Source organism: Phyllostomus discolor, chromosome 4 (genome assembly GCF_004126475.2).
Source record: "Phyllostomus discolor isolate MPI-MPIP mPhyDis1 chromosome 4, mPhyDis1.pri.v3, whole genome shotgun sequence".
NCBI classification, from domain to species: Eukaryota; Metazoa; Chordata; class Mammalia; order Chiroptera; family Phyllostomidae; genus Phyllostomus; species Phyllostomus discolor.
The window spans coordinates 136313812-136431931 of NC_040906.2; the positions used below are offsets into that span (position 1 = coordinate 136313812).

Below are 118120 nucleotides of genomic sequence, written 5' to 3' on the forward strand. Positions count from 1 at the left end.
CTTTGAAAGGGAAGAGATTTCAGACAATCATTGAGATTCAGGAAAATATGACAGGCAGCTGATGGCAGTTGGCAGAACCATGTGAGGTCCCAAGGTGCCTACTTTGAAGGGGACTGAGGTGTCATTGTCCTATGCACAATGTTTCTTGTATCTTCTTTAATAAATGCCTCTGTTTTTCAAAGTACATGTCTGAATACCTTCTGGACAGACTTCATATACCACAAAAACTCAGTGTAAAATGAATATCTTTCTATTCTATGTCAGTACCTATGGAGCATTTCTGAGTACCCCACAAATTCAATCCCTATAGCCAAAAAAAGTTCAGATTACAAACTGACAACCTGTAAATAATTGAACAGACCAAACTAAGCACCAAACATGCCCTACTTATCCTCCTCCTGTTCAATGAAATATTCTGAGAAAACACCAAAAGCATAATGAAAGAAATGAAAACAAGTTGCATAGAACTGACAAGATTACAGAGACAAGAGAATCACAGGCTAATAGGGCCTCTGACATTAGCATTCTGCTCACAATACAGATGAAACTGAGGTTACAGGTGGTTACATGGCTGGTTCAGATTAACAGTTAGTGACAGCAATAGAATTTGAATCCAGTCTTCTGGATTATTAATTCATTAATAGTGATTTCATTTTATCACATCAACAGGTACAATAGGCCTCCCTAGAAAAAGCTAAATAGTAAATATTATCTATATTTAGATGTGGTCCAGTTCAAACTTTTTCTGCTTTATGAAAATATCTTTGAAAGGACTTTCAGAAAGAACATCTTCAACTTGTAATCCCTTCTGCTTTCCTATGTTGATGGTATGGCAAAGACAATCTAAAGTAAAAAACCTCTAGGAAAGTGGAAAACCCCTATTTTAATATTAAGAGATTAGAAAACCCCATGATATTTAAGTCCTTGTCTTAGTCTGTTTGGGCTGCTATAACAAAATACCATAAACTGGGTGGCTTAAACAACATAAATTTATCTCTCCTGACTCTAGAGGCTGGAAGTCCAAGATCAAGGCACTGGCAGATTCAATGTCTGATGAGAACGTGTTTTCTGGGTCACAGAGTCATCTTTTCATTGTGTCCTGACATACTAGAAGGGGCAAGGGAACTTTCTTGGGCTGTTTTTATATGGGTACTAATGCTTTTCACAAGGGTAGAGTCTGCATGACCTAATCGCTTCCTCCTCCTAATAACATCACCTTGGCAGTTAAGTTTCAACATATGAGTTAGGGGTGTGGGAGGGGACAATCATTTAACCACGGCAGCCCTGTACTATTGAATCAAGAAAGGATGGAAGGAATCTCAAGAAGAGGTAAGAAAGTGAACAAAATTCCAAGACTGAAATATGTCCAGTTTAGCTAGACAAAGCCTAAGTTGGAAAGATAGGTAGGTGTTATATTGTGAAGGGCCTTAAAAAAAAATCTAATGAACATCTACTCAGGCTAGAATGAAGTAACAAGGACTGGATTTACTACTCCCTTGCCAAGTCACAACTTCCTGTACAAAGCAACTAAATAAATATATATGAAATAATGATTTTTCAAGAGAAAGAATATCAAGCTAGAGGGGTAATAATTCCTGAAACATTGGAAACAAATGAGACAAGCCCCACAATTGTTCTAATTTATTGCATGGAGAGGGTATTCAGAGTGCAGATCAGGGAGAGGACCTGAGGTAAACCCTGGTGAACTCCTTGAGTGAAGAGATGGAGCTAAGAATCAGGAGAGGCCATGGTAGGTTACACTCACAGGGTAGAGTACAGGAGAGGTAAGAACTGCATAGAGAATTCCAGACTTCTTCAGAGAGTCCCTCACCTCACAAATCTTCACCTCAGTAGTGAACAGTGCGTATGTGTGAAAATACTACTTGAAGCTGGGGAAAGAAATGCTAAAAATGGATTAGAGTAAGCGATCCCCAGAGCTCATATAGGGCTGGGAATGATGTCTATTTCTTTCAGATGGAGTGTAAAACATCACAATTCACAAAATTTCACAGAGTACTCAAAGTGCTGTACCTCAGACTGGGGAAAATTTAATCCTAAATTCTACTCTTATTCCACTTGTCAAAACATAAAAGCAAGACCTAAAAGAATCATACTGTTTTCAAGTCACTTAGTTGCTCCCCAAGACAAGATCAAGAATATGTATAGGGACACAAAAAATTCAAAACCTAGAGTAAAATTTACAATATTGGCAATCAAAGAAATAGTTATCAGGCATTCTAATAAGCAGAAAAATAAAACACATCATGAGAAAATTCAGTCCATGGAAATTAACCTGGAAATGATACATATGACAAGATACAGGTTAGTATACAGGATATTAAAAGAGTTATAAGCATATTTATATACTCAAAAACTAAGGAAATATTGAACATGTTAAATAGAGATATGAACAATATATTAAAAGACCAGTAACAACATTCTAGAACAGGAGTTAGCAAACTTTTTCTAGAAAGGATTAGATAGTAGATGTTTCAGGCTTTTATAGGCCATGTACCATTTCCATCATATATGCTTTAAAAAAAAAACCTTTAAAAATATGAAAACTATTTCTAATTCATGGATTGTACAAAAAACTCATAAAGAACAGATGGCACAAATAAAAAATAAACAGCATAATGATAGATTTAAATCCAACTATGTCAATAATTACACTAAATGCAAATGGTCTAAACACCCCAATTAAAAGGCAGATTGTCAGTTTGGATAAGAAAGCAATACATATCTATATGATACTTTCAAGAAACCCACTTTAAACCTGAGACATGGAAATAAAGAACAAATAGACAGTAACTGGAAAGGCAGGGGGTAGGAGGTAATGGGAGAAAGAAGGGGAAGGGTCAAGTCAAGGAACATGTGTAAGGGACCCATGAACATAGACGACGGGGTGGGAATAGACTATGGGAGTGGGGGTTGGGCAGGGCAGGGGAGAGCAATGGGAAAAATTGGGACAACTGTAACTGAACAACAATTTAAAAAGTCTAATATTTTTAAATGTAAAAGAAACCCATTTTAAATAAAGACAAAAATAAATTAAAAGTAAAATGATAAGAAATTATATACCAGCCCTGGCTGGCATAGCTCAGTGGATTGAGCGCGGGCTGCAAACCAAAGCATCGCAGGTTTGATTCCCAGTCAGGGTACATGCCTGGGTTGCAGTTCATGGCCCCCAACAACCACACATTGATGTTTCTCTCTCTCTCTCTTTCTGCCTCCCTTCCCTCTCTAAAAATAAACAAATAAAATCTTTTAAAAAAAGAAATTATATACCATGTTAACATGAATTTAAAGAAAGTTGGAATAGTTATATTAATGAGACAAAAGTAGATTTCAGAGTGAAAAAAAATACCATCAGGGACAATGGGGGACCATTTAATAATGAAAAAGGGTATAAATTCATGTAGAAAACCTTAATTCCAAATATATATGTACTTAATAAAAGCATTGCAAATTACATGAAGCAAAAGCTGATAAAACCACAGGCAGAAATAGCAAACCCACAATTATAACCAGAAATTTCAACACACGATTCTTGATAATTTATAAAAACAGTAGCCTGAAAAACAGTAAGGATATAGAATATTTGAACAATATACTATCAATCAAATTGACAAAAATGGCTTTCTAGAATACTTCACCCAATAATAGCAGAATACATATTCTTTTCAAGTGCACATGGTATTTATAAAAATAGTCCATAATCGGGGCTAGTTAAAAAGTGTCAATAAGTTTAAAAGGATTCATGTCATACAAAGTATATTTTCTAACCACAATAAAATAAAATTACAAATCAATAAGAGAAAAACCTTTAAAATATCCTCACATTACCCTGACTGGTGTGGCTCAGAGTGTTAAGTGCCATTCCACAATTGAAAGATTGCTGGTTGGATTCTCGGTCAGGGCACATGCCTACCTGAGCATGTATGTTCAACAACATAGATGAATCTAAAATGACTGTGCTGAGTGAAGGTATTTAAACGGAAAGTATGTATTAGATGATTCTACTTAAATAACTCCTATAAAATCAATCTAAGCTATAATGAAACAAATCAGTCCAGTGCTGGCCTAGGGTTGGGCACAGATAGGGAAGGGAGGAAGACAGGGATTACAAGGAGGCATGAGGAGATTTTTTTATGGTCATGAATATGTTCAAGATTTTGACTAAGGTGATGATTTTACAAGCATCAATGTATCAGACTGTACATGTTAAATAAGTATAGTTTATGTTCATTGTATCTCAATAAACTATTTTAAAATTTAATGAAGTTTTACTTAAAGCATTATAAAATTTTTATTTGCAAATTTTAATCTTGACCATATATACTTATATGCTCATTTTAGACTAAGATAAAAATTAGTAGAGATATTTTCAAAGGAGTAACTTGATAAAATCTTCCATCATACCCTAATTCTTACATTCTTTATGGTGATGGAGTAACAAAAAAAGAAAAGCAACTGCCAAAAATATTTTTCTTGAACTGGTAAAAGCAGGTGCATGGGCATGTACTCTCTTCAAGGAGTACTACAAACAGAATCACCCAGAAGCCATTTACTCACCTCCAGATCACTTTAAAATGTTTTTTTTTTTTGCTGACTAAAGAAAAACAGTGGTTTAAGTAGCTTCTAAAGACATAATGAAAATAATAAATGAAATTCATATTTCCTAATACATACAAAGATGGTTTTCTTTTTCTGTACCAAAGATAAATTTAACAACACTGATACAATTCAAAGAAAACTAAGTACAAATAAATTTGGTAATTGACCATGAAAAAATTTAAACTTAATAATTATAATATCAAAAAATGACTTTATTGTAGTTTTTATTCCTTTCTACTACTTTCCCATCAATATTCTCAATGCAGAAACTAAAGAAGAGTTTTTCTGCTGAAGAATTTAAAACATGAGGTTAATTTTGCATTCCTATGGTGGTCTGCAAATTGATGTAGGAGTTTAGAGTTGTATGTCTTGTTTATTAAGAGGAACCTAGCACTAATTATGGATGCCTTTTATTATAAGTTCAATTGATCTGTTAATTTATCATTACTTTTCATTGCTTCTGCCAATGACAGAAATAATCAGAAATATGTACCTTCTTTTGTAAAAGATCTTTGTAATAATTTCACAACATCCTGATGAAGCAGCTTCTTATCATAATACCCATATTCTAGATCAGGAAGCTAGAAAAGAAAGTTATGCAAATGTATAGGGTCACAGATACAGAAACTGGAAGGTTGTATCTGTGATATTTTGAATTTTTGATTATGTGCTTAGTTCACAAAGTTACCAATATGGCTGTGTGTTTCTGGGCTTAAGTAACTGGGGAGGGTCATTAACAGAAACTGGAAGGTTGGGAGGGATATGAAGATATGTGTGATGGAGAAAAGACAGCAAGGTGAGTTCCATTTGGGATACATTGAGTAAGAGGAGTCAACAGGTAAACTAAGTGACAAGGTGTCAGATGTTATGTGACTGGAATTGGCTTAAAGATCAGGACTCAAGAACGTGTGACCTTTTAGAAGAGTGAGATAATTGCCCTAACATGTTTGCTATCACAGATCAAATGGTAAGTAGTATAAATATCACTTTTTAAAAAACGACCATGGTAAGCTTCAAATTTATAAGGAAGGGAATCACTCAGAAATCATTTCATTACTGTCACTTGATAGTAGATAATTATCCTTCACTGGAATAATTCAGTGGGATGGTGGTGGGAAGAACATCTTCTGTCTGACAGATTCTCTCTGAATGACTCAGGCAGACGTCTGTCTTTGGGAAATCCAGATAATCTGAGCTGCAACCACGAAGTCACAGCTTTACTTCCCCTTTCACACTATATAGAAAAAACTTGTTTGTAGTTGAATCAATTATGTAGCTATCAGGTGTTTTTTTTCTATAATATGACTATTAAAGATCAGGGTATATGCATTTTACATAATTTAAATACTTTTTTCTTTAATACATTCACTAGATTCATACTCAGAAGAATAAACAATAAAAGATTAAAGTCTTCTTCCCCTCTACTCACCAAGAGCCCCTGCCTCCAAGTTTCCCTCTCATAAGAAACCAACATTATCAGTTAAAATTTTTAAAAAAGGAAGAAAGCTTTTTTTTTTTCTTGAGGGTTTGTTATTACATTACAAGGAAGAAAAACTTGGTAATTGAGTTATACAGGGTGGTTCCTCCAGGTAGGCATGGCTACTGTCATAAAATAATGTCACAACATTAAGTTATGGAGTAAGACATTAGCCCTTATGGTTTGTAGTTGTTACTAACCTATGAAGGAAGTCCTATAATGAAACTTTGTTTTGCTCCATCGCATTTTTATTGTTAAGATTATATAACTTTGGGGGGGGGGGGAGTACCCTTAAGTATTGAAGGCACTCACCCAAGTGTCTGCAAATGTTTAATTAGATCTATACTTTGCACAGAAACAAGAATGACTGCCCCAGAAAAGGGGTTAGTATTTTATTAATATTATAATACTTAATTTATTAGAGAATACTCCAATTCTTACCAAAAATTAAAAAGGGAATTCAGAATTCCTTGTACAAATATCAAAAAGAATCATATTTCTGGGAAAAGTTGTGGGATAATTTTAACTCTATCTTATTTTTAATTTAAAGTTTTAAAGTTGATGGTGACCTTCTTAAAGCAACTGGAATATTTTTTAAAATAATAAATCCCAGGAAGGAAAAAGCAAGCTTATTTGATTAATAAATTAATGTCTACAAACAGACAAGTATAGACATTTTCCTCAAGGCTGTTTCTAAATTTATAATATTTATCTCTTCTAGTATGTCAATCTTTGGCTGACTCAATATTGAGCAACTGTGTAGGCGAGAAATAACCTGATCTTCAGTTTAAAAGAATACTCCAATTGAAGGAGTTCCTACAAAACCCTGTAGTAAAGATTCAAAAATATTGTATGGCAAAGTTAAATTATGTAAACCAATTGCAGGACAGAAGGTATTCCCGAGCTTGCATTCTTTTAACACTCATGACTTGGATAGAAAATGACACACATAAGACTTAATGTACATAATTAGTGGCATAAAGGCTGACTCAAAACCTGGCAAGATAAATGGGAAGTAAATAGGGATCAAAACATTTCTAGAGGACCTTAGATACTATGTAATTTCATTCTCTCATTATGAGAAAATTGAGACTTAGAGAAGTTAAGAGACTCTCATTTTTACACAGTATACTGCAGAATATAGAACTTGAACCCAGGTAATCTGACAACTACATTAATGCATTTTGCACTGTAATAAATCTTCCTGTCAGGAGATATAATAATTTTTCTAATTTCTTTAAGATTATTTTATGTTTCTCTACTGATGAATAATTTCCAGGAATTCTTGTCTGAGTCTGTAGGTTAGTTAAGCGCTCCTCTTCTGGGATCCAAACAACTTCTACCCAACCCAATTTTAACTCTTTAGCACAATTTATTGACATTTGATGTGACTGTCTTACCCAACTGTATTGTAAACTCCCTGACAGTTGGAATGGACTCTTAGTCCTCATGGTACCCTATGCTTGGCACACACTGAATAAGTAATCAAAAATACTTGTTCAATTGATCTTCCCTTAAGATCTTCCAAAGGCTCTCCATGCTCTGACCTTTGCCTACTTCTCTAGCCTCATATCCTCAAATTATGGCATCAAATTTCTCTTAGTTTTAGTTCTGTATAAAGATAAGTTTCTAATAGTATGGTTTCCTTCAAGTAACCTCTTTCCTCTTTTATCATCCTCCTTCCCCCTTCCCCCTCATACCCTACTTCATTAACTCTCCAGAATCATTTTCTCCTGGAATTATTTCCTGACTCAGGATTTTTCCCAACCTCAACTTGATTAATGCTCCTCCTATCCAGTAGTTACCTGCGGACATTTCACCACACTACACCATCACATCATAAGGTAATTATGCAAACACTCCACCCACGTTGTTTTATTTGTAGTAGTATCCACAGATGATTTTAACATGTGATTTGAATACAAATAACAGGTAACAAGGGAGTAACTTTGGCTCAGGGTGTATTTTAGGGAAGGCATAGGTGTAGAAGTGCAAATAAATGAATATTTGGTACATTTTCGTGAGACAGAACTAAAAGTATAGAAAAAGCCTTCAATGTTGAGGGTGCAATTCAAATCACAAAACAAATAACAAAGGCCTTGATGAGAAAGAGTAGTAAAATGGGATTTAGCTATTAATAAAAAGACAAAGATTAGGAACGGGGAAAGGAAGATGTAGACTGGTTAGCATATGATAACAGGCCACTTACAGTTATGTTAAAAATACACACTAAGATAAAAAAAACAGAGCTTAAATGATATTCTATACCTACCCCCCATCAAAGGGTCTAGAATGCAAGGCATCACAATTATTCACAAATTAGTACACAAACTTTTTCTTTCAAATTCATTTCTATTGTGCTAAAATACATATAACATAAAATGTGACATTTATCCATTTTACAGTACAAAATCAAGAAGAATTAGAGAATCTAGTAGACAGATTACACATACTGAAATTAAAGCAGTAATCAAAAACTCCCAACAAACAAAAGCCCTGGACTGGATGGCTACAGAGGTGAATGTTACCAAACATTCTGAAAACAACTAACACCTCTTCTCAAACTATTTCCAAAAATTCAAAGGAAGGAAGATTCCCAAGCTTATTTTATGAGGCCTGCATTATCCTAATTCCAAAGCCACATAAAGACACTACAAAAAAAATTATAGGCCCATATCCATGGTAAGCATAGACATTCAAATCCTCCACAAAATACTAGCAAACCAAATAGAGCAATGCATCAAAAATATCATACACCATGATCCAGAGGGATTTATTCTGGGAGCACAAGGTTAGTAAAACTTTTATAAATCAATAAATGAGATATACCACATAAACAAAATGAAGGATAAAAATCACATGATCATACCAATAGATGCAGAAAAATTATTTGATAACATCCATCACCCTCTTATGATAAAAACTGCCAGTGAAGTGGGAATAGAGGAAACATACCTCAACATAATAAAGGCTGTATATAACAAACCCATTGCCAGCATCATATTCAATGGGCAAAAACTACAAACTCCATAAGATTAGGAACAAGACAGGAATGTCTGCTTTCACCTCTCTTAACTCAACATAGTACTGGAAGTCCTGGCCACAGCAACCAGACAGAAAGGAATAAAGGCATCCAAGTTGGGAATGGAGAAGTAAAACTGTCTTTATTTCCAGATGACATGATACTATTCATAGAGAACCCTAACGATTCCACCAAGAAACTACCAGAACTGTTAAGTGAATTCAATAAAATAGCAGGATACAAAATTAATATCCAGAAGTCAGCTGCATTTTTATATGCCAATAATGAACTATCAGAGAGGGAAATTAAGAAAATCTCATTTACAATTGCTTCAAAAATAAAATACCTAGGAATAAACCTAACCAAAGATGTAAAAGACCTGTACCCAGAAAATTATAAGACACTGAAAAAAGAAATTGAGGGAGATACAAATAAGTGGAAGCACATACCAGGTTCAGGGAAAGGAAGAATTAACATCATTAAAATGTCCACAATATCCAAAGCAATCTATAGAGTCAACAAAATTTCTCTCAAGATACCAATAATGTATTTCACAGAACTAGACCAAATATTTCAAAAATTTATATGGAACCACAATAGGCCCAGCATAGCAACAGCAATCCTGATAAAGAAGAACAAGTTGGAGGAATCACCTGTTACATAGGAGGTCATGCCACCTATGATCAAACTATACTATAAGGTGCCATAGTAATCAAAACCACATGATACTGGCATTAAACAGACACATAGATCAGGGGAACAGAATAGAGAATAGAATGAGTTCTTTATATATTTTGGAGATCAAACCCTTGTCTGAGGTATTGTTGGCAAATATGTTCTCCCCTACAATCAGTTCCTTTTTCATTCTAATGATGTTTTCTTTTGCTGTGCAGATTTTGAGTTTGATGTAGTCACATTTGTTTATTTTTTCCTTTACTTCTCTTGCCCCAGGACATATATCAGTAAAAATATTGCTACATGGGATATCTGTGATTTCCCTGTCTATGTTTTCTTCTAGGACTTTTATGGTATCAACTTATGTTTAAATATTCTATCCATTTCGAGCTTATTCTGGTGTATGGTATAAGTTAGTGGTCTAGTTTCATTTTTGTTGCATGTAGCTGTCCAGATCCCTCAACACTATTTACTGAAGAGGCTATCTTTATTCCATTGTATGCTCATACCTTTGTCAAATGTTAATTTACCATTGATATTTGGATTTATTTCTTGGTTCTTTATTTCATTCCATTGATCTATATGTCTGTTCTTATGCCAGTATAAGACTGTTTTGATTACAGTGGCCTTGTAGTATAGTTTGATATCTAGTATTGTGATCCCTCCTACTTTGTTCTTCTTTCTCAAGATTGCTGAGGCTATGTGGGGTCTTTTTCTCATTCCATACAAATTTTTGAAATATTTATTCTAGATCTCTGAAATATGACATTGGTATTTTAATAGGAATTGAGTTGAATCTGTAGATTGCTTTGGGTAGTATGAACATTGTAATGATGTTATGTCTTTCATCCCATGAACATGGTATATGCTTCCATTTATTTGTGTCTTCCTTAATTTCTTTCCGCAGTGTTCTATAGTTTTCTGAGTACAGGTCTTTTACCTCCTTGCTTAAATTTATTCCTAGGTACTCTGAATACTTTAAATATACTCCAAATATGTGTGTATAAAAGATTCTAACAAGTCTCGTGCTCAGAATCTTTTATTCAGCTGGGGAGCTAATATCTAATTTGGTTAAATATATAACCAATATGTACTGTGATTAAAGCATTTAAGAACACAAGAGATAACACATGATTGCATACAATTTCCAGGAAACTAAAATTAATTTTAAGTGTAATATGCATAATTCATAGGATAAATATCATGGTTGCTAAAAGTCCTGTGTCCTTCAATAACTGATATATAATACTTTAATTCAAAGGGAGGAAAATAGGGAAGTTAGTCACATTTATTGAATACTTACTCTCTTCAGGTTTTCTACAGATATTTTTTTACCCTTGATCTCATTTCCCCTGCACAACTATATAAATTAAATGCTAGTAAGTCCATTTTAGAAATAAGGAAATAGAAGCAAGATGTCATTTACCTGCAGAGGGAGGACTATAAGTGGTGAAGCTGGACTCAAATCCAAGTTTATCTGTCTCAAATCCTGCTCTTAAGCAGACCATACTGCTCCTTGAAAATTTTTGGTGAGCTGTAGAAGAAGGTACTAAGTGTATAATTATGAAAATAGTGAAAGGGTTAGTAGGTTAGACATGAACATAGATGTTGCCTGATCAGTATTTATTGAGGTGCTCTTCTAAACAAAGAGTTCATCCTATTTCTTTTTCTACAGTCCCTGCAGGATTTTGATGCTATTTTTAAAAGTAGGGAACCCTGAGATAATTTGTAGATGCAAAGATGTGCCCATTCATGGACTTTATAACAAGTCACCTTTATACACCTCACATCTGTCTATTTGCAGTGTGCTCATATAAGTGACTGAAAAATGAGTATTTCCATTTGTTTGGATTCATCCTTTAGTGTGCTTTCCCTTGGAAGTTGTGTTTTCTTAGCATGTATAGTGCTTTTTACTCAGTAGTCGCTCAATAAATATTTGATGTTGGCTGTGTAGGTAGCAATGATTGTTCCTGAGTTGCTTTCTTTCAAGTCAAGACCATTGGGCTTTTCCCAATCAAACAAAACACAAACATGTCCTGTGAAATACTAGAGAAAACTCTGCAGTCATCAAAAAGCCACTTATTTTGAAATGCCAAACATTTTCTTTACAGTACTTTAGGCTCTGTTTAGGATGACTTGCCCAGAGTAATTTAGTGGTTTAACTATCTTCTATTACATTATAATATTCAATACTACTATAGCATATTGAAAAAGATAATTGCCTGTTTCTTTTTTTAAGCTTGGTTTTTCCTTGCAGTTTTACATTGTCTTATCTTTGAGTCTGCACTTGCCTTACTGAATGAGATCATTATCCTAAGAAAATGTTCTATTCATCTTATTTCTTAAGTAACTATTAATATCATTTTTATAAATGGATATGATTAACTTATAGATTGGCAGCTTTTGTTAAAATTCTTTCCCTTTTCTCCTTCCTGAGCTTATCCTATCTCTGACTGTAACTTGTAAACATCTGTCTAGAACTGATGAAATGACCCCAATTGAGCCCCAATCAGCTCAGCAACAGAGATGGTCATGCTTAGGAACTGAGCATCACGGATGTAAGGTAAAAATTAACAAACTGAAGTGTTGCAGAGGAAGAACCTCACAGGCTAATCACTCTGCAGATTCCCTTCACACAAAGCTGAGACTTTAGGACAGAAGTGTTAAAGGAAAAGAATTACTAGAATAATAAGTTATATATATGATTTATTTATTTTTTAAGATTTTATTTATTTATTTTTAGAGGGGGAAGAGAGGGAAAAAGAGAGAGAGAGAGAGAAACATCAATGTGTGATTGCTGGGGGCCATGAACTGCAACCCAGGCATGTGCCCTGACTGCGAATCAAACCTGCGATGCTTTGGTTAGCAGCCCGTGATCAATCCACTGAGCTATGCCAGCCAGGGCAATAACTTATATATATGATTTAAACACTCAATGTACTGCAAGTAGGGAGCTGTCTTCAAGGATTACTTTGAAATATAATATGCCAAGGGATTCCCCTAAGTGTCCTCAAGTCTGCTTGTTCCCTTTCTTCCTCCATAAAAGGGTAGGATTTGACCCAACATATTACTTCACCCTTTGTACTTCTGCATACATTCTTTCATCCAGAGGTTTCAGAGTGTTTTTATAAATGTAAATTAACAAGTCTCATCATCACTTCTCTCCACAGAGATGGTTCATTGAAGTAACACAGATATTTACCTAAATGGCCTACTCAAGATCATCTGAGAAGTCCTTTGTGTAATCTGGATATGGATGTTCAAAGTGTAAAACTACCATGCAGCTTCATTGCAGGTCCAAAATCACTGAATCCTTTGGCAAGTACCATTGGAGGGACAAATTGTTATCTTTCATCTTTACAGCAAGGCTCCCATCAATTGACCTTTCCCTAGGCTCACCAAGCCATGCAAATACCTGGAAACCCAGACTTCAGTCTTCCTCTTTCTTATCTTACCTGCCCCAAAAGCTGAATGAGGAAAGACATGATTTTTTTCAAGATATTTTATGAATTACTTGAATTAAATAAATAGTTGGTCATATTTTCTTTTGTCTCCCCAAACTCTTCTACTAATCCAGTGAACAAATATTTATTAATATTTCTTTTGTTGCCACTCACTGTGCTAGACACAGGAATAACTACAGCCATGCTCCTCCCTTCAAGGGAAGGACAGACAGTAACAAGAATAAGGTACACTGTGGTCAGTGCTAGGAAGACAAATGTGATGGGCTGGGTGAAGTGGGTAGGAATAGATGGATGAGGGAATCTCTCCCTAAATAAGTGATATTTGAACTGAGACCTGGAACATGAGAATAAGTCAGATTTTTCATTTGTATTTTCCCTCCTTCTTCTCCTCCTCCCCTCCCCCTTCCCCTCCTTCTCCTTCTTCTTCTTCTTGCATCTTACAGATTTTCATTTCCGATAAAGTAAAATAATCAATCTTTAACATCCTACATAAAAATTTTGGGGGGATCCTTTTTATTTATTTTCCAGAGTAAAACTGTAAAAGTGAGAGAAACCACTGTAGTGTATCCCCCTGCCATGACTGGTTCATTTCTTGCTCTGACCTCATAAGGCACCATTGTGATGAAATTACAAACCACTCCTACATTAGCTCCTGGCTGGGCTGAGGTCTTTGTCTAACCCAGGAAAATGATTTACAGCAACTGTTACTAAACTTAGCAAGTGGGGTCCTGCTGCCTACTGCCACCCTCTACCAGGAATTTCAAACTCATTTTCACAGGGGGGGGAGCACATCAGCCTTATGGTTGCCTTCAAAGGGCAGAATGTAATTTTAGGACTGTATAAACTTCTCTTTAACAGTAAATCTAGAGTTGCCTCAAGGCAGAAACAAGGTGCCAAGCGGAATTTGGCCAGCGAGCTTTGTGTTTGCCACTTGTGCTCCAGGCAAAATTCCAGAGGCAAAGATTTGGTGATAAAGGAAAGGAGTCTTTATTTAATAGCTTTACAATTTTGGGATTACAGCTTTCCCCAAGCATTAGTCACTTAAGCCTATCAATTAAGGCTAAACTTTTTTAACACCTGAGTTCTCCTATTATTCCCCATGTTAGTTTTTCTATAGGGTTAGTTTATAAACTAAAACAACAAAAGATACAAAAGATACACAATTTTGGAAGAATGGCAGGCTTCCGGCCTCATAACTTGTCCCCTCTAGAACACCAAAAGAATAACCCTGCCACCCTCTGCCAGGCCAGCCTGATCCTGTGGTGCACCTAGAGTTCCTTCCCATCCAAAATACCATCCTTTGGGAAAGGCAGGAAGCTGCAGCAGGATCATCCAGGCATCCTCGAGGAAGAAGGCCTGAGAGTCCTTCTATCTCAAATCTTCTCACCCATATTTCCATGAGCTCTGGAGGCATTCAGCTTCCCAGCCAATCCCATCCTAGACTGTTTACCATTGCCTTGGGTAGCATCCTCCTAAGGCCCCTTCCTTCTCTTCCCCAGTGATCTGATCAGATCTCTCTGTATCAGTGATTTGTTGGATTTGGTCAAGTTTGTGTGTCTTCTCATTTTTTTTTCATTTTGTTTCCAGCTTGTTTCCTTAAAAATTTTTATTTGTACTTTTTATTTTGTTTTGTTTTTGTTTTTATTTTGAAATCATCATGTCTAATGGCTTTGCAGCCATCTCTGCCCATGAGGAGTCCCATATTGTTACAGAACAGGGTCAAGGTGGGGTGTACAATATACTATTATTGAAAGGACCCCCCTACTGGGTTCACTATGCCCGTCACCAGAGGAAAGATGTCTCTCAATGCCAGAGATTTGTGAAAAGGAAAGGAAATATTTATTTAAAGCTATACAGTCTTAGAGTAGTGATCTAATGTCTTCATTAAAATATTAAAATCCTTTAGGATACCCACAAACACACATAGTCCCTCCTTTTCCCTCTGCCTAATCTGAGTATTGTATCTTAGGAAAAGAAGTCAAAGTCCCTGATTCAGGCCCTCAGCACCATCAGCTGTGTTGCTGCCAGGATCTCCAGCTAATCCAAAGCCATGTGGCACCTTCTCATGGCCCACCAGCAAGTCCTTTCACCCCTTTTCTTCCAGGCAAAGTCTCTCCTGCTTCCTAAGCCACGTGTCAAAAGGGAGCACCCCAAAGCCACATGGTCCTCACTCTGGCCAAAGCCACATGGTTCTCCCTTCACATGAGTACCAAGTCTGGGTTTAAATCCCCACACCAGTCTTCCTCTGCACCCCCATTTCCACCTCCTCCTACAATCAGTTACACCTGCCAGCATTCCTGTATTATTCCAGGTTTACTGGGCTGCCATGGTAAATGTGGGCAGGTATGGCCCCAAGGCATGGAGCCAATCTTTTCCAAGCTCTCATGCAGGCCCTGTAACCAGGGGGAGTTGCCCCCCAGTTACGTCTTGGGTGGAAGTCATTTCCATCCCATGGCTCAGCTAAATAGCATGGCCACAGCTATTCAACATATCTATGCAACCAGTTAAAGGTTATAGATATGTTAAATGACCATGCCAGAAGTTAGCTGCAAAGCCATTGCTGTACAAAATAGCTCTGCACGTACCTGCTCCATGTGTCCCTTCCTCCAACTCATACCTGTGGGGAGGAGGGGGGAGGACATCCTATATATATTTCTAATATTTCCTGGACATCTTCAGTTATGGACCCCATTCCAAATCCCTATTTGGGTCCCACATCTTGGCTGCACCCTGTTACAATATTGGCAATTATGTACTGCTGAACAGCATTGGCAAGGGATCCTTTTGCCAAGGTAATGTTGGCCTGGCACATTTTCATTAGCAAAGAGGTGGCTATGCAAATCATGAATAGATGGGACTCCTCTAAAGTTTACAAGAAGTTCATTGTCTTAAGAGTTTAAATCGCTCCATCACCCAATTATTTGAAGTGATTGCCACCCAGGACCAATATTTTCTCTTCATGGAACACATGAGTGGAGGGCGTTTATGTGACTATCTCAAGAAGTATGGCCAAAGGACCAAAGAGGAGGCCCAACCCATGTTTTGGCAACTGATATCTGTGGTGCAGCACTACTACCAGAGGGGAATTGCCAACCATGACCTGAAGCCAAAGAACATCCTTCTAGATGGTGAGCTAAATATCAAACTAACAGACTTTGGATTCAGTGAAGTTTTCAGACCATAAACTTAACACCTTCTGTGGCACTATCTCCTACATGGCCCTGGAGTTCTTGCAGATCCAGCCCTATGATGGTCCAAAGGTTGATGTTTGGGGCCTTGGGATAATTCTCTACAGAATGGTAACAGGAAAATTTCCATTTGTCGGGGAGAACTTGGGGAACTGCAGCAGTATATATTGAATGAGCAGGTCCATGTACCATACTTTGTCTCTAGAATGTCAAAAATTGTTACAAAAATTAATGACCGTTCACCCCAGCCAAAGAACAACCCTGGAAGATATAATGAAAGATCCAAGGTCAAAACTGGCCAGGAGGATGAACTGAAGCTGTACAGCAAGATGCCCTGGGGTGGCATTGACTCCCCCACCCCACCCTCAGTAATAAAAGTAATGAAGAATCCTGGATTTAAGCAGCACAAGATACAGGAGTTAGTAACAGGAAGAAAATATAACAATATATGGGCACATATCTGATCTTGCACACAACAAAAAATAAGATGAAAGTCCACACGATCAGGGTAAGGCCCTGCCCCTCTGCTGACCCCAAGAGCAGTCTTTCCACAACCCAAGAGGTTCATGCATCAAGACAGAAAACTGATGTCTGCCATTCCCCCAGCCAACATGGAAGCAAAGATGATGATTCCCCCAGCCAGTGTGGAAGTAAGGATGACCGGTCCCCAAACCAGCCTGAAGTCAAGGACCCCCACTCACCTACCAGGCTCAGAGTATAGGACTGCCACCACTAGCTCAGCTCTCCAGCATGGCCCTGGGGACTCCCCAACCACCTCCAGCAGCACCACCAGCAGCAGCAGCAATCCCAAAGAGAACCACCAATGAAAACTGCCTCCAACCTGCACAGCCTGATGGTGGGTCCCCAGGCTCTTCCTCTGGCCACAGCAAGGACCAGCAGGAGGTGGCTAGGAGTGTCTTCAGATTGTTCTTAAAATGCTTATGCTATAGGTCATCCACTAACAAGTAGCATCACAAAAGGACAAGAGTCAAGCCAATATAATTTTTTAAATTGTGGAGGGCCAAGACAGGGCCACAGTGAAAGATGCTGGAAAGATCAAGTTGCCCTCCCTGAATTTTTATTATTCTTTTTTGAAGATTTTTTAAAATTTATTTTTGGAGAAGGGAGGGAGAAAAAGAGGGTGAGAAACGTGGATGGGTTGCTTCTTGTATGTACCCGAAACAGGACTGAAACCACAACCCAGGCACCTGCCCTTACTAGAAATCAAACTAGCGACCTTTCACTTTGGGGGTCGACACCCAACCAACTGATCCACTCTAGTCAGGGCACACTCCCTTAATTTTAAATGCAGTACTTGAAAGGGCTGAGCTTTGTGGTGCAGATGAGCCAGAGGCAAAACCTAAACAGCTGCGGGTGAGAGCAGTGCCAGAAATACATGCTGTGTGTGCAGGTTTAGCAGACAAGGGAAGTGTGCAAACTGCCAGTGTTCCCTGTACAAGATTCACATCAAGAGGATGTCTGGCATCTCTATGACCTTCAAAAGTATCTTACTCCAAAATACCTGCTAAGCCTGAAGGTTAGCTTGGAGGACTGCTGGGAGCCCTCTGGGGTCAGGAAGAGGCCGCCCTTGCCGTGTTATCTACCCCTCAGACCCCACTCTAAAACTTCAGAGACTGGACTGTTTTTCCTGGGGATCTTCTCCTCTTCCCCACTCTTCTTTGCTCCCATGTTTGTGGGGATTCTTATTGAAGTATTTGATTCTCCCAAATTTTGTAATAAACTTGATGCCATTAGGTACAGTCATATTGCTGTACAACCATCACCACTATCCAACCCAACTCACTTTTAACACAGACGCTGCAGCCGCAATTTCCTTCTTTTAATTAATTTTTCTTTAGTAACATAATGAGCTTTATGAACTTCAAAACGTTATGATGTATTTCAATCAGAAACTGGGAAGTAAGTCACTGAAGAATTATCTTTCACAGGCTATCCACGTCTTATGCTTCTGTTCGCAGAATTCAAGGGGCAATGATTCACGTCATCGTCCCATTCCCGCCCTCTTGAGTGTCAGTAACTGACTATAGCAGCATCCACATCTCTCCCAATATATGCAACAAAATAGTCCCCAAAGACAGCTGTCTAGAGCCAGCTTGGATTTCCGGCAACTTTCTTTCCTACTGCACGAAGTGAGTAGCGCAGGAACCAGGCTCTTTATCCCAGACTACAGGAGTAAGTGAAGAGGAGGGAAGAATAATGAAGAACGTGAGAAACACAGCTGAAGTGTCAGTACTCCTTCTTGCCCTGCTTTGGTTCCCTATTTTACAGGTTAAACCACTAACCCTTTACACTTCTCCCCTTAAATCTGCTGTCTTGGCTGTTTGTGGGGCTCGCGCTTTTTATTGACGCAAACTTCCATTCTCGCGGGAACTTGGGAGCAGGAGCTGCATAGGACGGACAAATTTCTTGAAAATCTCTATTGGCTCAGGGGCTAGAGCGGCGGCAGAGGGGCTTAAGAGGAGGGGGAGGGGCGGGGCTCGAGGCTTGTAAGGGGCGGGGCCTAGGCTCCAAGAGGGGAGGGAACTTGCAGGAGGGGGTGGTGAGATAAGGCAGGGGGCGGGGCTGCGTGGTAGCGACCTGTTGATCGCAGGTAGCGCGGAGCGGCCCCGGCTCCCTCAGGACTGGGGCGACTGCGCATGCTCGCGGGCCGCGCTGGGCCAGTAGCCGAGCGGCGGTGACGGACTGGCTCTTTTGCTGCGGTGGTTGAGGTTGCTGCGATGGCGATGTGAGGGGGCCCGAGGCGGGATGGTGCTTACCCGGATAGGGCCGTCTTCTTGCAGTAGGACAAGGAGCTCCTCAGTCCGACAGGCGGTGGAGAAGGCCGAGCCGGGCGAGAGGTAAGCCCCTCACTGTCCTCTCCGTCTCTCCTGTCTCCTTACACCCACGACCCCTCCCTCTGTTCCTCTTTCCCACGGGCCCGGCAGGAAGCGGCCTCCTACTCGTCGTCCCTCTCGTCCGCTCCCGCACGTCACCCGGCTGCTCCCGGTAGGAGCCCGGTCCGGGGCCCGCTGAAGGTCGGTGGGGACGGCGGTGCAGAGTGCGCTCTGTGGGGCGAGGGGCCGCGGTGCGCCGCTCTCCGGGCTTTGCCTGCCGCCCCTGTGCACTGAGGCGCGTCCCTTGGCCCGCTTTTCGTGAACCTCACTTCGGCTGTTTCGTAGACTTCGCCTGCCCTTCGCCCTCTGCTCCATCCTCACTCCTCTGTCTTTCCTTACCCTCCTTTCTTGGTTCTACTCTTTGACCCCCGCCTCCCACGTGCTTTTTCGCCCTGGTGGTCGGTCCTTCGGTGAGAGGGAGGCAGTGTATCCTTCTGCTCTCCCCTTGATGCCTTCTCTCTTGCTGTGCATCCGTAGCCTGGCTCTTCTTACTCGACGTTCATTACCCTCACCGGTCAGGTGTTTCACTCTGTTGCCCTTATAATTTCCCCTTGGCTGGTTTTTACTCACATATACCTCCTTTCAATACTTCATCTTCGTTATCTTTTGTTAGTTCGTGATTGTGTTCTTTGCTTTAGCATCGCTCGAGTTGATTCTGTGCCCTGCTGGACACCTTCGGAGGCCCTCATTCCCTAAATCCTTAGCTCTGTTTTGGTACCCAGCTTCATACCTTTCCGTCTAATGGTCCCCGTCCTTCCGTCTTTTTCCATCCTGATCCCATTTCTAGTCTTGATTATTTTTTACTTTCTAAACTGTTTTTATTTTCTGTTTGCATAAGGCAAGCCTCTTAACTTCGACCCGTGTATAACTTTTTATAAAATCTCTGAGCAGTTCTGGTCTCTTCTGCTTTCTACCTAAAGCTAGATAACCACTCAATATTTTTAGTTCCTCTTCTAGTTTAATAAAATCTCTTCATTCTGACTGGAAATATCACCAAAAGACTGACAGTAGCGATAAATTTTTACACTTACTGATTGAACCTTTAGTTTTTACGAATTACGTTTGCCTGACACTCGAGGAGAAATGAGCACAGACTTGATGAAAGTATAAAGGATTAAGATTCGTAAAAGCTGACCTACAAACATAAATTTTGAAAATTTTATTGTCCTCCAGGAAATACAGTTGTCCAAAACCCAATCTTAAATGAAATTTAACAAGTAATTTATAAAATTAGGTTTTAGTTTTTATACCTTTCCTATTGCAGTCAATTACATCATTTTCCTAATGATCTCTGTTCCCTTTAGTAAGTGGGTGCAATTTCTACAAAGTTAAGAACAGAATTGGTGAGCTTGCTGAGGGAGAGCTATATGAGAACACATATTAAATTTTTTAATTGGGCAAAATAACTTTCTAAATAGCTTTGGAAATTTATTTCCCCATCTCCTTGTAATCAAGATTTGGCATACATAAAACTTGCCTCTATGTAAACCATTATATACTACCTTATTTTGAAGGCATCTGCCAAAGCAGTTACTTTCAGGTAAGTTTGCCTTTATTCTGGAGTTGAAGAGCAACTAATTTATGTATTTCATTCTGGAATCTCCAAGCAGTGCACAAACAGTAAATTCTTCCTTATGTTGCCTATATCAGATAGGAATTAAATTTTTTGGTTTGTTGTTCAAAGGGAAACATCAAGGCAAAAAAAATGTAGTTTCTTATTCCAGGTGATAGTAGAGGTAAAGGTAGGAGGAGATAGAGTTTAGAATCTGTTGTCATTAAACCATCCCTCTTTTGAAAGAACCAGCAGTTACTGTGTGTGGTACAAGGTAATGAACTCCTCAGTTTTTAAGGCTTTTTACAAATGATTTTTCCAATGCAAATAGAGATAACTGCTGTTTCTGAAGGAAGCTTTCCTGCCTTTCAAAGGCAAGTGTTTTTATTTTTAGGTAGCTATTCACTAGAAAAGTAAATGCTTCCAAATTCTTGTTGGCATTTTTTAGTAGTTGAATCTGTGCTCTTAGAAATTAAAATAAGGACTCATAGTTGATAGCAGGTACAGGACTGGGTGTCAGAAGATCTAAACTCTTATGATTAAGACTCATTACGTTAGTTTGAGAAGCCACTTAACCTCTATGGTTTGGTGTTTCTACCTGTAATATGTGGGTGAAAATAATGGCTACCCAGTAAACTTTGAGTAGCTGTGTAAGCCTTAATCATTTAAAAATGCTTAGGGCCACCACAGACAAAAATTGCTATGTAGCACTTGGTTTTTGTCTCTTTTAGACTATATAATAAGAGTGTAATTGAATGCTTAAATCTCAGATCACTGGGATTTATATTTTTAGATTTCAGATTTCTGTGAAAAGCCTAGTAGAATAATGTGAACTATGGACTATCTTGGATTAATGTTAATATACAGTGAGCAGATGCTACAGCATTCAGTTTATACAGCCATGCCCTTTGTTTGCCAGTATTGGACACTGAGAATGTAACAGTTATACATCTGGGTAACTACAAAGTTTCTTATGTCTTACATTTTAGCTTTGTTTACTATAGATAAAGACCCTTGAGAATGGGGATTTTGTAGTAGATAGAAAAGGTAAGGATTTCCTTTGCTTTGACTCTAGGTATTCAGGAAAAACTTAAAAGTGAGTTTTGCAATATGCACCTGTATGTTTAAAGAAATGGATGGAGATGGAGAAGCTGAGTGGTGATAAAAAGAAAGACTTCTGAATGGACCCAGTGGTTTTTCAGAAAAGTTACGAAGCACAGCTGTAAGATCTAGATTTTTCAGGAGGAATAGAGTGAAACTACTCAACAGTGGGTTTTACCATTTTATTTTTCAAGATTTCTATTTTTAACATTGGTTACCGATGATGTAGTACAAATTAATCTCTTTTTTCTTAATGGAAATATAAAGGTATCAGGCATATACCATTAAGAGATGTCTCCTGCTTAAATAATCCCTTATGTAGTTCTTGTTTTGGTGAAGTTTTTTTTGCGAACTATCAACCAAGGGAGCATTCTGAGAAAATTATAGCATATTTCCTCACATGGGATTAGCTTTCTTCAACCATCTATAACATAGAAGGTAGTTCTAAATTATGTTATTACATAGATGTGTGTTATTGAAAGTATTATGTTAAGTTTTATGAAATGTCCTTTTGCTACAGTTCTTAATATATTCTAAACTAGAAGTATTCCCTTACTGAAACCCCCTTGAAGTTGCCTTGTAGGATGCAGCTGCTTCATTCATGATTGTTTTGGGAGCAGAAGTATCTCTGACATCTGCTCTTTGATGTTTCCAAGTTGCTGGTAACTTACTGTCTTCAACTGGAAATACATACTGCTAATCGTAAATATCAAAGCAGCAAAGTGAGGGCTTATTGGCAATCAAATTTAAGACCTTGGAATCCTTTGCCATTACTTTCGTCTTTTGGAATTGAAAAACCCATGTTTTAAAACCACCCTCATTCTTACTCAGATCTACTTTAAGACTGAAAATTAGTTATTTAGGCAGTTAAGATGAGACTGTAGGCTGTCACCAGTCCTGTTCTGTAAATTGATAACTATGTTATGTCAAAGTATGATAATTATATAATATACTTGCCAAGGGCCCCAATTTGGTAAAGGGATTCTGAAATAGTCCCTCAAACAGGAGGAGCTAGAGAAATGTCAGTAAGAAATGAAATCAGAAAAAATTGTTTGAATTAGAGAGTTGAAATATTCACTACTTGTTTGAGGGTGAGGGGTTATTTGTGGGGTTTTTTGTAGGGTTTTTTGTTTGTTTGTTTGGTTGGTTGGTTTTCCCCAAAATCTTAATTGGAGGCCAACTCTTTCTCTTTAAAGTCCTATGGCCTATAAATGAAAATATTTTCAAGCCATACAATTGAAACTTATAATAGCGTGTTTAGTTGAGTTGCATTGTTTGAATAGACATTTCCTTGAATGAAAGCATATTCAAAAATTGAGATGAAATAAAACATGTCAGCAGTTTATTAAGCACCAAGTGCCATGCTGAGTGCTTTATATAATTTTGTGTGTATGTGTGTGTGAATATATGTATGCATATATATATATATATCATCTTTTTAAGCCTTACCTTTTGACCTAGCAATTATAAATATTATTTCTTTTTGATAAAATTTAGGCTTAGAGAGTCTGAATTAGAATCTAGGTCTGTCTGATACCAAAGTTAATTGTAGACTAAAGAAAGCATAGGTAGTTAAGAACACACTGTTTCCTAGAATATTTTCCAGAGATAGGATTGTGATTCTTTTTGTTCTCATTCTGAGCCTTTTTCTTTGTTGAGGTAACTAATAAGATGGAATATTTTAAACAATGCTAGACAGATTCCTGAACTAGGTAGTAAATGACCACTATGGTTCTTTCTCAATTTCTCTTCCTGTTAAAAGAAATAATTAGCCTGGACCAGTGTGGCTCAGTTGGGCATCAACCTGCAAAGCGAAAGGTTGCTGGTTGGATTCCTGGTCAGAGCACATGCCTGGACTGTGGGTTTATCCTGGGTTACGGTGCATATGAGAGGCAACAGATTGATGTTTCTCTCACACATCGGTGTTTCTCTTGATCTTTTTCTCCCTCCCCTCCCCTCTCACTAAAAATAAATAAATAAAATCTTTAGAAAAAGGGAATTTTTAGTTTTTGGTGCTTCGGGCTATCCTGGGTTTTTTTTTGAGGTATACAAGTATAATAGTAACAGTATATTCGAACACATTCTGTATTGTGTTATTGGCGAGTTTGTTTTATGGCATAGATGTGTTCTTGAAAAATTTATATGAACTGCTTATGATAAATTAAAATTAAATCCTGTTTTCCATATAATGTAAGAAGTAGCTTTCATTAAGTGCCCCATAATGAGCAATAAAAGTTCGTTTTGTTTCTTTACTTCATTCTCATGTACTAAGTCAACCATGGAGATGCTCTTAGAAATTTCTAACATTTTTTTCTACATTATATGTAAAAAATATTTTTCCTGTAGAGTTATTTTATTAACACAGTTATTCAAGATTAAGTATTCTATTTTGAGAGTGCTTACTTCTTACGCTAAATGTCAGTTTTGAGATTAGTAATGATATGTTTTTCTTTTATTAGACAACAACTGTTAAAACCCAAATTTTAAAGAAATTAGAACAGTGCATTAAAATTTCAGGTATGGTGTTTGTGGGTGTAGGATGTGAGGGATTTGAACATTTCATAATTAGGGGATAATGTTAATTAAATGGAAAATAGACTATAGTAATTTATCCAATGGAACTTTTTAAAATTGTTACATTCTGATTTCAGTTTTTGTTTAATTATGGGAATATTCATCTTATGGTTTGATGATAATTTAATCTATTTCCTATAACAACTTAGGTATAGGCTTTAGAAATACGCAAGTTTAAAGATAAATTGAGAAGTTTTATATATTTGAGGGTTTTGTCCTTTATCATTATTTCCAAACTGTGACTTTGGATAAATTATGTAGACATCTTGGTCCTTAGTTTGCTTACCTGTAAAATGGAGTAATAATAGCTATATCAGACTTTTATGAGAATAAAATAAAATAGTTTAAGTTACTGGTTAAGACTAGGTGCTCCAAAAAGTTATGAGTGTCTGTATTTGGTTTCTATTTGATCTATATTTGGTATCAAGAGGGAAAACGTAACTTTTTAAAGGTCATTTGTCAAGCTGTTCTCATCGTCTTTTTCTTTGAAGATCTCCCTTTTTCCCTCTCCCAAAGAGAAGAATGTAGTATTCTATTCTCTTCTTAAATATTTCTGTAATTTCTGCAGTACAGAATATGACTGGTCCTCAGGAGTTCATTTGGATTACTAAGGAGTGAGAGCAGAAGTTTCTAGACCAGTGATTTTCTTTACATGTCCTTTCCATTGTAATGATTCTGATAAACTCATCTTCACTATGAATCACTTTTAAAAATGAAACATCACTGATGAAAGTGTGCTGTGCATGTGAATAATTGTGAAGGCAAAAAGAAGGTTAAAGCCATGTGAGTGGTGGTGATCTTCAGAGTCAGACAAGTAACAGGTGGCTTAGCCATTTTAGAGCAGGCTATAATCCAGTGACTTAGCATGTTTAACCTCTGGAAGAGGGAGTTTACAAAACTAGGCAGAGTGTCAGGGCCTCTGTCAATGAAAAAGGAAACTGAATCAAGAAATACAACCATAGCTCAGGTATTTAGACCGAACCAACCAACGCAGATTTAATCAACTTAGGTGGCCAGAATTACACTAGGTAGCAGGGTTAGAGATGCAAGACTAATCCACATGCCACTGGCTGACTGCTCTCAGTTTATAGCTGTATGTAACTTACTCTTTTTGATGTGATTGTTAAGGCTGAAAATAACAGTTATGGAAGGTGGTAAAATCTACGTCTTTATGATGGAGAGAAGAAAAAAATCTGTGGAAAAAATGAATGTGGTCTTTATTTTAACATTTTTAGTACCTAAAATAATTATACCAAGGGCAAATAATTTTTTTTGATTAAGCAATAAATATTTGGAGTGTGGAAAAAATTATGGCATATCCAGTTGACCTTTTTGTTAGAATATTTTAAGTAACTCATAACGTATGTTTACACACCGATACATTTCATTTAGAAATTATTTAGTCTATCCAGAGAGTTATTTAAAAACTGTGAGTTCTATATTTTAAAACTTAATAGGTTTATGATGTTTTGGGTATTCATGAAGATTTTTCTGAACCATAGAACTAAGAAAGTAGTCTTCTGTTTATTTGCTTTAAAGTGGATCCTTAATGATATAATAGTTAATATTGATGTCAGTGAAACTTAATGAAAACAAAATCTCTAAAACTTATTCCTAAGCCTTACAGAGGCTATAGATTTTTTAGATATTAGATATATTGAGAATATTAAGTAACTTAGTATAGATTTCCTTAAAGTACACCTTTTAATGTTTACTATTTTGTTTGAGGTGTTATTTTTTTCTTTCTCCTAGGAGGAACAATATATTTTTAACAAGAATCAGTAACTGGAAATCCAGTATTTGTTATTTAATAATGTTAACAGGAAGTTTTGATCAGCAGAGGTAAGAATATGATATTTCTTTTACATTTAATTCATAGTAGATTAGATCATTTGTTAAATTTCTATGAACTATTTCGAGAATTGTAAAGGGTCTAAGATTTTATCCCACTTGCAAGCTAACAATTTAGCCTGCCACGCGTGCCATGGATATGGTCAGAACATATAAGACTTCTGGATCAAAGAGAAGGATAGTTTATATTCGCAGCTACAGCTCTAGATTGAGTACCAGGCTACACTTGCATGTGAATAGGTTGTGTTTTAAAAAAGGAACCCTGAGCTAATGGTACCTGAATCTTTTATATAGGACAATAAGCCTGCCTGATTTATGCTTCCGTGGGAAACATTATCTATTACTTGGGATAGTAAACGTATCTGCCCTTTGTTTCAGTATGAGATACTATCTCCAATTCCCTAAGACTTTGCTAAACACATTATTGAAAAACAGTCTGGACAAGGACAGTTGGTGTGTCTGCTTTCAAGATGTAGAGACATGCAAGACTCTGGAGAATTGTCTTTTGATACTTCCTATACTCTGAATTGTTTTTTAAAGCATATATTATTGATAAAGATGATTGTTGCAGTCCTTTTTTTGAAATAATAAAAGGATGGAAACCACTGAAATACCCAGTAATATGAGATTGTTTAAATTATAACATTCACAGTACAATAGTTAACTATTAAAAATATTATAAAACTACATTTATTGACATAGGTATTCATCAAAAAAATTAATTGAAATAAATGGGTTATTAAATGTACATGTGGTTTGATCTCATTTTATAGAATTTGTATGGATGTACAACATATGAAGAATATATACCAAAGTATATATTTCAGTGGATAGAATTGTGAATGTTTTCTTTTTTGCTTGTCTGTATTATTTTAACCCTTTTGAAGATGAATACTTTAGGCTTTTACAATGAGGGGTGGGTTTTTTTTCTTTGAAATTTAAAAGATGAATCATCATTTAAGAACTTTACATAATGGAGAAAAACGTTCATGAATATAAATGGGGATTAAAGAATGTTACTTCATTTTTTGACTCTGGAGTTGGTTTTATGTACATTGTAGAGCTAAAAGAGAATAATTAGGTAGTTTAATTTGTTCTTAAGTTACTATTTTACCTATGATAAAGTCAACAGTTTCTTTTAGCAATTTAGTATATAATTTATTATGTCATGAAGGGAAACCTTAGAAAAAGTGTTCTAACAGGACATATCTTAAATTATAGAGTTTTCCTATTTAGTAAATATGTTCTTAGTAAGTATGTTTAATAAATGTAGTTTCTGGTGCTATTTTATTGGGTTACTCTAAATTAGGTACACTGACCTAATTTGCCTCATTTTTTTTTCTGTCTGTATTTAATACTCAAACATATTTAATATTAGTGTTTTTATAGTTGGAATTTTTGTTGTTAAAGTTCTCATAATTTTTCCCCCTTCTTTAACCAAGGTGCTGTTACTAGATTTGTCTTCCAAGTATAAATTAAAAATGACTGAAGTTCAAGCAATGGTAGAATTCTCCGTGGAGCTAAACAAGTTCTACAATGTGGATTTATTTCAGAGAGGGTGTGTATTTTAATATGAAAACTATATATTTTACATATGATAATATGTACAGTTTTCATTTATATTTAATTACATGTTTTTGTTCTAGCATATATAAGGAAAACAATGTTGATTAAAGTAATTTTCTCAGATGAATTTGTTTTTAAATATGTGTTTGAGATGTATGTACATGGATATAATTATAATGGTGGATATATTTAACATGTGTTTCTAAATTTATACTGATCATTGAGAGAACTTTAATTAAAATGTGTAAGATCTTGTTTCTCCTTTGTAAAAGTTTATAGTGTTTGGGGAAAATAAAATATATACACAAAACACCTAAAAAGAAACACAAAATGATGAATATTCAGGAAGTGTATGTAGGAAATGCTGTAGGAATCGGAAGAGAAAAATACCTTTCTAGGTTATGTTAGGGAATACATTATGGAGCATAGGATCAAAGTATGGATAATACTTGGATACGCAAAATAAAGTGAAAGACCCTTTTAAAACTGGAGAGAGCAGTATGAATCAAGTCTTAGAATTAGAAATGAACATGTTATTTTAAAGAATATTTAGGAGATTGAATATTCTGTAGAATTGCTGAAGAAAAAATAGTAAAGGAGAGGGTAGGTGTTAATGTCTGGAAAAGAGCTGACCCTAGGAATTAGGGCAGCCATTCATGGTTTCCAAGTAAGGATGAACTAATCACTATTATTATAATAAGCATTTACTAACTTGACAAAGATTGTGGTATAGTAGATTGATGGTTGTGTATAACAAGTAGAAGCATAGGGAACAGTTTAGAGGTGCTTGCAGTAACTCAGCATATGTACCTGAAGGTCTGTACTAAGAATGGTAGTAATGCAGCTATGACTAACAGAAGTAAGTAAGATAAATCTTCTGTGGTTTTTTTGTTTGTTTGTTTCTGCTTGGCTTGGCTTTGCCATCTTCTTGAGAATATAAAAACAATGTACTGTGCTCTGCTCCACATGGCGTTTCATCCCTCGGCAGGACAGCCTAGGCTTGCTCTCATGGCAGAGGCAGGAGTCCAAGAGACTCCTTGGCCAGACGAGGCATCTGGGCTAGTGTTTCTTTGGCCAAAAACACTTAAACTTTATGGGGTTTATATATTTTATATAATCCATTCCATGAAATCTGTACCCACAATTGGTTTTTGAGGCATGACTACTCTCTGGGTGTAATCACTACTATTTGGGGATCAGAAGTCTGTGGGATCATGCCCTTAAAGTTCCTAAAAACACTTTTTGTCAAACAGAATATGTACTTAGACACTGCCATATTTCCTTTATAGATCTTAAGAAAGGAATTTACACCCACACCTGTGATTTGATCTTTGTTCATGGCTGCATTTTATTTTGAAAATCTTTAGGAAAATGAGATTTAAAAAATTTTATATTCCAACACAGCAAGTCCCAGTCTCTATTCCCTCTAGATTCTGCTTGTAAAATGACCAGTTGTTTCTTTAGCTTATCTCTTTCTTGCAAAATCTCACTATACTTAGAAAAGATCAACCAGTAGACATTTTTAGCATTCTGCCTGGAAATTAGCTTGTTTATGTACAAAAGTTTCCTAGGTACATTGTCTGAATTCTTCTAAGTTATTGCTGACAGCATGTATACATAAGTTTCATCACTACATAACATGGGTTACCATTTTTTTTCATTATTTTTCTTGCCTCTGTAACTGTTTCTTTGGTCTTCAAGTCAATGCTACATATTTTAAGTTTTTGTTAGGTACCAATTTCTGCATTAGTTATTTATTGCCACAATAATGCAGCAAACAGAAAACACAAAATCTCAGTGGCATCATTACAATAAACATTTACTTTTGTTCACAAGTCTGTAGATCAGCTGACTGTTTCTGCTGATTGGGATGGCTTGACTAATCTTTATTGGGCTCACTCATGAATTCACAGTGAACTGATAGGTTTACTGGGTGCTAGCTGATGCAAAATGGCCCCACCTTGGTAGGCTCAGCTATGTTTTATGACCCCTTATATTCCTGCTTATTCTCATGGAGGAGGCAGGTTACCAAAGAGAAAGAAACTGTATAGGAAGACCTTTAAAGACTTGGGCTTTGAACCAGCACACTGTCATCTCTGCCACATTGTATTGCCTCACATAAGACATAAAGCCAACTTAGATTAAAGGGGTGGGAGTCACATTGCAGGAGGTGTAGATACAAACAGAGATGGGAAAGAAAAATGGAAACATTTAAAAGTCAACCTATCACACACTTTAATTTTTTGGTTCTTAAATTAATTTCTGCAAGGCATTTTGAGAAATACATAGTAGGATTTAATGACTGATTCCATGTGGAGGATGTTGCTGAGAGAGAAAAAATCATTTGATAATATGTATGAAGATATATGGATTTGCATGTGTAGAATTAGTGTGAAAAAAGCTCAGCAATGGAAAAAAGTGCTGATAAATCAAATATGGCAAAAATTTTTTAATTGTTGAAAATAGGTAGTGGGTATATCAGTTCATTGCTCTACTTTTTGCAAATTTGGAATTTGTAATATGAGATTTAAAAGATAATGCTGAAGTTTTAAATCACATTGACTTGGACAATATTAGAAATACTGAGGTAAGTGATAAAGCTGAAGAGGATGACTGCTGTGGTACTCAAGATTAGTTCATTTTGGTTTGTTGAATTTGAAGTAAGATATCTTTTAAAGAATGAAAACATAATTGAGTAAATTTAAAGGTATAGTTGGCTTTATTGAGCAATTTATGAATGGGCAGCATCCCATCTAGCAAATAGAGAGGAGCTCCAGAAGCTGTAAAATATGGAAAACATTTTTAGGCAGAAACTGGGTGGGACAAGAAAGTTATTAGAAAAGAAAAGAAAGTATAGTTTCGAAAGTATTGTTTCAAGCAAGGTTGCCTTGTCTTAGGGGAAAGAAGGGATCTTATCACTCATATTGCCTTAGCTTCCTTTGGGGGATGTCGAGGGCCTGCTTGACAGATTACTTCATTGGTAGGGACCAGAAAATTCCAGACTGACCAATTAAGATAACATTCCTGGAGAAGGTTGAAACTGCAGTTAAGTGAGGTATTAAGTCTAGGTTCTTTGTGATGGCTTTAGGTTAAGTAACTTGATTTTGGGCCTGTGGTTTTATTTTTAATATAGCCTAGTGGAGATAGTTTATAAATGGAGGTTTGGAATGGGTGTAAGGACTAAGTGAATTATTGTTCCCTTTTATTATCAACCATCATAAATATAGCATGTATAATTCCTGCTTTTATTAATTTGTTGTTATTCTGCGGTTTGGTTTCCCTATCCATTGAGGGCAGTTGAAGAATATTATGTTGCTGAACTTTGAAAAATCTAATGACTAGAAGCTTACTGTTTTTAGATATATGGCTTGACTTGTTTATTTATAAGAATAAGGATATAAATTACTCTTTTTCAATTTTTAAAAAAATTTTAATTGAATTTATAGAGCTGACATTGGTTAATAAAATTATACAAGTTTCAGGTATACCATTCTGCATCATCTGTATATTATATTGTGTGTTTACCACCTTAAGTCAAGTCTCCTTCCATCACATTTATTCCCCTTTTACCTTCTTCTGCTGCCCCTCACCCCGCTTCTCTCTAGCAGTCACCATACTGCATGAATTGTTCTTTGGGATGTAATTTACTATTTTTTTCTATTCTGACTTCCTTACTACTTCTGCCATTTAAGCCAGTTAACTTAGATCTTGTATTTGGCTGTTATATAACTGTCATACATACATTACCTAAATTTATATTTATATTAGAAAATAAAAATATCTTTACTAATTTATTCTCTGATATATCAAATGATTGCTTGGGATATACTAAGATGAGAAACTTAAACTTTCAAGAAATTTCTGTGCAGTAGTTTACTGTGATATTTTAAAAATAACATCAGTAAATATCTTACAGAATAACATTAGAAATATAGCCCAATAAGGATTAAAGGGAAACAGAATGTGAGGAAATGTTTCTTGTGCATGTTTCCTGATGGTTCTTTTCCTGCTCTTGTAAATATTTTCATTGTAATTTGCCACCTTGTTGTTAAATGATAGAGAACTGATAAAGCAATGCCTACCTAAACTTCATGCAGACAGAGAAGAGAAAGAACATGTTGCATCTGAGTAGGTTTGTTTTTTTGAGTGAGCAGGTTTTTATAGTATGAAATCAGTTTTTAAAAACCATTTATAATTATTTTTTCAAAATTATGCTTAAGAATAATTTATCTTTATTATCTTAAAAGAAAAAAATAAGTTAAGCAGAGAAACTCTTACATGCCTTATTACTTTCTCTGGTTGCTATGTGCAACATTCATTTAAAGTAAGAAATACCATATACATTCTGTTTTTCCTACTTATCTTTAAACATACTGGTTTCCCTTTGGATTTCATCCTGTGCTAATATTTGATCTGTAAATGTCATACATTGTTTTAAATATTATGGGAATAGTAAATATTATGGGAGACTGATATTAGCAGACCAACTTTATTATTTTTATATATATAGATATGTGAACTTGGGGCATTGCATATTTTGAATATATTTTTTGAAATGGCTTTTTTGCCTCTTCTACTTTAGCTTGTACCAGATTCGTGCATCTATGAAAATTCCACCAAGAGTTCCCCACAGAGTAGAAGCTCATTTGTTTCATGGAACAGGTAAGCCAGGGAATATTGTGTAATAATTTTTCATAATTTTATTTTTTTAATTACAAATATAAGACACCAAAGAACATCTTAGTAATACTTTTTATAAGAAATATATTTAAGGCCTTGGAAAACAGGGTTGATTATTATAGTTTCCCTGTCTTCCTCTTTCTTCTTATGAGCAAATGAAAAAAAAAAGTGAAATTTCCAGGAAAACAAACATAAGTAGGAGTGGTATGAATTTTATCATGTGGGATGTAATTTTCAAAATACACAGTGAATGTGGATGCATAATTTGACATGATTATCAGAGGTATTTTATGATAAAGTTTAGTAGTACACATTTCAAGAATATTTTTTAACTGTGTATGTGTGTGTATGTATGGGTACAGTGTGTGGTTAACTACTCTAATTAGAAAGCAAAGAGCCAGAAGGCATAATCTGGGAATTTGAAGTGTTTAGCATTATGTTTTTAGCATACATGGATACAAAAATGCTGGTTAACATTAAATTTTTGTTTTTCACATCGTTACTCAATTCTGGAAGCAGCATATGTCCAAAACTACCCTACCCAAGTTTTATAGTTGGATAAGGCTGAACAACAAACTGCCCTATCACTAAAAACCTGGTGGAATTGTAAAAGATTCTTAACTTCTTCAAGCTCAATATTTCATATGTAAAATAGAATAAACCCCAGAAATTTTATGGGATGTAATGAACTATAAATCATTTACTATATACAAACAACATAACTTTTAGTTTGTAGCAACCAGTAAATGTAAGTAGAAATATTATTATCATCATTGCTGTTTCACTATGTTATTTCACTGGTCTACAGATATTTCACACATTATTGTATAAAATGGAGAGTTTACACTATATTCCTGAATACTATCAAAATGCTCAGGGGGCCTATTTATTGCTCATGATCAAAAATAAACATTCTTTTTTTACAAAAACAAAAAACATTTCTTCTTAACGTGGCGTACATGTTAAAATATATATTTATTATCAATAGATCTTTTTTAAGTTTACATTGTAGGAAATGCAAAGGTTAAAACAACTAGTATTGCAAGACAGATCTGATACTCTCTTTTTTAACCCCCTTAATCTAGTAAACTAAGTATCTTGCTCTGTTGTAGCTCCTAAAGTTACCAGTTGAATAAACTAGAAAGACTATTTTTTTGAGTGACCTTTATATTTATTTTTTTCAGCTTTATTGAGGAAGAATTGACAAATAAAATTGTATGTATTTCATGTGTACCATGTGATTTGATAAACATATACATTGTAAAATAATTACCACAGTGAAGATAATTAGCACATCCATCATCTTGCATAGTTAAATTTTTGTGCATGTGTGGTAAGAATGCTTAAGATTTACTTTTAGCAAACTTCAAATATACAACCCTTTATTATTTAGGATAGTCACCATAGTACACATGAGATTATCACAAACTTAAAACTGAAAGTTTGTACCCTTTGATCTACATCTCCCCATTTCTCCCCAGGGCCCCAGCCCCTGGCAGCCACCAGTCTGCTGTCTGTTTCAATAAAATTGACTTTGTTGTTGTGTTTTGTTTCCACATGTAAGTTGTTCTGTACAGTATTTATCTTTCCCTGTCTGACTTACTTCACTTAGCAGAATGCTCTCAAGGTTCATCCATACTGTACAAATGTCAGGATTTCCATCCTTTTCATGACTGAATAATATTCCATCGTGTATATATACACCACATTTTTGAAACCAGAAAAGTCAGCATTTGTGCTGCCTTTCACTACCAGAACCAGTAAGTAGAGACAGGGATTGAATCTTCATGGGCACTTTATTCAGATGTCCAGTGGTCTGAGAAGACAGGGGGTTATATACCCTAAAAGACTGTCTTACATTTCATTTCAAGCCAGCCTCTTTTAAAAGTAGGAAAAAATATAGATAAGGGGTTTGGGATTCAGGGGAAAAAGTGTAGATAAGTGATTTGGAATTTAGGAAAAAGGTTAATCAGATGAAAGTTGCTGTAGGCAATTTCCCTAGCATCCTTTCATCTGTTGACTGGTGATTCTTTATCTGTGTCCTGGGTGATTCTTTGTTTCCTGGGCTACAGATGTCTCTCTGTGGAACCAAATGGCTCAGATACCATCTTGATTGCTTGCAGTCCCCCATGGGGCACAGAGGTAGAATTGCTAGTGGTCCCCTGGAATTAGGGTAGGTCATATCTTCAGTTCCTGAAACAATCACTTTTTACATGCATTTTTTACTAAGCTTATTAACTATTACCTAAAACTGTTTCCAAATCTGAGTTCCCCCATCATTTTCTTTATTCATTCACTGAAGATACTAGGTTATTTTCATATCTTGGCTATTATGAATAATGCAATTATTCATAATAATGCAATTATTCATGTACTCCAATGAGAGTACAGACTTCTCATTGGAATACTGATTTTGTTTTTTTCAAATGTATACCCAGGAGTGGGATTGCTGAATCATATCTTAGTTATACTTTTAATTTTTTGAGGAACCTCTATGCTCTTTCCATTGTGGCTATACCAACTGCAGTCCCACCAACAATGCATAAGGCTTCCCTTTCTCCAAATCCTCACCAACACTTGTTACTGCTTGACTTGTTGATTCTTACAGGTGTGAGGTGATATCTCTTTGTGGTTTTGATTTATATTTCCTGATGAATAGTAATGCTGAGTATCTTTTTGATATACCTGTTGGCCATTTGCCTGTCTTCTATGCAAACATGACTATTTTCTCTGCCCATTTTTAAATCAGATTGTTTGGGGTTTGTTTTTGTTGTTTTGGTTTTGTTTTTGTTTTTGGCTTTTGAGTTGTGTTTTGTAATATATTTTGGCTGTTGATCCCTTATCAGAGTGATGATTTACAAATATTTTCTCCCATGAGGCTGGTTGCCTTTTAATTTTTTGATGTTATCCTTTGCTGTGTAGAAGTTTTTTAGTTTGGTGAAGTCCTATTTCATTAGTTTTGCCTTTGCTTTTGGTGTCCAATCCAAATGATCATTGCCAAAATCAGTGTCAAGGAGCTTTTCACACTGCGTTTATTTCTAAGTTTTATGGTATCAACTCTTAAGTTTGAGTCTTAATTCATTTTGAGTTAATTTTTGTGAGTGGTATAAGATAAGGGTCCAGTTTTAGTCTTTTGCATAAGGATATTCTTTTTTCCCAGTACCCATTATGTGTTGCTGGTACTTTGTCAAAGATTAGTCATCCATATGTCTGTGGGTTTATTTCTGGACTCTTATTTTGCTGTATTGGTTTATGTGCCTGTTTTTATGCCAGTACCATACTGTTTTGATTACTATAATCTTGAAATAAGAAAGTGTAATGCCTCCAGCTTTGATCATATTTTTCTTAAGATTACTCTGGTTATTTAGGATCATTTGTGGTCTTATGAATTTTAGGGTAGTTTTTTCTGTTTTCTCTAAAAATGCCATTGAGATTTTGATAGAGATTATATTGAATCCATAGGTCACTTAGAGTAGTATAGACATTTTAAAAATATTAATTCTTCCAATCCAAAAATGTGGGATACTTTTCCAACTATATAATATTTTAAATATATTTTATTGATTATACTATTACAATTGTCCCATTACCCCCCTTCATTCCCCTCCACCCTGCACACCCTCTCCCACCCACATTCCCCCCATTTAGTTCATGTCCATGTATCATAAGTTCTTTAGCTTCTACATTTCCCATACTATTATTGCCCTCCCCCTCTCTATTTTCTACCTACCATCTGTGCTACTTATTCTCCGTACCTTTTTCCCCTCTCTCGTCACTCCCACTCCCCTGTTGCTAACCCTCCGTGTGATCTCCATTTCTGTGGTTCTGTTCCTGTTCTACTTGTTTGCTTAGTTTCTTTTGGTTTTGTTTTAGGTGTGGTTGTTAATAATTGTGAGTTTGCTGTCATTTTACTATACATGTTTTTATCTTCTTTTTCTTAGATAAGTCCCTTTAACATTTCATAAAATAAGGGCGTGGTGATGATGAACTCCTTTAACTTGTCCTTATCTGAGAAGCACTTCATCTGCCCTTCCATTTTAAATGAAAGCTTTGCTGGATAGAGCAATGTTGAATATAGGTCCTTGCCTTTCAAGACTTGGAATACTTCTTTCTAGCCCCTTCTTGCCTGTAAGGTCTCTTTTGAGAAATCAGCTGACAGTCTGATGGGAACTCCTTTGTAGGTGACTGTCCCCTTATCTCTTGCTGTTTCTAGGATTCTCCCCTTCATTTTTACCTTGGCTAATGTAATTATGATGTGCCTTGGTGTGCTCCTTCTTGGGTCCAACTTCTTTGGGACTCTCTGAGCTTCCTGGACTTCCTGGAAGTCTATTTCCTTTGCCAGATTGGGGAAGTTCTCCTTTATTATTTGTTCAAATAAATTTTCCACTTGTTGCTCTTCCTCTTCCCCTTCTGGTACCCCTATAATTTGGATGTTGGAACATTTAAAGATGTCCTGGAAGTTCCTTAGCCTCTCCTCTCCTCGTTTTTGTTTTTTTGTTTTTTTGTTTTTTTTTTTTTTTAATTCTTATTTCTTCATTCGTTTCTGATTGTGTGTTTTTTTCTTCCTTCTGGTCCACTCCATTAAAGTGAGACCCAGCTTTCATTCCATTACTATTGGTTCCCTGTGCATTTTCCTTCATTTCATTTAGCATAGCCTTCATTTTTTCATCTAATTTGTGACCAAAATCAACCAATTCTGCAAGCATCCTGATCATCAGTGCTTTGAACTGTGGATCTGATATGTTGGCTATCTGTTGGTCGCTTAAAAGTACTGGCCCTGGGGCTTTCATTTGTTCTGTTTGAGCCATCTTTTTTTTCTTTGGTCTGGTCACACCTGTTACGTATGAGGGGCAGAGCCTTAGGTGTTCATCAGGGCAGGGCAACCCAACTGCTGGGTTGTGATGCTGTATGTGGGGGCAGGGTCCGACAGAGAACAGTGGCGCTTGCTCCACTCTCTGTGGGACCTCAATCCCTTCCGCCACTTCCCCTGAGCACACCAGGCCCCTCTGGTACCAATTCCCACGTGGGTGGGCTTGTGCACCCTGTGGGACTTTCCAATGACCTCTCCTGTGAGGCTGGGAGTCTCTGCCTGCGCCTCAAACCCCACAGGTGTTTTCAATCAGTGCCCCAAGGCTCTATTTCCCAGCATTGGTATCCTGGGTTGTGCCCAGTGCCTTCATTCACAGTTGCTGCCTCGCTGGGTCTGCGGGTTGCCACCCCTCAGCTGGGGTCTGCTAGCTGCCACTTGCGCAGCCAGGGTCCACCCACTGTGGTTTTGCGTGCCCCGGATGCCTTACACTCCCAGTCCCAATGCTCCCTGTGCTCTCTGCTCTGTGCATCACGACTGGAACCGGCTGCCTGACTCCACCCCTCCTACCGGTCTGGTGAACGTGTCTATTTTAACTCCTTGGTTGTCCAACTTCCATACAGTTCAATTTTGTCAGTTCTGGTTGTTATTCTTTTTCTAAATTGTTGCTGTCCCTATCTTGCTTGTGCGAGGAGGGACAGTGTGTCTACCTATGCCTCCATCTTGGCTGGACGTCTCCTTATTCAATTTCTTTAATCAGTATCTTATAGTTTTCAGTATATAGGTCTTCAATCTCCTTGGTTAGATTTATTTCTAATATTTTATTGTTTTTGAACCTGTTATGAATGAGATTACTTTCTTGATTTCTCTTGAGTATTGCATTGTTAGTATATAGAAATACAGCTGATTTTCTTGTGTTGATTTAATATCCTGCAGTTTTACTGAATTTGTTAATTAGGTCTAACAGGTTTTTGGTGGAGTCTTTAGGATTTTCTATATATGACAGTACAAGGTCATGTCATCTGCAAACGACATGTAATGACAGTTTTACTTCTTTCCTGTTGGATGTTTCTAATTTTTTTATTACCGATTTGCTGTGGCTAGGACTTCTATTACGATGTTGCATAAAAGTGGCTTGATTGGGTATTCTTGTTCCTGACTTTAGAGGAATACTTTCAACTTTTCACTGTCGAGCATGATGGTACCTATGAGCCTGTCATTTATGGCCTTTATTATGTTGAAGTATATTTCTTCTATACCTAATTTATTGAGTTTTTAACATCAGAGTGTGTTGAATTTCTTCAAATGCTTTTTCTGCATCTATTAATGATTATGTGATTTTTATCCTTCATTTTATTTGTGTGGTATATCATATCTATTGATTGGCATATTGCAAACCATCCTTGCATCCCACAGATAAATCCTACTTTATCACAATATATGATCCTTTTAATGTATTCTTGCATTTGGTATAGTAGTATTTTGTTGAATTTTTGCTTCTGTGTTCATCAGGGATATTGGAATGTAATTTTCTTTTCTTAGTGTCTTTGTCTGGCTTTCATATCAAGATAATTCTGGCCCTGTAAAATGAATTTAGAACTGTTTTGTTTTTTTTCTTTTTCAATCAGTTTTTTGGAAGAGTTTGAGAAGGATTAATATTAATTTTTCTTTAAGTTTTTGATAGCTTTCACTAGTGAAGCCATCTGTTTCTGTACTTAATGAAAGATTTTTGATTACTGATTTAATCTTCTTACTCATTGGTCTATTTAGATTTTCTGTTTCTTCATGATTGAGTCACATGTTAGGTTGGGTTGTTTGAGACTTTTCTAGGCCATTTGTATGGCAGAAATGTTACATGTAAATATTTACAAAGCAATGTTATTTTGACATTATAACAAAGAGTATTTAAGAAATATCCAAATAAAGTACCTTTTTAAAGTGCTTTTTGTGAGCACTGTGATTTGGGTTTCTATTAATTATAAGTCCAGATGGAGTCGTTGTTGTTACCGATTCAGTTTCTAGTATCTGATACTATTGACTGTGAAATGTCAATGATCTGATAGTTTACTAGTGTATAAAAAGGAAGTTTCTTTTAAAAACAAGTTGCTTATAACAGACACTGTCTTTAAAGGAGAAGCCTAGCTTTGAAAACAGTGAACTTCCATAATATATCATTTTAGCCAATATGTGAAAACATTATGTATACATGTGTTATACTATCATTCCAGAAAAATTTACAGAGTTTGCATATTTTTAATTAAATTATAGCAACTGGGATTTTCTCTGTACTTTTTATTACATACCTTATATTTCTTTTCTTTTTTGAAGTATAGTTGATATAAGTTTCTGGTATATAACATTGATTCAATATTTATATACATTATGAAATGATCAACAAGATAAGTCTACTTACATTTTATTACCATACAGAGTCATCACTGACTATATTCCCTCTGCTGTACATTATATCTCCATGATTTATTTATTTTATAATTGGAAGTTTGTACCTCTTAATCCCCTATACCTCTTTTACTATTTCCCCTAACAGCCTCCCATCTGGTAGCCATCAGTTTATTCTCTGTATATTTGAGTCCGTTTCTGTTTTGTTTGTTGTTTTATTTTGTTTTAGATTCCACATATAAGCATACCCTATATTTCTTCTAACTTTGATTTGTGATTTCATCTCAATACCTTTTCTTCCCAGCACTGTTTTACCACAATTCCTATACCTTGTGTGTGTTTCTGGAAAATTTTTAGAAAGAAGAGAAAAAAAGAATGATTTTGCCTATGAGTTTTGCAGTAGGGCAGGTTAGACGGGGTGAGAATTAGATGATTTTATAGCTTACCTCAACACATCTAAATTATTTCTAGCATGAGATTATGCTAACAGTGAGAGGTTTGGGTTAGGAAATAACTGTCATCTGCAATAACATCAGTCAAGAAAGACAATGAGTATTTATAAGGCTGTTGAAAATTGATGAATAATAATGCATGTAGAGACTTCATTGCTAATTCCAAGTCCCAGTTTGAAATTTTAGAAGACTGTGTATAATTTCGACACAGAATTCAAATAACAAATCTCCATGTCTAATAGTGATAGTATTTTTTTAAAAGAAACATATATCTTTTATTTGCTTTTGAATATCCATCTATCCCTTTGTTCTGAAAACATTAACTTTTATGCAAATAATACAAGGAAATAGTTAAAAGATCTATTAGTCCACAAAGATTTGTAGTGAAAACCATAGCTCATTCTCACTTGATCTTAGCCAAAAGGCTGAGAAGTGATAGATATAGCTCATTCTCTAGATTCATTCACTTTTTACTGTTTCTCCAGTACTAATTGTACTCTTTATAACATTTTTACTTCCTGTTAGGCTAAATGACAATTTATCTTATTTACAGTATTTACTCTCTTCCTCTCTCCTACTTATAAAAAGAGATACCATAATTCCCATGTCTTTGACCATTATTCTAGCTTCAAATAATATGTTTAGAGCTTTATACCCTATTTCAGCAAATATGACAGGCCCCTCATTTTATAAAATAAGGAGATAATGCAGTCTTGCCTTTTCATTCGAATTTTCTTTTTTCTCCAGCTTCTAACCTATTAGATATATTTTGTTTTATATTATCAAGATTGCTGACATTCATATTCTGTTTCATAGTTAAATCTTATGTGCTTTGTGAGTTGGTTACAAATGTTGAAAACAAATCAAACATTTGCATTTTTACAGTAATATAAGAGGGAAAGAGTTTATAAAGTTGAAATGACTATCTTAAATAAAGAAAAAGGATCTTAAGTTTCTGGCAAGATAAGGCAAATCTACTTACCATTTTGGTACTGATATGAATCACCTATGAAAGAGATTGTAATGCAGAAGCTCCAAAGCAGGGAGCTGCTTAAGTGCTCGTGATTTTCCAAAAAGACCACCTGGAAGACTTGCAGATGTGTAGATGTCATTTATTACTCACATGACAGGAGAGTGCACTGATGGTGGCAGATCAGTGAGACAGACCACACCTCTTTCAGTGTGAGGCATGTTATAAGGGGTCACAGACAAAGAAGGTGTGTCTATATCACCTCAGTGTGTACATGCAGAAAGAAAATGTCAAGCAGTCATAGGATAACAAGCCACCCCCAAAAGGAGGTAAGGAGGGAGTTACAATCCATTTACTCAGGACAATACGCATTTCTTCTGGCCATGGGCCCTCTGTCCAGTACTCATCACAGTTGGTGGGAGAGCCATACCCAGCATTACCTCTACTGAGATAGATATAGATATATCTTAGGTATTTTAGAAGTTGTAGATTCAAAGATGAGGCTCATATGGAGTTCCAAGATGGTGGCAGGATAGGTGGAAGCTTTACAACCTCCTCCCAAGACCAAACTGGAATTACAGCTAAATTATAGAAAAATCATCCTGAATAACCATGTGAACACTAGCTGGAGAGAAGCCTTATAACCAAGGATTTCCAGAAGAAACCACAGTGAGACTGGTAGGAAGTAAAGAGGTGTGAGAGGGCTGGCTGGGCTTTCACAGGTGGCATCTAAAATTCTGGAGGGATATATCAGTGGATGGGTGTGTTTCCCCTGAGAAGTGTGGGGTCTAAACCCCAAGGTGGGTTCCTCAGCCTAGAGCACCAGAACCAAGAAAGGAACCCAAATAACTATTGGCTGTGAAAAGCAGCAGGGTTTCTGTCAGGGAGAGACAGCTAGAGATTCAAAGAGGTTCTAAGAAGGGTCAACACACAAAATTTCATTTATAGCCACTTACCCTGGGCTGTGGCAGTGGGAAGACAGATCAGACTAGAGCAGACATGAGGAGAGTCTGGGGTTGATGGCTCTGGAGAGAGCTGAAGGGTCAACTGATAGGATCTCTGTGACGAATCACTCCCCATACTGCAGAAACCATCTTTCTCAGGCAAACACTCCCTCTATGTGGCATTAGGCTGAAGGGAAACCACAGCCCCAGTCTGTGGAGCTTAAGCTGAGCTACTGAGGAATACAGCTGGAGGCTATTTAAGTGATTAAGCCTAACAGAAAGCCTGCTGGCCAGGATGGATCTCTGGGTAACATCCACATCCTGGGAATACCAGAAAGAGTAGAGAATAAGCGAGGGATCAAGAACCTGTTTGAAGAAATAATGGCAAAAGACTTCTTTAACTTGGTGAAGGAAAAAGACACACAATTCCAGAAAGCACAGAAAATCCAAACAAGATGGACCCACAGAGGCCCATTATAATTAAAATGGCAAGTCTTAAAGACAAGGAGAGAATCTTAAAAGCCACAAGAGAAAAGCAGTTAGATATCTACAAGGGATGCCCCATAAAATTGTCATCTGATGTCTCAAAAGAAAGATTACAGACCAGAAGGGAGCAGTGTGAAATATTCAAGTTGATGAAAAGCAAGGAGCTACCATCAAAGCTATTTTACCCAGCAAGGCTATCATTTAGAATTGAAGGAGAAATAAAGAGCTTCCCAGACAAGAAGAGCTAAAGGAGTTCGTTAACACCAAACCAGTATTACAACAAATGTTAAAAGGCTTGTTTTAAAAAGAAGGAGCGTGAGGAGGGGGAGGAAGAGGAGGATGAGAACAAGAAAATGGGAACATAGTTAAAAAATAAAATGGCAATAAAATATAAAATGGCAATAAATACATATCTATCAATAACCCCTTTAAATATAGATGGCTTAAATGCTCAAATCAAACAACATAGAGTAGCTGAATGAATAAGAAAAGGAACCATGTATACGCTCTCTCTAAGAGACCCACCTCAGATGGAAAGATACACAAAGACTGAAAGTAAAGGGATGGAAAAAGATATTTCATGCAAATGGAAAAGGAAAAAAAGCTGGGGTAGCAATTTTTTTATCCAACAAAACAGACTTTATACCAGGACTATAGTTAGAGACAAAGAAGGACATTAGATAGTGGTAAAGGGAGCAGTCCAATAAGAGGATATAATCCTAGTAAACATTTATGGTACCATAGGAGCATCTAAATATGTAAAGCAAATCTTGATGGACATAAAGGGAGAGATTAACAGAAATTCAGTCATACTAGGGGATTTTACCACCCCATTGATTTCAGTAGATAGCTCTTCCAGACAGAAAATCTACAAGGAGACAGTGGCCTTAAACCACACACTAGATCAAATATACTTATTTGATATCTTCAGAACATTTTACCCCAAACAGCAGAATATATATACTTTTCAAGTGCTCATGGAACATTTTTGAGGATAGACCACATGTTAGGACACAAAACAAGTCTCAGTAAATTTAAGAAGATTGAAATCATATGAAGCATTTCCTCTGACCACAATGCTAGAAATCAGTCACAAGAAGAACACTGAAAAACATGCAAAGACATGGAAGCTAAATAACATGTTATTAAACAATGAGTGGGTCAGCAGTGAGATCAAGGAAGAAATCAAAAGATACCTTGAAACAAATGAAGATGAGCTGGTTTGGAAAAGATAAGCAAGATTGACAACCTTTAACTAAACTTACGAAGAACAAAATAGAGAAACCAAATAAATCAGAAATGAAAGAGGAGAGAAATAACAAGTGGCACGCCCCCCAAAATACAAAGAATTTAAAAAGGAAAGAAAATACTATGAATGACTCTATGCCAACAGAGTGGACAACCTGGATGCAATGGCTAAATTTCTAGAAACATACAGTCTTCCAAAACAAAATCAGGAAAAATCAGAGAACCTACATAGGCAGATTATACCTAGTGAATTTGAAGCAGTAATCAAAAATTCCTAACAAACAAAAGTCATTGACTAGATAGCTTCACAGCTGAATTTTACCAGATAATCTGAGAAGAATGAACACCTCTTTTCAAACATTTTCAAAAAATTCATAGAATGGAAGACTCCCAAGCTCATTTTACAAGGCTAGCATTATCCTAATTCAAAAACAAGATAAAGACACTACAAAAAAATAGGCCAATATCTATGGTAAACATAGATGCTAAAACTCTGAACAAAATAGTAACAGACCAAGTACAGTAATGCATCAAAAAGATCATTCACCATGATTCAGTGGGATTCATTTCAGTAATGCAAGGTTATTATAATATTTGCAAATCAATAAATGTGATCATACCACATAACCAAAATGAAGGATAAAAAATCACATGATCATATTGATATATGCTGAAAAAGGACTTGATAAATTCCAGCACTCACTTATGATAAAAACTCTCAGCAAAATGGGAACAGAAGGACCATACTTCTACATACTAAAGCCTACATATGACAGACCCACTGCCAGCATCATACTCAAATGGGCAAAAACTACAAGCTCCTTAAGATTGGGAACAAGATAGGAATGTCAGCTTTCACCTCTCTTATTCAACATAGTCCTGGAAGTCTTAGCCATAGCAATCAGACAAGAAGAAGAAATAAAAGACATCCAAATTGGAAAAGAAGAAGTGAAACTTTTTATTTCCAGATGACATGATACTGTATATAGAGAACCCTAATGACTCCACCAAGAAACTACCAGAACTGATAATTCAGTAAAATAGCAGGATACAAAATTAATACCCAGAAATCAGTTGCATGTTATATACTAGTAATGAACTATCAGAAAGGGAAATTTTAAAAATTCCATTCACAATAGCTTCAAAAAAATAAAATACTTAGGAATAAACTTAACCAGGGATTAAAAGACCTGTACTTGGAGAATTATAAGACTGAAAAAAGAAATTGAAGGAGATACAAATAAGTGGAAGCACATACCAGGTTCAGGGAAAGGAAAAATTAACAATTAACATACTAAAATGTTCATATTATCCTAAGCTATGCATAGATTCAACACAATTTCTATCAAAATACCAATGATTTGTTTTACAGAACTAGATCAAATATTTCAAAAAATTATATGGAACCCAAAAAGGTCTGCATAGCAACAGCAATCCTGATAAAGAATAAAGTTGGAGGAATCATTCTACCTATTAACAAGCTATACATAAGGCTATAGTAATCAAAACAGCATGATCCTGGCATTAAAACAGACACACAGATCAATGGAACAGAATAGAGAGCCCAGAAATAAACCCCACCTTTACAGTCAGTTAATATTCAACAGAGGAAGCAAGCACATACAATAAGCTAAAGATAGTTTATTCAATAAATGGTGTTGGGAAAGTTGGACAGAAATGAGCAGAAAAATGAAAGTAGACCACCTTCTTATAATACACATAAGAATATATTTAAAATGGTTTAAAAACATGAATGTTAGAACTGAAACCATAAAAATCCTAGATGAAAATGTCAGTAGTAAAATCTTGGACATTATTCCTAGAAATATTGATCTGATATATTTCCTCAAGTAAGGGAAACAAAAGAAAAAAATGGGACTACATCAGGCTAAAAAAAATTTTCACATCAAAGGAAATCATCAACAAAATAAAGACAACCCACTGAATATGAGACCATATTTGAGAATGTTATCTAATAAGAGGTTAATATCCAAAATTTATAAAGAACTTATAAAACTCAATACTAAAAAAACAATCCAAATCAAACATGGGCAAAGAACCTGAAGAGACATTTCTCCAAAGAAGACATACATACAGCCAATAGACATATTTATTTAAAGATTCTCAGTGTCACTAATCATCAGAGAAATGCAAATTAAAACCACAGTGAGATATCACCTCACACTTGTCAGAATGGCTCTTATCACTTAAAAAAAAAAGTTTTGGCAAGGATGTGGAGAAGAGGTAACCTCTTGCACTGTCGGTGAGAATGCAGATTGGTGAAGCCACTGTGGAAGGCAGTTTAGAAATACCTCAAAACACTAAAATGGAATCATCTTTTGACCAAGCAGTTCCATTTCTGTGAATTTAGCTGTAGAAACTCAAAGCACTAATCTGAAATAACATAAGTACCCCTATGCTTGTTGCAGAGTTATTTGCAGTCGCCAAGATATGGAAACAGCCCAAGTGTCCATCAGGAGATGAGTCAATAAAATAACTGTGGGACATTTTACACAATGGAATACTACTCAGCTGTAAAGAGGATTTTACCCTGAGCCGCACCATGGATTGACCTGGAGAACATTATGCTCACTTAGCCAGTCAGGGAAATACATTATTTCATTCATATGTGGAATCTAATGAACAAACTGAACTAACAAGCAAAAGAAAAACACAGATAACAGGCTGAAGCAATGGGGGGAAGGGGTGGTAACGGAATGGAGTGATTGAGCCAAAAGGAAAAGGTATTCATGGACAACTGTGTGGTGATTGCAGGGGGAAAATGGAAGTGGAATAAATGGTAATGGAAAAAATATAACTAAAAAAAGATGAAAGGAAATGACAGTAACACTTGTAGATTACATATAACTTCCTTCTCCTTTCTTTGGTCCTTATCAGCATTTTTATTTTAGTAATATTCTTTATTAAATGGCATTTCTAAGCTCTTTTTAGAAAAAAAGCCTAGTATAAATAAATTCAGTAAACTAAATTTAAAAGTACAACATAGTGATTCTGCAGTCATCACCTCTGTCTAGTTCCAATGCACTGAACTGTACTTTTTATATAAAATAGTGAATTTTATGTTCTAAAATTTGTATCTCACTTTAAAAAGTACGGCCCATGGGGAAAGGGGGCAGGGAGATGTGGCTCTGTGGTATATAATAAAATAGTAACTTCAAATCACGATACCACCTTCCTTTTATGTTGCTTTAGAAAACTCACTTAACATTTGTGAGCTTCGGTTTCTTATCTATGAAATGTGTTACCTGCTTTACAAGGTTGTCATGTGTGAAATAAGTAAAAGTTCTCATCAAACTGTAAAGGGCTGTATATATATATATATATATATATATATATATATATAGTGTTATTATTTGGCTTATAGTGATATAAGAAAGAATCGGAAGCAAATTTTGGCTTGTTTAGTATGGTTTGTGATCTATTTAATTTCAATCATGTAGCATAGTGATTAAGCACATAGGATAGTATTTCATGTTATTAAGTAAATTTAAAAATGTTTAAATAGTTAAAACCTTTCCTGGTATAAGAAGCATGAACAAAGATGACTAAGAGAAAACTGAAGGGAAGGAGAGACCTCCAAACACCCCTGAATTTATAACTTATCAAGGAAATCTAGATACCTAGGATTGCACTTATAAAACTGGCTTAACCAAGTGCTGGAAGCAGCTAAGTGTCCATCAGTAAATAGGTGGATCAAAAAACAGTAGTATATTTACACAATGGATTACTATGCAGTAGAATGAAAGAATGAACTCCTACCTTTCACAACAGCTTGGATGGAACTGGAGAGTATTATGCTAAGTGAAATAAGCCAGGTAGTGAAAGACAAATACCATGTGATCTCACCTATAATAGGAAACTAATGAACAAAACAAATGAGCAAAATAGAACCAGAGGCATGGAAACAAGAAAGACTGACAGGGACCTGACAGAGGGGAGGGACGAGGAGAATAAGCGGGGGGAAAGAAGGGGAAGGATGTAGTCAAGGAACAGGTATAAATGACTCATGAGCATGGACAACAGGGTGTGGATTGGCTGTGGGAGTAGGGGGGTGGGCAGGGAAAGGGAGAGCAGCAGGGGAAAATTAGGACAACTGTAATAGAACAACAATAAAATAAATGGCTTAATCTGTAGAAAGTGTTTGAATTTGGACATAACTAGTTGCAGGTCTTGTTCTGAAAGTAGCTGAATATTCCATACTCAGTAGCTATTTGTAAATGTGAGGATAAACGTATTGCTTTGATATATTTATATAAGATGATTGCCTTTGTAATGATATTTATCACATTACATAATTTTGGTAAAATGTTGTTGACCATACTCATTACACTGTGCATTAGATTTCTATGGCTTATTTACTACTACTTGATGCAGGATTGTACGTTTACGTCATCAGTCTTTTTTTTTTTAAGGTTTTATTTATTTATTTTTAGAAAGAGGGGAAGGGAGGGAGAAAGAGAGGGAGAAACATCAATGTGTGGTTGCCTCTCCCATACCCCTTACTGGGGACCTGGCTGGCAACCCAGGTATGTGCCCAGACTGGGAATTGAACCAGTGACTCTTTGGTTCACAGGTCTGCACTCAACCCAATAAGTCACACCAGCCAGGGCTAAGCAACATCAATCTTATATCTGCACTCCCAACCCCTGGTAACCCCCATTTTACTCTGATTTTTATGAGTTTGACTTCTTTAGATTCTAAATACAAGTGGTATCATATAGTATTTTTCTTTCTCTGACTTATCTCACTTAGCATAATGTATTCAGAGTCTATCCATGTTGTTACAAGTGGCAGTATATCCTCCTTTCACATGACTGAGTAATATTCCATTATAAATACATATCACATATTTTTTATACATTCACATACATTTATACAAACGTATAATGTATACATTATATGTTTGTTGAGGGGCTTTTGGGTTGTTTTTCTCTCATCTATTGTGAATAATGCTGCAATAGACATGAGTGCATATGTCTATTCAAAATCCTGTTTTAATTTTCTTTGGGTATATCCAAAAATGTAACTGCTGGATTTATATGGTAGATCTATTTTTAACTTTTGAGAAATCTCCATACTGTTTTTCATACTGGTTGGACCAATGTACATTCCCACCAACAGTGTATAAGTGTTCCCTTTTCACCACATCATCATCAGTACATCATCTGTTGTCCTTTATCTTATTGATGATACTCATTCTAACAGGTATGAGGTGATAGCTCATGGTTTTGATTTGTATTTCCCTGACAATTACTGTTGAGTGTCTTTTTGTGTGCCTATTGACCATTTTAATGTCTTCTTTGGAAAACTATCTATTTTGTTCTGAGAAAAGACTATTTGTGAGGCATAAGTCAGGGATATTTCACAGATATTCAAATAATAACATATGAGTAAAGTCTTATTACTAAAAAAATTATTCTTCTTAGAAGCTTCACAATTTAGATAGGCATTTGGACTAATGAGAAATTAACCATTGTTGAACAAAATAGAAATTTCCAATTATTTGTATTTGATGTGGGTTTCTCTGGATGAAATTCTTTGTATGTATATGTATTTCATTCTTCGTTCTACCTACCACTACCCAGTGCTTGTATACAGGTGATAACAGTTAAAAATTAATATTAAAAAAGTAAGGTTGGAAATAAGGCCTACTTATCAAAATAAGAAAAGATCAGTCCAGTTGCTTTGCCTTGTTAGTGGTTAATTGGCTACTTATGGTAAAGTAGCAAATATTTTAAAGTTCTCCTACAAGGGTGTCAAACTCATTTTCACCGGGGGCCACGTCAGCCTCACAGTTGCTTTCAAAGGGCTGAATGTAATTTTAGGAGTGTGTAAATGTAACTGCTCCTTAACAGTTAAGTTAGAGCTTGGGGCTGCCACCTAGCAGAAACAAGGTGCTGGACTGGATAGAACAAGGTGGAAGGCAGGATTCGGCCCTCAGGCATTGTGTTTGCCACCTGTGTCATAGAACCATCTCTTTCTCCCTTTTTAGCTGTCTCCTTAAGCTTTGCACAGCAACCAACTTTTCAAGGCCTTTCTTTGAGCACCTCGGGAATATAATAGTTCTGCTGAATTGTTAAGACTTTTCATGATTTGACCCTGTACTACAGGTCTAATTTTATTTCTGTCCATTCTCCCTGTGGACTCTATGGAACCACTCTGGTTTCTCACATTTGATGGGTTCTAAATTACCTCATTATTTGTACACATTCTCCCTTACTCATTATTTCTCCTTGTTAAGATAGGGATAACTCCCATAGGTAGGTAGAACTTTCCTGTCCCATGTTTTTATAACACTTTCTAATTTTTTTCCTTAGAAATGGAATTTTAATGCAATTAAGCCACAAGAATCATTAAATCAGAATGCTCTTTTAGGATGAGAAAGTTTAAAGAAATATATAACTATAGACAATTCATATTGTGTCACTAATCCATTACTGTTACCAGTAACTAAATAATCTTCACTGTGAGTAGAAAACTTACCATACAGTTAGATCTTTCAAAAGAAATACATAACTATAGACAATTCATATTGTGTCACTAATCCATTACTGTTACCAGTAACTGAATAATCTTCACTGTGAGTAGAAAACTTACCATATAGTTAGATCTTTCAATAAACTTTACATAGATAATGAAAGCAGAGTTTATTTGGCATTACAAGCCTTCATTTTGCTTTCCCTGGGGTCAACAACTTCCTTCTGTCATGGCCATTGGTTGTTTATTTACCTAGTTTAAAAGATAATGATCATTACATTGCCTTTTGCTTTGTCCTCCTGAAATAGGGAGTTAAGACATTAGCACACTGTACTGTAAATATTTGCTTGTGTGTTTCTATTCAAACTAGATTGGGAACTTTGAAAAGAAGGACAGTGTTGTTATTTGTGTTCGTATCTCCTAGCTCCTAGTATTTTAGAGGCTTAATAGATTGAATGAATGCTCACTTGTTCACAAAATAAATAAGAGATAACAATGCTAGCTGTTTAACCAGACAAAATGCTGAAAGATACTGATAGGAAGAAAATATAAATTATAACTAAATTATAAATTTATATGCCTATATTACAAGTTATTAAAGGTATAGGTCTTGATGTTAGCTAGGGTTAGCAGATAACTGAGATGCAAAGTAAAAATAGAGTCATTTCAATAAGAAAATAGGATACTAGGAAGTTAGATGAAAGTTCATTTATTCAATAAACAATTGCTGAATGTCTATTATGTATAAGACATAGTGCTCACTCCTAAATTAAAGCAATGAAAAAGTTATATGTGGTTTCTAAACTCAGAGATTATCATCTAGTAAATATTTAAAAGCAGAGAGGGTTTCAGACCCAAGACAGTAAGTATACACATTTGTTTCAGCCTTTTTGTTTCCAATACTCTTTAGTAATAGCAGTATAAAAACACAAAAAATGAATAACTGAAAAATATTTCAATAAATTTTTGAAGAACAGAAAAAGAAAGTTGGAGCTAAACTACCTGCAGGAACCCTTTTCCCAAGAATTTTAGGCAGGTACAGCAGATAAAGAGAAGCAACAGGTGGACCTGAAAACAGAGATAAATTAAAGGTTTGTAATTGAGTCCACTGTCGTATAGTTAGTTGGGCACTCAGGTCCAAATGTAGAATGTCAGGAAAATTAGTGTTTACCTTAGAACAAAAACCTCAGGGCTTTTCTCTAAATATGTTAGCATAGGGTATTAACACTCCAGAGCAAAGCATTCATTCTTTCTCTCTCTCATTTTTTTTGTGGTAAAAACCATATAACATAAAATCTATCTACCTTTTTAACAAATGTTTAAGACTGTGTTATCTTTACATAGTGTTGTTAACTGTACAGAAGGTCACTAGAATTTTTTTCACCTTGGGTGACTGAAACTCTATACCATTGAATAGCAACTTCTCATTTCCTCCTTCTCCCAGACCCTAGCAACCACCATTCTACTTTTTGCTTCAATGAGTTTGACTATTTTAGGTAAACCTACGTAAGTAGAATCATACTGTATTTGCTTGGCCTATTTCATGTAGAATGAGCCCTCGTAGTTCATTCATGTTATGTTGTAGGACAGGATTTCCTTCTCTTTTAAGACTGAAAATATTCCATCATGCACCTCATTTTCTGTATCTGTTCATCCATTGATGGACATTTAGGTTGTTTCCACCTCTTGGCTACTGTCAAAATGCTGCAGTAAACACGGCAGTGTGCATATATGTCTTTGAGATCCTATTTCAGTTCTTTTGGGTAAATACCCAAAGTGGGATTGCTGTATCATAAGGACTTCTAGTTTTAGTTTTTTGAGGAAGCTCTGTATTATTTTCCATAGCTATATCGTTTTACATTTGTGTCAACAGTATACACAGTTCCAGTTTCTCTGCAAGTCTGTCTGACCATGTTCACAATACTATGAAGTACAATAAGAAATATGCAAGACCTGGACCTTGCCTTCATGAAATTGCTATTTCTTCCTCCTGAAATGTTCTTTCTTTCCATCTTTATTTGATTACTACTTTTTTATGGTATTTCAACTCAAGTGTTATATTTTCAACAAAGGCTTTCCTGTCTCCACAGACTAGATAGAGTCATATTATAAGATGCTATAGCACTCTGCCCTTCTCTGTAACACTTAGTGCATATGTAATTTACAGAATTACATGGGGTCCAGGAAAGTAAGGTTTGTTTGGTTTAGTCTGGTCTACTTAGCCTAAAATAATGCATGGCACAGAGTAACTGTACAATAGATACTTAAATAATTTTTGAGTCTCATACATTTTTTGAAGATCATATAAAACATTATTAAGTAATAAAATGAACATGCAGACACCTAACCCTTCATTTAAGAACTAGGACATTACTAGTACTGTAAAAAGCCTCTTATAAATGCCTCCTGACTTTTGTGTTCACTATTTTGTTTTCTTTATAATTTTATCACCTATGACTATATCCCAAAGGAATATCTGGTTGAGTTTGGAAATATGAGTATCAAGCAAAAACCCAGTTGTGTAAGAAAGCTATACTATCACTATTAAAAGACTACAATGAACCAAGTTCTCTGGGTTAGTCTATGCTGCGGTATATTTGAAAGGTTTCCTCTCCCACCCCTTTGGGGAAGTTAGTGGACAAGGTCAAGAGCAAATTGTGTGAAATACAGAGCTTATCACATTCAGGACTTGAGGCAAGGTTGTAAGGTGGCTATCCAACATGTGAAGTAGGCTGGTTTGAATTTAAACTTACCATTTAACTTCCTTCAACTCTCAAGAGTAGGTCAAAGCAGAAAACTTCTGTAAAGTGCTGAGACTGCCCTCATAAAATCTAGGAAAATGGGGCCCAAACTTCATCAGTATACCCTCAAACAAATCAAAAAAGAATCTGACTAAGCTTTTAATCTCACCTCAGGTTTAAAAAAATGGTACCATGGCAGCAAAGATCTTTTAGATGACAGACGTCAGCATATCTGTTACAGCACACTACATTAATCTTTATTAGTCACCTTCTGTATCTAAGGCAGAGGCTCTCTTTGGAATCTTCCTTTACCATCATCCTAGGGCTTCCTTTTGCCTTTCGAATGCATTAGATCTCGTTTCCTAACACTTTTCTTCTTTCTTGGTTTAGTCTTTCATTTTGGTAGATCCTGTTTTCCAATATCTTGTTGAAAAAGGTGGCAGAGGAGACAAACATTTTGAAATCTCTAGTATTTAAAAATGTCTTTATTCTAGTGGGCTCTGTGGTGCAATGGATAGCGCACTGGACTTCTAAAAATGTCTTTATTCTGTTCTCATTTGAAAGTTTAGCAAAGTATAGAATTCTAGATTGGAACTGTTTTTTCCCTTCAGAATTTTGAAAAGATAGTGTTCTATTGTCTTTTGGTTTACAGGATTGTTGTTGACACTACATTGTAAAGCCATTCTGATTGTGACTCCTTTATATGAGACCCTTTCCCCTTTCAAGAATGTTGTGTAATCTATCTTTATTTCTAGAGTTCTGATGGCTCATAGTGATGTACCAAACATCTCTGAATATTCATTAGGCCCTTTTAATCTGGAAACATGTCCTTCACTTCTGGGAAATTTTCTTATCAATAATTTTCTCCCATCTGTTTTCTCTGGTCGATCATCTTCACTGGTCTTCTTAATTTTTAGGCTTTTTCTTTCCTTTTTTCCATTTCTGTCTTTTTGCTCTATGTACTGGGCTATTTCTTCAACTTTAGCTGTTTTTTTTTTTTTTTTTTCAGTTTTTTGCTTTTCTCTTTCACTCTCCCTTTTTTCCCTCTCTTTTGCCTATCTCTCTCTCTTTCCTTTTCCTTCTCCTCCCTTCTTTCATCTCTTCTCTTTTCCTTGTTTTCCTTGTTAGCAAGGAAAAGAGAAGAGATGAAAAAAGAGATGCTTTTTCCTCCTTATTTTGGCCTCTAACTTACATGTTAGAAGCCTACTTCAGTTGTCTGCTTGTCCTCAGTTATCTGTGCATAACTGAAAGGAGAGCTTATTGGAAATTCTAAGAGCATACATGGGACTTCTCTCTTTGAGCTCCCATTAGGATGATATCGGTGAGCTGTTTCCTAAGAGATCTTTGAAGTCAGTATCTATAGACATAATAGATCTATTATTGACTTACTGGATTGGTCAGATTCCCATGTCAAGAATTGTGAAGAATCTGAGATTTTACCTTATGTATTGTTGAAAATAATTCCCCATGGTTTCTTTCATTTCTGTACATCTTGTGAGCAGAGACACTGAAAGTCTGCTGTTCCAGGTTTTTAAAGAATGTTTCTATAACAAGGAGCTTTGAAAACTCTAGATAGTGTCCCTGGAACAGAAGGTAGATTTGTTTACTGTCCAATGTAATAAAGATAATATGTCTCTCCAGTTCAAAGTTAGATAGGTTTTCTTATAACCTTTTATAAAGCATTGATGTTTTCTAAGCTTAAAGTTCTTTGATTGTAATTAAAAAACAAATAAACAAACCCCACTGTATGCATGGCATCCATCTGGTCTGCCTCCATGCCACCCCCATGGGACATGAGACAGTGAAGACAAGGGGAACTGATATGAGCATTAAGCCCCTGCTGCTTGCTGTGCCGTAAGTAATAAAGCCCTTTGTCTCTGACCCAGGAGTCCCATGTTTTCTTCCAGTATTCATGCAACTGTGGTAGGCCAGCTTGCTTGCAGGTAGGGTTAAGTCTTAGACTCCTTATGGTTCTTGAAATTCCAGAGAAGATTCTTGTCTATTTCCTTCCTGGAGAGTAACACTTTAACTGTCAGCCTTTTTGGAGCCCAGTAGAGGAAGAGTTTATGAGTCTCTGCATCCATTGTTCAGTATGCCTATACTCTCAGTTTTGCCTGGTGAATTCCAGTTCAGAGGATCTCTATTTTATCTTCTTCAGGGAATAAATCTTCAGATTTATACTAGGGTGAAAGAAAGGCAGCAACCTAAAATGTTATGTAGGAGGGGAGAGTACATAGGTCTTTGCTGATAGGTTGCCTTCTTAATTAAGCATTGCTTGACTTTTTATTTAAAATTGCTACCTTTCTTCTTTCCTCTATTTTTTTCATAGTACTAATTTTTTTTATTTATTTTCATTCTCTTTTGCCCCTCCCATTGGGTTGTAAGCTCCATGAGGTCAGAGATTTTTCTCTCTTTTATTTTACTTTTTATCTCCAGTGCTTAGAAAGTTCCAGGCTTCTAATAGGTATTCAATAAATATTTGTTGATTGGATAAATGAAGGAGTAACTGGGAGGAATTTGCACATTTTTTGCCCATTGCTCCAGGTTTGAGAATAAAATTAAACAGAAGTTTGTTACCTCTAAGTCATTGGTACATTTTTTTAAGCTTTAAGTATTGATGTTAATTGAGAATGTAGGTAACTTTCACAGACAGTTTATTGTCATTCCAAAGCAATTTAGAGTAATTTGTTTTATATAGTTTCTTACACTGTGCTGGAATCCCTTTTAGGGCATTTCTAATAGCACTGTTCTTTTTTCCTGTTTGAGCATTTCTAGCACCCTAACTCAATAAATCTTGGATATATTTTGTTGGTAGAGGCAATGGAGTTTGCTGAAGAATTGCATGTGGAACATGGAAGAAAGAAAAATTAATAAAGATCACAGGGTTAGTAAGTGTCAGAACTTAAACCCAGCCACTGGCTTCATAATCTTTCTTAACTGCTATACTGTTCTTTTGGGGGGCCCCCCCTCAAAAAAAAGACTATAAAGGGGTGGCCTTCTACCATGAGGTAGAAGTAAAACCAAAAAAATGAGATGTTCAGAAACCCAAATTAAAGTGTTTCAAGAATGAGGAAATATGTAATTGTGTCAGGTGCTGATTATAAGTCAACTAAGATGGGGTCTGAAAATTCACCCGTTGCATTTATCAAAGCAGAAGTTGTTAGTGATCTTGATAAGAGCAGTTACATGAGTCAAAGTCCAGTTAAAATGTGAATTAATTCTTGTTACATAAGGATTTACACACAATCTTAGTTTAAAACAACGAACTGTTATCTCACAGTTTCTTTGGGTCTGGAATCTAGAAGTTGTTTAGCTACTAGCCTTGGGTTCTAGATCTGTTAAAAGGCTACAGCTATTCTTATGCAAATCATACCTTTAATTCTGCTGTATTTAAACAGATCATCCCTGGGACTTTGTGGGAGGTCTTTACAAGGATGTGAATATTAGGAGGTGAGAATCATTGGGGACCGTCCTGGAGACTGGCTATCACAAAATACGCCAGATAAAGAAAGGGAGATGAATTAGAGATATTAAATACCAAAGGATCTTCTGAGGAGTTTGCCAGAAATGGGAACAGAGAAATAAGGAATTTGTCCAGGCATATCTGCAAGTTGATAAGCATCAGTAAGGAATAAAGAAGCTCCAGGCTCTTGAAGAAGAGGCAACAGCCCCCCACTTGAGAGGGTAGCATTGGAACAGCATCCTTGGGGAAGAGCATCAGGGAAACTCACTTTTTGAAGCAGTGGATTCAAACTTCACATTATCTGGGTGCTTTAAAAAGCCTACTTTTCATTGAAGAAAATTTCTTCCCCTTTTTAGCTCTTCTCTCATATATACACTTGAGTTTCTGGTCTGTTTGGTTTCCCTTATCTTACACACACACACACACACTCTGGTACCTTGGTACTTGTAGCTTGTAATGAGTTTCGAAACCAACAAGTATCAAATGATAAAGTATTTTCTCTTGTGGGGTGGCATCGAGACTCATATAAGTTCTAGCAAGTGTGCAATGAATCCTGAGCAAGTGCCAAGTGCTGAAACATTTTTTTCTTGTCAAAATGCGAAGAGGACAGGGTTTGACAAGTTCTGAAGCTAACAAACACCGAGGTATGACTCTGTGTGTGTGTGTGTGTGTGTGTGTGTGTGTGTATTTATTATATATATGTATGTGTAAATCTCTTGAACTTAGAGAAAAGTTATAGGTATGGGACAAAGAACTTTTTTCCTGAATCATTTAAGAGTAACCATTTAAAGGTAATTTGATACCATGATGCTTCATCATCCCCAAATATTTGTTTGTATTTCCAACAAACAAGAATATTCTCTTACATAGCCCAGTAAAATCATCAAAGCCAGTAAATTAACTGATGCATTATTGACATCTTATCCTCAGACCCATTCAGGTTTTTCTAGTTGTGCCAACAAAATCCTTTCATAGCAAAAGGATAGAATCATGCATTGGAATTAGCCATTATCTCTAGTCTCCTTTGTTCTGGAACAGTTCCTCAGCCTTTCCTTGACTCTCATGACCCTGGCACTTTTGAAGACTTTAATCCTGTTAATTTGTAGAATGTTCTTTAGTTTGCATTGGTCTGAGATTTCCTCATGTTTAGATTCAGGCTATGCACCTATGGCAGGAATATCTCAGAAATTATGCCATATTATTATATCCTCTCAGGCTTTACTATGAAGTTACTTCTTTTCTCTTTGTAATTAATAAGTATCCTGTTACTTACCAAACTTCTCATTTCTTCATTCACTTAATTATATCATTATGGACTTCTGGATTTCTGTATTATTTAATGCATATTTATACATTACTGTCATAATTTATTTGGATCTCAATTCATCCCAGCTATGACTAATGGAGCTTCTTCAGAGCTAGCTTTTATGTGTTTTTGATACTTTCCTTTATTATTTTAAGCACTTCCTTACTTTCTGGTATGAAAAGATGGCCCAAACTTTTCTTGTCCTATCTGTATCCCAGCTCTGGGGTCAGTCATTTCTCCAAAACCTTTGATTCTTTTTAGTGAATAATAATATCCAAAACCAATATTTGGGGCTGTGCTGTTCCCAGGCCCTTTAAGTGGACAGAGCTAGTGAGTACATGTATAGACATAGCATATATTTCCACATGCATATACAAATTTACATCTGTCTTTATCTAAATATATAGTGAAAACCATGAGTTCACATCAGTATTTCTAATTTTAATTTAGTACTATAGGATTCATTCTGTATTTGTATCTTCTTTCCATATACATACATTCTTTCCACATATATACATCTTTCCTAGCACATAAGGGTATGTGCTAGTTCCATGCACTATTCCCTGCCCCTCAGGGGCTACTTGGGCTTCAGCACTTCATGCCAGGTTACTCTCTTATGTGGACACCCTACTTACCTTATTTGGGCTCAATTAGATATGTCAGGCTGCCCAAATTCACCCTCTCCACCATATGGAAGTTTTTCTCATCTCTTTTGGACTCCTACACACTGCACCATGATACCCTTCTGAAAGGACACCCTCCTTACCTAATGTGAGCTCCAATCCCCCAGCTTTAGGTGCCCTCCCATGCAGAGATGCCCTCCTCATCTTGCTTGGACTCCCAATCTGACTCTAAGTCACCCCTCTACCTTGATTGCTCTCCTCACCCTGCTCAGGTTCTGACACTTCACTCCAGGCTGCACTTCTCACCAGGGACAGGCTCAGACATCAGGCCACCACCCCATATGAACCAGACTACCCTCCTATTCTATTTGGGGTCTCATATCCCATTCTGGGCTTTCTGCCCCACAGAGATATGCCCTGCTTTATCTCTGACTTCTAACATCTCCAGTTTCTTTGACTGTTTCTCATGTCATGTTATTTCTGGAGGATACGGAAATAAGAAGGTGGTCTGTTGGAATGACCCAACACAGACAACTCAGAGGGCACACCAAACTTGATAGGTTAGGGACATGATCTTCCAAGGGACTGCGCTCACTTTAGACATCAGCTGCAAGTTCAGGGGTCCAAAAACTGCCTTCACTTCTGACCAGCTGGCTACAAATTTAGGGTTCCTATTACCCCTGCCAGTTTGATAATTCACTAGAATAAGTCATATAACTCAGGCATTCTACTTATCTGGCAGTTTTGTTATATAGCAAAACGGTAAACTTGGAGCCAACCTAAAAAAAGAAATGCATAGGGCAAGATCTGGGAGGATCACAGATTTGTGAGGCTCTGTTATTCTACCTCCATGGAGTCAGGATGCATTACCCTCGCAGAAAATTGATATGTGACAGAATATAAGGTATTGCCCACCAGAGAAGCTCAGCCAAGCTTCAATGTCCAGTTTTTATTTGTGTTTTGATAAATAAGCATGGTTTATTGCATCATCATACAGATGGCTTAATCTCCAGCCCCCTTCCCTTCCCTGGAGGTTGAATTTACATCTTGTGACACAAAGCCCCAGCTCTGTATCACACGGTTCATCTTATTGGTGTGGCCAACTCCCATCCTGAGTCTCCTTAGCATAACCTATCTCAGGGCACATATTAAATAACAGAAATACTCCTGTCACTGGGAAATTCCTAGTGTTTAGAAATCACCTTTTGGGAATCAGGGACAACAGCCAGCCAGATTCTTTATTCTAGGTGTTTACAGGTTACTTACTTCCCAGTAACCAAGACAAAGGCCAACCAAGTTATTTACTATGCAAGCTATGGAAAACTAAATTATTTTCTTCTGTCATATCCATTTTTTACTTTAAAGTATCTCTTTTGAGATTTCCTTCTTACCTTCTCAGGTTAAGATAAGTTGTACAACTTAATAATGATTATAATGTATTTATCTATTCATTTTTATCATAGAAATGAATAAATTTTCAGAAATGTTCTAATGCTACTATATAAAATGATACTGGCATTGGAATAATATAATCAAACTTAAAGTGTTTTAAAATAAAAGTTTTAATTTACTTGTAATATATTTTGCCCTTTATCTGTCAATTATATATCTTATTTGTTTTAGGTATGACTTTAGCCTTTCCAACTTCAGTTCATGATTCTCTGATATGCAGTAAAACATTTCAAATTCTGTATAAAAATGAGGAAGTTGTTTTAAACAATGTCATGATCTTCAAAGTTAAAATGTTGTTGGATGAAAAAAAGGTAAATATCTCTTTGTATATATTTAGATAAATATATTTCTAAAGCCTCAAGGCATATTTCTGACTTTCTATAAATATTTTTTAAATATCTCATAATTTCTCTTTAGATCGAAGAAACGCTTGAGGAAATGGGTTTTCTATTATCCTTGGACCTATACTTTACAGATGGAGATTATTCGTAAGTAGGCTAATTAAGTAAATAATGTAGTTATTCATGACTGTTATCTGTTGATATTACATTCCTCATTTACTTCTTAGAATTCAGCCTTTCCCCACCCCCTTGTGTTTTTGTTGTTGTTTGAGTTGCTGAGGTGAACAACTACCTCTGTTTTCTGAGGGAGTCTCATGGAAATGGTTAGACCTACTCTTTTGTGCCTATGCTGATTCCACAAACTCCAGGCACTGAAATCAGACAAGTTGAAGAAATATAAAACAATTTCCTGAGCTGTAGAAATTGTTCTGTTGATATAATAGCACTGCCATGAGGCATTTTACATAACTGAGCTCTCTTCCACTTTATCACTGGCTAATATTTCTACTGGCATGAGTGATGCCTTCACTAGATGGTACTTTTTTTATTGATATTCAGAGGATTATCAGGACTGATGACTCTTACACGTAGCAGTTGTTTCCAGTTCCTCTTGAGGAAATTTTAGAACTGACTGCCTGAACTTGCCCACACATCTAGACTTATAGTCATAGATTTTAGGGAGAAACTATGTTCGTATAAGAATCAGAAATCCATTTAACAATTTTTGAAGGTGTTTTATTTATTTCAAATGTACTTGTAGAAATAATTCTTGAAAATTGTATCTAAATTAAGGCTGCATGTGGGATAACTGATTAAGCGGTCACATTACTGAAAGGTCTTCTTGAGATGTCCATTTTGCTGTCATAAAGGAATAAGAATTTTTTTTTTACATAGTGGCTGCTGCTCCTCTATAATACTTACTTATTACAAGTAATTCCTTACAGTATTCTTTTTTAAACCAAGTCAAAACTCTTTAAGGTGAAGTAAGCTGAAGTGAATAAGTAGTTTATTAGCTGTAGATAGTTATAATGTGCATATGTGTGGGTTAAAGTATATATGTGTGTGTATATGTTTTGGATATAATTTTCATGGAGTTGTTTCATTTATTTTGTATGTATACATCTAAGGACAGACTAAATATCTATAACAAAATATCTACCAGTGCTTAGCTTGTTTTTTTGAAGCATTTAATAACAAAATTTTCTATAGTAAAAATAACTTTAAATATCTTTTAGGATTTAGTTTAATCAGATTTTACCTATTTATACTACAATATTATAATAAACAATATTTCTATGGAAAAAATTTAGTATAAGATGAGATTAATTTCTAAAGGATTACAGAGAACTAATTTTAGTGGGATGTTAGTGAAAAAACAATCCATATCATAGAGAAATCTATAGGTAGGATCTTGTTGGATTTTATATTGTTTAATGCAAATGTGATGCTTTAAAAATTATTCTCATTATCAGTTTTTAAAAAGTAATCATATAACTAAATGTTTGAGTAGATTAAATTGCTTTACAAGATATTGGTCCTTATGAAATAGTCTGTACTGATATGTAAATATGTTGCTTTTTATAGGACAGATGATCTGAATGCCTTGCAACTTATAAGTAGCCGAACACTGAAGCTGCATTTTAACCTCCATAAAGGCCTTCATCATCATGTTAATGTTATGTTTGATTATTTCCACCTTTCTGTTGTGTCTGTTACAGTCCATGCATCCTTGGTTGCACTACACCAGCCATTAATAAGGTAAATGTAACCTATACCCTGGTCCTTATTAATGTAATATCTTTTATTTTTACAGTAAAAATGTATACTTTGATAAAGATAACAAATAGTAAGGAATTTCTGCATTCATAGTTATTTAATACTTTCATTTTATACTAAAAATTAATAAAATTTGAGAGCATGGGAACATTAAATTGATAACTTTTTAACTACAGAAATATGGAGCAATCATTGTCAGATAAACTGACCAAAAAAAAATGCAGCTGGAAATAATCATAAAATATTGTTTAATTTAGTCTGTGTTTTTATGCAGTGCTGTGCTATAATTATTCATCCTATGGAAAAATATATTCATTTTTTCTTAGTTTTTTTTTTGTTTGTATCTGGATTGACTAATTTTATCTTCTTAAGTCTGTACTGTGCAGCAATTCTTGTTTTCTAAGTCATTAACCAATTTTATATATCTTGACTAAATCTTTTAAAACTAGTTTATGTATATCATTTTAGCTTAAAAGTACATAAAATTTGGGATCATAATAAATGCATTGGAGCAACTTCAGGCCATAAGCTTTGCCTTCTTGCACAACTGAAAGAACAGCGATCAATTTAAAAACGAAAAACAACCAGAGCTGCCAGAAAATTGAGTTGTATGGAAGTCCAACAACCTAGGAGTTAAAGAAACATTCATCCACACTGGTAGGAGGGGCGGAGAGGACACACAGGAAGGCCGGTGGACTGGGCAGCCCCATATTAATGTGCTGATAAGCTATGAGGAACAAGTGGGGAGCAAGACAGACCGCGCAACCCAGGATTCCAGCCCAAAAAAATAGCGCCTCAAAATCTCTAGCTGTAAAATCTTGTAAGGGCTGCAGCAGTGGAAGAAACTGCTAGTTTCTCAGGAGAGTCCATTGGAGGGGCCCATGGGGTTCAAGAATGTACACAAGCCCACCCACCCAGGAATCAGCTCCTTGAAGGGAGCAATTCACTTGTGGGAAGCGGAAGAAGTGACTGAAAGTGGTGCAAGAGCCAAGCAAATGACATTGTTTTTTTCTCTGACCCCTCCGTATATATAACCTCTGCCTATAAAAACCTGTGGCAGTTGCAGCAGTGAAAGAAACTACCAGTCTCAGGAGAGTCCATTTGAAGGACCCAGTGGGTGCTAGAACATATACAAACCCACCCACTTGGGGAATCAGCATCAGCGCAACACCTGGAAGGGTGTCAATCAATTGCATGAGGTGGGAAAGTGATGGTAAAGCTGGACGAGACTGGAGCAAGCAGCACTGTTTCCTCTCTGACCCCTCCCACACATACAGTACCACAGCACAGTGAAGTGGGTTGCCCTGTCCTGGCCAATACCTAAGGCTCTGCCCCTTACAACATAACAGGTGCACCAAAATAAAGAAAAAATGGCCCAAATGAAAGAACATTTCAGAACTCCAGAAAAAAGACAACTAAGCAATGAAGAGATAGCCAACCTATCAGGTGCACAATTCAAAACACTGGTAATCACAGAACACTGATGCTCACAGAATTGGTTGAGTATGGACACAAAATAAACAAGTGAAAGCTATACAAAGTGAAATAAAGAAAAATATACAGGAAACCAACAGTAAAGGGAAGGAAACCAGGACTTACATCAATGATTTGGAACAGAAGAAAAAATTAAACATTCAACCTTAACAGCAAGAAGAAACAAGAATTCAAGAAATGAGGAGAGGCTTAGAAACTTCTGGGACAATTTTAAGTACTTCAACATCGGAATCATAGGGGTGCCAGAAGGAGAAGAGGAAGAGCAAGAAATTTAAAACTTATTTGAAAACATAATGAAAGAAAACTTTCCCAATCTGGTAAAAGGAAATGGATATACAAGTCCAGGAAGCTCAGAGAATCCCATATAAGAGGAACACACCAAGACATATCAAAATAAATTGCCAAAGGTTAAAGATAAAGAAAGAATCTTAAAAACAGCAAGAGAAAAGAAGAGAGATAGCTACAAAGGAGTTCTCATAAGACTACCAGCTCATTTCTCAAAAGAAACCTTGCAGGCAAGAATGAGCTGAAAAGAAGTATTTAAAGTGATGAAAAGCAAGGACCTACATCCAAGATTACTCTCTCCAGCAAAGCTTTCATTTAGAATGGAAGGACAGACAAAGTGCTTCCCAGATATAGTGAAGTTCAAGGAGTTCATCATCAGCAAGCCCTTATATGAAATGTTAAAGGGACTTATCTAAGAAAAAGAAAAGGATCAAAACCTAACAGTAAATTGACAAGAAACTCACAGCTATCAACAACTGAACCTAAAACAAAAGCAAAAGCAAACTAAGCAAACAACTAGAACAGGAACAGAATCATAGAAATGGAGGTTATACATGGGTTATCCGCAGGGAGGGCATAGGGGGAGAATGGGGGAAAAGGTACAGGAATAAGAAGCCTAATTGGTGGGTACAAAATAGACAGTGGGAGGTTAAGAATAGTATAGGAAGTGGAGAAGCCAAAGAACTTATATGTAAAACCCATGGATATGAACTAAGGGTGGGGGAGGAATGCTGGAGGGGATGGGGGTACCAGGAGAAGGGGGATAAAGGGGAGAAAAAAAATAGGAAAACTGTAATAGCATAATCCATGAAATGTACTTTAAAAAGATACATTTGAATAATTACTTTTTCTTCCCTCTTCCCTGGGGAGATGGAATTTTCTTCATTAAGGTAAAAATACAATTCAAGCTCTAGTTTTTACAATACAACAGCATCCTTATGGTATGGACAATATGCGGACACTTTTCAAATTAGTAACCTACATGAAAAAGACACCAAATTGATTTGATTTTTGAACTACTTTATAATTTCTAATACAAATCTGATTCCAACAACTGATATTAGGGATGATGCTTAAATGTTATGTTAAACTAATTTATCAGAAAACTAAGTAATAATATAGAATTATCCTCAGAAATTTATAGAAGACCAACACAATTTAACATATGGTCCACAAGTAAGTGCCTCCTGTGGCATAATTTTACATGGCTTTAAAAACTGAAAACCTCTTCCATTGGGTTTTCACATGGTCTCTTTCAGAGCACGGAGCCAGGAAGAAATCTGACGACTTTCTTTGCCTTATTCTCTAGTAAGATCTAGTTGTTTTGACATCTTTGTCTCACCTGTTAGGACTTTGACAGCTTGTTCTCAGTTACTGTAACTTCTATAAATAGAAGAATGTCACTATTATATATTATTTTATGATAAATGTCTTTAAAAATTTTTACATGTTTATTGAATAAATTAAAACATAAAAACAATAACTGAATGTAACTTTTCTGACAAGAAAATGGTTTTTTAAAATATAACTTTCAAATAAGTACTATGTAATATTTTATATGAATTACATGTTTTAATGATATGTTTGTTTATAAAACACATTCCTGTAGTTTTCTGAATCTTTTATTTTGTAATTTCAATAAGAATCAACCATTCCTTTTTCTTTACAGCACTTAGTTTCACTTCTGAAAAATATGCAGTTCTTACAGGTTAGCTCAGATTATTGGCGTTGCTTCCTCAGGCTCTGAATAAATAGAATAGTAATAGTCATATCACTAATCCTAGTGAGTTAAGTATGTGCTTCCTCTTGTAATGCCGCAGTTTTGCCACAGACTGGTAGGAGAAAAAGGGACAGTTCATCTAGAGACTGTTTGCTGGAAGAAGACCTTTTTGGCTCAAAATCAGAAGCCAAGAGGATTAAGTGTGACTTTGGTTGGTGACTGGAAAAGAAAATACAGTGCCTGCAACATCTGAGGTTCTGTTCTTTGCTTAGCTGCCATGGACTGTGATATACCTTCTCTTGCTGCTAGAATTTTGCCCTGACAGAAGCAACATCTTTTCCTGCCTTTCTTGGCCTGTGAATGAGAGAGGTTGGAGAAGGGAAACAAGGAAAAAGTTAAGGGACAGCTTTTTCTAGTGCCAAGCTGGTAGAGGGGTCACGTTAAAGGTAACATTCCTCGTTATTTATGCATCAACCAGTTTTTCCTGAAGTTTTATTAATAGGTAGATTTTTTTTCATGACTCTCAATACTCCCACCCACTGAAAAGTTTTATTTTAATCATTTAAACACTTGTATAGTATTCAATTTTAAGACCTCCATAATAGGTAGATATTTTAATCCTTTAAACAAAATGAGATTTTTTAAATTTACAATATTATCTTTTTCTTTTAAAACAATTTCTGTGATCAACCCAACTACAGACATTTAAATTAATTATGTAAAAAAATGGGGTTAGAATTTCTTTGTTAGCTTGTTTTTCACATAAGCTGTTATATTTGAATTCTTTTAAGTACAGCTTTATAACAATTCTGAAGCAAGTGGAATTTACCATTGACTTACAGCTCCCTCCTTTGCTGGGGATTTTGATTTTGCAGATGAAGGCTGCTCTCTGCTTATGGCAAAATTGATTTCCTTTCCTGTCTTTTCCCATTTGCCAACTGCCAAACAGTCCAAGTGCTTTTTGGCCTACTTATAATTAGCTAGTACTTCATCTCAGATGCTGTGTATGGTTTTTAAACTTTCAAACAGAATAGGCTTCTTATTCTATAGAATTTATGATTTATTAAATGTAGTGTTAATACAACAAAATATATATGCGATTGAGATGGTGCCTTGAAATACTTATAAAGAATATTTTAGTAGTAGTAGAGGCCATAGCCTTTTAGTGCAAAGGATGATAATATCTTTTTTTGAGAAATAGAGGCAGCAAATAGATTTAGTAATTTTTCTTCTACATTTAATATGGGAGCTCTTTACTTTTGTTACATAGAATCCTTGTTTGATTGTGTTACCTTTTTAAAGTGGGTAGCTAGTCCTACAGATCAGTATTTCCAAATTAAAACTTGACCCTCATTTGTCGTTTAGCTGCTCTGTAATGCCACCCAGTTTTATCTTTATGATCCTTTGAAGCTCCCTGAAACCCAATCATAAAGTATCCTCAAGCATCTAGTCTTAGTTGTTTTTTTAATGCATACTTACTGTGTCATTTCATAATAACTAACTCAAATACTTATTAAAGGAAAAATTACTTTGGAATACTTTAGAAATAATAACTGTGTAAAACCCTTACTCTATGCTCTATTTCATCTTTTGTAAACGTTTAACATTTGAGTAGACAATCTTGACTATAATAATATAATATTTATTTCTCCAGCTTTCCTCGCCCTGTGAAGACTACTTGGTTAAACAGAAATGCACCAGCACAAAACAGAGATTCTGTGATTCCTGCCCTTGAAAGTGTGGTCTTTGGTATTAACTACACAAAACAGTTATCACCAGACGTAAGAACTAATATGTTTATAAATCCTTTCTCCTTTCTTATTTCAAATGAAATATTTATTTAATGTTTTATCTGTGAATGTGACATTTCTTTTATTAATGTTTTGAGCTCAACAACTTACAGATCTAATTAAATAAGATCTTAACAAATTGGTTGGTTCCAGTTCATTTTGAAAACTTAACCAGATACTTCAAGATTTTACCATATTTAATGATTAGAGATTTTTGAAAGTCAGTGCCTTTTTAAATTTGCTACTGGCACCTATTGCTCTCTGAACAGAAATATTAGAATCATTCCAAAGGTGCCTATAAAAAGCAATTGCCAGAGCTGAGACCCAACTTGGAGTAGTATAAGTATAGCCATTACTCCTCTAAAAGGAGAAGAGACTCATGCTATAAAAGCACAGAGTCTGTCCCTTAGTGAAATGTAATTTGAACATCAAAATTTTAAAAATCCCCTGTAACTGAAATTACTGGAGTTGCATTTCTTTGTTTAAATTACTTGCATTAACAGGAGCAATTCCCTAAAATACTGCTTAATTTCTTACATGTTTTAGAATAAATGTAATTAGTAAATGATTAAGGTTTTTATTTTATATCTCTAAGTTTCAAGTGTAATATTTTTAGATTTTTGTTACTAACACTCTGTATCCCAAATCTATTTCTTTGTTTAGGGTTGTAGCTTCATTATTGCAGACTCCTTCCTACATCATGCTTATCGTTTTCATTATACACTTTGTGCCACTTTGCTGCTAGCCTTCAAGGGATTGCACAGCTACTTCATCACGGTAACAGAAGAGATTCCCTCTTGTCAGAAACTAGAAATGGGTATGTTAAAAGTAGCCAGACTTATCCTATTCAAGTAATTCTCTTCATTCTCATATTGCTACTCGCTTTGACATAATTATTCTGCACTATGACTGTAATATTTATGTGTTTCACTTTTACTTCTTTCTCAGTTCCATCTTTTTTAACCTTTGGTAATTTCTGCAATTAAAAATTTTTTGTGATATTGAGAAATATTGAGAACTAACTTCTTGGTGCTAAGTTTGGAATGAGTCTTTTGATAGATTTTTTTTTTATAAAAGCGTATGTCCATGTACTACTATTCTTCAAACATAAACACAAAGCCTACTAGAAAGCAAATTATCTGTAGAATCATGGGAAGATAAATTAAATCCATGCTTCAAAATATTTAACTAAGAAGAGTGTAGCTACTTGAGATTTTTATATATATTTGGTTTTAAGTGATTTCAGATAGGAAACTGCTACCTAAAACCTAAACTTTTTTAAATGTTCTTTTTTTTTGTTTTGAATGAAAGAATTGTAGAGTAGACTAGCTTAGGCTATCACCCTCAATTAATGGAAAAATTATGGCCCATATATTTTTGAATTTGGTTCTTTGAATGCAAACATATTTTCTTAGGAGACTTATATAGTAAATTTTGGTTAATTCAGATTTTATGAACAGACCACTAAGTTAGTAAACCATAATATTAATGAAAGACAGTACCATGTGCCTGAAAAAGTAGTATTATGAAAAGTAGTGGTGTGAAACTTGGAAGCCGTCTGTACTGATATTTCTATAAGAAAATTTGTTAATAGTTTTGATGTAAAATGCTTTAGTAGAATTTATGGAGGCTTTAGCTTGTAGTGCTGAAGAGTGCAAATTTGGAGCCATTTCTGTCATTTACTAGCTTTGAGACTATATATGCAAAGTGGATTCCATTAAGAAGATAGGGAAATTAAAGAGAACCTGATGTGGCGCATGAGTCTGGCAGGAAAGGTGAGGACATCCAAAAGAGGGTGTAAAGCAGCTCTAAGAGTAAGACTTCTTAATGGTGTAATTTGTAATCATTAGGCTGCTCAGTCAGGGGTGTCCAACCTTTTGGTATCTCTGGGCCACACTGGAAGAAGAAGAGTTGTCTTGGGACACATATTAAATACACTGCAACATGTAATCAAAAAATTTTTATGTTTTAAGTAAATTTATGATTTTTTGTTGGGCCACATTCATAGCCATCCTGGGCCACAGGTTGGACACCCATAAATGTATCAGGTACTGAGCCAGGTCCTGTGGAAAGAACAGAGTCTCTGTCTTTGTCTCCTTCCCTTAGTAAGTAATGAGCTCAGCATGGCAATGAATAAGAGAAACTCACCTGCAAGATGGGGTTTCTTGTGATTTTAATGTAGAGAGTTATATGAGAGATGGGCAGGCCTCTGTAACCTGGATAAGGAAGATATCTATCAGCATTTAATGTTCAAGTAGATATATATTGCAAGTGAAAAAATACATGAACCACATTTTAGCTTAGAAAATATTTCTCTTTAAAAGGAAGTAATATTTAAAGAAAACAAAAATCTTTTTTCAGAGGCAGAGATTTATTTCAAATGGACAGAATTAGCACGTTATTGCTAATTTATTAATCTAACTTCAGTGTGACCATCTATTTATAAGGTTTTTAATTTTCCCTCAGGTAAAGATTGCTTATTTTTGTTATATATTACTTTGGGTTGCTGTACATAATGTAGAGAATTTCATAATATTTTAAAAGAACCCTTATATTTAATCCCAAGAGTTTGTTTACTAAATGAGTATCAACTTTATTCCAAATTATTTACTTAATATATTTTATCAAAAAGTAAAATTATACCAAACCTAAACTTTAATAAGTAAATAATAGCAATTGAATGAAATTAGTAGTACCCTATTGATAGTATTTACTCAAAATACATTTGTTGAATGAATGAATGAATGAGTGAAAGAATAAAACAGCATAATACAGTTTTTATTGTTGCCTGAATAGTACTTAGGCATCATTACATAGCTTATAGCAGTTTTCTAGGGATTTTTAAAATCAGGATTCATCTTCAATAAGTATTTATTGTAATACTTAGTGGTGTTCTTAAACTTTTCACTACTATTTATATTTTCTGTTTATTGTGATTCAGTTTATTCTTGAATGCATCTTCTAGGAAAACATCTAAAAATAATGTTAACTATTCAAAATAAAACTACTACATATTGTTAGCTATTAATATTAATATTATTTTAATTCTAGCGAAATTAAATTATAGGTACTAGATAATACTTCCATAAAACACTGTTGACTGAACATTATATTCACCAGTTTTAATAAGTGGACATAAAGTAATTCTTGATTAGAAGATGTATTTTATTTCCTTCTACTTTTAGCATTTCTTGAGTTTTCAAATGAGTATTTATTTAATAGTCCTAAACTCCACCATGCTTTGAAAAATGTATCTAAAATCTACTCCGCCTTTTAAAATATGCCTTAAATTCCTTTCTGCTTTTGCCTTTTTATTTTTCTTCTAGATGAATGATGTACATTTTTTATGGCATATCATAAAATAATGGTTTGTTACAAGAAACTCTTACTGAAAATGGGAGTCACGAGTTCTGGAATCTGAGCTTTGACAAGTGTTGTAACATTTCTGGGCCCCAGTATCTACACTTGTAAAAGCAAAGGTTTGACTTAGCTGATCTCTGAGATCCCTGCCAACTCTAAAATTCTGAGTCTAAGAAATTAAAACAAAAATATAGATTATGAAATTTTGAGTGGTCCATACATTTAAAAAGAAAAGAGAACAAAGTAATATAGACTTGAATGTACATCATTTGTAATTCTAATAAGTTAATTAACTAACTCAAAGATTCTGCTTTAGTGTTCTAATCTAACTACACTATCAAATCAATGCTAAGTCTATTAATAACAACTTGGAAAATTCTAGTAAATTTTGTTGTAAAAGGAGTATAGTAACTAGTGCTATGTGCAATCCTTATAACTAGCCAAGGCCAACATGCAGGTCCTTTATGAGCGTCTTCTAAGAAGAAAACAGCCACGAACCCAGAAAGACACCTGTCTAGGTATGTTTACAAACAAATAGGTTAAGTAAATAATCCCTTTTAATTAGTATGGAATTTTGCTTTAAATGTCAAATTTTATAAATATGTATTTATATAATATGTTTCTTACTACCATTATTTAAGAACTCTGAGAATTTGGTATGTAAATAAGTTTTAGCTAATTTCTTAATTTGTACACAATAATATTGAAGTTTTTATTTAAAATTAGAAATAGTAAATGCAAAGATTTCCTTTAGCTCTTTCTATATTCTTTTTGAGTTCCCAGAACAGCACTTTTTGGAAACCATGTTTATCGTGAGAGTTAGATGGTTTAATGATACTGCCTTAAAATTGTTCAAAGTCAGTTTATCTTTGGGTAGGGCTTAATGATAATGAAATGTGGTTTAAAAACTGAAGTTAATATTATATGTTACAGAAATAAAGAAGAGATCTTCAGTATGTGGTTTTGGTTTTTGTGTCATTTTGCATTTATTTTTTATTCTAAATTTAAAAAGGAAAGTAGTATCAAATCACCTCTATCCAAATATTTTGCATATCATAAAGGAAATGTTTTAATCACATAACTTTATTGATGTATTTCACTGTACATTTTAGACTTTTGTTCTTGAATAGCAATAGAACTTAATTTACCATCTTTTCATAAGTATATTTAAAGTTTTTAGTCTGCATCGAATAGACCATCACAATTACATTTTTAAAAAGTTATGAAAGGCTATAGAAATTAAAATAAAATCATAGTGTATCTTAGTTTTTAAGAGTGTGAACAAAAGGAAATTAAGGAGCCAAAATCTTTTTTTAACATTTCTCAGATGGAAACTAGCTCAGAATATTTAAGTTGAGTCAGTTTTCACTAAAACTTAAGAGAGAAACTGATTTTCTTATCAGGAAGAAACAACAAAAGTTGAAGATTTATTATAATCTTTATTTTGGAATATAATTATGTACTTTCCTATAAAGCAAATGTAAAATTAAAGAATTTGATTGTGGTCATTTGTGACATCTGTTCTTTTTAGCAATAAAAATATACTTCTCCCCCAGTAAATTTATAAAAATCTAAAAAAGAATAAGTGGTTGAACTGAAAAATACATATACTTCTCATTTAAACTATTGTACTGTTAGCCCATCAATTTACATGTGAGTACTCTAAATAATTTTATAGAATGCTGCTTTATGTAATAAGGCCTATATAAAGAAAGGCCCAGTTTTAGTTGGGTAGGAAAAGACTTGATTGAAAACTAAAGTGTAATGAATTAAATTATACTTTTATTAATACTTTTATTAAGGGATACTTCTGTTAAGATATCTTTCATTTTTAATAACTAGCATTATATTGGCATTTTCTGAGATATGTTATAAATATTGGTTGAATGAGTGAGTGGATAAATGGATGGGTTTAGAAAATAAGATACATTTTACTCTTTGACATAGCAACTCCACTTTTGTTAACCTATTATCATTGAAATAAGAATGCTAGTATATAAAGATAGATAATATGTTTAAGTATGTTTACTACAATATTGTTCTTAGTATCAAAACACTGAAAACAAAGATAAATGTCCATAATTTGGCAAAGAATGGAATATAGAAGAAATTATGAGGCACTCACACCAAAGAATATTATGCAGGCCATTTTAAAAAAAGCTTTAGGGCTGTATACCAGATTTCCATAGAGTGCTGCTGAGAGAAAAAGGTAAATTGCAGAAAGTGTATAAAATACAATCTCATTTTTGTAAAGCAGTGACTGAAGAACTCATGTATACATATGTATATTTGAAAAATGTGGAAGTATATGTTCTAGACTATAATCTTGGATTAGCAGGAGGAGCTAAAGTTAATTTTATGTAAGAATGATCACATTTATACATTTCTATAAAGTTATAAAATTGTATAGGTATATGTTATATTAAGAAGAAAAATTAATTAAAATAGAATTTTAAACTCAAGTAACTGTACTAAATGATTTTTGAAATCATTTGAGCTCAAAGAGTTTAAGGTTAAGTTTTGCTTTTAAACATTCTTTAAGATGTCATTTATGTTGAAGTAACTCTTACTACCCATAATGCAAGTGTACCAATTTATGCCTATATTAATAGATCTTATATGTAAAAAGTAGAAAAATGTATGAAAACTCACTCACTGATTTATCTCACAATGAAATTATATATGAAATCTTAGATTTCTATAGTTGTCAGTGGGTTGATCAAATTTGTAATCTATTTCTTGGTACATTTTAGTAACTATAATTTTATTTATATAGTTTGTGAATTACAAAATACATGTTTTCTACTGGTTTTAGTTACCAATAGACTATCTGTTGTTCACATTATAGTTTGGTTGCATTTACTACATAATTGTAACTGCTTATTTTACCAAATGTAAATGTTTATCATCCTTTTTATCAAGTAGTAACATTCATTCTGCCTTGAGATAGTGAGCTGATGAACAAACTCAGGGATGTCACAGAAAGTATTCTTGTCTTTGTGTTAGAATGATCAATTAAACTCTCTTTGAGCAATGCGACAATGGAATTTTGTGTGATCACAAGTATGCTGTTATAGTTCTTTTAGGAGAACTCATTTTGTTTTGATTTATGATTAAAAATTAAGTAGTATATCTAAATAAGGTATTTCAGACCATAGGGAAATTTTTTCCTGAAAAAAAAAATCCCAAAAAACAACTAGTAATTCTTTTTATTATGTTAGTTTCTATATCCTATTGTAAATATTACCACTTTAATTGTAAGTTAATCTGTACATTCTCTGCATAGATGGTTGTAGCATATATTAAATAAATCAGAATTGAATGGGAAAAAAATTGCCTCACTTTTAGACTTAAAGAAAACTGAATATTAAACTGAATTAGAAACTTTTTAATGAAAAGGATTTTGTCATTTATTTGTATTAAATAGCCTATACTCCAGGTACATTTTAAATACTTATTTGCTTATAAAAATTCATTTGACTTGGATTTTTTAGGAATACGTTTGTAAAAAGCAAGGCAGATGTACATATAATACAAAATCCTAAGCTTTAGTGGAATTTACAACATGTGAAATGCGATAAAACCTAACTTTATGTTTTGTCTTTCCTGTGATGCAGTTGTACAACTTACTTTAGGTATATAGTCAATATTTCCTTGACTGTGTTAGCCTTCTATGAGAATTGAAACACTAATAGAGCATATAATTTAATAATTAATACATTACCTACATGATTAATGTGCATATGAAAATACATTATTGAAATTTAATTCATTAAATATCTGGATATTTTTTAACTTTCTGGTTTTTAAAAGGCAATTAATTTATACGATTTCAAAAATAATTTCAAATCTAACATTTAAATACTCTCTTTAATTACTCTTTAATCCTTTCAGAGGAAATGGATGTAGAAGCTCGACTTACTGAACTATGTGAAGAAGTTAAGGTACTTGGATTTTTAAAATTCACATTATCAGGTTATTTCAGTGGATTGTGTTTCCTATTCTAAAATTGTGTCTTAATAATTAATTATCCTTCCTAAAATACAAAGATAAACTTTTTGATCATAGTAGAACCACAGCTTAGTTGATCAGAAGACATTTGATTTGAGCATGAAGTTAAATTACCTTTAAACTATATAGTATTACCCTGGCTGGTGTGGCTTATTTGGTTGGGGCATCATCCCATAAACCAAAAGGTTGCATATTCTATTCCTGGTCAGGGCACCTGCCTGGGTTGCAGGTTCGATGCCAGTCAGGGCCCATGCGAGGGGCAACCAGTCAATATTTCTCACATTGCTTTTTCCCCCCTACTCCTTCCCTTCCCATCTCTCTAAAATCAATAAAAGCATGTCCTTTGTTGAGGATTAAAAAAAAAGCTTGTAAGCTTGTTAGCTTAATTTTTAATACATTTAGAAATCATTCCCTGGGAGAAAACACATGTAGATTTACTGTATGTTGATAAATCAGTATTTATCATATGTTCACTCTGTTAGCTTCATTTCCAGAATTATGGAATTAGTTAACATTTTGTTTTTTAGTTTATCCATAAATTCTGAGGGCTTTTTAAAAAATCTGAAGCCTGTAATTCCTTATTCATTTATTTATTCACTTAGTAAATATTTATTGAGTGACTACTGTGTACCAGTAACCAAAGTCGCAAAAGTGAATAAAAGACCATCTCTTCATTTATTACTAATTTTGCTGAAATTTTGTCTAGTGTTTTCTTTGAATTAGGGTAGATGAATGGAAACTTGGTTTGGGTGAGTGAAGAAAAGCTCGTTGAATTGCTGACTTCAAAAAGAAGTAAAAAATAAACAAATTAAGAATGTCATACGTGATAAGCAACATTTAGGGGGGTTGGGAAGTTTGTTTATTTGCTTTAGAAAGGGAGAGTAGAGATACAATTAGTGTAATTTGACACACATTGAACTTGAGCAATGCATTTTCATGTCCAAATATAGTCATCCAGTAGGTAACAGGTCTAGAGGTCAAGAGAGATATGATCCAGAGATATAAATTACCATCTAGACTAATGGTAATTAAAACTATGGAAATGTCTTTCAACTGCCATCTGACTAGACTACCTCTACCTTCATTAGGACAGAAAAAATGAAGTCAGCTTCTATATATATTTAACTGTAAATATCCTAGTATTACTAGTAATTGAAGACAAATTTTGCAGCAAGATATTATCTGCCTGAAAACTGGCCACTGCCTCCGCGAATTAAAGAAAAATCTGTTCTCATAATAAAAATCCTTGTCCAAAAGAGAAGCAGTCATTCTGATTTATAGTCTTTTGTTATTGTTTGTTCAGGAATCCTTATTTTATCATTCAAGAAAACCAACTGCCTTTTAAAAGAGCCTGTATAATCTAGTTGCATAGTATAATCTAGCACTCTTAACTTTTATCATCGTTTTAGGTGACTGTTTAATGTCTAATAGTGAAATAAATTAATACCACTGCTAGAACACTCATAATAGCATATTATAATTGTTTAACCACCTTTCTCTCCTCACTAGATTATAAGCTTTTCATATTAATGTTTAAATCTGTAGAATGTTAAAAACCAGCATTGAAAATGTGCTCAGTAAACAGTGGATGAATGTTAGGAAGAGAAAGAAGTGTTTGAAAACTCTGTAAAAGAATTATCACAAGCCCTGGTTGGTGTGCTCAGTTGGATGGAAGCATCATCCCATAACTGAAAGATTATGGGTTCAATTCCTGATCAGGACACATACCTGGGTTGCTGGTTCAGTCCTTAGTGTGAGCGCATGTGAGAGGCAGCCAACCGATCCTTCTCTCTGACATCAGTGTTTCTCTCTCCCTTCCTCATTTTCTAAAAAGCCAATGAAAAAAATGTCCTCGGGTGAAGATTAAAACAAAAAAATCAGACAAAATAGAACATAGGACTGAAGAGCAGTACTGTAGAAAGTACCTGAGTCCTTTATGGGGAGCTAAAGGTCTTTTAAGTACTTATTTACATTGCCTATTGGAGGGGGAAAAAAAATCTTAAGATTTTAAGATTTTACTGTTTCTCGAAAATTTTATAACTTTCTGCATGATTTGTATGTTGTTTTTAAAATTCCCAGTATTTTCATGTTTGAAGTTGATCATGCTATATAGAACCCTGATTTGTAATTTGGACTTTGTTTGACAGTATTGCAGTTACAGAATCCCTCAGATTTTGAAATAATAGTTAAGTTGTTGAAAATTACTATAGAATATAGAATATTTCTATAGAATATCAAATAGAAAAAAAGCCATTGGTCTTTTGTTCTCTTTCTACACACCCACACACATTTCTTTTTAAAACTAAAAATTTGCCTTGGTGTTGATATTCTCAACAATGTATTATATTGAGATATGTTATAGTAAGTCTCAAAGAGTAGTGAGAGATTTTTATCTTGTCATTTCAGAAAATAGAAAACCCTGATGAACTGGCAGAACTTATAAATATGAATCTTGCACAACTTTGCTCACTTCTAATGGCTTTATGGGGACAATTTCTGGAAGTTATAACACTACATGAAGAACTTAGACTATTATTAGCACAAGAAAACCATACTTTCAGGGTAAGTTAAATGATGTTAAAACATTTTAATTAGTATTATCATTTATCTTCAGAAATTTCTTATGAGTGAAAAGCCTTATATATACCTCATGTTGATAAATCAGAAAAGAGACTATTATTATTGTATTATTATTTGATTCTCTTGAGGAATTGAAACATGAAACACACAACAAGAGACGGGTAAGCAATGGCAGAAACAAACAGAGGTTGTAGTTATAGGGAAAAGCCATGAGACAGTAGAACCTGTGAATAAACCAATTATCTATCATAAAGTAGGGATGAAAGTAAAAAGGGTTAAAAGCAAAGTAGAGAGAGTCAGAGATAGAGAGGAACATGAGAATGGAATAATGGCCAGAAAAGGGAACAATAAATGCTTGCTTCTGAAACAGCAGCTACTAGAGTGATATTAGGATATTAATCTATTTTGTTATTTCCTAAATGGCAATAAACAACACTCCAATATCAGAAGAACTAGATGTTTGGATACAAAATCAGTTCCCCAGATGGTTTTGCTGTATATCTTACAAAGATTCCACACAACCTGAGATAACCTGAGCATACCTTTATCTCTTGCTAACCACAAACCTTTCATATCCAGAATTATGTTTCTTTATTTCTACATAATATGAATTTCCTAGTTATCTTTTTGTATTGGTATCTACCTTACCTTCATTGTGATTAGGACCTAGTCTGTGTGATTTCAGAACTTTAATATTCTTTGAGACTTGGTTTATTTATAGCCAGGATGTATATTCTTCAGGTTGCTAGGTTAAGTTTAAAATCATTTTGTTTATATTTTTCATATTTTAATGGGTTATCAATGATCAAGAAAAAATGTGTTAAAATCTCCCAAAATGATTATGAGTTTGTTCTTATTTGCTATTACCAGATAGTCAGTGGCAGAGATAGGGTTCAGACCCAGGCAGTATGGCTCAATAGTTTGTGTCCTTTATTTCACCTCTCAAAGTAGAGAAGAGAATGATATCAAGGATCAGAGGCAATTTTATAGCATTATATTTTATGGAGCTCGGGTGTTCTGGGTAGAACAGGAACAAGAAGGTATATTCAATTGTCAGAAAGTAGCTGGTAAATACAACTTTGAAAAAAAAGAGAAAGAAAGGAGACCAAGACAAAAATTAGCATTGGAAACTAAAATGCCAAAGATAAACTATGAAATTTTACCTATGGCTTCCCTTTATCACCCCATTCCAGATACTAAAATAGGGCCTGTTTAACTCCTAGAGGAATCAAGGAGAGGTAGTTAAGACTCATTGAGAAAGTGCCCTAATGTTACTTAACCAGGGATAATAAGCTTGCTCTGATCTGCCCTGCTGTGTATCACAAAACCTGTAGAAATGGTAGCATGTTTTGTCCTTTGGCTCCCATTTGTGTAATTCAGCAGGAATTTTGCTCACATGGAATATCTGTATTCCGAGAGTAGATTGCTAAGGCTACACAATCAAAGCAGTCTAAGCTTTGGGTCATTCATTGTTTATACAGGGACACACTTGGCTATAATAAAGTCTACGGGCTGTCTGATAATGTATTTAGAAGCTGCAAGATTGCACTAAGTCACAGAAGTGAACCTATAACGTGGAATCTCTCCTTGTCGAGTTAAAAGCAAATAGTGAAGGAATGAGTTGGTCTAAGAAGAGGAAATGTAAATCTTTTCTTGAAAAGAAAAATTTAATGAACTAACTCAATATTGGTTCAAGTATATTATTTCATAATAAGAATCAGAAATGGACAAATTCCTAGAAATAAAGTACAAACACTGAATCATGAAGAAATGAAAAATTTGAACACTCTCGACTTCCGGCAAGATGGAGGAATAGGTGGGCGCACCGTACCTCCTCGCACAACCAAGAACAGAACCAATAATTTACAACAATGATTTGCAGTCATAATATCAGAACTGTCAGAAGATTTATCTAAATGGAAGTCAGACAGCCCAGAAGTTGAAGTAGACCCGTACATCCAGACTGGTAGGGGACTACGAGCCGAGCGAGCAGGCGTGGGGCTGGCACGGGTCGCAGGCGCGTGTAGGTCGGGGGAAATTTGGCGCAGAATCGGCGCGACAGCAATCCGGGACGCAGGAGCGAGCGCAGCGGTGTAGCGGTGATCCCTGAGTACGCAAGCGGCGGCTGGGGGAATCAGTGGGGCAGCGACTGGGGATTAGGGCAGAGCTCACAGCCCAGAAGCCCAGGGAAGTGTCTGACTCCAGGAGAATGGAAGGGTCGCCATTGATCCCTCCTGCCCCCGCTCCCGCCCCTGCCCCCACATATAACGTCACAAGCTAGCGACTGGGGCTCCCAGCACCGGTGAACACCTAAGGCTATGCCCCCCACCGTAACAAGAGCGACCAGACTGGAGAAAAAATAAATAAATAAGTAAAATAATAGGAGAGACGGGGAAAGACGTAAGATATGTTTCCAGCAGAACAGATCAGACCCCCAGGACTCATCCTTTTGAGTGACCAAGAAATAGCCAATCTATCAGATGCACAGTTCAAAACACTGGTGATCAGGAAGCTCACAGAACTGGTGGATTTTGGATCCAAATTACATGAAAAAATGCAGATTACCATAAAAGGGATGCAGGAAGACACACGGAGAAGAGCCAATTGTGAAAGGAAGGAATCTGAATCTCAAAACAACACAGTGGACCAGAAGGAAGATAGAATCAACCAAGCAGGAGAGCATGATGAAATAAGAATTCAAAAAATCGAAGAAAAGCTTAAGACCATCGAGGATACCTTTAAATGTTCCAACATCTGAATTATAGGGGTACCAGAAGGGGAAGACCAACAAGTGGAAAAGTTATTTGAACAAATAATAAAGGAGAACTTCCCCAAACTGGCAAAGGGAACAGTCTTCCAAGAAATCCAGGGAGCGCAGAGAGCCCCAAAGAAGTTGGACTCAAGAAGAAACACACCAAGGCACATCATAATTACATTAGCCAAGGTAAAAATGAAGGAGAGAATCCTAGAGGCAGCAAGAGGTAAGGGGACGGTAACCTACAAAGGAGTTCCCATCAGACTGTCAGCTGATTTCTCCAAAGAGACCTTACAGGCAAGAAGGGGCTGGAAAGAAATATTCCAAGTCATGAAAGACAAGGACCTACATCCCAGATTGCTCTATCCAGCAAAGCTCTCATTTAGAATGGAAGAGAAGATAAAGTGCTTTTCAGATAAGGTCAAATTAAAGGAGTTCATCATCACTAAGCCCTTACTTTATGAAATGCTAAAGGGACTTATCTAAGAAAAGAAGATAAAAAAAAGACATGTATAGTAAAAGGACAGCAAACTCACAATTATTAACAACCACACCTAAAGCAAAACCAAAAGAAACTAAGTAAACAACTAGAATAGGAACAGAACCACAAAAATAGAGGGCACAACGGGGGCTAGCAGTAGGGGTGGGAGGAGGAGAGAGGGGGAAAAGGTATAGAGAATAAGTAGCATAGAATGTAGGTTGAAAATAGATAGGGGGAGGGCAAGAATAGTACGGGAAATGTAGAAGCTAAAGAACTCATAAGTATTACATATGGACATGGACTAAAGGGGGGGAAGGTGGGTGGGAGAGGGGGCACAGGGGGGAGGGGAGTGAAGGGGGAAATGGGACAACTGTAATAGCATAATCAATAAAATATATTTTAAAAAAAAATTGAACACTCTCAAAGTCAATACAAGTTCAGCATTCCCCTCATACCAAAACCACAACAAGAAAACTACAGACCAATATCCCTCATCAATATTGATAAAGAAATTCTTAACACAGTATTAGCAAATCAAATCCAGCAAATTAGAAGGTACAGATTCCATGATTGCATATTATTTATCACTGGGATGCAAGGATGATTCAGCATCTACAAATCAATAAATGTGACACATTGACACACCACATTAGTCAAATGAAAAATAAAAATCATTTGCTCATCTCAATAGATGTAGAAGAAGTATTTGAAAAAAGTATAGTGTCTGGTACAAATAACACCCCTTTTTATTACAAAATCGTAAGTGTAATTCTGTAGCATAGCAGTGTTACAGTAAAGCACAACATGACATTTTAGGTGAAATGTTGAAATTAAAACTAAATGATTACACCCAGATTATTACCTTATCAACCATACTCAAGCTAGCATTACTTCTGCTGGACCCTGTATTTTTATGGGTTGTCTTTTTACTCTCTTCATAGTGTCCTTTGAGACATAGGACATGAGTTCAGGAAGAAAAGTTTTAAATTCTTTTTTTCCCAGTAAAAGGGTCTTATAAATTAAGACAAATATATTCAACAGTTACTTTTGGTAAAGTTTTTAAACAATGCAACATAATTCTAATTGAAAGAAGGTATTGTATTTATGGCTACTACTGAACACAGTTCTCTTGTAATCATTCATTTATTACATGTTTGGGAAAATCCACATGGTGAGGAGAAAATGATTTTTAAATCTACATTTATTTAATGTATATATCTATTTTACAGTAGGCTATCATGTCTGATATCAGTATATATTTTATTTTTAAAAAATTTATAGTCCTCAGAGACTTAGCACAGAAACTTTTCATTCAAGAAATCTAAATTTTATGAACTCCTATACAAGCTTCCTGAATTATAATTGATAGTGTGTTTTGGAAACCAGGCATAAAATCTATTGTCTACTTCTACACTTTAACCAATTGGTGAAAAAAAATGAAGGAAAACATTTTGTGTCTTTAATCAGTATTGGCACATATAACTGTATAAGGTGAGTTTTCTTCCCCCTTGAAAATTATCTTTCTGCTAAAATCCTCAACAAAATATTAGTGACCCAAATCTAGTAGTACATTAAAAAGATCATACACCATGATCAAGTGGGATTTATTCTGGGGATTCAAGGTTCATACAATATTAATGAATCAACAAAATGAAGGCTAAAAATCACATGATCATATCAATAGATGCAGAAAAGGTATTTTATAAAATAGTCACCACTGATATATTTGATATGGGGTTAATTTCCAAAATTTATAAAGAATTTACACAACAACAACAAAACAAACAGCTCAGAAACTAGGCAAAGGACCTGAATAGACACTTCTCCAAGGAGTACATACCAATGTCCAATAGACATATGAAAAGATGCTCATCTGTAATCAGAGGAATGCATATGAAAACCACAATGAGATATCACTTCACACTTGTCAGAATAGTGGCAGGGATGTGGAGAAAAGGGAACCTTCTTGCATTGTTGGTGGGAATGCAGATTATTGCAACCACTGTGGAAAGCAGTATGGAATTACCTCAAAAAATTTAAAATGGAACTGCCTTATGACCCAGTGATTCCACTTTGGGGAATATATTCAAAGAAATCCAAAACACTAATTTGAAAGTATATGTGCACCCTGTGCTCACTGCAGCATTCTTTACAATATCCAAGATCTGAAAGCAGGTCAAGTGCCCATCTATAGATGAGTGGGTAAAAAGGCAGTGGTACATGTACACAGTGGACCTGGAGAACATTATACTAAGTGAAATATGGCAGTAAAAAATTATCTTGCAATTAAATATGATGAAGTTACTTCCTATTTAAGTTATTGAGAGCTCTCTCTATTTTTAACAAAAAAGGGCAAAAGTATATTGTCTTCAAGATAATAGGAAATAAAGGAAAAAATTAGGGTAATGCGAAATATGATGGCAAATGAAAGAAACAGTCCGCTTAAGTAAGTGGCTTTGAAGAGCATACCAAAGCAAAATGTTTAGGGAATGGAATCACTAAAGTTTTTATCACTGTTTGAAAATACTTAGAGAAGGTATGCTAGCTTGAATTCCCCATCAGTGATAGTGTTTTAGAAGCTTTTAGAAATAACCTGACAAAATCAGTGAAAAAAGGTAGTTAAAGGTATGTACATACATTTAGTCATTATCCCTGGGAGTTGGACTTTGCATTGGCGAAGTGTTGAATATCAGTGTAAACAAATTTTGTGAAGATTCTCTAGAAACCAAAATAATATGTAATGGGATCACAAATATGCTCTTGCCAAACTAATGAAAAAAGTTTAGTGTTACACTATTGACTTGGGATAAAATCTCTGAAAGCATTATACAGGGATTAGAAAATGGCTGTATCTCAAAACTCTTGGACTAAGTGAGGGTGATGTTCATAGTTGAACTTAATCTGGAAAAAATCCTACAGAATTAGGATTATATGATCTAGGAAGCTTAACAATTCCTTTTTTTTTAAAATACTCAATCGAGGATAAGCTTAGGGAGAGAAAGAACATGGTTTCAAGAGAAACAACAATGGGTTGCCTCCCACATGCACCCTAATGGGGGGTTGAACCTGCATCCCTTTGGTGTACAGGATGATGCTCCAACCAACTGAGCTACCTGGCCAGGGCAGCAATTCATTTTTGAACTTGATCAAAGTGAGATAGGCAAGTATACCATCTCCCATTGTCCGTGAAACACAGTAGATCTTAGAAACTATATAGTCAGGAGATGGGCAAGGACATGAGAGGAATAGAACATGGATGTTATTGTGCCAACCTACCAGGTTAGAATATATGTATTTATCTTCATGTAGTGAAGGTATATTTTTATTTTACTGAGGTAAAGTTTAAATCCGGTAAAATGCACAATTTAAAGTGTACAGTCAAATGAGTTTTGACAGTCTGTTCACCAATGTCACTAACACTCCAGTCAATATATAGGACATTTCCATTACTTCAGAAAATTATCTGTGCTTCTTTTCTGTCAATTTCCACACCCCATAAGCAATCTTTGTCCTGGTTTCTATCAATAATATTTAATTTTATCTATTTTTAAAGTCCATAAAAATACACAGTAATATACTATATATTCTTTCTGTGTCTAACTTGTTTCACTGAACATAATTTTTTTAGATTCCCCCATATTGTTAATCAGTGATTTTCTTCTCCCTGAGTAGTATTCTAGTGTATAATATACCAGAGTTCTTTTCTTTTTTCTCCTGTTGATAATTTGATTTGTTTTCAGTTTGGGCTGTTATGAATAAAGATAATATAAACATTCTTCTACAGATCTTTTTTACAAACATGTTTTTATTTTGTTTCATTGATCTTTTATATATCTTTATGTCAGCTGTTGTCAACCTTTTCCATTTTGTGGCACACATAAACTAATTACTAAAAATCTACAGCACACCAAAAAATAGATTTTTTGTTGTCTGACAAAAAATAGGAATAATTTTGATTCATTCACATTGGATGGCTATTGTTGTGTTGGCATTGTCATTATTTTTATTTGACAGTCTAAGGGAGAAGAGGTCAGTGCCTCTGACTAAATATTCAGGAATTGCATGTTTTAAAAAATTCTGTGGCACCCTGGCCGGAAATCACTGCTACATGTTAATAGCACACTAATTTGTCATAATATATATTACGCATATCTTAAGTTTGAATTTGTAAATTTAACATTGTTTCCATGTATGCCTTTTGCCTCAAATTGAGGCATTGGATGGCAGGCATACTTTAATTATGCCCACACAATACAATTAATAGGTTTATTCATTACATAGTATGAAAATTGTGGCAGGAGAATTTAGAAAGAAAACTTTGCATGGGTGCATAGAGGAAAGGAAAGAGTTACTGGTAAAAGGGATTCTTAATATGAAAGGAAAGAGATAAGCAGTTTGGAGCACAAGATTTGGAATTTCTGAAATTTTTATTTGAATCCCATGTTTATCACTTGCTAGGTATGTTATCTTTTGGCCAGGTACACACTTAATCTCTTGGTGCCCATTTTCTCACTCATGGTTTTTATATGGTTTATATGAAAGAATGGAAATAAAGTGCTTATTTACCACAGAGCCTGGTAGGTAGAGTGCTGTCAAGAAATGAGTGGTTCTTGTAGGAATCAGGGAAAGCAGAGAGAGAAGGAAAAGCAACTAGCCAGTTTTGCAGGCCCTGCTGCAATTGCACAAATCCAGATGACTTCGGGCTGTATTTGTTCATGTTTCATAGCCCTCAAGGAAAACATGTCTAATAGATACACAGGCAGGCAGGTATTTTTCATCTTTACCTTTGTGTTAGCAAAAAGAGGCAGTTGGACAACATTTGAAAGTAAAGACACATCTTGCATCTTTGTAGATGCCTAATACCTTCCTGTCCCTACCTCCCTCTTTGTCTTGTTCTAAAGACCCAGTCTCACCAGCTTAGGGAAACAAGTTTAATAAGTCAGAAATTCAACTAGCCACATGTTGATAACCAGTAAAATATATCACCAATTTATTGTATATTAAAAACCCGAGAACCCTAAATTATATTTGTCTTTAGAAAAGAAAATTAGATATAATTTTGAGATGTAAACTAGTATCTCCTTCCAGTACCATCTAAGCAAAACATTTTCCATCTCCTAAATATTGCTTGATATTGCTCCAATAGCTGACAAACCCTTGTTTTGCATAATTAGAAATGAAAGGATCAAGATACAAACGTGATGAAATAAATATTTAATTAAATTCAACCAGTACTTATGAAGTACTTGCTTCTATAACATACCAAGATATGTATATTTTGGCAGGTAACAAAAATCATTAAAATATAGTTTCTACTCTAAGGAACATTACACATTAAGAAACAATTCACATAAGCAGTTATTTTAAGGAAAAAAGTTGTGAATGATATAATGGTAATTATAATAGCATATATATATATATATATATATATACACGCTTTCCAGATTAAAAACTGCTATCAAATAGTTTGTTTTTATCTTATTTATTCTTCAAAATAACCTCATATATAGAACAAGTATTAAGCAGAATTTGAAAATGAGTCATCCAAGGCTCAGGTAAAATGCCCAAAGTTGCAATACCAGTCAGTCAGTGAGCCATTCCAGCTGGCATTTGATTGAATACCTGGCACATAGCATGGTGGAAATGCTATCTGATTCTGTCATTTTTTTCTCCATGTGCTGGGCACTATTTATTTGTGAGACTGGGGATGTAGTGGTGAATAAGATAAATTGATCCTTGTTTTCGAGGAAAGTAAATGGTGGACCTGTAATGTAAACCTAATTTTCTCATCTTACATTGTTGTTTCGTTTATTTCATGCAGCACCAAAATGCAGTGCTTTAAAAACACTGAGGAGGGAGATTAATTCTCACAGGGGTGGTTATGGAAGGCCTAACGAAGGGTTTTCTTTCCCTATCATTTCATGGCTGATTGATTTCTTTAAATGTACCATGTTATTCATATTCCCTTTTGGAATTTTTTAGGTACGCAGATTTTCTGAGGCATTCTTTTGTTTTGAACATCCAAGAGAAGCTATCATTGCATACCAGGAACTTCAGTGAGTAGCATAAATCCAAAATTAAAATGATTTTATTTCTTTTTACATTTGATATCTATTTCAAGATTTATCAGTGATAGTATATACAATACTAAAAATGAGGAAATTGGGAGAATTTCTTCAGATATACCTTGTGTAATCAAATTAGACTTAATCTTATGAATTACTTTTATGGAAGACCCATACCTTATATAAAGATGTGTATTACACTATATCCCCTCCCCACATAATCAGATCTATAATACTGTAATGTTGGTAGTCCCATACAGCTCTAGCTGCAGTCTTCTATTTGGCTATCTTGTTGTATCTTTATTTCCACAGGTCAGAATCTCTTACGTTCATAACTGTATGCTAGGGATTTTCCTAAGTAGTAGGACTGGCACTGTGTTCATTATATCTCCTACTGAGTATATTTCGATTGGTTTACTTTGGCTTTAAAGAGTACTTTAAGGACATTGTACTGAGCAAAAGAAGCTAGACCTAAAAGAGTAGATACCATATGATTCTATTTATATGAAGTTCAGGAATATGCAAAACTAAGGTGAAAAAAAGAACACTGGTTGTCTTATTGTTGACTTGGGCTGGGAGTTTGACAGGAAAAACATGAGAATGCTCTCTGGGTAGATGGGAATAACCTGTATTGGGTATTGCCAAATGGCTAAGATTTGACAGTATATTTCAATCATGTGAAGTTACCTAAAAAATTAACTATAAATAGTAATAGAGTGTGAAGATAAGTAGTGGGTGTGGGTGTAGGTAAAACAAGAAGGACACAATGTTAATTGTTGAAACTGAATGATTGGGTTTATTATAATACTCTGTTTACTATGGTTTGTTTAAAATTTTCCATGAGAAAATGTTTTTTAAAAAACTTGTTTTGTACTAGAAAGTTATACATCTTGTTTTAAACAGCTGTTAATTGTATTTATCAATATGTGTAAGTACAGCAATAGCAATGAAATGCATTTTTTTCACTACCATCAAAACATCAGTAGGCATTTGAGTTTTCTCCTGTATGCTATTCTCAACAAATTAGGAAGTTCAGACATTAAGCATAGGTAAGTCACTTTGAAATAACATTTAAAAGTCTAGGTGAATATAATAGAAATTAGATAATTTTTCAACAGACCATAATTTTCATTTTACCAGTTTTTTTCTCTGAACAATGAGCTCTTTCATAAGGAGGGTTATATCTTGAGGAAGGGGCACAGGAATGGTGAGGGGAAGGAGAATGGGTATAGAATCTGTTAAGTGGAATTAGGTGTAATTTTTTAAAATTACAGTCTGATTTAAGAAATATTTTTCAGTGCTCAGAGTCACCTACAGATGTGCACCGCTATCAAAAATACTTCCTTCTGCAGTTCTCTTCCACCCCTACCTATTGAATGTAGTGAATTAGATGGAGATCTCAATTCATTACCTATAATCTTTGAAGATAGGTATTTAGATTCAGTTATTGAAGGTAAGTATAATCTAACTACAATATATAAGCTTTTGTGTCATTTTTAGTATATTATTCCTAGTATACATAAAACCATTCCCCAATGTAGGTCTATTTCCTTTCCCCTCCAGTTTTATTTATTTTTGAGGATATTAGAAAGTTCTAGTCAGAAAAAGTAGTCTTAATCATATGAGTTCTCACACCTTGTTTTAAACCTGAATCTTTTTTTCTTTGGATAAAAGACTTAGATGCACCCTGGATGGGAGTTCAGAATCTTCAGAGATCAGAGTCCACTAGAATGGATAAATATGACACTGAAGAAAGATCCATAACTGGACCTTCTAGCCCAGAGGTGAAAGTCAGACCTGCTGGTGCCTCCAATTTTTGCTATACAGAAGGTGAAAAGCAGCTAACAAAATCTCTAAAAGGAAAGAATGAAGAATCAAATAAATGCAAGGTTAAGGTCACTAAGCTCATGAAAACAATGAAACCTGAAAATACAAAAAAAATAATAAAACAGAACTCTAAGGATTCTGTGGTTTTAGTAGGCTACAAATGTTTGAAAAGTACAGCATCAAGTGATCTGTTTACATGCTTTGAAGGCAGTCCTTCACATAGTCAGAAGGAAGGTCTGGATCCCACAGTATGTGGATATAATTTTGACCTAAAGACCTACATCAGACAGACAAGTGAAAATGAAGCTAGCTATTTGCCAACAAATAGAACTGAACAAAAGTCTCCAGATATTGAAAACATGCAACCAGACCTTTTTGATCCTTTGAACTCTGGCCACCTAAATCTTTGTGCAAATTTGTCCATTTCAGGTAAACTTGATATCTCCCAGGACGATAATGAAATTACGCCAGTGGAATTCAATGTGGCAACCAGAAGTTCATCAGATGATTGTCATGATCATCAAGCAATTCCATCTTCAGGAGTTAGAACAATTAAAATAAATCCCTGCAATAAAGATTGTTTCAGTGGAGATAAAACTGTTAAAATAGAACCTTGGGCAGAGCTTCAACAAGATGAAATACTTGTGGATAGTTTACAACTGCCTAACTCTGAGTACTTAGAATCTAACTGTAAATCTAAATCTAAAGACATAACGCTTGAAAAGGAGGCTTTGCAGGAAGCAAACTGTCATTCTGTTGGAGAATCATTAGCTAAGTTAAGAAGTAATCAGCCTGTTTCTTATACAAAAGAATATCATGTTGTAGTAAGTGGAGATACAATTAAGTTACCAGATATTAATGCTACATATGCCTCATCTAGATTTTCAGATTCAGGTGTTGAAAGTGAACCAAGTTCTTTTGCAACACATCCAAACCCTGATGTAGTGTTTGAAATTGTGCAAGGGCAGGGTCCTTACAATAATGAAAGATTATTTCCTCAGCTTTTGATGAAACCTGACTATAATATAAAATTTTCATTAGGAAGTCATTGTACTGAAAGTACAAGTGCTTTAAGTGAAATACAGTCATCTTTGACGTCCATAAACTCTCTACCTTCTGATGACGAATTGTCACCTGATGAAAATTCTAAGAAATCTGTTGTACCTGAATGCCATTTAAGTGATAGCAAAACTGTATTAAATCTAGGAACAATTGATTTGCCAAAATGTGATGCCAGTAGAAAGTCAAGTATTGTTTTACAACAGCAGAGTGTCATATTTTCAGGGCATTTGGACAATGAAACAATAGCAATAAATTTCTTAAATCCAAGCACTAAAGACCCTTTACAAATTGTTTTTTCAGATGAAGATACTTCCAGTGATGTGAACAGTAGTTGCAGCTCCAAACCTAACTTGGACATTGTGTGTAAAGACTCCCAAAGTCCTGATAAATCTAGTAACTCTGCAGGGACAGCAGTTACATTAAATTCAAATCTGGTTTGTTTAGATGCCCCTTGTGTTGTTTCAGGTTCCATTTATACTAATACAGAAGTTAGTGAAGATAGAACTATGAAAAGAAAAAATAGTGATGCATTAGATCTCAAACAAATAAATTCAGAAGCCCCTACAGTTAAAAGTGAAGCTCATCTGGGTACAAGTGACCCTTTTTCAACCAGTCCTGATATGGTAAAACAAGGGCTTGTGGAAGATTATTTTGGCTCTCAAAGCAGTACAGATATTTCTGACACATGTGCTCTTAGCTGTGACAATTCAGTTAGCCCTCAGAAGGAAACTCCTGAAAAAGGAATTAGTAGTCTTCAGCAGGAACAGGGTAAAAAGGATGAGGAGGAAGAGCAGGATCAACAGATGGTTCAAAATGGGTATTATGAAGAAACAGATTATTCAGCTTTGGATGGAACAGTAAATGCTTACTACACAAACAGAGATGCACTAGAAGAAGAAAGACTTATAAAATCTGAAAAATTAAACAATGAATTTCTGAGGGATGGTATTAATATGCCTGCTGTCTGTACTTCTGGTTGTCTGTCCTTCCCATCTGCACCACAAGAGTCTCCTTGTAGTGTTAAGTATTCTAAAAGTAAATTTGATGCCATTACAAAGCAGCCAAGCAGCACTTCTTACAACTTCACTTCATCAGTTTCCTGGTATGAAAATTCACCAAAACCTCAAATACAAGCGTAAGTAATGGAGCACAAAAACACATACTACTAAATATATAGAGAGAAACATTTTTATATTACATTTTATATTTATGCTATAAATATATATATAAATACATAAAATTCTCTGGTTTCTGTAATACAAAAAGTACTTCTTTGATTAATTAACTCATTATACAGTTTTAGCAAATTCATACAGTTTGACAGACCTGTAGTTCCCTGTATGATTGTCCTGTTCTATAGGCTAGACGCTCCTGATATAAATTTTCCATTGGTAGTTTTATGTTAAAAGTATGGAATAATTGCAGTTAAAATCTTTTTTTGATTAGTACCTATTCATCTGCATTAATTCCCAGACAAAAGTGAGTTTTTATAAGTGCATCCAGCAAATAAAAGCAATATTAGATAGTGAATAAGAGGTTAGAAGAAGCTTTTTAAACTTACCAGACCCAGATTGCCTCAGCTCAGTGGTTTTCCAGAATTGAGATTTCATGGACAGTAAAAAAAATGCAGAAGATTTTGACGGTGACATAGGTTTACTAGCCTGGTATTTGTGTTCAAAATATTCTACTTCTTTGTTCTGGATAGAGTTATAATCCCTGAAGTCAGAGTTCTTGGCATGTCTTCAGTAGATTTTTAAAATTCCCAAATTATTCTGATTATACACATAATTAAAATCCATAGTGCCTAAAGCTAGTGAAACCAGACAGCTGATAATAGCCTATTAGAGAATTATAGTTCGTGAGTCATTAATCAAAAAAAATTGTCTATATGTCTTCACCTAGTATATTCTGCTGTTTAGTGTTCATCAGTTTTTTTGAGTTTTACTTTTATCAGTCCAAATGATATAATGTTAAAAATAACTTTTGATGTTTGCAGTCCCCAAGTTCATCAGTAACTCGTTCCAGATGAATATATGTTATCAATTATATATATCAATTAGAACCCCCTTTTGGTTCTGCCCCTTAATGCTATTTTTAGAGAAAAATACAAATAACCTAATCTACTAAATACTGTAACTACTGTTCTCACTGTCTCACTTTGTAAACAGCTCTCTCCCTTATTTTAATGTAAGATTAAAAAGGAGTAAAGAGGATAGGATTTAATTACAGATGATGCATCAGATCATCATCTTTCCAATACTCCTTCCAGCTTTCCTGTGCATTTAATATAAAATTTTGTAAAAAGCATTAATTCCACCCCTCCTATTTTCTTAACTCAAGTTTAGAAGAATATTTTAAGTAATTTTAGATTTAAAATTGTAGTTGTATTTGATCAGAATATGTACTAAAAATAGTAAGGAAAATTACTCTGATTTCTGAGAGTAATTTAGATGATCCCACATATTTTGAGTATTTTAAAAACAAATAATTTCTGGGTTTCCTCTTTCTGCAATTCCATGAATTCAGCAGATTGTCTTTTTGGTTCTAAAAACTGAATGCAATATTTGCTTCAGCTTCCTTCAGGCAAAAGAAGAATTAAAGCAACTTAAACTCCCTGGGTTCATGTACAGTGATGTTCCTCTCCTGGCATCCTCAGCCCCCTATTTTAGCATGGAAGAAGAAGATGGTTCTGAAGATGGAGTACATCTCATCGTCTGTGTACATGGTTTAGATGGTATGAAACATCGATTGGTATAACCCATAGCAATTCAATTACGTTTTCTTTTCCTAATAGGTCTCATTTCATTTTATTTAATCTTTGGACTAAAAAAAGACTTTTAAATTGAATAAATTAATTGCATCTTAAATATATTCCAAAGCAGGAATTATTCCTAATTGTGCTAAGTATAATATTAGATTTCTTTTTAAGTACATTTTACGTAAAACTGACATCCATGTGCCAATATTTTATTTATTTTAACTTTGGATTTTTCTGTTTTCTCTCTTACTGTGTGTTTTGTTTTATTTTAAAGATTTAGTTAGTTAGTTAGTTAGTTAATTAATTAATTAATTTGTTTATTTAGAGGGGAAAAGGGGGAGAGAAACAGCAGCGTGTGATTGTCTCTCACATGCCCCCAACTGGGGACCTGGCCCTCAACCCAGGCACCTGCCCGGACTGGGAATTAAACCTGTGACCTGTGGTTCATAGGCCAGCACTCAGTCCACTGAACCATATCATTCAGTGCACTCTTACTGTGTTCTTTTCTTTCTAGCTGTTAGTTACTTCATGGCAATCATTTTGTCTCCCTTTGATAGTCTTCCTAGTTTCTGCTTAGTTTGATGCTTTAAATCCAAAGGTACCTCAGGGCTAGAAAAGTCAGTACTTTAAAATTAGAATTAAAGGTTCACTAATTAATTAGGGGTTAAATTAACCTTCTAAATAACCTGACTTTGGTGCTATGGTGTTGTGATAGCTATTTTGATTACTCAACAGACTTTTTCTTGATTAGGAATTATATTAGAAGATGCCAAATATCTCTAGACTAGCAAAGTATTGCTATCATGTTGTTCTGTAAGAACAGATTGACAAGATTTTATAGATTATAAAAATACTAAATAGGTCTGAAATAGTAAATTCTCATGAAATTAGAGATTTTCTCAAAAAAAAAAAAGACAGAACACTCTCTCAAGAAATGAAATAGCTCTAATAGTAACCTCTTCCATCCTAGTAATGAAGTTTTCAAAGAATTAGCCCCCAAAGAAAATGTCATGGTCCAATAGAATCTCTGGCAAATTCTTCTTTGCAATTTTGAAGACAATATTATCTCTGTGTTATATAAATTTGTAGCAGAATAATAGAAAAAAATTATGGAATGCAGCTTATTTTGTTTCTTAAAGTTAACCTAACCTTGTTACCAAATCTGAAAAAAGACATCACACCCATAACCCCCCAAAAGAGTAGGTCAATACTGCTAATAAAATTGTAGCAGTATCACAGAAAAATAATTAATGAATTTTTAAAATATCTAAAAAAACCTCTAGCAAGTAGGCTTTAATTCCCAGAATGCAAATATAAGTATATATAAAGAAATTTATTAATAAAATATACTATATCAGCAAATCAAGGAACTATTGATAAAATTGATTATCCATTCCCAATTAGGGGACAACTAAGCACCAAACTAGCCCTAGATCATTAATGTGATTGAACATTTATATTTCCAGCTAGTGGGAAACATACTCAGTAGTGAAACACTCGAGGTGTTCCTTTTTTTTTTTTTTTTAAGATTTTATTTATTTATTTTTAGGGAGGGAAGGGAGGGAGAGAGACAGAAAGAGAGAAACATCAATGTGCGGTTGCTGGGGGTTATGGCCTGCAACCCAGGAGTGTACCCTGGCTGGGAATCGAACCTGGGACACTTTGGTTCCCAGCCTGCGCTCAGTCCACTGAGCTACGCCACCCAGGGCTGAGGTGTTCCTTTTAAAATCAGGAATGAAAGTTATCTCTGTCAGTGCATGAAATACCTAAAAGATTATATATATATATCTATCTCCACATAGATATATGAAGGGTAAAAATTCAGCAATTGATAATGAAATGTTTATTCCTAAGTAAACCAAAGGAATTAGCTAAAAAGCTACTAATTTCTAAAGATAAATTTTATATTTATATATTGTCTACATTATAAAATCTTAATATTTATATAATATCTGTAGTAAGTATTTTCTATTTCTAGATATCTTTTAAGTTAGTTAAAATAAACTATCCTAGATTATTTAAATGGATTTTTATTTCCATTCATCCATACCAGTACCACCAAGTGAAAGCCAACAGATTAAGTCCAAACCTAAAATGCATTCAAGGTTTGTGATTATCTAGTTTAGAGTAGTGATGGTAATGAGTACTTCAGTCAGTCCTTCACAGTTACTATAGCCAGCAGTCACTAGTGGGTGCTGACAGAGCACTACACAGAGTAATACACTGTTAGGCAGGAAAGTGAAAAACATCGATGTGACCAGAACCTAAAGAAAAAACTGTTGAAAGGTATTGTCTGGCTAATGGAAATCAGCTTTGAAATAAAAATTGATGACTCTGTTTTGTAGTGCACTGTCTATTCACAACTGGCATGATCATACCTTTTACTTTATCTTCTCTTTCAGACATTTTTAATTTTTTTTATTTTCTAGGTAATAGTGCAGATCTGCGATTAGTAAAAACTTATATTGAACTTGGACTACCTGGGGGAAGAATTGATTTTCTTATGTCTGAGAGAAATCAGGTACAATATTACAATATTTTTAGTGTAAGCAAATAATTTTATACTAGTTTCTACATAAATATTTGCTTACTACAAAATGCCTGTTAGTAGTAGAAATAATTTTTTGAAATAATTTTTATAATTTCTGTAAAATTTAACATTAATGCATATCCCCAGTAAGTAAAAATATTTTACAGTTCTATTTATGAGCTCTTCACATATGCAGATTTTCTAGAATTTCACATTTCTATGCAAATGTTTTATTAATTAAATTATTATAAAGTTAGATTCTGGTAGTGGGCTAAACAGTTGAGCAAACAATTAACTAAAGTGTTATTTAAAATATTAAACCTTTTTTTCTCCTAGAAATTCACTTTTTCTCATTTTGTTACAGTTAATACTGTATTCACCAAAAAAACTGGTCTTAACCATATTTTCAGTACCTACATTAAAAATAATGTTTATATTCAAGTTTTCATGTGATTATACATACATAGTATATGATATGTCTGTTTGCTTTTGTTTAGAATGATACTTTTGCTGATTTTGATAGCATGACTGATCGCCTTCTGGATGAGATAATACAATATATTCAGATATATAGTCTAACAGTCTCAAAAATAAGGTAACTTCCATAATATTACACTATTTTTATACCTCTATGAATTACAGAAAAATGAAACAGAACTTGTGATAGTTTTGTTGTCCTATTCTAAATGTAGGAGACCACAACTCAAATTAACTTAAAGAGAAAAGAAAAAATTAAAAGATTTTAAGGAAAGACCCCATTTTATATGATTCTGTTTACATGAATTGTCCAAAATTGCAAATTTATAGAGAAGGTTAGTGATTGCTTAGAGCTGGAGGAGATGGGAGAGAGGGAGGTGAGAGCTATAGGTTACATGGTTACTTTTTGAGGTGGTGAAATGTTATAAAATTTCTTGAAGTAATGGCACAACTCTGTGAATACACCAAAAACCATTGAATTGCACACTTTAAATGGCTGAATTATATGGTATGTGAATTATATCTTAGAAAAAAACTGTTACCAAAAGAAAGGTTTTAGGGATACACACACACACACACACACACACACACGTAAAACAATAGAAATATTCTCAAAATTTTATGACTGTACTTTGTGGGTTAGTTTTCCACAAGCAAGAGATGATGATCAAACCAGTATGTCTCATTATTTCATTAGATATTGTGGATATATATGGGAGAAAAAATACTTGTTTCTTCTAGTCCATTAGGAATTAAATAAAAAGTCAAAACTAGTCTTCCTTCTTCAAAAAGATGAAACAGATTACCTAGGTTAGAGGAAGAAGCTGGCTCTGTATACTATAAGCTTTTGTGGAGTTTGTTTCTAGTTTGAAGTATGCAGTAGAGACTAAGAAAAGAGATAAATGAATTTCTATTTGAAGTCTTTTTTAAAAAAACACAAGCATTTCTGTTAAAATATGGGAAGAGATATAAGTATGTTTGGGGGAAGGAGAAATTATTTTCTTGTTCTAATGCTCTTTATGGATATTAAAATACTCTTTATTTACTAAATTTTCTACAGGGATCTTATTTTTTTTATTCATTTATTTTATGATGAGAAAATAATATATTTTAATTTTTTCATTCATCCACAGAAGTCCCTCTTTCAGATTAGATTGTCAGTTATAATCACCCATTATCCAAGAGCCTGATCTGGTTGATTAAAAGACTATTACCATCAGAGCTCTCACCCCACAGCTTTAGGAACATCAAGTTGGGAGGGGAATTTGTTCTGAACTTCTCACTAGTTATTTGTGTAACTCAGTGTTTAGACAGCTTTCATTGTTAATTGTCCCCAGGGATTCATATATTATTTATTATAAAATAATGCTAAGGAAACAGGCTCTTTTGATTTAAAATATTCCTTAATAAAGGTGAAGTGCTTTAAAATGATTAGTTTTCTTTTTGGTATGATCTTAGACTTACAGTAGGAAAATATACATGTTTTCCTTGTGCCTTGACAGTACTTAGTCAAAGAACGTGCACACTGTTAAGTGTGGACCAGAGAATAAGAGAAACAGGTGTATGGTTTCTTATAAGTCATCCTTTATAGGTACAATTTCATTGTTTTTGTTTTAAATCATTATTTAAGTAAGTAATTGTATGTATGCCCAAGGAGGCAAATTTATCATCTAGTCAACACATTCTTTTAAAATGTATGTATTTCTAAGCAGTTACAGACTATAAACTTTTCTATATAATATCTTGTTTCCATAGAGCATGGGTGTCAAACTCATTTTCATCAGGGGCCACATCAGCCTTGCAGTTGTGTTCAAAGGGCCAAATGTGATTTTAGGACTGTATAATATAACTACTCCTTAACAGTTAAGCGAGAGCTTGACACTGTTGCCAGGTAGAGAAACAAAGTGGAGGGCAGGATTCGGCCTGGTGGCCTTGTGTTTGCCACCTGTGCCATAGGGTAAGCATTTAAATTACATAATAGGAGCTTCCTACTATATCCACATTTTTTCCTTCAAAATGTAAGTTATCTCATTTCAAAGTATCAAACCGTAATTTTAAAATGTATTAGAAATTTTTAAATTCTTAGTGTTTCACATCTATGTATAGTGATATCACCTTGATATTTGTTTTCAAAACTAATGCTATGGGAGAAATGTCATTTTTTTTTCTCTTAAAGCTTTATTGGACATTCGTTGGGCAATTTAATAATCCGTTCAGTGCTTACAAGGCCAAGGTTTAAATATTACCTCAACAAACTTCATACCTTTCTGTCTCTTTCTGGACCTCACCTTGGTACACTCTACAATAGCAGTGCTCTTGTTAATACAGGTAAAAAACGTTTTATTGTTCAGTATAAAAAATATGGCATGGGGAGAAAATTGAAGTCAAATTTAATTTTTTTCCATTTATTTAGAACCAATTTGTCACATACTTGGAATGTCATGAAACAAAAGATAAAGTCGTTTTCTGTGTTGTCATACACATGAAATAAGCTGATAAGTCATTTCAGAAAATGAATGTTATAGTGAAGTGATATTTGTAAAAAGTCACTAGAGCAGTTTTTTCATTACTGTAAATATTTTCAGTAAATATTTACCTTATAAATAGGTTATTCTGTTTTTGCATTAGTTGAGCAGATAACAAATACATATCAATATTTAATATATTGTAGAGTTATAACATATTTTATATAAAATGTTAACTCTGATTTTGGTTTGAGAACAAAGGAATGTTATGAGGAAATAAGTCCTAAAATTATTTAAAAATTTAAAATGAAAGTTAAGAGCCCATTTGGATTAGAATAAATATTCACACTAATGATCTCATTCTATTTGCCTTTTTGTTTTATTTTCCCTTAGATTTTTTTAAAATTTTTTTATAGTTTACTCAATCAATTCCCATTGAGGAGATAAATTAGATTTCACTCTGGTGTTTTTGTTTTTGTTTTTTTCTATTGAGCCTTAAAACTTATTTTTAAGCCCTGGCTAGCATAGCTCAGTGGATTGAGCTCAGGCTGCGAACCAAAGTGTCACAAGTTCGATTCCCAGTCAGGGTACATGCCTGGGTTGCAGGCCATGACCCCCAGAAACCGCACATTGATGTTTCTCTCTCTCTCTCTCTATCTCCCTCCCTTCCCTCTCTAAAAATAAATAAATTAAAATTAAAAACAAAACAACTTATTTTTATTTTCTCCTTCACTTTTTTTGATTGACCAAAAACCCAAACCATTTCCCTTTGTATCTCATTTCATATGATGGTATTCAAAATATAACTAGTTCTAGATTTTCTATAGTTTGAAAAAGAGAACATGAGAAAAATGAAACCCATAAAAAATGTAGAACCCAATATAAATAAGATGCAGTACTTTGAATTTCCTTCTTCACTAAACTTTCCCCCAGATAGGCTTACAATAATCTGATGTAATCAATTAAAAGGTTTTTTCTTTTCTTCTTCTCTCTTCTCTTCTGTAATAATGAAGCATCAAAAGTAAAAGTTACTATTCCACAATCTTGAAAACCAGTTCCTGAGTGATTAGGGTTACACATAAAGAAAGATATATTTACATATGAGTAACTGATAATATAATGAAATACAATTAAATATAAAAGCTAAATTATATTTGGCAATTACTAGGAAACATTAACCAATTTCTCATTCTACGAGTTGGTCCTTATACAGTTAGTCTACCATAACTTAACTGTAATTATATATAGTTTAAAGACTGAGTGCTTAGGCATTTAATTCTACTACTGTGTTTGGAGTGTCATCTCCCTCAGCTTCTTTGTAATTTGAACAAATATATCTAAAGGTACAAATTTCCTAGATTTGTTCTTCATAGACTATTATCTATTTTATTTCTTATTGAGAAAGAAATAGCAAGTCCTCTTTCAGCCACCATTAACCCATAGTTAACTTATATGTGTACATATATATTTATATTTGTTACCACAAAATGGAAATATTTTGTAAATATATTGGCCAACAAAATGCTAATTTGCAGGGTGTCTTTTTGAAATAAAATATATATGAAAATTAATAACCTTGGCATATGTTAGCATATATTTCAAGTTATGCTCACATATTATTTATAACTCTCTAGGTCTGTGGTTTATGCAGAAATGGAAAAAGTCAGGTTCTCTTTTGCAGTTGACATGTCGAGATCATTCAGATCCTCGCCAAACTTTCTTATACAAGCTTAGTAATAAAGCAGGTAAGTATACAGTACTGTTTTTAAAACATTCACTTGCAAGTCTTTTTTAAAATAAACCTTTAGCAAATAAATTATCAATATGTCTTTATGGTGATTAAAAAGCATTAATGACCATGATTTCTCAGTAATGAAATTACAAACTCACAATTAAAACCAAGCAATTGATAGTATGGTTTAATTTTTTCACATGATTGTATTTATCTTTTAAGAGCTGCACAGTTTTTTTTGAATTTATCCTAAAATTTTTAGCATTCATAATTCATACCAGTTAGTTAGTCGATATTTGAACTAGGCCTCTGCATATCTTAGTCCTCTGTCCTTCTAGCTGCCCCTACCCCAGTCTTCAGTCTTTGTTGTAAACTGACACTTACTGTTCTGATTTCCTATTCTAAGGCTATCAAGCATTTCTGGAAAATGTCAGTAACTAAACTATTAATAGTCTATTCTTCTTCACACTGTCAACTTTGATGAGTCTTGTTATTCATCTCTTATTAACCAATTATTAAATATATTCCCCATCTTGCAAATATTTTCTAAGTTTTTACAGTTTGAAGTTCCCAACTGTTTCTTTGCCATTCTCACACTATAAATGACCTTAGCATATCTCCATGACTCATCCTCACCCTAATGTCTTCTTCCCAGAATACTATTTCCACTTTGAAATTTTCACCTGAGGGGAACAGACAGTCCTCATCTTTATCTTCTTCAAAGAATATTATCTTCTCTTCCTTGTGAAAGTGAAGGCATAACAGAAACCTGGATATTACCCTACACCACTCCCATGTCCCCACTCCCCTTTGTAGTGGAGAGTTTGGCAAACTTTTTCTCTAAAGTGCCAGACAGTAAATATTTTGGCTTTGTGGGCCATAAGATCTCTGTTGCAATTACTCAGCAATACCATTATAGCACACAAATAGCTATAGACAATACATAAATTAATGAAAACACCCTCCTTCTTAAAATAACTTTTCTCCCTTCAATTCTGTAACATCAGCCTCTCCTGGTTTTCTTTCATCTTGGCTTTCTGCTTCCTACACAGGCTTTCTTTTCTTTCCTTTCCCCTTAAACTGAAGAGTTTTCTTTGTTCTCCAGTCTCAATCATCTGCTCTTCTCAGTCTGCATTCTTCTTTGATAACATCATTTCATATCCATGTTCACCATTGGTAACTCATAGATATGTATCTCTAAAAGCTCAGTCCTCTGTGCTGTGTTCTAAGACCTACATATCCAGCTGCCTATTGAATAGATGCAGTTATGTCTCGTGGGTGCCTCAGATGTTTTCAGACACCTCTTCTTTCCACTCAGATTTAATTATCTGTATCCCACAAATACAGAAATGGCACCATCATCTACCCTGCCAGAAACTTAGAAGTTGTTCCAGACTCCTCTTTCTCACTCTACCCCCACATCTATGGAGTTATCAAGCCCTGAAACATTCAACTTTCTTAGTAGCTAATGGAGACTTCTCTTTCTTTTCTTTACCACCACTCTAGTTCATCCTTGATCACTTTTTACTTAGATTATTGCTATGGCCTCCAAATTGGTTACTGTCACTCCTGCATGCCCCCTTCTCTCCCATCTCACTTCCTCATAAGATGAAATGATCTTCTAAAAATGAAATCAGACCATATTGCCTCTGTTTAAAAATCTTTCATGACATCTTACATCTTTTAGGATAAAGCTTTTAATGTTTATAGTCTGTGCCTTAGTGTATCAGATCCTTTATAATCTGGTCTCTGACTTTTTTACTTGCTTCATGTCCTATTCTTCTCACATACACATCCTTTGCTTTAGTTATATCACACATTTTATGCTTTTTTGTATTCATGCATGTTTTTTCCACCACTAGTCCTCATGATGTGTTTACCCGTCTTTTTAGAACTAATTATCTTTATCTTTTAAAGCTAAACTCAAGCACCACCTACTATCAAAAGGTTTCCTTGATGTCCTATCTGATTTAATATTCCTCTGTTCTCAGAGTACCTAATATATGCCTTTATGTACCAAATCTTATATCTCCAGGACTGACTTCATGAATTTCATTCCTCATTTGCCTGGTAGACATCTCTACTTACATATCAAACTAAATATGTAAGCTGCCTCTTTTTTCATCCTTTTCAAAATGGTACTCTGTCCTCTAAATTAACTTGGTTTGAAACACTTCAGTGGCATCTTTGATTGATCCTACTTCTTTGTGATCCACATCCCAAAATTGGTAATACTATCTTTGCATTCATATTAACATTATATTATATATGAACCTTTTATCATATCCACTATAGTTTATCTCAATTGAGTCATTTTTATCTATCTTACCCTTCTTTTCTTAAATCTGATTTGTTGTGACAACCCTTTCCCACCCCCCATATACGCACTTAATATTTACTATCATTCTTCCTAGTAAGTGTTCAGTGTAAATCCATTGAATCAGTGAGTGATCTTTTAAACATTATTTTCGGTACCAAAAGCAGGTTAAATATTGCATGGTAAGCTGAAAATCAAACCCATATATTTGATGACTGATAGTTCCAAGTCTGAAATAACTTGACCTTATAAACTTAAGCCCTGGCCTTTTAAATCTTTTACCTTCATTTCTATCAACCATGTCCTCCATCCTGCTCTTCAAACATATGATATGAACACTGGGCAGAGTTAGTAATTGAATATAGCTACTTCACTTGAGTCCTGTTTTATCCTTTTCAAGATTCTACCTTAAATGTTGTTATTAATATGATAAATCTGGAAATGGCTATTTCATGTATGGTCTGTTACTAGAATCAGTGAAAGAAAAGTTTTTTTTGTAAGTCAGTTTTTATGATCTTGTTTGTAAAGGTACAAAGCAACAACTGTTACTTAGAGTGCACAGAAATATATACTTGATTAATAAAACTATAAGTTATTCCTACAAAATCAAATACAGTGTACAGGTTTCACATGAGAAAAACTTACGGACACTAACTAAAGCCATGTGGAGTTTGTACCACTGCTCCTGATGGGTTAGGAAATACAGGAAAGACAAAACTGAATATAAATGTTCCCCAAGGTGTATTTGTATTTCATTTGACAAAGTAAAACTTAATTAGCAGTAGTAATAAAGAGCAATAGTAGAAAATAAAAACATAAAAGAAAGCATAACTATAAAATTTTACTACAAAAATTCTGTAATCTGTGACATTCCTCATCCAAACAGATTTTGTATTATTGTTTATAGTTATTAATAGATGTGAATAGGTCTTTTGCTCTTGAGTTATTTTTTTTAAATAAATGTTTTCAAATGTTTCTTTTTATTTAAAGGTTTTTATTTATTTTATTTTTAGAGAGAGCAGAAGGGAGGGAGAAAGAGAGAAAGAGAAACATCAAATGGTTGCCTCTCCCATGCCCCGCAACCCGGGCATGTGCACTGACAGGAAATAGAACCATCAACCTTTCGGTTTGCAAGCTGGCACTCAATTCACTGAGCCACACCAGCCAGGGCCACTTGAGTTATTTCTTAAGGAATAGTTAAAACTTTTGCCTACAAGTTTGTAATTTATTATTTGCCTTATAATGTGTGGCAAGACTCTCACCTCCCCTCTGATTGTACCAGCCTAACTTAACAAACAGTGAAACTTTGGAGGCACATGCAGATAGTATTTCTAGTTGAAATGACTAGGCTACTTTAATCTAAATAAGCTTCAGTTTCTAAAAAACTAAAAATAAAAAAGCCATCCCTGGTTGGTGTAGCTCAGTGGATTGGGCATGGGCCTGCAAACCAAAGTGTCACTGGTTGATTCCCAGTCAGGACACAGGCCTGTTGCAGGCCATGTCCCCAGGAGCAAGTCTATCTTGAGCTATGTCTCCCCTCACCCTTTTTTGTCATCTAGAACAGCAGACCCCAACCTTTTTGGCACCAGGAGCTAGTTTCATAGAAGATGATTTTTCCAGGGACTAGGGACAGAGGGGGTGTGGGGAATGGTTTTGGGATGATTTCAAGCACATTATATTTACTGTGCTCTTTATTATTATTACATTGTAATATATAATGAAATAATTATACAGCACACCACATGCTAGGGTTAGTATGTGACCTTACCAAAACTGTGTCTGGGACAAGTGTGCAGAGCACAAAAGAGGCATAGACAGAAGTGGTAAATAAAATAATTGGCAGCCCACACACAGACTAAAATAAGTGTTGGAATCAGACTTAAAGCCTGTCATGAGATGCAGTTGTAAAATTTTAGTACATCAACTCTTTTGCCACTATAAAGCCTGCTACCAGATGCAGCTTAATTATCACTTGCCCCTCACTGGTAGGGTTTTCATATGAGCCAGCACAGCAATTGATTTATTGTGTTCTCTGTGTAGTCAAACTTCTCTGCTAATGATAACTGTGTTTGCAACCACTGCCCAGCACTAGCATTACCACCTCAGCTCCACCTCAGATCACAGGCATTAGATTCTCATTAGGAGTGTGTAACCTAGATCCCTTGCATGCGCAGCTTAGGGTTCATGCTCCTATGAGAATCTAACACTGCCACTGATCTGACAGGAGGCAAAGCTCAGGCAGCAATTCGAGCAACAGGAAATGGCTGTAAATGCAGATGAAGCTTCCCTCCTTTGCTGGCCTGTTGCTCACCTCCTGCTGTGTGCAGACCAGTATCCTCTGGTCTAGAAAATTACTTTATTCACAATGTAGAAGTATATGGGGTCACATCAGAAACATAAATAGGAAAGCATAGAGCAATGTTTACTTAACCATTTTATGTAACTGATACACTATACAGGTGTTTTTAAGCTATCAAAAGCCCTAGTGATTTCTCCTTTATGTTTTCACTTTGTGGAAGGTACAAAGTCTTGGGTGCCCTAGTCCAATTACTGCTTCTGTTTCCTCTGGATGACTGATTTCCTCTTCTTTAGGGAAAAGCTAAAATAACCTGTCTGGCCTTGGCCAAGTCAGTTGGTGGGAGCCTCACCCTCTGCACAGAAAGGTTGCAGGTTCAATTCATGGTCAGAGCACACACCTAGGTTGCGGGTTCATTCTCGGTTGGGGTGCATACAAGAAGGCAACTGATGAATTTTTCTCTCTCCCCCTTTCTTTCTCTCTACAATCAATAAATGTTTCCTCAGGCAAGAATTAAAACAATAATAATAAAATAAAACAACCTGTCTAAAGCAAAATTTAGTCCACTACCTTCTTTTGTTTTTTTTATTTAAGCAAAGCCTCCCCTGTGGGTGTTCCTTTTGAAAAGTCTTTTCCTCTGCAACATATTATTAGTTAATAGCTTTCCTCAGTTGAAAACTATTCATTATTTTAAAATTAAGGAAACTTTTAAAAGCCTAAAATAAGTTATTTGATCTCTAAAACAATTGAGAAATTTTTTTTATAAAAATAATTTTAAGTGTGAATTCCCTTTTTTGTTTTGTGGACACAGTAGATCGGAAAGAGCTAAAGAAATAACTCATTTTAAGAGGAAATTGTCTTTTTTGATTAAGGCATTACAATTACAAACATTTATTAAATTTTTATAGCAACTTTTGACCAAAAACCTATAGCATTCTACAAATTGCTGATAGACTATAGTTCACACAGCATACTAGCATCTCAGGATTGTATACCAAGGGAAAGAAAGGAAAAGAAAGAACTACAACAATGTGTAAGGTAAAAAGTATATTATATATAGATTAGGTGACATCAGTGGTAAAGTAGTCAAGATTATATAGAAGGATCATGGGCACTTCCACATTCCATAATGAGGGCTCAAATATAGCCAAATAAGAATCTCTTCATGTTGAACTTCCAAAACATATCCTATTTTAAGATCTTCCAAAAAACATCTGCTTAGATTCTTTTTACCAGTGGTTGAATTTCTGCTGTGCTACTGTGGCACTAGATAATCTTTTCTTCCAGTAGACAGCAGAGGTGTTTAATTATAGGTATCACTTGATTTGTAAATAACATTTGTATTTTGTTTCTGAAAATGGGGAAAATCAGCATCATCTAACATTATTTTAGGAAGTCAATTCTTTCTAATAATAGTATTTAAAATAAATGAGTAAAAATAAGAATAGTTTAATATTGCTTAGAATATGTCCATTTTAAAAGAACAGGGTTTTCTCAGCACTATTCACATTCTGGGTTTGATAATTCCTTGTTGTCAGGGGTTTTTGTCCTGTGCATTGTAGGATATTTAGCAGCATCCCTGGCCTCTACCCACAAAATGCCAGTAGCACACTCACCACCCTTACAACCCCCAAACCACAATTGTGACAACAAAAATGTCTCCAAATTCGCAAAATGTCCCTTAGTATGCAAAACCACCAGTCCTTTAGCCAGTTTTGAAAAGTAAAGCTAAAATGAACCAATAGAAATTGCTTTAAAACATTAAAATTTCAGGGAAAAAAAGTGAGTCACCAAAAGTATCAGGAAGACTATCAAAATAAAGACTTCAGACATTTTTATTAGCTGGACTCCCACACAGATGAATTACTTCCATAATTCCCATTGAGACTCTGGGCTCACTATGTTTCACTTTGTGTTTCTACCCTCTCAGGCCAATACTGCTAGACAGGGAATTGAAACCAAAAGATTCAAAAAGAGTCAACAGACTATTTAACTAACTTGGTTCTTGGATCATATAAATATCAAACTCTATGCAGAAATATGGTATTAGTATTAATTTATTGGAAAACTTATTAAAATTGATTACTAAATATAAAATGCATTTTAAAGTACAGTACTATCTTAGAAATCACATTTCAAAATATGACAATATAGTATATTTATATCAGTATTAGGGTCTTTGATTTTATTTCATTGTCATGGAATCTGAGAGCTAAAGGTAGTGATTTGCATACTGATAAGAATGATATGTACAAAAGAGAAAATTGATGAGGCAAGAGAGGTATGAGACAACTAACTACAAGAGCCAAGGCCTTAAATAAACAAAAGGAGTTGGGACCTAGCATACAAGTGTGAGGGCTGGCCTGAGGTGAGAGCATGAATAGTTTATCAGAAGGAGCATGAGTGAAGGCAAAACATGAAAGTACAGGTATGGTAGATGGGTTTATGTTAAGATGGGAGTATGTGGAAGTTCTCTTCCTATTCTTCATTCTCAGTGAAATAGGAAGCAAAGTCGTTAGGGAAGAGTGAAGAGGGTATAGAAGATGCTGGCAGTTTGAGGAAAACTCATCATTTAGGAAAGTACAAAAGTGAATGTTGTTGAGCAAAGCTGCTATGGGCTATGCAATGCACAGCTCCAAGTAGTGTTTTTTATACACACTGTGATATGAATTGTACCCTGGGAGTTGTGTGATACAGTAGCACTTTATGGAGCAGACAAATATATATATAACTTTTAGTTAAAAGAGGCTAATTAGGCTGTTAATATGGCTAGTTTCATGTAGCTTGGGATAAAATTTCACTAACAGCATTATACTTAGATTCAAAAGAAGTGCCGTATTGAAAAAACTCAAAAGTGAAGATGATGTACAGTAGGACAGTTGTTTTCACATTTTTGCCTTATTTAACCCTTAAAAGAATTTTGAAAAATATATCCCCCTTGTATAATCTTAGGGACACCTAAAAACAGTTTCTATAATTTTAAATAGTTGCAAAGGATATAGTACCTGGCATATCAGGTAATATGTGTTTATTATAATTATCTTCATAAAAAATATATAGACTTAATTCATTCAATTAGAGTTATACAGATTTAGCTCATTTAATGCAATTTATGGAAAATGTGTCCCATAAAATTTGATTGGTAAAGCCAATTCTTATTGTAAATCAGTCAGATCAAACTTAACTTTCTGTCAGAAAAAGTTAGATTTCATCCATGGTTTGTTTGGTTCCCCGGAGACTTTTATATCCCAGGGCTATATATCAAATAAGATTTGAAATAGATTGGAGGAATGCCTTTTTCTTATACAGTGGGAGAAGGACAAGCCATTTATAGAAAAGTATTCATATGGAAGTTGGACTCCAGAAATCAATTTTCTTAACGCTACACAAGGTCTGTCCAGAAAGCATCCAGCCATTGTTAATATAATGAGAATGTTTCGTGCAACATTCATGTAACCTGGCAGCCAAGGAAAGTGGATTGGAATGTGCATGCATTAACAATGATGAATTCACTGTACTGGTCAGTGGGGGAGGTAGACACCATTGAGTGAGCATGTGTACTGTGTGACCATCACATTCAAAATGGCTGAGGGAGTAGAGCCATGAATCTGCCTCAAATTTTGTGTTAAGCTTGAACATTCCTACTGTGGAAACTATTTGGATGTTTTAGAAGGCCATAGCTATGGGCAACTGGTGATGGGCAACTTCATCACAATAATACTCCTACTCATACATCGTGTGTCTTGCAGAGTTTTCTGGCGAAACATCAAATCACCCAGGTGACTTAGCCTCCCCACAGCCCAGATTTGGCACCCTGTGACTTCTGTCTTTCCTCAAAACTAAATCACCTTTGAAAGGGAAGAGATTTCAGACTGTTGATGAAATTCAGGATAACACAACAGGGCAGCTGATAGAGATTGGGAGAACTATGTGAGGTCCCAGGGTGCCTGCTTTGAAGGAGCCTGAGGCATCATGGTGTCCTATGTACAGTGTTTCTTGTATCTTGTATCTTCTTCAGGAAATGTCTCTATTTTTCATATTACATGGCTAGAGAACTGGGCAGACCTTGTACATGCCTGTCTACACTGCAGAGAGTCTTAAATTACCCCTGGGGTAAATGTGTACCAATTTGAAAACCTCTGCTCTAAGGATACATAGATTACTTCCAAAGCAGGACTGATGCAAATGAAGACACTGCTATCAAATGAAACCAAAGTAGAATGAATTTGTCTCATGAAGTGTAAGAATGAAGGGGAAAATTGATTTTTCTTAATATCTTTCTAAAATAGCATTTTAAATATGAATGTGTAATTGAATTTCTGTTGTAGACATTTGATTATATCCCTAGAATTTTATATACTCAAATTGCCTCAAAGTAGTATCTTCTCGTTAGGAAAAAGGAAAGATAACCTTATATTTGGCATGAAGGGTATATGCTGGCTGTGTGAGAGTCTGCAGTCTTCTCATTATTAGGATCTTTAAGTTCCAAAGGAGAAAGGGAGCTTCTATAAAGGCTTCCTGCATTCTAGATGCACAGTTGTTCCCATAGTTAGTCTGTAAGACTGAATTTCAGTGGGCAAAAAGTTTCAAAATTTTACTCTAGAAATTCCAGAAATAAAATTCCATGCACTATACGCCCCAGCTGTAATCGTATTGCCATTATTAATTTGCATCTTAGTAACCACATAAAATTTTTATTTTTTATTTACTAGCCTGAGACAAATAGTAAAACTAGACAGAACATTACCAGTACTAATGTGGTTAAAATATGGTTTCAGTACTGAAGTTAATTAAAGTACTCTAAAATCACAAGCCTTAAATTCACCTAGTTTAATAAAACAAATAAAGGGACCTGACAAAAGGCTATGGATGGATTATGTAGCTCAGTGTTACTGAGAAAGTCAAATCTTGTATCTTCTCGACATCATACTTAAATAAGGAAAAAATATGAATAATATTAGGCAAGAGTCAAATGAAAATTTAAAGTAAAAAAGTCAGCTTTAAATGAGTTCATATAGGCTATTTTATTTGTTTTTGAAGGAAGAATGTAATCTTCTATCTTGGGGAAATATTCCTTAATTATTGAGGAATATCCTTTGGAAAGTAAGAATGTCATGAAATAATCTCATTTCTCCCCTACCCCCATACCACCACACACAATCCTTGCTTTCACTCAGGGCAAACACTCATTTCTCATATCAGCACATAAACTGAAGGAAGGGTGTAGATAATAAATATAGGAATTTGGATAAGGAATTCATCATGTATTTTAAAAGAAGCCACAAACAGTGCTACTGAGGAAATATACTTTTTTTGGTCACTTAATATAATTACTAAGTTCTAAATTTGATTAATTGTTGCATTATAATTCAGTATTTTCTTTTCACAGGGCTTCATTATTTCAAAAATGTTGTGCTAGTGGGATCTCTACAGGATCGCTACGTTCCTTATCACTCTGCCCGCATTGAAATGTGTAAAACAGCTTTAAAGGACAAACAGTCAGGTAACAAAGTAAATTCAAAGTATTTCAAAGAGTTGTATCTACACATGAGCTTTTTCCCAGATTTTTTTTTTGTAGTTTTTTTCTTCTTCCTCTCATCCTGTTTTCTTTTACTTCTTTTTTCACACACTGATATTAACAACAGCTATCCTTCCTTTCCTCCTGCCACATCAGATGTTTTTGCCAGTGAACCAGTAGTTGTTCTTATGAAATAGTTGTTTCATCTAATTACTGATGCGTCTCCATTTTGCTTCCTCAAAAGCTATTTGTACTTTTGATTTCCTCCAGATACTAGGACTGGTGATTGTGCATGTTCATCTGTACCTCACTTTTAGTCAGATAACAGCAAGGAGTTAAGTCACTTTACTGATAGTGACTGATGAAGAATTTACTTATTTATCTTATGCTATTTTTGAATAACAAAAAAAATTTAAACCATAGCTATTTGGGGCCAGAAGGAAACTTGGGTTCTGTTTGCTCATTTTGTAACTGAGGGTCATAGATGCTAAGTGACTTATCCAAAGTCAGGTGGTTAATTATAGGCTTAGGATAAGAACCTGGATGTCTTACCTACCAATATTGTCTCAGTTCCCCTTTTGGAATACGGCTGATTTTAAGCTAATTCTTAACCCTTTGCTTTTCTCACATTGTAACAGTGAACAGATCCTTTAGGCAGGGACTCTATTAGAATTGCCTAGCATGGTACTGGCACATAGTAAGTCTTCACTTAACATGGATTTTTTTAGCATTTTGTGATATCAGAATAATATTTGTTGTTGTTGTTGTTGTTATTGTTTTTACCTCTGTTCTAGCAAGAGTCCACTTAGGGAAAAATTCAGAAGAGGTTAACCTTCAGACAGGTCACTAAAACTCGATAAATGTCCTTTATTTTAACAGTGGCATTCTATGTCACTAGGGTGTGGGAAAAATCTAATATACAGAGACTTAAGTTTCCTACATAAAAATCTTTTTTAAATAGCATGGAATCAGAAATCCAACTTGACTTTCAGTGAAAACTAAGAGAAGAGTTTTTTTAATGAATCTGTGTGATATTAATCTTCTCTTAAATATCTCTCTCTTCTTTATCCAATTGTACTCCGTATACTATTACCTCATCATCATCCCTCAGGGCTACATCTCCTTCTCCTCTAAAATTTAATACCTTCCTCCCTAAAATTTACAGGTTCCTTGTCTATGTGTTAGCACTCATCTATGAGGGGGAACCAAAAAAAAAATGGAATTATCTTCTAGAGGGCAGGCCTCTTGTAGTATATACAGACTTCCACTGCTAGGTGAGTGTGTCTATGAATCCATCTGTATCAGTGTAACAGCTGGTAGTGTTGTGAGAGGCTGCATTTGGCTTAAAGACTCTTTCATAGCATTCGCCCATTTCATGATGGGTGATTTACGAGCACACCTGCCTACACTGCACTGAGTGTTCAGCAGTTTTTGACCAAAAAACGTCATGACCCCCGTGCCCCACCCCCACCCGCAATTCACCAAATCTCACCCCCAGTGACTTATTTTGTTTCCCCAAATGAAAAAGTTCTCAAAGGGAAATGTTTTGCCTATGTGGAAGAGATAAAACAAAAAAAAGCAGACGTACTAAAAGGCATCAAAAGTCAACAATTTCAATAACTGTTTTGAGCAGTGGGAAAAACATTTCAATAAGTGTATTGCATCAAATGGAGAATAGCCACCCACTTTGAAGGTGGCTAAAGTTTAAACATGTTAGTATAAACACAATTTTATATAAATAAATTCTGGGTTTTTTTGGGTCCCCCCTCATGTTAGTAATATAGTAAAATGCATAAGCATTAAAAACTGTTCTACCCCTCATAGGTAGTTTGTGCTTTTATATGTGTGTGTATCTAACCTTGATCTTTTATGCTTAGCATAATCTCAATAAGTCCATTATAAGAATTAACCAAAGCCCTAGCTGGTGTGGCTCAGTGGTTGAGTGCCATCCTGTGAATCAAAGGGTCCCCAGTTCAATTCCCAGTCTAGGGCATATGCCTGGGTTGTAGGTCAGGTCTCCAGTAGGGGGCACATGAAAGACAACCACACACACTGATGTTTCTCTCCTCTCCCTCTCTCCCTTCTCCTCTCTAAAAAAATAAGTAAATAAAATCTTCAAAAAAAAAAGAATTAACCAAAAAGAGGGAGAAAGAAGCACAACTTGGAATTAAAACAGAACCAAGCACGAATAAACCTTCAGAGCAAAAAAAGGATTCTCTTTGATCTTTGAACCAAACTCACATTGTTCTTCTGACTAGGGTTTTGCCATTCTTCTCAAAATACAGAGGTGGGCAATAGTAGGTTCACAGTTGTAAGTACACGAAACAGTTTATTCTTACCTTATTATTTAATTATTGTATTATTCATTATTATTATTAACCTACTTTCTCACCCTGTATTGTGGAAATATGTGGGAATATGTTGATTGCCATGGAAACTTGATGTATTGTGGACTAAAGTTTAAAAATTTGCCTTATCAAAATGTGTCAGCATGGCTACCTTTTCATAATGGTTTCACAAGTCGTAAGTGACTTAATGTTGAAGAAAATCATTTGCTGTATTATATTCAGTGCTTTGAATTAAAAATGTCAAATTGATGAGAATAATGTATAATAAATTTGTTGTTTTTACTTGGCTAGATAAAAAATAGAATCATATTTTCTCTAAAATGGTCTCAAAAATGTTAGCCAAAGAAAAATAAAACCTTTTAAAATAACTTTTTCTGCTTTTTTTTAAGTTGAATTTATTTATTGAGGTGACATTGGTTAACAAAACCATACAGGTTTCAAATGTACAATTTATTCAACAACATAATTTAACAAACAAATAGAAACAGAATATAGATAAATAGAACAGCCAGACAGCTGTCAAAAGGGATGGGTGCTGGGGGACTAGGTGAAAAAAGGTGAAAGGATTAAACATATATATACGCACACACACGGTTTGGCTGAAGTAACACCTGCTTGAGTGTGGTTGGTAAAGTAAATAATAAGGGTGTAATAATTTATAGTTTTATTTTGAACATTTCTCCTAAAATGTCATATGGAATGCTTGAGTGTGATATTGTTGTATTACCAAATTACATGCTTATGATTTTGTAATGAAAGATTTTATAATAAAAAGGGGACGTTTATGTGTGCTGGACCCTTACTATGACACAGACATGGACAACTTTTTCTACTTTAAATAAAAATAATGTAACTAAATTTTATAAATTATATAAAAGTTGGTGTAGAGTTTTTTTCAGTTAATCATGTAAGCTAATTTTACTTTTTCTCTTCTTCCATAGGACAGATCTATTCAGAAATGATCCACAATTTGCTTCGCCCAGTTCTACAAAGCAAGGACTGTAATTTGGTTCGATACAATGTCATCAATGCATTGCCCAACACAGCTGATTCACTCATTGGGAGAGCTGCACATATAGCTGTTCTTGATTCAGAAATATTTTTAGAGAAATTCTTTCTGGTGGCTGCCCTCAAATATTTTCAATAGGATAAAAACATTGTTAAGAAACAATTACCTCATTCAACAATGATTCAAATAATGTATTATATTAAATTATAGATGCTGATAAGTTCTAAGAAATATTTATACCTTTTTATATGGAAGATAATTTATATCATCCATGTTTAGAGCTTTTTAAACATAACTTTACTTTTTAGGTAATGTGGCTGTGCAATATTTTTTTAATTTTACCTTTTTACTTTTCTATTACTTTTTCATATATTTTGCTACATAAGTATTTCAGTGAAACTTTAAGCCCATTGTATGTCTGATTGTTTATTATTGGCTTTCCACAATCTTATGTCAGACACATCATACTAGAGGCCATTATTGCTAGAATAGCATGGGACTTTAAATTTTCTAGTATTGGAATATATTTAGTTGATTATAAATTTTACTTTTAACATTTTACTATGTTTTAACTGGAAATAAAATTATGGCTGCTAAAATATATTTTTTGAAATCAACTCTTCAGCCCTGCCAAATGAAATAGTTCATATATGACAATGTTATAAAAATTTTCTATAAAAATTATTATTAATGCAATTCAACATATGTCATGCCTACTAAAATATATTTTCTACTGGTGATTTCAACATTGTTTCTCACATTGAGTTTTACTACTGGAACTTTTCATGTTCATGTCAGCAGCATCTAGAGATTTTTGAATGTTTGAATGCCCTCTGCCTTGATTTAGTTGGAATTTTGTTAAATCTGGTAATGTTGCTTGAACTTTCTGACTACATTTCTTTAACTTTTTTTCATGAACTTCCTTATTTGTACATAGTAATTAAAGGTTGAAATTTATGAAATACTTTTATGAATTTAGATAATTTTTAAATATTGTTAAAATTTGTTGAACTAAACTAATGTAAATAAAATAATTCATGTTAAAAATGGAACAAAAAATTAACTTTACATGTTTGGTGATACAGATGCATATGTTTTTAATACATGGAGATGTTAAGTCTTTTGACTTTACTAAAGGTGCTGAATAGCATTAAATTCTCTATTTTCCTTTATTGTTTTACTTGTGAAAATCATAATGCACTAAGAGTGAATAGGTCTATTTGCATTTACCAGTTGTGATTGGACACAAGGTTTTTGTAAGTATGTATTGTATAATTGATGCATGTTTAATTTTAGCATTGTGTTATTGCCTCTGGTGTTAATAAATGAACAAACGACTATCTAGAGGAACAGCTAAAATACTTGCTTATTTTCAGAACACTACAGGTATGTTTTTATTTATAATTGGATAGACTATATTAATTAGAGATCAGCATGATTGTATAACTTAAAGCCTTGTAACATATTTTTATAATTTACATGTTGCATATATTAGTTAAAAGGTATTTTGATGCTCACCATAAATCTTTACTTTTTTAAATACTTGAACATTTAATGAAAAGACTAAGCAATAATGTACCAAGTGCATTATAACTGGAAGATGTAAATATATGCATTATCCACCACGTGTTTTTGCCACACACATTTTTTTATCTTCACATAACTTGACCTTGAATTTGAAATATGCTTATTCTAAGTTCGAATAATCTCATTCAGGTTTATCAAAGGATTTATTCTTACTCATAATCATATAATTGAATTTAAGTATAAATTGCTCTTATGATTATAGTTGGTTGATTGGTAGTTGATTGTTTTTAATAGTTTTAAAAGCACATCCATGATCATGGATCATGGATCAATCTAACAAAGTTTACTTCTGGTTTACCAGGGAAACTAGCATATGCTATTCACTTCCAAATTCAGATTGCAGGGGTGGGATGGGGAAATGATTATTTAAAACAATGTAAGTGTCTCTTAGAGAATGAAGCATATGAAAGTATATACCAGTAAGGATCTTGGTTAAAAATTTTTAAAAAATGATAAATTTAAGAAGAAAAACAATTCAGTGGAAGAATATTAGACAGCTCTCAGAATTGATGGAAAGTCTGGAGAACCAGCTTTGGAAAACAGTAGAAACCAAAGAAAGCTAGATGACAAAAATCATAGCCAAGTCCCAAACTCAGAAAGAGCTGGGAGTTTGTGTATATTTCTGTTGGTCTTGATGCCTCTGAAAACTGGATTCTGAACACAATGCTTTTTTGCATCATTCATGCCTGATTCAAAGTCTGGTGGGAATGTCCAAGTACCCGGCTTAGTCTTGTGCCATCGCTCAGACTGTCACACGAAAGACAGCAAATATATCTGACTTCAGCTTCCACGGTAGCCCAGATGGGACCATTTCTCTTACCAAAATTTATTAAATGGGTTTGGTGACTAGGCACCAAATATAAAAACCTATCACAGGTATATCATAGTCTCTTTGTCTTTTCAACACCCATATATACCATTCTTCCCATATTTATGCATTTAAAATTCTTCCTCCTAACAATACTATTAGCCCTCTGCCATTTTCAACTCCAGGATCTCAGTGATGTCTATTTCTTTCTGGTTCTATAACCTTATCTCAATAGTTTCCATCCCATAGATAAAATTATAACTTTACCACCAGTATATATGATAGTGTAAGATAAGAAAAGAAATAAAAAATATAGCCTTGGCTGGCATAGCTGGGTGGATTGAACGCGGGCTGTGAACCAGTGTTGCAGGTTCAATTCCCAGTCAGGGCACATGCCTGGGTTGCAGGCCACGGCCCTCAGCAACTGCACATTGATGTTTCTCTTTCTCCCTCCCTTCCCTCTCTAAAAACAAATAAATAAAATCTTTTAAAAAAGATAAGGAGGGGGGAGGGTTGGGTGGGTGGGCTGGAATGGGAGTAGGGGGGAGAAAACTGTACTTGAACAATGATTAAAATTAAATTAAAAAAATTAAAAAAAGATAAGGAAATAAAAATATTAAATATATAAACAGACATGAGTCAATGTGGAAGAAAATAGAGCAGTGTTTTACATAAAGCTTTCTGGGTGAGAATTACTTAGGTAACTCATTTAAAAATACAAACTCCAGGGCCCTGTTACAGACCAACTGAGTCCCCAGGATAGGATATGAGTAACAGCATGTTTTATGTCCCAGAGTTCTCTGATTTAAAAAGTAATTTTGTAAGTACAGTCCTTAATTCACCACTGGTCATTAGGCTGGGTGATTATGACGTCACTACTGCCATGTACTGTTTCCTTTGTTATCAACCAGCACCTTAGCTGATCAGATCTCTACCTGGTGGGTGACCCAAAAATTGGTAGCTTGGGCGGTTTTGCCTATAAGTGTTTTTCAACAGTGCTTAATTTTCATAATTCAACATGCTATTGGAAGGAGATATTCAGGAGATGAGTGAGATTCATGAGTTCTTGTTAGACTGCTCTCCTTAGTCCCTTCCCCCGCACCCCACAGTTACCAGGGCCAATCACTCCAACTAGCATCACCACCATTTTTCCTAATCTCTTACCCAGAGAAATGAGCTAAAAATAACCAGGTGGCAATCATACCCCTTTTACCTCACTCAGGATGCAAAAATTGGTATACCAACAGAATCTGGAATCATGGAGATGGGTGGCAAGATCAATGAAGGGTCAGATTTTATCCTACTTGCTGGCTTGCTTGCCACAGTTCTCATGTTGCTGACGAGAGCTTCCTGGGTAAGAGACTGAAGACTTTATCGCCAAGTTTCAGCATATTTGCACCAGTTCCTGCAGTCCCAATACCCTCAGTGACTTAGAGGTCCAGATGACACCTGTACACATGGTGGGTTGCACTAGAGGAGAAAAATGCAGGGCTGAGGGCCAAGCAGTTTTTGAGCAAGCAACAAAGAAGCCAGTGTCTTTCCCCAGGGGAAGAAGCAGTCAAATGGTAGCAGTGATGTTGCTTTGACTTATTTAGATACCTATGACTAGCTACAGAAGTGGTCAGTGTCAGGAGACGTTAAGCCTTGCACTTGGCATACTCAGTGATAATATGCAGGGACACTCAGGACTCATGGCAGATTGTTTTCTCCCCACAGGGGAAAGCAAAATACATGGGCAGTGTGTCAGATGTAACAAGGTGTCAATCCCTCTGCTACTCTGGACCCTGTCATTCTGTCATTAAGAGATATAACTGAATACTGTTAATTCATTTGGAGCATATGACAAATCCTTTAGAACAGCATCCCAAAATGTATTTTTTCACCAGCTTCCAAAAGTAAACCTTCAGTAGGACCATCCATCATTTTATAAGGCCATCTGCTTCTGGTCTGGTGGGATATGTGATAAGACTAGTTAATCCCACAGGCATCAGTACCCTGCTTTACACCTTTCATAGGAAAGTGAGTTCTTTGGTAAGAAGCAGTGTTGTGTGGGATGCTGTATAATGTGTATGGTGTACAAGGTATTCAATAACCACAGATTAAGTACATACAAGGAGCATAAGTCAGGGAAAGCAATCCAAACCCAGAATACTTGTCTATTACTATAGAACAAGTTGCTACTTTTTTTCATTATAGTAGGATCCCATTGTAATCAAACTTGCTACCCAGGCTATAAGTAATAGTACTATCCAATTAGTCTTGGCAGAGGAAAATTCTATGTTAAAAATATATGCATGTTTCCATCCCACCATGGGTACCTTGTTAGTGAGCAACTGAGCAAACAGGTGTGGTGAGGGGAAGAAACTGACGTCTACAGAGTGGATCCTTTAAAGCAGCCTCTCAAATGACCCTCAATGGTCCCCACCTATCTGTATTTATCCCTTGTGTAATAATCCCCTCCTTTTGAGAGTGATCTGGACCTGATTTACTTCTTTTTTTTTTTTTAAAGATTGTACTTATCTTTTAGAGAGAGGGGAAAAGAGGAAGAGAAACACCAATCAGGTACCTCTTGCACACCCCTGCCAGGGGATCTGGCCTGCAACCCAGACATGTGCCCTAACTGGAACTGAACTGGTGACCTTTTGGTTTGCAGGATGACACCCAACCCACTGAGCCA

At 34.9% G+C, this 118120-nt stretch overlaps 1 protein-coding gene across 7 annotated transcripts; it reads left to right on the plus strand.

The window, feature by feature from the left end:
• Positions 1 to 19020: 19020 nt before the first annotated feature.
• On the plus strand, positions 19021 to 114398 carry FAM135A (family with sequence similarity 135 member A). Of its 7 annotated transcripts, none has more exons than XM_028510841.2 (22): positions 19021 to 19301; positions 26317 to 26406; positions 27858 to 27973; positions 32564 to 32643; positions 60223 to 60362; positions 60469 to 60539; positions 61977 to 62150; positions 67322 to 67448; positions 68121 to 68274; positions 71258 to 71335; positions 74712 to 74761; positions 77235 to 77390; positions 86627 to 86700; positions 88008 to 88162; positions 88384 to 90733; positions 92172 to 92332; positions 94786 to 94877; positions 95384 to 95481; positions 97540 to 97691; positions 99463 to 99573; positions 109563 to 109676; positions 112981 to 114357. In XM_028510841.2, exons 3-22 carry the CDS (start codon positions 27897 to 27899, stop codon positions 113184 to 113186), a joined length of 4620 nt encoding a protein of 1539 aa, XP_028366642.1. In that variant the 5' UTR covers positions 19021 to 19301; positions 26317 to 26406; positions 27858 to 27896; the 3' UTR covers positions 113187 to 114357. The 7 variants fall into 7 exon arrangements, with proteins under 7 accessions (XP_028366642.1, XP_035880211.1, XP_035880210.1 ...); XM_036024320.1 differs by having other exon boundaries at positions 19022 to 19301; positions 88966 to 90733; positions 112981 to 114398; XM_036024318.1 differs by lacking the exon at positions 77235 to 77390 and having other exon boundaries at positions 112981 to 114398.
• The last annotated feature ends 3722 nt before the right edge of the window (positions 114399 to 118120 follow it).

Bases quoted from the DNA above. Each gene is read 5' to 3' on its own strand.
- FAM135A (XM_028510841.2), top strand. From the start codon at position 27,897: ATGACTGAAGTTCAAGCAATGGTAGAATTCTCCGTGGAGCTAAACAAG. The intron at 62,151-67,321 runs GTAAATGTAACC...TTATTTCTCCAG, and splicing joins CTACACCAGCCATTAATAAG to CTTTCCTCGCCCTGTGAAGA. The intron at 68,275-71,257 runs GTATGTTAAAAG...CCTTATAACTAG, and splicing joins TTGTCAGAAACTAGAAATGG to CCAAGGCCAACATGCAGGTC.